General features: G+C 46.6%; 4 protein-coding genes and 1 long non-coding RNA gene across 5 annotated transcripts; 3 read left to right on the forward strand and 2 right to left on the reverse strand.

Moving 5' to 3' along the window:
* The first annotated feature begins 8,522 nt into the window (after positions 1-8,522).
* LOC149357215 (uncharacterized) lies at positions 8,523-10,044 on the forward strand. Its single transcript, XR_016289889.1, has 2 exons — positions 8,523-9,294; positions 9,903-10,044. It is a non-coding gene; the product is annotated as an uncharacterized LOC149357215 (long non-coding RNA).
* A 9,660-nt stretch (positions 10,045-19,704) lies between these two features.
* Positions 19,705-22,550, forward strand: LOC149357216 (uncharacterized). The gene is made up of 4 exons (XM_089576536.1): positions 19,705-20,437; positions 20,500-20,564; positions 20,758-21,008; positions 22,490-22,550. Exons 1-4 carry the CDS (start codon positions 20,293-20,295, stop codon positions 22,548-22,550), a joined length of 522 nt encoding a protein of 173 aa, XP_089432662.1. The 5' UTR covers positions 19,705-20,292.
* A 2,150-nt stretch (positions 22,551-24,700) lies between these two features.
* LOC149357217 (uncharacterized) lies at positions 24,701-25,714 on the reverse strand. Its single transcript, XM_089584479.1, has one exon. It carries the CDS (start codon positions 25,646-25,648, stop codon positions 24,701-24,703), a length of 948 nt encoding a protein of 315 aa, XP_089440605.1. The 5' UTR covers positions 25,649-25,714.
* Positions 25,715-25,736: 22 nt separating this feature from the next.
* On the reverse strand, positions 25,737-28,615 carry LOC149357218 (uncharacterized). Its single transcript, XM_089576537.1, has 4 exons — positions 28,264-28,615; positions 27,064-27,240; positions 26,775-26,911; positions 25,737-25,750 (listed from the first exon to the last, which is right to left on the reverse strand). Exons 1-4 carry the CDS (start codon positions 28,452-28,454, stop codon positions 25,737-25,739), a joined length of 519 nt encoding a protein of 172 aa, XP_089432663.1. The 5' UTR covers positions 28,455-28,615.
* A 17,748-nt stretch (positions 28,616-46,363) lies between these two features.
* LOC149357219 (uncharacterized) lies at positions 46,364-90,896 on the forward strand. Its single transcript, XM_089584480.1, has 8 exons — positions 46,364-46,456; positions 48,847-48,885; positions 48,939-49,046; positions 52,567-52,690; positions 53,351-53,448; positions 56,701-56,858; positions 64,448-64,807; positions 82,128-90,896. Exons 3-6 carry the CDS (start codon positions 49,015-49,017, stop codon positions 56,792-56,794), a joined length of 348 nt encoding a protein of 115 aa, XP_089440606.1. The 5' UTR covers positions 46,364-46,456; positions 48,847-48,885; positions 48,939-49,014; the 3' UTR covers positions 56,795-56,858; positions 64,448-64,807; positions 82,128-90,896.
* Positions 90,897-125,667: the final 34,771 nt, after the last annotated feature.

Here is a 125,667-nt window from a genome sequence, read left to right on the forward strand (position 1 = left end):
CGTAGAGATGGACGGTGAAATGCGTTGCGGCGGCGGTCTCGGCGTACTCGCCGCACACATTAGCTGAGTGATGGTGCTGAATGCGACGCTAAAGACCCTGTGGCCGGTCGTCGCGGAAATAAGAGTTTAGCGGTAATTGTACTGCATGAAGCGACCGCTTATTGCCCGAAGCCATCGCGCAGCGTGTCGCGTCTCCGTACTTGTGAGATGAGATCAGCGTCACGGGGAGAGGAATTGGCGGAGAAACGGCTGGCTCTCGATCGTAACCTCAACGCATCAGTGGCGTTTTAAAGCTTTACCTCACCGTGTCACTTCTTCAGGTGCATATAGAACTTAACGTTACCCTTGGTTACGTTTGCAAGCGGCTGCGCACGAAACGCGACTGTGAATCGCGTCAAGTGCAACGCTATGAGCGCGTACGTCTTATTATCAAAAGCGTCAAATGCGATAGCAAAATAGGGAGATATTGTTTCCCGCCAGTACTTGAAGAAAAACAGACACAGCTAAAAGTCCACTTTCAACAGAAGCATGTATTTCACGGTGTTGGCGTTTCACTTAATCTGAATAGGACATGGAACTCATCTTTTGCTTTGTGAACATTAACTAAGTCTGCCTGCAAGCAGACTTAACGGACTTTATATAAAAGCACCTCACGAATGCATGGTGTAGAGTGGCAGGTACATTATTTCATTCAAATAAAAAAAAGTTCTCAATAATGCTATTTAATTTCAATGTTTGAAAAGGCCCTCAATCTCGTTAATTCTGTCTAACAATGAGCACACATCACTTACCAAGGGCATATCGGCAGCTACACCACTCGTGTGATGCAAGTACACACCAAATGTGAGAGGTGAAACATAATGTGTCATGCCCATCCCTATAATTCCTTCAGCTATGGGGCAGAAACATGGAGGCTAACAAAGAGGGTTCAGCTTAAGTTACGAACAACGCAGCGAGCTATGGAAAGGAAAATGATAGGTGTAACGTTAAGAGATCGGAAGAGGGCGGAGTGAGTGAGGGAACAAACGCGGATTAATGACATCTTAGTTGAAATCAAGAGGAAGAAATGGGCTTGGGCAGGGCATGTAATGCGAAGGCAAGATAACCGCTGGTCCTTAAGGGTAACGGAGTGGATTCCAAGAGAAAGCAAACGTAGCAGGGCACGGCAGAAAGTTAGGTGGGCGGATGAGATTAAGAAGTTTGCGGGGATTCAGTGGCGGCAACTGACAAAGGATAGGGTCAGTTGGAGAGACATGGGAGAGGCCCTGCAGTGGGCGTAGTCAGGCTGATGATGATGATGATAATTCCTTTGCTGTAGGACAACAGTAATGCATCTACAGCAGCACCAGGCAGCTCCTTTAATTCAATGCAGCAACATTCCTTGTAAGAGGGCAACGTGTGATGTCAAGAGAGGTAAGTCGGCTGGAAAAAGATATCTTCACATATGCTACTCAACATTCGGGAACGGGACAAATATAGAGGGGGATAGTGAAGGTGGAGGGTGATGCCACATCACAAACAGCTAATGCAGTGTGCAAGACACTTGCTTTATTTGCTTCATGCAAGTTATTGGTTTGGTTTATTGGGGTTTAACATCCCAAAGCGACTCAGGCTATGAGGGACGCCGTAGTGAAGGGCCTCAGAAATTTCGACCACCTGGGGTTCTTTAACGGGCATGCAAGTTATTATCATAGCATGCACATACACGTGTAATATCTAGTGCACATGTCATATCAAGCCTGAACATGTCTCAGGGTGAGGTCAAGGAGCTGAAGGAGAATAAAAACAACGGTGAGTTAAGAATTGAAGAACACCAACACAACAAGAAAAGCACAAGCATGCACAGCAGCAAGATAACACACAAAGGGGGCAAGAAATGCAAGGCTAACATGGCCCATAGTATTTGAGGGAGGCAGCATCACAGACAAGCAGTGGTATTCTGGCAAAAGGTTCATTAATGCAGCTTGATAACACTGGATGATGTGGATTGGTTTTGGCAAGCCCTGTGTACTCCACGAGCAATCTACAAGAGGCCTCAGTCATGTTTCTAGCCTGATGTGCAAGTAAATGACTTTCCCTCTGTGCACACTCCTGACCACATACATATCAGGGCCATTGTTGGTTCTCTTTGAGCAGTGGATCACAATGCTGTTAGGCAACATTTACACCATACGCTGATGCAATAAAGACCCTGTGATGCCACTATTGTGCACTGAAGGAGAGTAATGCTCAATGAAATGCGTTCACTCTCAAAGTACTTTCCTTTACTGTGAACTAAAATAGACAACCCTCTATGTACACTCAAAATATGACATCTACAGTTCAGTGCAGATGTAGGTGCTGAAATGTCGGCAAATGTCTGAAAGAACACTGAGGACTAATCAAAGTTGCTGTGCACCAGTAGATTGCCACATTCCAATAACAAAGGGCCTACCTGTACTGAGAACAAAGCTTGTGTACAGCTCAGAGATTATTTGTTCAAAGAAGCAGTTCAAAATTAACGTGGTGAAACGCGTTGGCAGGAAGGCTATTACAGCCCTTGGTTGGCAATAACTTTATTAGTCCCACTTCAGTGGATCAGGTGAGGGTGGGTGAAGGGGTGCTGAACAGGGTGGTGACGGTCCTCAGGCCACTCTAGGTGACCAGGCACTGTTTGGCTGCGGCGACCTCCAAGGCCCAGCCCATGATGCAAAGCTGTAGCTCTGCCTGTGAGCTGCGCAGAGCAGCCTCCCATCGCTCCTGTGATTCCATCCCTTGGAAAGGAGGTTTCGGTTTATTTGGGCAAGCCTGATAGGTGCGTTTAAAATCTGCTTTGGTGCTCAAGCATAAGTGACAGGTTGGAGATTTCTCCCCTCTGTGCATGTATTACACTCCTTCACTGCATGGAAAAAAAAAATAGAACACTTAAAATGCCTAGTGGTATGTGCACATGGAGGGTAAATTGGTTTTTTGAGCATGATTAAGGCAGCTTGAAAAATGGTAAGCAAGTCTGATTCAGAGTTTCCACGAGGAGAGTGTTAAATAAATGAACCGGAACAATTCATAACCAATATAATGATAGAACAGGTTGCAAAATGTTGATGAAATTACAGTCATTGCAAGTGCCGGTGCAAAAAATTTAAGCCTCCTGAAAAATTACTATCTTGTACAGCTTTGCTAGCTATTTTCTCTTGAAGTTCAAGCAGAAGTATGAAACCAAACCAAGTCAGGTGGAAACAGGCTGCTATTCTTTTTCAACACTATAAGAATAATTTTTTTTTCTGATTACCACCAAGTAATATCATTAGTGCTGTATTGTATATGATGGCATCGCAATTAGTGCTAAGAAGTTATTGGGTGCCATGTGCAACCAGAAAATAAAGGTACCGAAAGCCTGCACACACCACTGTCAAGGAGAAAGGCTGCCATTCAGCAGGAAACCCAGTGTTATCCAGCCGGCATATTGTGTCAAAAAACATGCTTCACGCGTGTATGTCCGCAGTGAAAGTCACTGTAAAGAGGATTTGTAATCTGAATCAAACGTCAGCACATGTCTGAAACTACTTCACTTTATAAAGTAATACATTTTACGTACAACAAATTTTAATGAATTTCTGTCTGCCTTGAAACCCATGACCCCTGCATCGCCATCCAGGCACGCTACCAACAAGGCCGTGTAGGCACATTGACTTTCCCGATGTACAAAGGGGAGGGGGGGAGGGAGTGATGTGTGGGTGCTGTCGGCTTAATTTGAAGCTGAGTAGTGTAATTACTGCAGTGAACTAGAGATATGCCAATTAGTGACAAAGTAATTACAGTAACATTACGTAGGTGAACTGCAGTGTGGAAGAGTTCAAAGACAAGAATGTGGAACCTGTGTTGAGGCAATTGTGATAAATGTGTGACCACGAATAAAGAACAGTGACTGTGTGCGTGAAGAGAAACCGCTGCAGGGAGCCATGAACACTGTCGTGTCATACCCGTGAATGCTGAGCTTAAGTGTCCCCCTGCATTTTTGGGGAGTTGCCATGCCTCTTAGGTGTTGCAAATTGCCTAAAAGGAGTGAGGTGTCTTTTACATGCACAGTGAAAAGTTTGTGGAAGCCATTATTGGCAAAATAATTTATTTTTATCACTGAACTTCATGCATCCTAGAATTCATTATGCAGCCTAACTGCGAATCATTACCTATAGTGCAACAATACATACTGACGAATATGTCTCGTCTACAAAGATAAGAATTTTTTCAGGACAGACCCATCCTTCATAAACGTTTGACAGTGGTGTACATGCACATTAGTGTTGCCTAGTTTGCAAACTGAAGTAGCCAGCAGTCAACTTTGCTAAACAGAAAAATGGCACCACGGACACTGATGGTCCAGTCACACTAAGGGTGCAGAAGGTAAACAGGTTGTCTAGGATTTGTCTTAAAATGACCAAACAGCATCCCCAACTTATATGAAGCAAAGTGCAAGGTGACGAGTCAATGAAAATGGGATCTAACACAGTTTCACAGGGGGGACAGGTGGGCAGTGACCTTCCATTCAATGTTGATAGAACAGCACAGAAAAAGATCCCGGACCTGGGAAGACTGCCTGCATAACCCAGAAAGATCAATAGCATTTACTACTACTACTATTATGATCCATTTCCAGCTGACTTATTGAATCGGATCATGCCCTTCCAGCTACGAAATGCCATTTGGAGCTTTATAATTGAAACACAAATTATGTCCAGCTGCATAATTTATACTTCCAGTTACCTTCAACTGAATTAATGTACAATTTGTAGGTTTTCGTTAGGGGTACAAATTTCAGTTAGAAGATGGGAATGGGTACACGTGTCAGAACGCTGGCCAGGCCTTGCATTTTCATCTGGGAAATTGACCATGAAACAATTACGTGACTTTTCCTTCAGCAAAAATAGTTCACTGCTGTATAGCTACGTGCAGCATGTGAAAGAAGCAGTTGAAAGCAAGCACACAGAGGCAACCAAATGCCATGAGGCAAAGCATGTTGTGATCTTATCACACAAACAGTGCCACACAAGACGTGTTTTACCCTGAAGAAGAGATGTTGTAAATAACTAGAGACACAGCGACCATGCTGTATGTTGAGCATGTAGAGTACTAGCTCTCAACAAACACCAAAGCAAACAGAAAAGCCTGGTGAAAGCATGTCCAGTCAACACCCTGGTGCTAGAAGGAAAACATTTTGGTGGCTTCCTGTCCTTCACTGAACTTAAAGCACCAAATAAAATGTGCGTTGTGTACAAGCAGAACACATAGGGAGGCACCACACGAAGGGACGGCACTTCTTCACCATCACCAAAGCATGTGTTGAAGCACACACTCAGCAAGTTGGCAGACGGTAGACTGTAAACACTTGGGACACTTCCTGACTCACACAAAACTGCAGCACCCGTCAAAAATGATTTCTGCTGTCATGGATACCACCAATATGGTCCTATTTAAAGAGCAGCACCAAAATGATGAAGACTTTACCAGCTTCCTAGCAGTATGCTATGAAACTTGAAGCAGAGCAAATGTGCGCTGATTACTTGTGGCATAGCTACACGAGAAAACTTCCTGTCTGTCAGGTAGAATCCAAATGGTGCTGTGTCCTCCTCCTTGTCGTAGATGTTGGTGCTCCTGCTATTATCCCCACTTGCCAGTGGTGTCATGGTCCTGCAGCTGAGTGGGGATGAATATGTTGTGTTGCACAGTGCAAGCTCCGCTGGCCTTCGCAGAGAACTCTTGACCATGCTGTACGATGACCATGACACCTTTGCAGACACCTCACGTAATCGTTCAGGCACCCGGTATGGCCACCCAGCTAGGCAGCCAGTGCAGCCGAGGGGTGAGCGAAGATGAATCTGGCATCCCGGTTCCCGAGCACACGAGACCCCACGGTGAGAGTGGTCCGCCACATCTGCATAAGATGCACACCATCACCTGCACGTTAATCATTAACGCTGTGCACTGAAATCTCCCAACGAGCTAGACACTGCGTTTCCAAATATGTGAAATTGTTGAAGCCACAAGTTCAACTATATTCTAGTTTTACGTACAAATGTAAAATACGCTGACTGCAAAATCAATCATTAGTATCAAAACGAAGTGTTGCCATATAGCTAGAGGTACTTGATGGCACATTTCCCAAACTGATGGACACAAATAATTAATAGAGTCTTTTTATACTCAAGAAAACCGCTACAGAATGCACTGCAAGGAAGGGCACAAGTTTAACTGTTTATGACTACCTTGAGTTTTTTAGTATAAGCATGCTTTTGCATTTTGCACCAATCGAAATGAGGCGACCTTGACATTGTCACTAAGAGAAATCCAAAGCCACAGAACAACATTGCGTGTCACCCACACCTATCTCCACTGTCACCTGAAAAGTACAGACATGATTAATTTACATTATTTTCATATGTGGTTCTATTTACACTGTTCTTCATTGCTCAATAAACTATATATAAATGCAGACAGATATCATTAGCCGCATGCAATCTTACTGCAGGCAAACATGCTATCCCTTCATGCCTGCCACAACACACTAAGCACGTGCTCACCAGTTTGACGATTTCCATGCGGGTAGCACATGGAAAGAGACTGCACATAAATGGGTCATGGATGGATCCCGCACAGACTTCTTGTGGGCTGGAACCTTCATCGGCAGGATTACCACACCTGTAAATAAAATGTACAAGACTCATATATATCTGTTTTCCGTGTGCCCTTAGAGAAATAACGTTTTCCACCCTCCTACAGTAATTTCCACGTGACTGCTGTGTAACTGATGATGTAACACTGTTATGAATATTTCAGCTTGAATAGCGAAATCACTTTTGTGTACTTCATTAATAATGCTTAAGCCAGGTTACAGTATTCTTTTAGGGTTTCACGCAATTTTTTTCCACACTTAAGGAAACGACGCCTTCCAGCTGATTTCACTGATGCTGCCTTTCACATTCATCAACACCAAAAACAAAGAAACCGACCAACGTACTAGCATGCTAGGCTTTGTTTTCTCAACTTGGCGCTGTGTGCAAAAACTGAGAGACAGTATGATGGAAAAAGCAACGCGAAATGCCGAATACAAATTTCGGACTCGCAGCATGCATCCTGCATATAGCACGATGGCCGCGTGCAGCACGCTGCATTGCCATGCTTCATCATCGGTCAGGGCAGGTAAACTGTACAGCCGTTGAATAAGCGTGTACTACCGGCAGTTTTGTCGCACTAAAATACAAGATTTTGATGGGACCAAAGTACTTTTTTGTAAATACCGCAGATTTGAATGAAGCGATTTCCGTGTGTGTACAGTACACACCCTACACACCTCTCGGGCAATAATGGCCCTTAGCAGCTGAGAAAGGTCAGAGCAAGAAAAAAATTAAATCTGATATTAACAAGTGATGCGAATTCAATCAGCCACTGTTCTGCTTGAGGAAAGATAGGTCAGAAATGGTAAGAGAACTAAAGTGGCTGTTTGGGCTTGTTGGTCAGTGATCATGGTTAAAGAATGCAGCGCGAAACGACAAGGACAAACGAAGAAGTGGACAGGACTGGCGGTCGACGCCAGTCCTGTCCACTTTTTCATTTTTCCTTGTATTTTCGCGCTGCATTCTTTAACAGTAAGAGAAAACTGTAAATCTAATTTACCAAATATCATTTTAATCATTTAGGGCCCTTTGCTAACAGGTAAAGACCAACATTACCCAGTTTGTGCACCCAAAGCATCATCATGAAAACTGGGTGAAACCCAATTCCTGCTCATGAACTAGCCACGTGATGTTTTCCGTGTCATGTTGCATGGCATGAATTACCGCGGAAGAGTTTTCTTTATGCTCTTTCAGAGTGCAGTTTAGGGAGATACCAATTTCACTAACTGCCAGCGAGAACCAAGCGCTACAGTATCCACCTCGTTTGCAGTGGGTTGGAACCCCAGCAGTGCTGGGACGGTTGCCTAGCCTTTTTGAAATACCTACAAAGGCCATTCAGTTAAAAGCACCCAGATTACAATATTCAGCAAGAGCTTTCCTAGCACTGTCAGCGCTGGAGATGGTGCAATCAAAAAAGGTGCCACCTACCTGTAAAAAAGGTTGAAATTGGCCCCTCGTATGCAATAAAAGTAAACACATGCAGTGCTCACAAACATCTTGTTCATTACCTGATTTACATCTTCAGTGAGCTTCAGTATCCTTTCAGCACTAGTCTCAGAGGAGCTTGTCAGTGAAATTTCTTTTCCTCATTAACTTTGTGCAGCATTTTCTGCTGGAGGGGCATAAACAGAAAGGCAATATGCAGCTCTGCAGAGGAAACAATGTGGCAGCTGGGTATGGTCTCAACCGACTGTGCTGTAACATGGTTTTTCTATAGGGCCAACCAAGTTGTTAGTAATCTATTCATAGGCTTCATTAATCACCGACAAGGCATGTTGGTAGGAATACTTTATTTGGCACAGCAGTTCTGGCAGCAATGGGTATATTCCCAAGCAACCACAGATATCCGTCGGACGTACGAGCTAGATCCGAACGTCCTTTGCCGAGATCGGACGTCCATCGGACGTACGAACACAATCCGATTTCGGATATCCGTATTCGTACATCCGCCAGACGTACGGACAGTGTCCACTTTTGTATATCCGCATGAGAGACGAGGTGTACGTCCGAAGGATGTACGGCCGAGTATTTTCCCAGGCCATGAGTATGGACGTTTTTTATTTCACAGAATATTCGCGTCTGTCGTGTATGTATACTGTTTTATTTGCATCAGTTGGAGGGTTTGACGCGAAGATGTTTGTAAATTGGTGCGATTCCACTCCTACCTGCAGTGCAAGAGCCTCCAACGAGCTAAATTTATCTAAGAGGAGAAGCAGGTGTTGCAGAATTTTGCAAGAACTCAATGCCTAGTTTCATAATTATAAAACTTCTCCAAATTAGTGGAGTTCTGCGACATGTCCTCTGTTTTGCTAGCTAAACTTGCCATTGAAACCATTCGTAAGAATCAAAACTCCCGTTCATTCTGCTATCACCATCATCATAGATGTCACTTCGTGGTCAGTCCAATCCAATCCATCAGTACGGCTCCGTAGCGCTGTTGTTTTGCCGCGTATTGTTGTCGCGCAGAGCTTTATAGCTCTGTTATTATAATGTGTGGCTTTGTTCGGTCTGTGGACGAAAATAGTATGTAACTTAAGCAATTCGAAAGATACGGGAAGCGCCTGAAGCTCTTCTGGAACACCGGAATCCCGTACTGCGTCGACCTTGGTGTAAAGAAGGCTTAGTGCACATGTGATTGCCTACGAAGGTATGTATCCAGTACACTTCTTGGAACTTTGCTTCTAGGACAATGCAGCATGCTCATATAACATTCGTTCACAGGGCAATGGGAGCAGTAAGCGCGAGTAGCTGGCTTCCCCAAGTGTGTGTGCTGTTCTCACACTTTCGGGAGCCTACATCACACAGCTGCGGGAGCCCTCAACTCGCGCGGCTAATTCCCACTCCTATTCAAAGTTGCGGGACGGAGTATTTTCGCATCTTGTTAAGGCATCGCTAGGTTCACTCTGCCTATATAAAGAGTGACAACGCGCGAAAGGCAGACCATAGGAAGCACGTGTAGTTCGCAGTGGTTCGCAACGGAAGCTTTGCGGCTTTATGCACAGTCGCGTACAGTGCTGCGCAGGTTAGTGCCCTAAGGCCCATGAGAATAAAGAACAGATACATTGTCAAATATGGTGTGGAAAAGTGAGAGCTGTTATTGCCTTATACTTATTGAGGTGTTTGTTAAAGTGCATTGTCTGTTATACTTGCAGCATTAAACACTTCTATTAATTGGTTATAATGTTTTTACTTGGGCTGCTGCATTGTGCCATTTGTTTCACGTGACTGATGTTTGCCGCGTTCATTTTATTTCAGAAATCCTGTGGGTGGGAAGATTACGGATGTGTGTCCAAGCTTGCCAAATCTGAAGAGTCACATTTAAGAAATTTTCCGAATATAACCCATTGCTCTGCTGATGTATCATCAACCACAATAAAATATGCGTGCTATGCATCAACTTGTTTTTGGTTTTATTGCATCGAGCGGAGTGAAAAAAGCACGCATGCACCATATATGCGAATATTCGAGAAAGATCCGCCAATGGACGTACTCAACTGGACGTCCGTCGGCGGGCGAACCGTATACCTTTGGCCACCTTTCGGACGGCCGATGGACGTCTACCGGCTGTTTGCGGATGTTCAGCGGACGTACTGAACATCCGAAACAGACCTCTGTCGGCCGTCCGAAGGATATCGGTGGTTGCTTGGGTTGTCACTCTGCTTGTAGGCCAAGGTGCAGACTTGTGAGCACGTTCTTGAGCCAGTAGCCTGGAATGATGGATAGGTGCCTTGGACCAGAGAATGCTGCGTCATGCATGGTCGGTTGCTGCAGTCCCTCCACTATTGGCAGCCATATGCAGGGTTGGATGCCATGAAAAGAGAAAACAAAAGTGGGCAAGCTCAGAAAATTAAAATGCAACTAATAAACCACTAACAGAAACCCACAAACAAATGCACACCCAAAAAAATGGAATGCATGCAAGAGAGAAAAAGATAAGGACATCTCCCAATTGTGTTCAGGAAAGTAAAAACAGCGCTAAATTCTACACAAACCCCACAGAAAGACTGACAGGACGGGCGCTGCCATCTTTCTGTGTGGTTTGTGTAGAATTTAGCGCTGTTTTTACTTTCCTGAACACAATGTCACACCAACTAGCCCAGCAAAAGGTACTGTTAAACATCTCTCAACAGACTATCACAGCAGCCTATGCACTCCTGTAGTGGCCTTGTGCATGGACATTTGAAAGATCTTAAAAAAAAGGATAAAAGCTGCATTGTTCAAGAAGTGCTGGAAGAACCACTTACAAAAAGAAGTGTGCACAGAGCTCAAGAGAGAATGAAAATAGTCAAGACAAACAATGAAAGGGTTTCACTGGGTCAGACCAGTACTAATTAAGAGAATCAAATTATCAGGTTTCAAGTCTTGGCAGTTAAGCTTTGCCAGCCCACAACACTGCCGCATTTCCTTTTGCGGCTTCCGACGCTGGCACACAGGAGGTCAAAAGCTTCATATACTAAACCCAAAACTTTAAATGGGGGGTGGGGGGGAGACACCTAATTTTTGGTTGGAGTCTTTGTTTCAAACAATGCGTATTGCCCCAGGGCACATATACATGCTGCACGATTCATATATGCACTATAAATAATTTATTACCGTGTCACTTATACTGAGCGGTTTCGCTTTCTGAGCGCCGGGGTGTGTTATGACATCACTCCCAAGGAAGAGCAGCAGCCCTGGTCACGCGGGCTCCAAAAGTTGAGACAAAGGGACTGCTGCATCGTCTGCTCTCGTACACATGCTGTGCACAGCAGGGCTTTTCGAATTGCCGACCGGTACTACGATATGCTTAGCAAAGCCAAGTGGGTGAGGGGCAACGGCGAGTTCTGAAACCAAGCAGCTCACATGGGACGATCTCAGTCGGAATACGCAATTTCAGCGTTGTATTTAGCTTTGGAACACTCTGCCCATTCTAAAAGGATAAAAGGGCGCAACATTTTCTGGGAGTCTTTTTGGTGATCTCGCGAGTATATTGTGCATTCATAAGCAGATAAAATTTATCTTGTACAATGCATTTTTAAAATAAATATATGCTTTCCTTGTGCTTTGCTGTGTATGAAATTAAAGCTAGTTCTCAGCAATGCTGCTGTTCCCGTTGCAGCTTGGATAAGCCCTTGTGGTCTAGATGCCAACTGAAAGCAGCGTCTGCTTTCATTGGATGAAATGCTCCCAGTGCAGTGCATTGCTGCTATCCATAATGCACATAAAATACGAATCCAATCTTATTCAAACCAATATCTTTCTGCGCGCTTTACATAGTAGAGTTTCCTTGCGGTGTGGATGGAATAACAAAAATCTGCGGAGAAAAAGACGAAAATGTAGCCGTTAAATGCATTCCTGTGTTAAATATGCTATCTAGGCGAGGTGAAGCATTCAACAAAGAAAACTAAAAGTGGGCGTCCAGCAAGCTACTCATCTTGAATTCCCGACGGCCGAAGCAAGAAACATAGTGGTGATAATAATGGATAGTATACATGACCAATTCACAGAAAACAATTAATGAAGCTGCATTGAAAAGAGATTTGCTTTCCCTGTTGAGAAAGCTCCTTTTACAAAGTCCATCTCTTTATTATAGGTGGCGACCCTTTTCTTTATTCTTCCCAGAATTTGATGTTCTCTGCCAAGTGCGTGTCAACATCAAAATTTTAATTTTGAAGCAGATAATAGCAATAAACTTCAGAGCAAATACAACTGAATATTCTAGGGTAGTTCAGATATCAATACAGATAGTTAAAATTACAATACAAACATGTTTGCTCAAAATTCAGCAATGAAACGAAATATTCCACACCAGTATTTTACTCCTCACAATTTATCACATCCTAATGCTTATTCAGCATCTCAATGAATGAGGGGAAATCATGTAGAATGGTACAATTTGCCTGAAGCATAACTGTGTGTAGGGAAAAACGTGACAGCTTGAATTTGCTAGCTGGCAAGTGGAGATGCTCTTGTCACAGTTCGCACTGCAAAGGCGTATGACGTGATGTCGCACACTGCTGAGAAACAAAAGATTACACAAAAAAATCAATGAACAGCAGCTTACGCTACAACGCGAGTGAGAGCTTCCACGCTGCCTCGTGACAACTAGAGACAGCTCCAACCGTGGAATGCTGTCCCAGATGCATCATTCTTGACGGCACATATGGCTCGCTTAACTCTTGTGTATAGGTTTCACCACACTGCAATCCCTAGCCATAACGGGCCCACAGATGCTGGCACATTTCAATTAAGAATCTGTGCAGCAATTTCGGCAGCTGTTTTCCTTCTCGCCAGACGAAAAGTGCCTCAGTGATCTGGGCTCTTAGATTTGCAAGTTTCTTAAAATTATGCTCACAAGTTTCTGCTCTCTTTTAATGGTTCATAAGAGTGGTGGCCATATGTGCTTTTACAGAAGAAACAAGGAGCATCACTTTGAGAAAATGCTGGAAAATTATCTAAACGAAACACTGTGCATGCTTTCAGGGGATTCATAAACTGCTCATTGTACTGCCAGAGATTATTTCAGGCTTTCAAAGGTTGGTTTTTCCATCAGTGAAAAGTACTGCCGTTTCCTGCCTTTCCAATGAAGGCACCCTGTGCTCACTCTGGCATCCCTTTCGACAGCAGCAATGCCATGGGACAAGCACCAAGAGATTTCCATAAAAAATATCAGCTTTCTACGACCTCATCAGCACAGCTCGAACGGCAGAGAAACTAGCCTCTATTTGTTTGTTTCTGCAATGGCCTACAGGATTGACGAGGCCCGAGAGCAAGATTTCCAGATTGATTTTGATGCCACGCTAGGGTGGCGTGGCACCTCGCATGAGTACACTGAAAGTGCATGAATTCTGTACATTACTATTACTACTGCTTATTCCACAGAAAATACTTTTGAATGTAGCTATGTCTATTCATACGCACCAGCCCAAATTTACTTTGGAGTCCAGCAACCTGTACAGAATGAACCAGTATATACAATGCTCATCATGGATGACAAGAAAAAGACACCCAAAACAGACAGGCTGCCATGCCTGATACATGTTAGAAGCAATATGCCACGCCAATGTGAGCAGGCCGTGTGCTGGGCACTCACAGACCGTTGAAACTTGCAGTAGACCACTACGTTAATTTCAGTCAGTCCTTTTCCCCAACTTGGCCACTTTCTTCATCGTATATCCCTCACAATCCCAGATTTCCCAGGTAAACAAAATTCCCCCGACGATCCAAGGTTGCTACACACCCTGTAAAACCATCACAGCCCTTCAGAGAAATACAGTAGAACCTTGCTGTTCTATTCTTCGTTCGTGGAATCTGTCGTTTAACAAACCCCAAAATTATACGTGTTACACTATTTTTCTTGACAATACAAATCCTGGATAACGTTTTGAAATGATTCCTTGGTGTACATGTCCATAATTTTGTCAAATTCTGATGGTATGGTGCATTCAGAGACCAAGAGAAAATGCCAGCCAAGCTAGTCATCAGTTTTCGATGCTTTGCCCAAATGTACCTGAGCACTGCAGAGAAGGCTCCGCAGCTGCTCTGCACAAAAGCAAGGAGACAAAGCATCTTCAGAGCGGCGGTGGCTCCTTCACAATGCACAAGTGCAACGGGACAAGGTACCTGAAAACGCCAAGGAATAGATGATGGATTGGATGTGCCATGAAGCTCCAGCCTTATGTAAAACGAAAATATGGAAAGAACTTTTCAAAACTTGTGCCAGCACACTCACGAAAGTTTTAATGAAGTGAAAATGCCAATAAATGCCAGGGATTAGGAAATGGCGCAAAACATGGACATGGAGACAATCACGTGCAGACCAGCAATCAAATTTTTCGAAGCTCCTAATTCAGGCTTCTTGCATAAAACACTGCACTCGGAACATCCAAGAAAAAAAAAATGATAAAGGAGACAGGAAAAGGGGGGGGGGGCCAACCTTTGCAGACGCTATTGTGTCAGGATTTTGCACTCATTGAAAAGCAGAGTGCAATCACCTTGAAATCAGTGTGCAGCCGAGCGGCTGCCTAGGGAACTTCTCAGTGTCCTTAAGTTTTAGCGCAAACGATGATACCCCACCCAGTTGGCCACATGTAACAATGCCCATGAGAACAATGAATATTACACACCGCAGAGCATGTGCAGAGGAGGGAATGGCCAAGAGCATTTTGGAGCAGTCTTTGTTGCAAGCCAAAATTCCACTAGGAGCAGTTTTCAAGTTTTGTAGCAGGTGACCAATACTGAGAGAAGGTAAAAATACGGATGTGCAGCGTTTTTTTAAAATGCATATTATTTGAAAGGAAAGTTCACGACTGCTCTTAATGCATACACCACACTGACATAATGAGACATGTTGGCGACATGATGTAGTGTCTAGCCTGCTTGCAGCTGCTTGACGTGTCTGGAAAGAGAGCACTCTTTCCTCCCATTGTCGAGGAAAAGGGGGTGCCAGCCTGTCCCCGCCACAACAGAGGCCCATCACCAGCCTGTTTGCAGGTGCTGCTGTACGAGCAGTCATAGCTCTAGCCATGCGGGCGTGCCCATTGCTGTAGCTACTGCTTATCACTGTCACATGACTGCATCTCTGCAGGAGATTTCAGTTTTCCTCCTTGTGCTGCACCTACCACTGCTGTGTTGCTGGCTGATCTGCGCCACTGTGCAGCTGTGGCCCAGCCCCATCTCATGTGTTGTCATATTACCAACATTGATTGTCATGGTCAGTGTGCTTCCCACATGAAATAAGCTGCAGTGTGTCTCACATCAGGACGAAGCTCTCAGTATTGACAGCCACAATGCCTGTGAAGGGGTCTTTGCAGATGTCCTGCAGCAGGATCGCATCATCATTATCATCAGCCTGACTACACCCATTGCAAGGCAAAGGCCTCTCCCATATCTCTCCAATTAGCCCTGTCCTTTGCCAGCTGTGGCCGCCATATCCCGGAAAACTGCTTAATCTCACCCGCCCACCTAACTTTCTGCCACCCCCTGCTATGCTAGCCTTCTCTTAAAGGCAGTTAAGGACCAGCAGTTATTTTGCCTTCGCATTACATAACCTTCCCAAGCCGCGTTCGAGGCTGCACTGTAGCTATGCAATTAAAAGGTTTCGTGTGCACATTTTTTGAAATGCATCAGGTTCAAGGTTGAAGGTTTATTTCCGCAACTGGGTGTTGCGAGGACAACCAGGGAAAAAGCTGTATAGACAGCTTGAGAGGTCCTGGCTTCCTCTTACAGTGCAGCATTGACGGTGGCGGAGTACGACATCAAACAAAATGTAAGTAAAGTATGTTCGGTACAGAGAATGAGACATGTACGTTCAATACGCAGTACATTGTGCTTATAAAAGAAAGAAGAACTACATTAGATCAAAGAGCCTATAAAGGCAAACACAGGGAGGAGAAAATAAATGACAGCAAAATTGACAGGTGCACTCAAAGTGGTAATAGGAAGAGAAAAAACTACATGAACATTTGGGGCAATTCTTTCAGAGAAATATTGGATACATCAAGATTCTTGTGGCAGTACAACTGGTTCAGAAGTGTCGGTAAGGTATGCTGCAACATTTGTTTGCCATAGTTTGTGCGGCATTTCTTAACATTCCAAGGCTCTGCTGCGCGGGTATCATACACAGTTCTGCTTTGCTCTAACCCAGCAAGTGTAAGTAAGAAGTCATCATTTTTCATTATGGCGAGTTTATATTTATAGCACAGGCTGTAGTTATACATGGACTTCATTGGTATGACGTTGTGTCGATGGAAAAGGCTCGCAGTGTGGAAGAAATATGGCACTTTACATGCAATGCGTATAATTCGTTTTTGTAACACTGTGAGTTTGTTAATATCTTCAGCTGTTGTTGTTGCCCACACCATACATCCGTAGTTGCCTATAGAAGAGAACAAAGAGTGGTAAAGTAACATGTTGACTGACATAGCAAAATTAAAGCAATTACGGCGCATGATACCAACTGTTCTGGAAAGTTTCTGAACTACGTAATTAATATGGTCATTCCATGACATATCTGCTGCAAAGTAAACGCCCAGAGTTTTCACAGACTGCACAAACTCTATTCTGGTATTGTTTAATTCAATTAGAGGTAGTTCAAAGTGTTTGTGACGTGGGTGAAACATGACTGCTGCCGTTTTACTAACGTTAATTCTTAAGTGATTATCAAACGTCCAAGTATTTATTGCTTTTAAGGTTTTATTAGCTCGATTTGCAAGATCAGCAGTTGAAGTATCCGAAAAAAACAGACTAGTGTCATCTGCGTAAATTATGTACTTGGCAGGTATAATGTTTTACCAGGTAGGTGGATATATTTAGGCTGCTTTCAGTTTGGGCATATTGCTACTTTGCACATAATTTTTCTGCAGTGCCACGAGGTATGCCTTAACGAGGTTTTACTGTACTTATGAGTAGTAAGGTTGCTGAATTTGATGCGTCTCAATGCGAAATCTGAACAGATTCATACACCTCCTGTAGTGAGGCCCATGACCCAACTATAAAAGTGGAGTTTTAATCTACTGCTACGCGATGCATTCAGAACAGGTGCTGCCCTTGATGGCCTCACAGCCGCCGCGGTGGCTCAGTGGTTATGGTGCTCGGCTGCTGACCCGAAAGACGCGGCTTCGATCCCGGCCACGCCAGTTGAATTTCTTTGGAGGAGAAATTCTAGAAGCCCGTGTACTGTGCGATGTCAGTGCATGTTAAAGAACCCCAGGTGGTCGAAATTTCCGGAGCCCTCCACTACGGCGTCTCTCATAGCAAATTGAGTCACTTTGGGACGTTAAACCCTCTAAACCAACCAAACCAGATAACTTTGACAACAATGGCAACACAGACATCAAAGTTTGCCTTCAAACTATAGCTCTCTACCATTGGTGCCATGTTTGCCGCAGCTCTACTGTCATTTTCCACAGTGGCCAACTCACAACTCACCTCAATTCTGACCGCGGTGCCAAACCGGTAAACAGCTTTTACGTGGTACTGTGCGGATGGATCTTATGGCCATGCCACTGCTCAAATTACATCACACCACCTTCTCTCAGCCCCATGGCGACATTCCTAGCAAAGGTGGGGGAAGGAGGAAGTAGGAGCACCACGAAAGCCAAATGTACAACAAGGACATAGTGCAGTGGCCTCGCTCAAAGCTCTTGCCTAGAGCTCAAACAGCACAGGCATTTCTAGCTGAGCTTACAACTTTGTCGCACCCAAGTTGACAGCTCACCATGCCACACACATCACAATAATCACACACGCCAACAATGCTACATCTCTTTTAAGATCTGGCAAGATGATGTTAAGCCATCTATGCTTTAACCAACCCAAAATTCTTACCACTCAGTCCAGTAGATGAACTTGGTTCTCTTTGGCAATACATCCAGCCCATTACTGTTCACACCTATGGTAAATTATCATTTTGACCTCTCAGATTCCCTCATCAAGAGGCATCACGGAAATTAGTTAGCTGTTTGGTTCTTGGGACCAAGAGCCATTAAGCAATAACTACAATTTCTGGGTAAACACTCCCTGAAGGGGCCACGGAAAATCCTCCACCAAGGCTGCAAATTCTACTGCTTGAAGAGGCATCACTTTTTGTTGTTTATTTATCAGTTTATCTGTACCTCAAAGGCCCAAAGGGGGCATTACATGAAGGGTGGGCTGACATATGACCTCCTGCCACAGAATTTTTCAGAAAAGGCAAACTGAAGAGCTAAACTGCCCATCCACATCCTTGAGGCTTTTTTCCTCTCATAATTCTTACTCCACTGGAAGCCCTGTGTCGGTGCTTGAATCTGAATGCCACACACCCATATGTGTGCAGTACACATCTTTTATCAACACAGCACCACGTAAGATCATGTCAATGCCTCATTTGGGGTCAAGAGCTGCAAGTGCACAGAACAGTAGGAATGAAACGAAACGCACACATGCTGTGTGAGCAATCCATGCGCTCCATCTTCTCTAAAAGTGAAACTACAACAAATATCTACTTTTAACTTGTGAAAAAAAAAGACAAACATAGAAGGAACAACACAAAACGACTCGTCCTTGCCCTTCCATGTGCTCTTCAATCTGCAGTGGCCAGGCGGCGCCACTGGAGCGCTGCGCACAGCGCCACCAACGGCGGCGCCAAGTAATTTGAGGCGGCCGACGCAGCCGGGTTCTTTCGAGTCGTGCGGCGGGAACCATGTCGGTCGTCATATTTTGCGGTTTTAAGGCCATTGAAGACCTTGACAACTACTTCCGACCACCGATACTCGCGAAAGGACGCCGCCTGCTCGAAAATGGTCACGTCTACAACGTGAAAGAAGTCGACCAGCGAGACATAACCGCGAAGTGTTTCTCGCAACGGAATAGGCATGCATACGACGTTGAACTTCGCGTAAGTAAACAAAGCTTTTTTTGCTTATTCTTGCCCACGTGCATGCTTCTTGCCTAAAACACTGAAGGAGAGAAGGAAGTTTGAAAGAGGTTAATCGGGTTGTTGTTGTTAATCGGGTGTTCTTGTTCGCTAACGATGGCACATTTTCCTCGCGATTTCGTTCCGCAATTTCACAACATGCCAAACATTTTCCTTTGTCACTCGCAGCTTGCCACTGGGCCGCTGAGGTTAGAGGAAGGCAGGTGCAGTTGCCGGTACGGTAGTCTTGGCGACTGCAAGCACTGTGCGGCTGTAGCATGCTTCATAAATGAGCACGAGCATGCGTCCTGCACCAGCGTTGCTCAAGCGTGGGGAAAGCCGGCGGCTAAGCCTGCGCTCAACGACAAAGCATCTATCAGTGAGCTGTTTGGAGGTATGACGGCTTGTTATCACTAATGATGGAACGCACTACCGACTGCAACAGTTAACTCATCCGTTTGTCACTTTGGCACTCCCATGCACGGAAGCGCTCTGATGCATTTTCTAGCAGCGCATGTCTGTTGATGGGATACTTATGTTTGCCTTGTCACCACTCATAGATTGTGCATGTGATTTTTGGTGCTGTAAGCGTGCTTGCCCGACCGTTTGTATGAATGAAAATTTAAATTGTGTCAACCAGTCGTGGGTAGGCTTTTTTCTAACAGCACTACTAATGCAGTTTTCGCCCGGACTACCCAGGAAATTATTCCTTCTTAAGAGATGTGCTTGTGAATGAGTGCACGTGAATTGTTATTAACTTGTGCACTACTGTTATGATGTGTGGTTGTCATCCTCTTCCTGCCTTTAGAGAACACCAGTCCTTTCGTCAGCAGAAAAGAACCCCAGCAGTTCTCACCATTTTACGTCCTTGAGCATTTTAAGGGAATTGAGTCCCCATTTACAGAAGTGCTCCAACAAATGGAAATTAGTGAGTCTGAGATTGCTCACCAGCAAAGCGTACGCGAAGAGCAGGAAGAAAACAGGAGATTGTCGCTTCTTGGAAAGCTCAATGCCTTGCTTCAGCCGCCGAGTAAGCCACTCCATGCATTGGAAATTTGTGGCGATTTCCCAAAGGTGGCTGTCAGGAAAAAAGATCACTTCCGAAGCATGACAGCGCAGGAAAGGGCATTTTATGATGAGCGCGTTGTGTGCAAGTCATTACCTGACCTCTGTGTGGAGACAGCCGGGCAGTCCAGCTGTTTAAGGTATGCCAGTGGTTGCAGAGTAATGTTTCAAACAATATTACCCAATTGATGCACCATTTTCCATTGAATGTGTTGCAGGTGGCACAAGGAACGCAGGGTGCGTATAACCAGCTCAACAGCTCACACTGTACTGCGGACGCGAAAAACTCTAGAGGAAGTTGCACAAGGTATCCTTCGGTCAAGAGCATTTTCATCTGAGGCTACAGCATATGGTACGTATTCTTTTTTCTTATGCACAAAGCATTCTTCACCATTGTGGTTCTGTACACCTTAGGACTACGGATGGAACCTGTGGCCAGGAGGGAATTTGAGCAGCAACATGGCATCGAGGTTGTTGAGGTGAGTGAAAGGTCTCTGCATGTTTCTGAACAACGTGCTGTAATACTAAAGATAAATGGAATCACAAATAGATTTGCAAAATCCATATTTGTACTCCAATAGTTTAACATGTTCCTCAAACTGCTAGGTGTGTTGCTGTGCAATGAATGTTTACATTATTGTGCGTCAAACTAAGAGGCAGTGCTTCTTTCAGGTGGGCCTTCTCCTTCACCCTGACCAGCCGTGGCTCTGCGGAAGCCCTGATGGCATTTTCAGTCTTTCTAATGAGACGTGCTTGCTTGAAATCAAATGTCCACACAAATGCAGGGACCAGCCCATTCTTGACGCCTCAGGAAAGACCTGTCTAGAGTACCTCAAGCATGATGGGGACACTATAATACTGAAAAAGTCGCACAAGTATTACACACAGGTTCAGCTCCTTCTGTACCTGCTAAATGTAGAGCAGTGTTTTTTTTTCATTTATTCCAGTAGGGGAAACATTACTCTTCAGATAGCCAAGGATAACGCTTTTCTGCAGCAAGCAGTACCAGCCCTCGAAGAATTTTACTTTGATTGGTTTCTGCCAGCCCTTGCAAAAAATAATGTTTCAATTGTATGAATATTTCGACAGCTTAAAGGAAAATAATTCATTTCAAACAGCAGGGACACCAAAGTCTTCATTAAATTTTTTTCTTTGGTATGATTCTTCAGGCATTAATAAACAGCAATCGTCAGAAGTACTAGCATAACCCTCCTAACAGCCTGCAGGGAACAACACACCACAGAAAGGTTTGGTTTATGGTTTATGTGGGTTTAACGTCCCAAAGCAACTCAGGCTATGAGGGATGCCGGAGTGAAGGGGTCTGGAAATTTCTACCACCTGGGGTTCTTTAACGTTCACTGACATCACACAGTACACGAGCCTCTAGAATTTCGCCTCCATCGAAATTCGACTGCTACGGCCGGGATCGAACCTGTGTCTTTCGGGTCAGCAGCTGAGCACCGCAACCACTGAGCCACTGTGGCCACCCACCACACAAAGGAGACATGATGCTGTTCTCTGTGATGTGTCATCGTTCCCTACCGGCTGTTAGAATTGTCAGTGACGAACTAACTAGCGGAGTATTAGCTTTTTCTTAATTGTCAGTAGTAGTTTGCCCGTGTGAACTAGACAATCCGTGTTCAAACTGAACAAGACATGCGATGGTGTACTTTTGGGGACAACTGAGGCTGATAGCTCTTTTATGTGCTAGTGGCTTGAGGCCACACTTTTTGAGCCTAAATTTGAGTGTATGTGCATTTGTGGCAGTCAAATGGGGTGCTAGTTGAAAAACAGGATGTGGTAAATGCAGCTTGGTCAATTGGTCAATATTTGCAGCCTGGAGACTTTTACACCCCAATAATACAACAATTTGTAATGTGGGGGGGGGGGTTAAGAAAGTGTAAACTCATCACTGCTTTATTTATTGTTTGTTCGCTCCATGTATTATGCCAGCATGCCGTCCGGCTTGAAGTAAAGATGCAGTAATTGTCTCACTTCTTAGTAAACATCCCAATGGTATGAGAGGGAAGGGATTGAGAGAAGAGGAGGCGCCATAGTGAAGAGCTGTATATAAATTTTGACCACATGAAGTTCTTTAACTTGTGCCGAGTTTCACCATCAAAACGCAACACTGCAGCTGGAACTGAACATGCATCTGCGGGCTCAGAAGCGGACTGCTGTAACCATTGAGCTACTACAGTAGGTTCAACAAACAGCTATTATCTCTTCTGTAGATCTGCATGGCTTCAAACTCTTAGGCAGGAGCCAGTGCTCGATTGTAGAAACTGAAGCTACATTAACTGCTACACGTAGGATAACTAGACATGGCGATTCCTGCTTACTAATGTCTTTCCAGTCATTCCAAAGGATGAACATGGTCAGTTTGGCACTCCTTTTTTTTTAGAGGCAGCATCTACGAATACAACCCTAGAATGAAGCAACAGATGCCCTTCAAGTGCCAATGATGTTGACCGATTCTCATGCTTTTGTGGTTAACAGCGTAGCGTGACGTCACAGGGGACAGACTGGTACATAGGAATTAACCAGATCATACGAACCGGCCAACGCCATTGGCAGCAAAGGATATGTGCTGCAACATTGTTCAGCCGTATCAGACTAGAAAATTTATATTCATAATGAAGGTGCTTTACTTGAAATGAGGCAAAATGGGCCTTCTTTTACCACTATTTTTAACTACTGTATTCAGCCATTCGCGAAAAAAGGTTAACTATGTACAGGCAAATCATCGTATATTTTTCTCTTCCAATCATCTCACCAGTGTGCCATTTACTGATCATGGATAGGCAATAAACTGGCATTTCTGTGCAACACTTGTTCTTAAGAGCATGATTAATAAAAATGGCATTGATGTGGTATTTGCAGTCTTTGTTTATTATTAGACTTGCTAGACCAGTGCAACAAAAAGCTTTCAGAACTGCTTGTCCTTCTGCACAGTTGTACAGCATGACAATGAAGAACAAACATTAAAACAGTATCTGACGCGCTGTAATACACAACATGAACACCCATAAAACAAAGCTAAAGAACCACTCTGGATACAAATGCACAATAAACTTGAATGCTGAATGCGGTGCTTGTCTTCAAGATAGCCCCTCTCTACAGCATGAGACATCAAGGCATGAAATGTTGCATGATAGCATTTAGCACACACACTCTGTCCTGTTACTACAACAGCACAGATCTCAATTGATAGAAAGCATTCCTAACAAATAACTGCCTAATACACAGAGCATAATACACTTGTGAGAGCATAGTTGAAGGCCAGTTGGTGTGACAACTTTTAAGGATCAAAACACTGAACTAATACTAATACACTTAACACAATTACAACAGGAATGTGGTTTTATTTCAAACCAAATGATCTTGGAACAAACAAAGCTTCAGCATATAGTCTTGTGGCCGCGAAAATCTGGTGCAGGTACAGCGGTTAACGGCACGATGAGCAAAAATTAAACATACGCACTATGCGGTATATTAGCTGCGGGCTTGTTAGAGCTCTGATTAGCTGAGCAACACCATGCCACTTGAATGCCCTACAGCCAAGCCCACATGACTGTAGATGGCCCTCTCTCCACTTGTGCAGAGTATTTGTGAATAGGAGGCACTATTGCTACCATTAAAGCCGCACGTCATCCAACCTTCATATGCACTACAAAACCAGGCATTGAATAGCTGCACGCATACAATGCCACAGCAAAAAAAATGAACACAACCTTGGCATAGCCACCCAAACACAATATCGCAATGTACAGCCTCTGTCAAAAGTTTAGTACCCAGGATGTATGCTTCCGAGTCCCACTGCGTGGTTCGTCATGCATCCCCAGCATTCTAAATTTCCTGAAAATATCTCTGGTACTGCCCCTCCAATGTGTCGGACTTCCACTACTGCCACAAGAACCTCACTACATGGCCTAGAAGCTAACCCCCTAAGCTCTAAATTTTGAACAAAGGCTGTACAATCATGGACAAAAATCACAAACACAACGACATGCCACTTGAATGCCCTACAGCCAAGCCCACATGACTGTAGATGGCCCTCTCTCCACTTGTGCAGAGTATTTGTGAATAGGAGGCACTATTGCTACCATTAAAGCCGCACGTCATCCAACCTTCATATGCACTACAAAACCAGGCATTGAATAGCTGCACGCATACAATGACAAAGAAAAAAAAATGAACACAACCTTGGCATAGCCACCCAAACACAACATCCCAATGTACAGCAATGTATCGCAATGATTAACACAGTTTTGAGTGCTGAAGGAACTCAGTAACTAAAGATGCATGTCGTTGTTTGGTTTTGGTTTTATGGGGTTTAACGTCCCAAAGCGACTAAGGCTGACCCGAAAGACGCGGGTTCGATCCCGGCCGGGGCGGTCGAATTTCTTTGGAGGAGAAATTCTAGAGGCCCGTGTACTGTGCGATGTCAGTGCACGTTAAAGAACCCCAGGTGATCAAATTTCCGGAGCCCTCCACTACGGAGTCTCTCATATACCTTAGTCGCTTTGGGACGTTAAACCCCATAAAACCAAAACCAAACAACGACATGCATCTTTAGTTACTGAGTTCCTTCAGCACTCAAAAACTCTCTTAATCATTCCTTCCGGCTTATTATTGGCAGCTGAAAATTTGCTAGTATGCAGCACATGTGAAAAACTTCAGTCATGCAAGGAATTAATTCCGTTGGCACTCGGGTGTTCAGTATGTTATAAGTCTTAATTCTTTGAATCATCCTTTCAACGTGAATTCTAATCTGTGCAATATTGTATGTATCTCTGACCTCCTCAGGTGTAAACTGGCCACCATGCAAAAATGGAGGCATAACAAGCACACAATTCTGGCCCTCCAAAGCTGTGCGAATACCTGGGAATCCTTTGTCGGCTAATACAATGTCTCCAGGTTCAACAATGCTTAGGAAGCCAGAATCCACAGTAATGTGTGCGTCAGAGACCCTGCCCCCATAAGCACTTGAACGGAAACAAATCATTCCACCAGGTGTTATTGCGACGAGAAACTTCAGAGTGTAGCCTCCCTTGTAGTTTGAATATAGGGTACGCTCTTGCTGCACAGTTGGTGGCTGTTCGGTGCGCACTTCGGTACAGTCAATAATCATGGTACAGCCAGGGTAGTGTTTTTTAAAAGTCTCTGGCATTGTAGCCTGGATTACTGCGGCGGGGGGACGAAAAATCCATTTTTTAGTCGCAAATGAGAGACTCTTCAGAACACTTTTAAAGTGCCGTGACACTGAGGTTTCATTGACTGAAAACAGAACAGCAAGAGACGAGTAACTGATTCCCAGCTTAAGTTTGAGCAAGAAGATAAGCAGCCTGTTTTGCATTGAAATGTCACATTTTCTCTCTGAATGCACCGGCAGCATACTCAATAGCAATGAAAACACAACATGGCTGACATTGCATAGGTCCTCCAGAGCACTGCTGGACTTTGCTAGACTATCATATCCAGCAAAGTAGCTTGTTCTGTGGCTGGGGCCACTGTGCTTGTTCGCAACATCTGGTTTCTGTTGTGTGCCACAGTCCTGCATCTCTCGGTGCGAGACTTGGGTGGATGCCTCCGACCCGTGGATGCAGCTGATAAAGACAGAAAAACTGCCAGCAAAATTGCCTCCATCTTCAGTCTGAATTTCCTGCAAGATGTTGAAAAAGGGATAGAAAACACAATGTATTCTTATTGTCGGAATATGTAACCTAATATATAATATATATAATATATAGGCTAGAAGAGATGGCATAGAGGGAGGGTGCCAGGCTAACTACCTACGGCTCTTCAATATGTACTCAAAGCATAGCACATAGGTGTTTTAGCATTTAGCATTTTTCCTATCTAGAAAGAAAACATTCAAATGCATAATACACACCGGTGAGACATTAGGCATTATATAACTGAGACAACAAATCATAATCGCACAACAGCATATTAAATGAGCAACACCATACTTTTGCTGCATGTTTTCTGTTTTCAAATGATGTGTTAGGCATTAGTATACATGAATAACTGCGTGTTATTTCCCCTGGACCGGTAAATAATTTATAACTGAATATCTGTTTCGGTTTAATCAACCCAACGATGGCTGTGACATTTTACAAGAATAAGTCACGTGAGGCATGAAGAAAAACTGCAATATAACGCCCAATACTTAATCTTAATACAATGCTTAAGGCACCCGGCTTCAAGAGCTTTCCAGCTCTTGAAGCCGGGTGCCTTATGCATTGTATCAAGAGCGTTTGTAAAACAAAAGATGTATCATAAGTTGCAATTTTTTCATACCTCACGTGAGCTAAACACCTCAAACATCACAGCCATTGTTCAGTTGATAAACCGAAATGGTGGCAAGAAGAAATTCAATTATAAATTATTTAGCAGTCGTAGGTGGATACCATGTAGTGACCCAGTATTCCAACACCTTATGCATCAATACAGAGAAGAAAACATCCAAATAAAATGAGGTGTTTTAAACACGCAGGTGTGCCTTTTAGGTACGCTTGATGCAAGTTTGCAAGCATTATTTGCCACAAGAGAAGCAGTGATTTCATATATTTTAGTAAATATAATTTTGATCGTTTGCTGGGAACTTGCCACAGATTTAGGAGCAGTGTGAAGTTCAGCAGCAGCACATAATAAGTCGAGGCCTTCATGTTCAACTGGAGCACTCGATGTGTCCATTGCTGTAGGCACAATCAGAGCAGGGCAGCTGGAATCGACCTCATCTGTCCCCTGAGGCGATGCAGAAGAGAGGGTGCTGCTCGCTGCTGTGACAGATGAACGCATAGATGCCCTCTGTCTCCACCTGCACCAATATAATGAGATGGTGTTAGCTTTATAAAACTGCGCGACTTTGCACAGCACATACCTGCATGCAATTCTAGATATAAATTCCTTTCAGCCTTGAAATAAAAACAAGCCTAAAGTGATAAGCTCATTACACAGTAATGGAGATACCTTTTGAATCTTGCCAGCTGAGCAGCAGGCTGCACTGGTTGCTTCTTGTAGACTGGTGGAAATATTGTTGGCAGGTAACCTGGATGAGTCTCGATGGTACTTTTCTCCTCATTTACAAAGTGTTTGCTACAAATCCTTGAATCCTTATTTGGGCACCAATTTGAGGAGTCTTCACCACTGGAATAAAGCATAGGCAATAAGGAGCAGGATCTTCATGCTGGAAAATGTGATGGGCTAGAACAAGCAATCTCGCCATACGCTGAATGTTAGCTACTTGAAAAGTATGCCAGAGAGTAGGTAAATATTTTAACATAGATATACGAACTCAGTGCAGCAGCTGACCATGCTTAATATGACACTGAAGTGGCTTTATCCAGCCCTCTATTTTGTTGCAGTACTTTAAACAAGACTGGTAATCTCAAAACTAGTTGCTATCCAGTGCGATGCTATCCAGTGGGCTGCTGTTCACTTTGTACCAGTTAAACAGATGCAAAGTTTAAGGAAAAAGCTTCGTCTGACCAAGAGCGCAGGTTGAACAGCACGTAACGAGTCAAACTATGAGCAGCCTCCTTGCATTTTATGAAACGGCTTCGATAGACCCAACAGAAGTTTTCGAAACGACGTCATAATTATACTATTGCATCTAAAAATCAAAAGTCATGGCTTGAACAGTCGGCGCAGGTGTTTTTGGGCGAGTAACTTGGCACCCAGTGTCGTGCATATCCCCCACGCGCATAATCTTACGGATCACCACACACAACGGTGCGACTCGCTCCACACCCCACGACCGGTATTCACCGATTATTATCGTGCTCCGAAGTTCTCACTTCTACGTCTTGGTCGTATGTTGGGTTTAACGTCCCGAAGAGACGCCGTAGTAGAGGTCCGGATAGCGCAGCCCACGGTCATTTTTCTCGGAACGAAATGCGGCCGAAATGCCATACCACGAATTCGCAGGTTTGTCCTTAAAAGCATCGTGGTGCTCTGTCCTTAAAAACAACGAACAGTGCCCCTCGTGCACAGCACGTACACCGCTAATAGGCAAATTTTAAAGCGCGGAGCACGCACTAAAAGCAGGCGCTCTAACCAGCGTGCGGCGGCCCGCGTATGACAGCTCGTTTTCTTCCCCGTTCGCCGCAATCGTGTTTTATTCTTGCGTCTGCACACCATCGGACTCACAAACTAACAAAATTCACTTACTTGACGCGACGCACAGCCGCTATCCACTTCTCTCGTCGTTCTTTTTCCCAGGGTTTTCCCGGAAAGCGATACATTTTGACGGTTGGGGCCCCTTCGCGATTGTGACAATCTTTCACACAGCAGTACCTGCGCTTATTCTTCTTCTTTGCATCCATGGTAGTTGAACCATCGCACGAGCTCACTGTCGCCATCGAAGCTGTGCAAATCACGCACACTGAGATGAAAATACACACGCCGAAGGAAACGCACACGCAACGACATACACGCCGGGCGCTTCTGGGCCGCCTCACTGATTGCACTCGGGATCCGCTAGGTGGCGCCACATGTAGCAGTAAACTTCAATGCAGGGTGCCTATGGGAACTACTCCCTCGTTCAGCTACCTGTCCTACCTAAATTCGTCTATGGCTTCTCTCCTTTCGCCATTGCTCGTCTCTATGGGCACAAACGTTCCTGGTTTCACAGCAGGAGGCCCACTTTCAAATTTATAATTTGCTAGATCCGTGACAGCCTAGTTGCTTTGTATGCACTGGCACGCAGCCGCGCCACCGCCGGCCGCCATGATTGAGGTGCATGTAGCAGACGAACTCCTGCTCCGCAAGCACGTTTCCTTCGGGTGTCACATTCAGACTGCCGTTTGAAATGCGCGTGCATTGGAGATTCGGCCGCTAAGTCGCCGAGCGCAACAGCCGCACGATGCTACGTCGTAAACGAATGCCAGTTTGCTTGTTAGCGCTGCTCGAGCCGGCCGAGAAAACAGGCACAGCGACGAAAGTTGGTCACATGTTTAGTTCCCCTCGATTCTGAGATATAAGCTCGGATAGCAGTCAATGACAGCAGCGCTTCCGTGAAACCGGAGAGCTGCACGTAGTTCAGCCACATTCGCGGGGAAGTGATCGATGACTCGGCGGCACTCGATATGTCTGGCGCGTCTGCGGTGCTCCTTGCATAACTGTCGACTGTGTATCTGCGCAGAGCCGTCGATTTCCGAGCTGTACCACATATCTGACCGTGATATTGTAACAGTTGCTACACAGAAAAGTAACTGCAGCGGCTGAACGAGGGCACCAGAGAAAACGGACCTCCACTTCAGCGTCGTCTACTTCTTGCGGCTGCGATCTTTTTCCTCTTCTCCGTCCAATCCTCGTGTCACTGCCCCCTCTTCAGGAGCATCGCCCCGATGCGGTGGTACCGTCAGACCGAAGAAAAAGTGTTCAAGAGTTGCACCACGAGTCTGACATCACGGAATATTACTGCATGCAGCCGGAAAGTCACTCGGGGGGTCGCTCGTAGTACGGCTTCATTCTTTAGGCTTCATTCGCACCACATGCACAACGTCGCTGCGCTTGCCGTTGTGCGATGAACGAGCTGGCGAGGCTGGTGCAACTTCGTACGTTACGTCGCTGAGGCGGCGGACAACAAGGTAAGGGCCGAAGTAGCGGCGCAGTAACTTTTCGGACAGCCCGCGGCGACGAACGGGCGTCCAAACCCACACATAGTCGCCTGGGTTGTAGGTGACGTAGCGGCGTCCAAGGTTGTAGCGGTCAGCATCGATCTGCTGCTGACGATGAATGCGGTGTCTGGCCAGTTGCCGCGCTTATTCTTCCGCACGCTGAACATAGGTGGCGACGTCGACATCAAGTTCACTCTCACTGTCAGGGGGGTCCACGGGTAGCATAGCATCCAGGGGGGTGGTAACCTGTCGACCGAAGACTAATTCGAACGGAGTGAACTGCGTCGTCTCTTGCTGCGCGGTATTATACGCGAATGTTGCGTATGGAAGAATTTCGTCCCATGTCTTGTGCTCGATATCAATATACATGGAAAGCATGTCGGTCAAGGTCCTGTTGAAGCGTTCCACCAAGCCGTTTGTCTGCGGGTGGTAGGCCGTTGTACGTCTATGGCTGGTGTGCGTGAGCTTGAGTACAGCCTGAGTGAAGCGGGCCGTAAATGCAGCTCCACGGTCAGTAATGATAGCTGCAGGAGCGCCATGACGCAGGACGATGTTGTGGACGAAGAAGTCGGCGACTTCAGCAGCAGTACCGTTTGCAAGTGACGCGGTCTCAGCGTATCGGGTCAAATAATCTGTCGCGACCGCAATCCACCGTTTTCCTCTGGACGACTTCGGAAAAGGGCCGAGGAGGTCTATGCCAATTTGCTGAAAAGGGGTCTTTGGTGGTGCTATGGGCTGCAGAAAGCCTGCTGGCTTTAGAGGAGGAGATTTGCGCCGTTGGCAATCCCGGCATGTTGTTACGTATCTACGCACGGATTGTAGTAAATTGGGCCAGTAATACTTAAGCCGAATCTTTGCCAGTGTGCGACTGACCCCCAAGTGGCCGGCGGATGGTTCATCATGACAAGCGCTTAAGATTTCGGAGCGTAACTGGGATGGCACAACAAGCAGAAACGTCTCCTTGTTGCTGTCAAAGTTGCGCTTGTAGAGGACTCCACGCCGCAGAATGAAGGACTGTAGTCCACGGCGAAACACACGAGGTACATGAGCATTCAAACCCTCCAGATACTTAACGAGTGGCGCCAACTCAGAATCTGCTCGTTGAAGCTGCGCCATACGGGAGATGCTAATGGCACAAAGAGTAGGGCAATCTTCGGTGATGTCTTGCGTAGCCGGTTCCACGGGCGCACGTGATAAACAGTCCGCGTCTTGGTGCTGCCGACCCGATTTATAGACGACCGTAACGTCGTACTCCTGTAAACGGAGGCTCCATCTAGCCAACCGGCCGGAAGGGTCTTGAATGCTGGCTAGCCAGCATAGCGAGTGATGATCGCTGACAACACGAAACGGTCGGCCGTAGATGTAAGGTCGAAACTTACTCAGAGCCCAGATGACGGCAAGGCACTCCTTTTCTGTCGTCGAATAGTTCCGTTCCGATCGAGAAAGTGGGCTCGCATAAGCGATTACTCGCTCTGCGCCGTCCTGCCACTGTACGAGGATCGCTCCGAGGCCGACATTGCTGGCGTCAGTGTGGACATCAGTCTCTGCATTCTCGTCGAAATGAGCTAGTATTGGTGGACTTTGAAGGCGGCAGCGGAGTTCCTCGAAGGCTGCGTCTTGGGCACTTCCCCATACGAAGGGTGTGTCATCTCGAGTCAAGGCAGTCAATGGCTCAGCTAGGCGAGAAAAATCTTTAACAAAGCGGCGGTAATACGAGCAGAGGCCCAAAAAACGTCGGAGGGCCTTCTTGTCGGTTGGGCGTGGGAAACGGGAGACGGCGGTAGTCTTGTCGGGGTCTGGAAGAACACCTTGTGCGCTGACAACATGTCCTAAGAAACGGAGCTCCTCGAAGGCGAAATGGCATTTCTCTGGCTTGATAGTTAGTTGTGCAGACTGGAGGGCTTGAAGGACAATGCGCAATCGCTGCAAGTGTTGTTCGAAGCTAGACGAAAAGATGACCACGTCGTCCAGGTACACAAGGCACGACTGCCACTTCAAACCAGCTAAAACAGTGTCCATCATGCGTTGAAATGTGGCCGGAGCGGAGCAAAGTCCAAATGGGAGCACCTTAAATTCGTACAGACCGTCGGGTGTCACGAAAGCCGTTTTCTCGCGGTCTCGCTCGTCCACCTCGATCTGCCAATATCCGCTTTTCAGATCTAAGGAAGAGAAGAACCTGGCGTCCCGGAGTCGGTCGAGGGCATCATCGATCCTCGGGAGTGGGTATACGTCCTTTTTGGTAACATTATTCAGTTTCCTGTAATCAACACAGAATCGCAACGTGTTGTCTTTCTTTTTCACCAGGACCACCGGCGACGCCCACGGACTTGTTGACGGCTGTATAACATCGTCTGCAAGCATTTCATCGACTTGCGTTTTAATAGCTTCGCGCTCTTTAGGCGAAACGCGGTATGGACGCTGACAAACTGGTGGCGTTGTCGAATCGGTGACAATGCGATGCTTGGCTACCGGCGTACGTCCGACCTTGGAGCTCGCCGCGAAGCAATCTTTAAAATCAAGTAGCAGCGACGACAGAAGGTTCTTCTGATGAGGTGACAACTCCGGGTTGATTTTAACCTTCTGAAGGGCGTTACTTGGTGCGGCATCGTCGTGAAGATTCACCTGTACGGGGCACAGATTCGGCAACCTATCCACGTCGTCGAGAAAGGCGACGGCCGTTCCCTTGGCGAGGTGCTGAATTTCATTCGTGAAATTCGTCAGAAAAACTGTCGCACAGCCGTCATTCAGTTCGACAAGACCGCGCGCGATAGACACCCTTCTCGAGCAACAGCGAAGGGTGACTGTCCGCAATACCTTCGTAGTCGTGAAACGAGTCGTTCCTCACTAACACTGGACCGTGGTGGCAGCATTACGTCGTCTTCGACTATACGCAGAGCGTTGACTCCTGGGCCTTCTGTGTCACTCTGCGCCACGGCTTGCTTCGTCGAAAATCTGACTCGCGCCTCGCGGAGATCGATCACAGCACCGTTTGCCTGTAGAAAGTCGAGGCCCAGAATCAAATCTCTCGAACACTCGCTCAAGACGACGAATTCACCCACGTAGACGAAACCGCGGATGCAGACTCGGGCTGTGCACCTTCCGGCCGGGCTAATGAGGTGACCTCCAGCTGTGCGAATGCTAGGGCCCAACCATGGTGTCAAAACTTTGCTCAATTCCTGGGCGAGGGTGTGGCTCATCACTGAATAGTCAGCACCAGTATCAAGTAAAGCGATGGTGTCAGTTCCGTCAATCGTCACACACAAATCAGAAGTAGCGCGTCGGATGCTGTCGCTACCCTGCCCCGGTGAGGAATCAGCGTATCGGTATATCGGCGGCGGAGGATCTTCAGTTTTCCCGACAGCAGCGGCCTTGCCTCCGGAGACCGCTGGAATTAGTTTTCCCGATGTGGACTGGGAGAACGCCGCTCAGGGTAGCCGGCGTCTCGGCGAGGGCTTGGGGAACGGTAACGCAGCGGAGATGACGACCTAGGATCGTAGCGACCGTATGTCCCAGGCCTCTGACGGGCCGACAGATGAGCTTCAATTTCGAATGGTCGTTCGCCATTCCGGGGGCAAGGGTCGTCGGGCGCAAAACCACGCAGACCCACTCGGCGGTACGGGCAGGCCCTGTAAAGATGTCCCGCCTCACCACAGTGGTAGCAAAGGGGCCGCCGGTCCGGTGCACGCCACACATCACACTTCCGTGGCCGCTGGTAAGCTGGTCGATCAGGCACACGGGAAAGACCAGACGGCTGCGCTGCGTGAGTCGCGGTATTCACGTCGTAGCCTGACGTTGGGGCCCGGCAGAGGACAGACGCATAGGTAGGTCTGACCTCAGTCTGTCTTGGGATCTCAGGCAGTTGTTGCTGCTGTGCTGCTAGGCGCACCTCGTCCCGGACGACTTCAGACAGCGATGTAACAGACGGCGCGCTGGGAGGCAGCTGGAGGGCTTGTAATTCCTCCCTGACGATCGACCTGATTAGGTCCCGTAAAACGGCCGCATCACTCCCTAGCGGCATCGAAGAAACAGCGGGCCCAAGCGTGCTTACATCCCGATTGTACTGCCGGGCTCGTTGCAGGAGCGTCGTCTCCATGGTAGTCGCTTCCGTGAGGAATTCGGCAACAGTACGCGGTGGACTGCGCACAAGACCGGCGAAAAGCTCCTGCTTGACCCCGCGCATTAGGTGGCGAAGCTTCGTCTCCTCCGCCATGGATGGGTCAGCACGCTTGAAGAGGCGTGTCATGTCCTCCACATACATGCGGACGCTTTCGTTAGTCCGCTGGTTACGGGAGCGAAGCGCAGCTTCAGCTTTCTCCCGGCGGTCTGCGTTGGGGAATGTAGCTAGGAGATTTTGGCGAAATGCCTCCCAGGTGGACAGGTTGCTCTCGTGGTTCTCGTACCATGTCCTAGCGGAGTCCTCGAGCGCAAAATACACGTTATGCAGCTTACGGTCGTCGCTCCAGCCGTTGTAGCGGGCGACCCGCTCGAAGGTGTCTAGCCAGTCTTCCGCATCTTCGTACACGTCACCGTGAAAAGATGGCGGTGTTCGCGGCGTGTGGTAGAGGATGGGCGCCGGGGACCTACTGTCTGTGGCCATTTCCGGTGGGACCACCGGTCGAGGCTGCGTCATCCTCGTCGGGTTGGCAAGAGGCCCGAACTCAGGCGACTCACCGCGGAGGCGGCGGCTTGGGCGCTGATGGACCGGTGTGAGTTCCGTCTTTATCTCGTAGGCGTACGCAGGTCGGGAAGCGTACCCCGCACTGCTCCACCAGATGTGTAACAGTTGCTACACAGAAAAGTAACTGCAGCGGCTGAACGAGGGCACCAGAGAAAACGGACCTCCACTTCAGCGTCGTCTACTTCTTGCGGCTGCGATCTTTTTCCTCTTCTCCGTCCAACCCTCGTGTCAATATAACGTTTCATACTTTAATCTTAGGTTGACCTGCAAAATTCTTGGACGAAGTGCATCCTGAAAAAACGCAGGATGATCGCGGATGATGTGAAATTTGCACTTGCGTCAGGGTGATACTGACCAAACCCGATCCTGACCAAAACAGCTCACAAATTTTTGCACCATGCGCTGTGTTGTCAGATGCTGACATGAAAAAGAGACACGATACTGACAAAGCACGGGCTATCAAGTGTAAGCTAGCAGGTGCTCTCGTGTCGAATTTTGTCAACATGGCATGCACAGTTCAAAAGTGAACAACTAGCCCAGTCTGCTCCCTTACAAGCAGCCGTTGTGACAATCTATACGACCACCTTTGTGCAGAAGAACTGGTTGGTTGGTTTATTGGGGTTTAACGTCCCAAAGCAACTGAGGCTATGAGGGACGCCGTAGTGAAGGGCTCCGGAAGTTTCGACCACCTGGGGTTCTTTAACGTGCACTGACATCGCACAGCACATGGGCCTCTAGAATTTCGCCTTCATCGAAATTCAGCCGCCGCGGCCGGGATCGAACCCGCGTCTTTCGGGCCAGCAGCCGAGTGCCGTAGCCACTGAGCCACCGCGGCGGGTGCAGAAGAACTGCTCCAGAGCGGTAAGAAGGCTTCCGATGTCCGGCCATCTGCGTGCGTTGTGTTCAGAGGACTCCTACACAAGACATAATACCAGCCCCTTTTGTCAGACATTTACTCGGTGTGCTCATGAACCGCGGAAGTCGTACTGAGTGACGCCGAGTCACCGATCACTTCCCCGCGAATGTGCCTGAACTACGTGCGGCTCTCCGGTTTCACGGAAGCGCTGCTGTCATTGACTGCTATCCGAGCTTCTATCCCAGAATCGAGAGGAACTAAACATGCGACCAATAAATTTTGTCGCTGCGACTGTTTACTCACAAGCTTCCAAAATACCAAAGGACATCAAGCACCTTGTCCACAACATTCACCTCCTTCAGGCGTCTCTGCAGCATCACCTGTAAAAATGTTTTAAGCTTAGAGGCTTTAAAAGAAAGCTTGCTTTTGCAGTTGCCTCATGCGCTCCATGCTAGTTAGCTACCTGGGTCCAAGCACCTTCCCCATGTAAAGCCGATGCTCAGTGCAGGTGGCACAGCACTCGTTTTAAAATTCACGGAAGGTGGAGAGCTCACCCTGTGGCGCCTTACAGCCTTTGCTGCTTCTGCATTTTATCGTCTCATTTGTTCAGCCTCTGCATCAGCAAGAGAACGCCGGACTCGAAGCAGGAATCGGGAAGGTCTGTGCATACGAATAAACTGCATTCCGGTTTTTCAAGTGCTGTTTTCTGAAATCAAGATATGCAATTTCCTTTCCTCAAATACAATTTTCATTTTCTTCACTACTGCACCTCTTTGTCTTTTTTTTTATTGTTTCACGGATTCTCTCTGTGTAGGGAGCAGAGGTAAAGGCAAAATGCCTGACAGAGCCTCTGCGCCCCCACAGTTCAAGGCAGCATGACGTGTCATTTACACACATATTTGCTAAACATATTTTTAGCACACAACAGAAAGCAAAAAAAATTCAATTATTCAGATCACATGTCTTCAAAGCGTTAGTTTTTCTTGAACATGGTATATTTTAAGGAGGCAGAAAAGACATATGCAATAGGTATTATGTAATAACAAAATTGGCTTACATCAGAAGCCAATCAAAGAAAAGAAAAACCACAATTCATTGGTCCGAAAAATAAATCGCATATGCAGTAGATCAGTACATAGAAGCATTTCAGAAAAAAAACAAGGTTTAGACTGATGTGTAGGGTACATGCTGAAACAATGGCAAATATATTTTACAACCGAAGAGAGAAATAACATAACATAATATAACATAAATAATAGAAATAACATAACATAATGCAATGTAGCTAAAGTTACATGTGTTATCAGGGATGAGCGCAAGTTAACAAAAAGAGAATGCAATGTCACTGCCCACTAATAGCTTTTTACAGTTCTTTTTGAAGTTGTGGAAGGATTGTGGGTATTGTACATTAAAGTGATCACTGTTTAATATGTTAATTGTTTGATAATTCAATGTTTCCCTTTCGTAATTAGTTCTTGTGGCGGGCTTGAGATGGTGTGGTCTACATATTGGGTATGAAGTGCAACAGTCTACAGGTATTGTGTGCAGCCTATTTTTATAAATCCACTGAAGTAGTTTGAAATAATAAACTTGATCTGCTTTAAGCATGCTGTGTTTAATGAAGAGCGGTTTTGTTCGGAGTCCTCGTTTGTCACCAATATAGTTTTCACACATTCTCAATATTTTCTTTTGTATCATGATTAGTTTGTTGTAGTTTGAAGCTGTCGTAGAATGCCGTACTAGAATGCCGTAACTGAGTTTTGAATAAAAAAGTGAATTTATAATGCTTGCTTCAACCAGGTGGGTAGTATATTTTGTATTTTATACATGCAGCCAGTAACTCGAGATAGCTCACTTTTCAATTTGTTAACGTGAGTATTCCATGTAAGGTACTCTGTAAACCATACGCCCAAGAACTTTTGCTCTGTGACTTCTTCCAGTAGCGTGTCCTCAAATTTCAGATGAACACAGTAGGGGTCTCTTCCAGTAGCGTGTCCTCAAATTTCAGATGAACACAGTAGGGGTCTCTTTTATTTGCTGGCTTAAAAATTATGTATTTGGTTTTGCATGTGTTTAAACTCAGCCGGTTGCTTTTAAGCCATCTGGAAAGATGCAGGAGGTAACTGTTAGCTGATGATTCTATGCCCTCTTTTGTGGTGCCAGTGAAGAAGATATTTGTGTCGTCAGCATAAATTACTATTTCAGGGGAGTTTGGTATTGATGTTATATCATTTATGTATACAAGAAATAAGAGGGGTCCTAAGATTGATCCTTGAGAGACACCATATTCGACTTTTAATTTCATTGATACCACTGTCTACGCATACATACTAATACCAATTTGAGAGATATGATGTAATTAAATTCTTCGCTACACCTCGGACACCGTACACAGCAAGCTTCTTAAAAAGGATATCGTGTTGCACAGTATCGAATGCCTTTTTCAAGTCCAAGAAGATTCCCAGAGTAAGCAGTAAGCCATCTGGTAGCCTGGCAAGCCAATTTCCTCTTTCACTCCCACTTTTCCTTTCCTCTACAAACAGATGATGACTGGTGTCCACTGGGAGACAGTTACTGCATAATTTCCTTTCCTCAAATACATTTTCATTTTCTTCACTACTGCACCTCTTTGTCTTTCTTCTTTCACTCCCACTTCCTCCCCCCCTTTACAAACGGATGCGGGGCTGTCCACCAAGATATGCCAGACAGTTAGTGTGTAATTTCCTTTCCTCAAATACAATTTTCATTTTCTTCACTACTGCACCTCTTTGTCTTTCTTCTTTCACTCCCACTTCCTCCCCCCCTTTACAAACGGATGCGGGGCTGTCCACCAAGATATGCCAGACAGTTAGTGTGTAATTTCCTTTCCTCAAATACAATTTTCATTTTCTTCACTACTGCACCTCTTTCCCTTTCTCTACAAATGGATGATGGGTAGATATGGAGACAGTTACTGTGTAATTTCATTTCGCTAAATTTCATTCCACCAAGATATGCCAGACAGTTAGTGTGTAATTTCCTTTCCTCAAATACAATTTTCATTTTCTTCACTACTGCACCTCTTTCCCTTTCTCTACAAATGGATGATGGGTAGATATGGAGACAGTTACTGTGTAATTTCATTTCGCTAAATTTCATTCCACCAAGATATGCCAGACAGTTAGTGTGTAATTTCCTTTCCTCAAATACAATTTTCATTTTCTTCACTACTGCGCCTCTTTCCCTTTCTCTACAAATGGATGATGGGTAGATATGGAGACAGTTACTGTGTAATTTCATTTTGCTAAATTTCATTCCACCAAGATATGCGAGACAGTTAGTGTGTAATTTCCTTTCCTCAAATACAATTTTCATTTTCTTCACTACTGCACCTCTTTCCCTTTTTCTACAAATGGATGATGGGTAGATATGGAGACAGTTACTGTGTAATTTCATTTCGCTAAATTTCATTCCACCAAGATATGCCAGACAGTTAGTGTGTAATTTCCTTTCCTCAAATACAATTTTCATTTTCTTCACTACTGCACCTATTTCCCTTTCTCTACAAATGGATGATGGGTAGATATGGAGACAGTTACTGTGTAATTTCATTTTGCTAAATTTCATTCCACCAAGATATGCGAGACAGTTAGTGTGTAATATCCTTTCCTCAAATACAATTTTCATTTTCTTCACTACTGCACCTCTTTCCCTTTCTCTACAAATGTATGATGGGTAGATATGGAGACAGTTACTGTGTAATTTCATTTCGCTAAATTTCATTCCACCAAGATATGCGAGACAGTTAGTGTGTAATTTCCTTTCCTCAAATACAATTTTCATTTTCTTCACTACTGCACCTCTTTCCCTTTCTCTACAAATGGATGATGGGTAGATATGGAGACAGTTACTGTGTAATTTCAATTCGTTAAATTTCATTCCACCAAGATATGCCAGACAGTTAGTGTGTAATTTCCTTTCCTCAAATACAATTTTCATTTTCTTCACTACTGCACCTCTTTCCCTTTCTCTACAAATGGATGATGGGTAGATATGGAGACAGTTACTGTGTAATTTCATCTCGCTAAATACAATTTCCATTTTCTTCACTATATAAGAAAGAGGGTTGGGGTTTGATGACCCAGCAGCTAGCGCCGATGAAGGCGAGAAAGAAGAAGGAAGGCGAAGCTGACGAAGTTCGGGTTTGCACTTCTGAACGCCGGCCTGCTGCGCAGCACCGCTGGAACAAGGACTGTGGCCGTCCATACTAACTGTGCTAGTCCCCACATTACACTTGGTGGAGGTGCTGCTTGTTCTCCCCCTGGATCTATGCCGCGATGCCCAGGCTACCAGGCTCTACCACGACGTCCGACACCCCAGCCCAACCTGCCCAGCCTGTCATATCTGTTCCAGTGCCGTCCGTCAGCGCGACCCTACGATCTTCAGCGACACTGACGACACCGTGTGTAATCCTTTTAAAGTGATGCATTTGTTTTTCATTTAGTACATCTTGCCATCGTTAACCGCCTGTCCATCCACACACAGTGCTTCATCAGTATCATCAGTCTCTCAGAAAGGTGCTTGACTGACTTTGACATGTGCCCAGAGACTCAGTAGCTTTGCGCAACAAAGGGGAGCCCATTTAAGCTGCTGGGCAAAGAACAGAATACCATCGGTAAGCTTTAAAGTCTTTTAGCAACACTCTTAATGCGACAGCATTTAGATTCTCATCTTGCAAAGAAGTTCTGGCTTCTTTGTCGCGAAATTCTCTGATTGGGGGGTCAGTGTACATGCTGCAATTTTTCTGTTTAGAAAAGGTGACTGCTGGCTACTTCTATTTGCAAACTCGGCAACACTAATATGCATGTACGCCACTGTCAAATGTTTATGAAAGGCGGGTCTGTCCCAAAAAAATTCTTATCTTCGTACACGAGACATAATCGTCAATATAAAATGTTGCACGAGGTAATGATTCACAGTTAGGCTGCATAATGAATTCTACGATGCATGAAGGACAGTGATGAAAATAAATTATTTTGCCAATGCTGGCTTCCACATACTTTTCGCTGTGCATGTAAAAGACATCTCACTCCTTTTAGACAATTTGCAATGCCTAAGAGGCATAGCAACTTATCTTGCTCCCCAAAAATGTAGGGGGGCACTTAAGCTCAGCATTCATGGGTACGACGCGACAGTGTTTATGGCTTCCTGCAGCCGTTTCTCTTCGCACACACAGTCACTGTTCTTCATTCATGCATGTTCACACATTTATCACAATTATCTCAACACAGGTTCCACATTCTTGTTTTTGAACTCTTACAGTTCACCTTCATAACGTTACTGTAATTGGCTTCTGTCATATTTATAACGAGCCCCTTATTCCCCTTCCCTTGTTTGCTTAGTTACTGTAATTAGTTTTCACTAATTGGCACATCTCTAGTTCACTGCAGTAATTACATTACTAAGCTTCAAATTAAGCCAACAGCACCCACCCATCACTCCCTCCCCCTTTGTACCTCAGCAAAGTCAATGTGCCTACATGGCCTAGTTAGTAGCGTACCTGGCTGGCGACCCAGGGGTCATGGGTTTCAAGGCATACAGAAATTTATTAAAAATTTTTGTATGTAAAATCTATTAAAGTAGTTTCAGACATGTGCTGACATTTGATTCAAATTACAAATCCTCGTTTCAATGACTTTCACTGCAGACGTACACATGTGAAGCGGGTTTTTTGACACAATGCCGGCTCGATAACACTGGGTTTTCTGCTTAATGGCAGCCTTAATGCTCTCATGTTAGAAACCTTTCTCCTTGACAGTCGTGTGTGCAGGCTTTCCATCCCTTTCTTTTCTGGTTGCACATGTCACCCAATAACTTCTTAGCACTAATTACGATGCCACCACATGCCATACAGCAGTAATGATATTACTTGGTAGTAATCAGAAAAAAAAATATTATAGAGGGAAAAAAAATAGCAGCCTATTTCCATCTGACTTGGTTTGGTTTCAGACTTCTGCTTCAGCTTGAAGAGATAATAGCCAGCAAAGCTGTACAAGGCTAATTTTTCAGGGGGCCTAAATTTGTGTGATTATGCAGTTGTGCGGAATATTTTTCTCGTGTTTTTACTCGTACCATTTCATTTATATGCTGCTTCACTTGTAGCAATAAACCATTTGGTTGTTAGTCAGCGCTGGTCCTTCTCTTGTCTCTTCTTTCGTTGCGCTGTTATTTCCAATTCTTCAAACATGTTCCAATTCCAAATTTTATGCACAGGCAGTTCCATTGAGTCCAATTTCATCAACATTTTGCGACCTGTTCTACCAATATATTGGTGATGAATAGTTTCTACTCTCTTCGTGGAAACTCGGAGTCAGACTTGCTTACCATTTTTGAAACTGCCTCAATCATGCTCAAAAAAAAACAATTTACCCTCCATGTGCACACAATACATACATAGAGGGGAGAAATCTCCAACCTCTCACTTATACCCCAGCAATAGAGCGGATTTTAAACGCACATATCAAACTTGCCCACACAAACTGAAACTTTCATTCCAAGGGGTTGAATCACCGGAGCGATGGGAGGCTGCTCTGTGCAGCTCACAGGAAGACCTACAGCTTCACATCATGGGCTGGTCCTTAAAGGTCACCGCAGCCGAACAATGCCCGGTCATCTAGAGCGGCCTGAGGGCCCGTCGCCATCCTGTTCAACACCCCTCCCCCTTCACACACCCTCACCTGATCCACTGAAGTGAGACCAATAAACTTATTGCCAACCAACCAAGGGCTGTAATAGCCTTCCTACTGACGCAGTTCACCTGGTAATCTTGTGTGCTTGAACCTCTTCTTTGAACAAATAATCTCTGAGATGTACATAAGCTTTGTTCTCATTTTAGGAAGGCCCTTTGTTATTGGAATGTGGTACTCTACTGTTACAGAGCTTTGATTTCTCCTCAGTGTCCTTTCAGGCATTTGCCGACATTTCAGCACCTAGATATGGTATGGTGCCCTCCACTGAACTGTAGACGCCATATTTTGAGTGTACATATAGTGTTCGGGTTTTGTATTTCATTGCACACTAAAGGAAACTACTTTTAAAGTGAATGCATCACATTGAGCATTACTCTCCTGCAGTGCACAATAGTGGCATCACAAGGTCTTTATTGTATCAGTGTATGGAGTAAATTTTGGCTAACAGCATTGCGATCCACCCGTCAGAGAGAACCAACAATGGCCCTGATATGTATGTGGTCAGGAGTGTTCAGAGGGAAGGTCATACACTTGTTCATCAGGCAAGAAACATTACTGAGGCCTTTTGCAGATTGCTCGTGGAGTGCACAGGGCTTGCCAAAACCAAACCACATCATCCCGTGTTATCATGCTGCATTAATGGACTTTTTGCCAGAATACCACTGCCTGTCTGTGATGCCGCCTCCCACAAATATTGTTCTAAGGTTCATGTCAGCCTTGCATTTCTTGCCTCAATTTTTGTGTTGTCTTGCTGCTGTGCATGCTTGTGCTTTTCTTGTTGTGTTGCTGTTCTTCCTTCTTACTTGTGGTGCCTGTAACTGATTCACCATTGTTTTTATTCTCCTTTAGCTCCTTGTCCTCATCCTAGACATGTTCAGGCTTAATATGACATGTGCACTAGACAATATGAGTGTGTATGAGCATGCTTTGATAATAACTTGCATGAAGCGAATAAAGTAAATGTCTTGCACACTTCATTAAGCTGTTTGTAATGTGGCATCACCCTGCACCTTCACTATCCACCTCCATGTTTGTCCCGTTCCCCAATGTTGAGTACCATATGTGAAGACATTTTTTTCCAGCCGACTTCACCTCTCCTGACATCAAACCTTCTCGTCTTACGAGGAATTTTGCTGCATTGAAAGGAGCTGCCCGGTGCTGCTGCAGATGCATTACTGTTGTCCTACAGCAAAGGAATTGTGGGGATGAGCATGAAAAATTTTGTTTCGTCACTCACATTTTGGTGCATACTTGCATCACACGAGTGGTGTAGCTGCCTGTATGCTTTTGGTAAGTGCTATGTGCTCATTGTCAGACAAAACTAACGAGATTGAGGGCCTTTTCAAACATTGAAATTAAATAGCATTAAATAATGTACCTGCCACTCTACACCGTGCATTGGTGAGATGCTTTTATATAAAGTTCGTGAAGTCTGCATGTAGGCACCCTTCATAGTTAATGTTCACAAAGCAAAAAATTCAGAGGGCACTTTGGCTGTCTAAAGTGCAGAGTCAAAAGCGTTTTCTGCACCACTTTGACTGCCTCTGTGGCACTGCATCACCGCTGGATGACGTCACACATAACTGATGACAAATTACTAAGTAATAATAAAATATTAATCACTGGCTAATTACTAATTAATGACTAAATACTAATTAAATGCTAATTAATGACACTTAACCTTCGCCTTTAGGAGTGGAACGCGACAGCATGTTCTAGTGCTGCCAGGGAGTCCGGGGAACATGTTCAGCGCCATGCCCTTTGAACGCAAGACTTTTTGAGGAAATTAAATAGCGCAGTAATCCTCTGTCATTCGGTGGACACCTGTACCCCACCATACAGGAAGGGAGGAAGTGGGCGTGAGAGAAGAAAAAGAAAGTGGGGCCATAATGAAGAAAATGAAGATGGTATTTGAGGAAAGGAAATTACGCTGTAACTGCCTCACATATCTCAGTGGACACCCGGACAGCTGTCATCCAGTTGTAGAGGAAGGGAGGAAGTGGGAGTGAAAGAAGAAAGAGGGGCCATAATGAAGAAAATTAAAAGTGTGACACCTCTGCTGATAATTAACCTTCTTTCGTTAACGATGAGGTATTAATTTCCCCTTAAAAGATGACCTCAGGGCATGGTAATGGGGTATATGACCGGCTCACAGGGTCTTTTGTGTCGCATTCAGCACCATCACAGCTAATGTGTGTGGCGTGCTCGCCGAGACCACTGCCACAATGCATTTCACCGTCCATCTCTACGGTGCTGCTGTGCGACGCATACACACCCAGCACCGAAGCTCGGCTTCAGGCACGACTTTAGGGCATCGGTAGTTTTTGTATTTAAATTTGTGCGAAGTAGCAGACAACAATGTATAATTTTTTCGTATTTTTTCTTTATTTTTTAATTTCGTCATCCTAATATTTTGCATTTACTTACTTTCGCACCGCCCCGATTTACACGTCACGGTACGACCTGCGCTGCGTGGGTTGGCGAATGTCGAGAACCGTACCGGGCCTCGACCTCAAGACAATGCAACTGGCCTTTTATAATAATTAAAAACCTCCTATGACTCCGAAAAAGTGTTTTCCAACATTCGGACGCGAGAGTATGCCCTTTTAGTACTTGACGCGAAGTAGCACAGGGCCACATCGATTTCTTTTGATAGTTGTTCCTTAATTTCATTTCACGCCGCCCAAACATACACGTCACGGCAATGCCCTGCTGTGGGTGAGCACGGCTGGAGATAACATTCATCGCGGTCATGGAGGAAGGAAAGAACTTCCTCCATGATCGCGGTCATTCAAACTTCGCGATATAGATTGTACCAAGCAGTCCGAAACCGCTGCAGCTGACGGATGAACACTAAAGCTGCCGACACGGCACATTCTTCAACAGCGAATGGTATACAAAGTACAGTTGATAATTTGTGCAAGATTGTGATTTACCTGCGCTAGAAAAACTACGCTGAAGCAAAGTGCATATTAAATGGCTGCGTGTGAGTAGACCTTTTAGTTAAATCTAAATTTAAACTCTGTATTTCGCCGCTAAAGCCATTGCTCAAGTTTCAGAACCAGAAACGCAGCGCTGAAGCCGTAGACCGTCGGCGTTCATTGACATTGGCAACGTTTTGCACTCCGATCATTTTAAGGAAAGGAAGTATGCATAGCTGGCTCCCTGGGTCAGTGGAGGGGTGATGAGTGAGAGGTGTCGCGATATCTTTTGTACTCCACCCGAAGTAGCAGAGGGCACTATTTATTTCGTTTCCCAACGCGCTCCGCTGTGTGAGAAGTGTTTAAAAAAAAACTTTATTTACACATGCCGAGGTTGTCAGATACATTGGCATTTATAGGAACACACAGTAAGCACGTAAGGCGAGCCAACTAAAGAGGTACTTAAAAAACTTCATTCTGTAGCTGAAACGGCTGCAGTTGCTGGCCGAGCGTTATCAAGCTGCCAGCAGGGCACGTTCTTCAACAGCCAATGGTACACAAGGTACAGGTGCAGTTAAAAGTAAATGGAAGGCGCGACAGCGTGGCAAACCATGTCGCAGCGCTTTCTAACGCCGGCTCTGGAAACTGCTTAGCTCGGTGGCCAGGAAGCCGCGCGCGCTATCAGCAGACCCTTGTATCGAGCGTACGGCCATCACTTTCGGCGGCTCGAACAGATGCTTGTTGCTTCTCAAATGTGACACCACGGATTTCACGGGCGCTGCCAGCGATTAGTTTGAAGAGCGATTTGCACCGTTTGAAAATAGTCAGCAGCTGGCCCGTGCTCCTTGTGGCGGCGAGCGGACGCTGCTATCATCGGCGTGTTTTGATTGCTTAGTGATGATGACGCATTTAGCGGCAGGCAGCGCCCGTGAAATCAGTGGTGTCACATTTGAAAAGCAACACGCATCTGTTCGAGCCGCCGAAAGCGATGGCCGTATGCTCGAGACAAGGGTCTGCTGACAGCGCGCGCGGCTTCCTGGCGACCGAGCTAACAAGAGCCGGCGTTAGAAAGCGCTGTGACATGGTTTGCCACGCTGTCGCGCCTTCCATTTACTTTTGACTGCACCTGTACAGTTGATAATTTGTGCAAGATTGTGATTTACTTCCGCTAGAAGAATTACGCGAAAGCAACGTTATCTAGAAACGTTGCGCGAAAGCAAGGTGCGCATTAAATGGCTGCGTGTGTGCAGACCTTTTAGTAACACACAAAAAAAAAAAACTATATTTTGCCGCTAAAGCTGTTGCACACGTTTTATAACTTTCGTAGTAGTTTTTGAGCAATGAAATGATGCAAAAACAGTGGCGGTGCCCGGGAGTGGCAGAAAACCCAAACCACAGCTTGCTCAAACTCCTAAGCCAGCCTGAGACAAGCTGAAACAAGCGAATCCAAAAATCCAAGATGGCAGTGCGCTTTTCTGCGGCTGGTTGCGGTTAGTTGCTCTTGCTCCCGAGTTCCCGGTCTGGCTGCCGCTGGTTCGGTTCAAGCTTCGTACATACTGGTAACTACCTGCTCCCGCGCTGCTTTCCCACATGATTTCCTAAATACCTACGGAAGGTGCTTATTCACTCCTGTATTTCGACGAGTCTGTGGAGATAGCATGGTGGTGAGCTGTGCGTTTGCTTATCGGCTGCCTAGGGCGCTGGCTCGAGAAGCAGAAGCGTAAATAATTCAGTGTTAATGACAGGCGATTAAAGAAAACGGCTCTTAAAGAAAACGGCACAACCCTCCCCGCAGCGGCGCCCCTCCTCCTCCCTTCTAAGAGTGTGGCCGTCATATTTTCCCGTTTTCGTTTGTTTACCGGATGTTTCTATTGCATTGATCTGTGCACCTTGTTTGAATTATTCGTAGCGGCGACTTGGGTTTTCCCGCGTTTAACTTAACTTACACTGATACCGCGAAAACGTTACCGCGTTCAGGAACTGCCGGATTAGTGTTGTATTTGGCATTCGAGGGAAAAGGCAAGAAATTAAATTATGCTTTGAGCAAAGGCAGCGGGAATGAAACTAACTAGATGCAGCGTCAGTATTCTCTCTGTAGACTTTTTGAGAGCTCGATTCATTCCTTCTAGGACAGTGGCAAGCAGTAGGTCAACTGCACACAAATTTATTTTCCTCTGGTGCAAACTAAGGAATGCAAACATAAGAAAAGCCAAGTCGCCACTACGAATAAGAGCTGACTTGGTGCCCCATCTCTAGCTCTTGTATGATATCCGTAGTCACATGACTGACCACCGACAGTGAAGGGTAGGCTGCGGTACCGCGAAGAGGCGACACCTGGCGTAGTATAGCTTTCGCAATAAAAGCCTTTGAGTAGTCTGTCGGTGCGCTACTGAAACGATGTCCATGGCACTGTGGCCGGTGGGCTCCTGCTGCGGGAGTAGACTAATGAATGTCCGCTATGCGGCTTCTTCAAAACTAAGAAAAAATTAGGCAATGGCTTAGCTGTGGTTAAGCCTGGATATACAAGCGAGAAGGTTCAGTTACGCTTGGTTTGACGTCATGGCTGTCGTCGCAGTTAGCGCACAATGCACTGGGAGCACCGCGATAATGATGGAGGCGTTTGGCCATCCACGCACTGCCTGTACGGAGGCAGAGGAGGAGACGAGGGTGTAGTGAATACGCTGCTGTCTTAGAAGGTTGCTTTAGAGACTTACTGTGGTGTCCATGCCTTTCGGGTGTACACCAAGATATGAGACAGGCATTTCCTTTCCTTAAAACCAATTTTCATTTTATTTCATTTTGCGTAAAGCCCTTATGGCGTGGTTCTTATGGCGTGGTTCGGCTATCTACTGAGATATGAGAGAGACAGGCGTCGTTTCCTTTCCTTAAAACCAACCAATTTTCTTTTCATTTTCCTTCCCTTAAGGCGTGGTTATGAGAGTTTCCTGGCAAACTGTCTTTTTTTTTCTAATATTTTATTTCTTTCGTTTATTCTTGTTTCTGTGCTTATTTTTATTCTTTTTTTATTATGAAGTCGGCAGCCACCTGAGCTCCGCGTGATGTCGCTCGGTTTCGCGCATGCATAGAAGTGGGAAATCTGGCCTCCGGCTCACGCGAAGCGCGGTGTTGATGAGCCTAGTGAAGATTTTCGCTTCAAAATGATGAATCTAAGCGTCAGTGGTATGGCAGTTTTGGTGACAGCCGCTGTAAAAAAATCAAAATGCATAAAGGTGCAGTACTGTCAAGGGAAGGGTGGTGTACATAAGAAAATGCTACATCAATAAATGTGTGTGTATACACAATAACTTTGTGCAGATTCAGATAGCAATAAAGTAAAGCATTTCACTTGTAATTGAAATATATCGATGTGTGGCTATGAGTATACACATACATAAATTAGTTTGGACAGATGAAAAAGAAATAAAAATAATGTTGCTCCATAAACACGTACAGAGGAAGCCATTGAGAAGTTTAAGGCTATGACTCATGCAGAAGAGTCCGCAGTGCACAAGTATAACAAGCAGGACATAGCATGCTATAGCTTATTGTACAGACACCAATACAAGTTCACCGCCTGGCTCGGCTAGCCTTGAGCATGTTTGCCTCTTGCCAGATGAGTTACAGGCTTTCATGCTTGAGGGCATGGAATGTGCGCCATGCCCTTTTTTAGTTACTTGATTTTTTTGGATAACAAGGGGAGAGAAATATGACTAAGGTAGGTTGAGTGTCAGGTGGAGTGACAAAAAAATTCGCTGGAGAATTGATGCTGTGGCTGGCGCAAAATAGCAATAATCGGAGGTCATTAATTCAGTTTTTTGTGATGACACACTAAGGGGTAACCCAAAATATGCATGTGTATAAATAGCTCCTAAGACAAATAACCACGATAGTGCACAGTGTATACAAGGAACCACAAGTGCTTTTCTATGTGGTATTGTACCTACCACAGTGTCAGTGTTGTGATCGGAGGGCCCGCCAGTGGAAACAGGTGAGCCAGGCAGGCGCCATCGAGCTAACTCTCCTGAAGGCTTCCCTCTGCAGTCTGCCCACTTCGTCCTTATGCGGTGAAGACCCTGGTCCCGATCACCGAGCACATCAACTGGATGGCAGCGGTGTGATGGTCTGTGCTGTGTCCTGGCTCTGGTATGGGTAAGTGTACCGCCTTGTCTCTGAATTTTGCCAGGTTGTACATCTTCAGGATTTGTAAACCTAGGTAATGTAAGGTGGCTCTAGAGATTGCCTGGGAATCTTTCTCTGACCACATAGAGTAGAGACTAGCCGTCGCTTGAGAGCAGACATGGACTGGAAAAATGTGCACAAACCGCACCTGGTTCTGATATGCGGGGAATTTGGCATCGGTTTTTGGTTGACCCGTAGGAAACCGCTCTTACTTGAGGCCATTGAGGCAAGCGGTGCAGACGCGGAGGAGATAGTCGAATGTTAGGAGGATATTCAGGAGCCGCTAAACAGAGAACGGGAAGAAATGCGACAGGCGTGAGAAAGAATGCGGGAGTGGGAAGAAGCAGCTCGGGAAGAGCGGGGAAAAAACTGCGAAAGAGAGCTGCGGGAACTCACGCATGAACATAACTTGATAAAAATGCAAACAATTCGATCTAGGTTAAGTGTTTTCAGGACAGGCGAAAATTTCAGCAGTTTTCTTCAAAATTTTGAGAGAATTTGTATGGAGGAGCAGCTAGGTCGGGGTTATTGTCTATTATGCTGCTGGGTATCCTCCCGTGTGAAGCTGCCAACATATTAGCGCACCTGTCGGATGAGGATGCGAAAAACTACGCGAATGCTAAAAGTGCTCTCCTCCGATACTTCCGAAGTTCCGCAGAGGCTGATTTCGAAAGCCATATTGACTTTGGTCAGGCATACCATGAGAGTGTCAGAAACCAACTTAGGAGCTCCGCTCAGTCGCCAGAAGGCACGACTGCTGCTCAGAAGTGCCAGGATAGGGCAGGTTTGGTCCTAGAAAAAAAGGCCACTTTGGCAATGAGGACCGATAATTTTGGTTGAAAAGCTAGCGAAAAGTGCAAATCCACAAGCCATAAGGGCTCGGGGGTTAGTGTATGCACTAATGCTAGGAATGAGGAAAAGTGCAAATCCGCAAACCATGACTCGGGGGATAGTGTATGCACTAATGCTAGGAATGAGGAAAAGTGTAAATCCACAAGCCATAAGAGCTCGGGGGATAGTGTGGGCACTAACGCTAGAAATAAGGAAAGCTGCAATGGGGGAGTTTTGAGCCCAGAGGAGCATGCACTTTCCGGGAAGGAGGCGGATTCCTGCAGTCGAGAGGGTAATACCCAGGACAAAAACGCTACCTTAGGCAAAGAGCATGGCTCAGATCAAGTTGCGGGCCAGAGCATTAGGGTTGTAGGGTCGAATAGCAAGCCTCAGGAGAGCAAGTTGTTGTGCTCAGCAGAGAGTTAAGCGCCGTCGGGACAGTTAGATACTGCGACTAGCAGTGACTCACTGAAAGCACGAACCGATAGTTCGAACTCAAGCGGGAAATGCGGCTCGGTGCTGCTTCAAAGAGCAGAGGTGAAGGGTGAGGTCACCGCAAGAAAGGGAGGCACGCAGGACTGAACAGCTAGGGCAGTCTCCGGGAGTCAGCCGCGCGCAGGGAGAGCCAAGCCAAGGGGTGCTCTCGAGAGAACGGACAAAGTACAGGCCGGGGGCCCTGTAAGGTTAAAGGTCGGTCCAAGACTTAATTGTCCAAGACTGCCACCGCGGCACTCTGGATGCGATAGGCACTGAATGAAGGCCAGACTGACTAGACGGGTTTGAACAAAGCGAAAGCCACAGGCCCCATTGTGGCGACACTGCAGAAGTTCTTGGAGGACGGGTGAAACTTGCAGTGGGCCATAGAGAAGCACGGGCAGCTACCACACTTTGGCGCATCATAGCCTCAGTTGCTTTTGCGCCATTAAAATCAATATAACTAACTAGCTACCACACGATAGAATGCAGCAGAACACGCTCCATTCGAAGAGCATTCCTGAATCGAGAAAGGAATACTCGTAGGCATTTCTTTCGTACTCGATCGCCCCCCCTATCGCATTGTTGGAGATGGGCGACCGGGGTACGAAACGAATCATTGTCGCGGGGCGTCTCGAGCTCGCACGTGCCAAAGCATTTTTAAGACTTTCTCTTTCCGTCGTGCCGCGGCAGCTGAAGCTACTCTCCATCTGCGACCGCGCAGGGCGCGGCTGAAGAATAGGCAACCTCTTCGAGTCTCGACGTGGGTTGTTAGCAGGAGATTCCGAGAATGAAAGTCTCTGCTGTTTGCTTTTTCGTTTTTTTTCGCTTTCCTGCAGAAAAAGATTTGACAGTGTATAGTCCTCGTATGCTTTTTGTAAACTTCCGCAGCAGTGGTCTAGAGTTTGTTTTGCTGCAAATTGTTTTGCACCATTCAGTGGTGGTGCCTATGTCTGGCAGCCTCTGCTGACACACGAAAGAGCTAGCAAGATGGCCCATTGTAGGTCACTAGCCTAAGCGCCTAGAGTCACTTTGTTTAAGGCATTAGGGAGATTAATGCAACCTTGGCTCCGATGTTGAGCACAGCTTTTCAAGGTTATGCAAAGGTGACGGCAGGATCCTGTCATGCAAAATGAAGGGAAACCAGCATGTTCGTAACTGTCATGATGATTACAAATTGAACTCCGTTACAAAAGAGGGCGAGAAAACGGAAACGCCGACGGCCTCAAAACACGTTTTTCTCAGTGGTCCTGTAGGAAGTTCTTAAAGGGAAACTGCATAGGTTTTAGAAATCAACGAGTTTAAGAGGGTCGAATGTGTGAAACCTGCAGGTAAAGCATGCGAAGTCTTTTTGGGCTAGCACTTAAAATAGTGAAGTAATCGCTGATTAAAATCTGGACGCCCTTCAAGCTTCTCTGCATCGCACAACGCCAAGTGGGGGGCACATGATGACGTCATCGAAGGTATCGGTACATTTCCAACACACAAACGCCTGCTTTGAAGGAAAAAACCAACGCCACAGAAGGCGAACCCTGCCGAGAGCTGTTTGGCAGCGTCTAACGAGTCAAGGCAGGGTGTGGCTGACGACAGCGGTAATTTGAAATCATACCTTCCGTGACGTCACGCTGAGTTTCTCTGCACTACTCTGGTGCATTCAGGAGAAGTGCAAAATTCAATCGTTGATTACGTCACTATTTTAAATGCTAGTGCGAAAACACTTGGCATGCTTTACCTACAACCTATATAGATTTGAATCCTTGAATATCGCGAAATTCTAAAAAAAGTGCTTCAGTTGCCCTTTAAGGTAGGAAAACAATTTGGATTTGTTTTCTTTTCATTTGCATCTCTGAAGTGCCACCGTTTTGTTCCCTTTGTCGTCGAGTTTGAGTGGTTTTGTTTGGCCAAAATGCGGAAGCGAGTGGCTTCCAGTACAAGAAAACAAAAATTGGCTCAACTAGGTCCGATAGGCCAGCTTTCCAGGCATGCGCTTTCGACGCGAAGGCTGTATTGTGTATCAAAATTTACAGCCTTTGTTTAACCTTATCCTATAACCTGGCAGTTCCTCGGAGGTTGGCTGTGTGCTGTCCTGCTGGGGGTATGGGCTTAGCGCAGGCTTGATCGCTAATGCTCCATTTCAAGGACCATTGCAAGCTGTGCAGGGCTTCCTGGCCAACCTGTCGACCAGATGGGCTCGGACACTGACGCACATTCGTGGTGCACCGATCAGCTGGAACCACTTTGTGGCGTCTTCTTGGCGGCGGATGGACTGTTGTGATCGGATGCCCTGCCAGCGGAAACAGGCGAGCCAGGTAGGCGCCATCGAGCTACCGTGACCGAAAGCGCTGCTGTTCGGAGAAGGCTTCCCTCCGCAGTCTGTCCACTTCATCCTCATGCGGTAAAGACCCTGGTCCTGATCACCGAGCACATCATTGGACAATTTACTGAATGGTAAATTGCAACCAGTCCGTGTACTGTGCAGTGCCAGCAGACGTTAAGGAACCCCACATAGTGCAATATAATCTGCTGGCGACTACTAATGTGTGTTTCATAGCTGATCTGTTGTTTTGAGGCATCAAACCCCATACTTTAGAACTTCCAGAGGAAAAATTGTTAACACAGCCATTACAAGTAGCAGCCACCACGGTGGCTCAGTGGTTGTGGTGTTTGGCTGCTGACCTGAAAGACGCGGGTTCGATCCCGGCCGCGGCGGTCGAATTTCGATGGAGGTGAAATTCTAGAGGCTCGTGTACTGTGCAATGTCAGTGCACGTTAAAGAACCCCAGGTGGTCAAAATTGGTGGTCAAAAGGTAGTCAACTCATATCCTGAGTTGCTTTAGGACGTTAAACCTCATGAATGGACAAACAAACATTATAAGTAGCACATTATCATAGTTTTAGCATGCTTGTATTCCACACTAGCATACATATCAACCAAGTCGCATCTTATGTGAACTTTCTTCTTGTTACAGAGCCAAACACCTGAGCCAGTCTGTTTTCGCTGCCTGTGGATTCCAGACATTACTAATTTTCCGAACACCACAGCAGTGGGCAACAGTTATGACCAAAGGTTAGTAACCTAAAGCCATGCATGCCTCAACATCTTCTTGCATTTCACAACTTTTTGCACGGGATTTCTTGAGTGGCTGTGTGGCTGTGATGTTTTGCTGGGCTAGTAGTGTGTTCCACCGGGCATCGGGTCCAGGAGCACCACCGCTGTGCTGACAGAGGAAGGAACGTGGGCCGGAGACAGGGAGCAGGGGAAGTAAAGGAAAAACTATATTCACATATTTACAAAATTCTTTACAAACAGAGACAAACAGGGTAAAGGCTGAGAAGTGTCTCAGGTAATCGCTGAGGGAATTGCTGCTCGATGAATGTGTCGAGCGCTTTAAATAGTCCCTCCCGTGGTCTTCCCGCCTTTTTCTACCAATCGTAGGGATTTCGTCTTGAGCGCCACCTTTGAGTGGAGCTAACGACGCTCATTGGCTAGCTTTGTGTCGCGATTGGGTACTCCTTAAAGGGGCTGCGAAACACTGCCTGGGGGAATACCGGCTATACTTCAGGTGGGTTCTTTATGTCACACAGATGCTGACTTAAAAAGAATTACAGGAATCGATGCACAGGAACGGGAGTTATTCAGTGCAGAAATTTCAAAATACAAGCAAACAAAACGCTGCCCTCAACTCGATTTTGGCGGGGCTTCCCACTCCTATTTCGCTCTCCCAATGACGGCCCCTGGCGCAACCAATCAAAACAGCCAGCCAGAGCACGTCGCGGAAGTTTGTACTCCATGGTTGCCTGCTCTCTGTAACTCGTTCTTGCTGAGACTGGCAGTGTTGTTTCCATGCCAGAGCGCCCCTGGTGGTGTATTTTTATTTTGCTTGCTTTGCAGGGCTTTTATCTAAGACAAGCAAATTGTTTTCGTTGATATAATATAAAACGCAGACAGGTGACAAAATGTGTCTCTATTTATTCACACAATTTGCAGTATATTTACTGTTTGTCCGGTCATCAAGCTCGCGCCAGGTGATGTCATATCCGCTGCTAAAAATCCGCCACTCTGTGGCGACACCATCAGAGCCATGAAGTTGTTTTTGGGAGAACATTAAAGTATTAAAAAACGGAATGTACGCGGTATTACCGACGCTAATACCACCATTATAACTCACTGTATGCAATCAACAGGCAAAACAGTTAACTAAGATTGTGTTTCTGGGCCCCTTTAACGGCGCTCCCCGCTCCATCGTTTTCCTCGGCTGAGTCACTTGGATAAAGTCTCCTGGAAGTGTCTCTTCCGGCCAGGGGGATCCCATAACTTGTTTCAAGGAAACGCCCAAAGGCGAACACTTGCAGCGGCGTCACCTGCGCAGTTGACGAAAGAGCGAGGCGCGGTTGAATGGCATACGCTCGTCTCCGCGTGTGGCAGCAGGCATTGAGTGAGGTCACCCTGGCAGATGTACACACATGGTCGCAGGGTCAATACTGCTGCGTTGGGTGCTGTTTAAGGGGAACTGCTTAAGTCTGGAAAAGCACATGGTGGCAGTCATGCCGCAGTTGAGGTACGTGGAATCAAGGAGTCGTATCCGTCCCTCGTGTCCGGTTCCACCTTTCTTTTCAGGAGGTCGCATGGGAGCGCGTGCTAGTAGAAACACCACTTTAGCAGAACCTCGCACTGGCTCTGGGAAAGGCGTTTGTGGCGATGGATGTGGCGTGAACACACAAAGAGGGGGGGGGGGGGGAATCACAACAGCCGTGCGCTTGTCAGAAGGGAAGAAAACGAGCCAGACTACAGGGTTCCTTGTCTCCTTTTGTAAGCTGTTTTGGGTTCATGAGTGCCAAGCAAACTGAGAACATCTGGTCATAACAATGCTCAGACTAACAAGGGTCACGATACTTCCAGAAAGCAAACTTGCATTTTGTAAAAGGAGAAATGCAGCAGGAGCAAAAGCAATCAGTACAGTACATGTGCAATCAGAGCATAATTATAAATAAGCAATATATAAATACTTATATCTACAAAAATAAATAGTGCAACAAAACTTCGAGAGGGCACATAAGCTGTACGCAGCAATGAAAAACCAAATATTTAAATCGTATACTAATACGACCTATCATGAATATAAACACTTAGTAATTTATGCTTATTTTTTACAGGAGCACTGTGTTTTGACTGTTTCTGTGCTTCTGTTGACGAATGAGATGTACTATTGAGATGGAAAGAAACGCAAACAACGCGGTGCCTATGCGCTCTGCTGATCAAATTTCTTTTCTTTGCACTTTGACGTGAATGGTAAAAAAAGTTGTTAGAGTTGTCCCAGAATGCTTCACGGACAACTCTAGCATCTTCTTGCTTCTACCGAAGTTAAAGTGAACAGCCCCTAGGCTACGCTTAGTTCGTGTTTCTTTCCAGCAGCCCTGTACCATTGTAGCTTTTTGTGGCAGATTAATTTAAGAAATTCCAGACTGCAGCCTAATGAACAGAAAGATAGCCTGCTGGTTTGGCATCCTTTCAACCAGATTCTTACATTTGAAAAGTGGGCATAGTACATGATTTCTTGTCTGAAGGTGGAATAGAATTCCTTTATATAATTTAGACATTCTTCAGAGGTTGCAGGAGTTGACTTGAAGAGGTGCTGAGGAACACCATTCTCCCTGAGTAGTGTGAAAAATTGGTGTTGTACACAGAGAGAGCTACCATATGCTTTAAGGAGTGTTTTCGCACATGTGCACTCTGTAGTCCTCAGATAGAGAGAGCTCTTAACAAGAGTGCTAGCAACATGGCACTGAACATTTCCATATACTATGCAAGCGGAATCTCTTGAAGACACTTGCACGTTGCATGAATTAAAGCCTTCCTGCCTGCTGTGGCTTGTGGTTGGTGTGTTGCTTGGTGACAACAATGCGGAAACACTCTCCAAGGTGGTAACGAATGCATTGGTTGTCACTTCACTGTTTCCTTGATACAGTTTGAAAAGTTTGTCAACCCAGATATGTTTTTTACACTGGCCATGAATTGGTACACATTAGATGTCTCATCACAGCCATGTATTTTACGATATATTACAAAAAAGTTCTGCAAGGGGTCTTGCTGCAATTAGTGAGTGAATCAATGAGGAGTGAATTAAAAGTCTTGGTTTTGATCAGTCCACAGCAGGAGCAAGGCTTCGATTGCAATCTGCCAACATTTCATGGAGCGCAGTTGCTTGTACTGAGGGCTGTCAAAACACTATTAGGTAACCGTATTTATACACAACTTAAAGATGACATGGTCTCCTGAGCCCTCAGTCATTGTGTACCGCAACTTGTCCTGCTTTTTCAGAGCTCAGGTGTCCAGACTGTTAAAAAGCTTATCTACCTCTACGCGAACTCTGCTGCAAATTAGGCTTCAACAGGAAGCTCCTGGACGGCGATGAGAGTGAGCAGTGCCACACACATGGATTTGCTGAACACTTCGTGTAAGCGAAGGGCATCCTGAAGGTGTGTTGTTCTTTTAGTTTCTTTGCCAATCTGCTTTTGAGATGTTCAGGTGGTGTGTTCTAATCTGGCTCATGGATAGAATGGATGAGCACTCTTCACAGGCTGACAGTGTTCGCCTCTTGATCACAGATGCGTGCTTTCACCAAATGACCTTTTGTTTCAAGCTGCTGAATTAAATCTAACAACAGCTTGCTTATTGCAAGAGCTGATGATGCTTTGCAGGAACTCCTGAACTTTTTTGAGTGAGGGGGAAGGTTGCAAGTTCTTTTTGTTATTTAATTACTCCATGGTTTACTTGCATATACAGTTTAAACTTTTTAATTATATGTTTAAATTATGTGCTTGTCAAATGCTGTTAATGCATACAAAACTTTAATTGAAATGGTCAGCATTTGCAAAGAAATATTTTACCTGTGTACTTTCAGCTGCAGTGTACAACAGCCTCATTCATGTTTCTGGGCACATGTCAGTCTACCTAAGTGTATATTCGTAAACCAGTTGTTAAGGAATCATCATCATCACCACCGTGACTGTGCGCAATGCAGGGCAAAGGCCTCTCCCTTGTCTCGTTTCCTTTGCCGGCTGTGGTCTCAATGCTTTGTGGGCCGCTACAAAAGCTACTGGATGAATCCAACATCTTGATACGCCATACACTGCCATAGCAAGATTTCCTTTCATTCCCATCATCCATGAAGCCAGTTACAATATCTTTTGATTGATCAATTTGCAATTTCTTTTCAAGGCAATTTCAATGAATAAAAGACAGCATGCTTTGTTTTGCAGGGCCAATCTTTTGTTATTGGTTCTGTTGCATCCATGGCACCTGGACTGATACCTGGTGTAACTACCAGCCAGTGCCTCAGTGCCTTTACATGCAGCAAATGAAGCATTTCTCTGAGGAAGCGGTAAATTTTTGGGGAGTGAAAGAACAAAATGAGAGCGAATGTATTCATTTGTTTTGACCATTGCTTTTTATTTTTTGGAAAAGGGCAGAGCCTGATATAAGTGTTAACCAATTCGGAAAGGTCTTCTAGCAAATGCAGTTCAAGCTTGTTTGGAGCCTCCTGCTGTGTAGCACACCTTGTCTCAAGCCTAACCTGGCCCAATGCTTTGCTGTGTGTGTCGCTTTGAGAGTGCATTTTCTGAGTCCGCTTTTTGGTGCAAGGGGTGTGCGCAGGTGTGCATTTCCTCCCTCTGCTTTTTGGTGTTTCCATCATGTGCCACCGTTGTCCGTTCCATGCTGGCCTCTCTGGCAGCACTGGGGCATGCTTGAGATCAAAAATATATGAAAGAAGACAGAGAGATGTCTTCTTGTCAGCCTCGTAAAGAAACCTAGATGCCACGAAAATTGCTATTAGGGTGCAACCAGAGGGCTAATAACTGGCCACCATGTAGTGCCATGACATTTTTTGTTTAAAGTGGTTACTCAGACAGAAATGTCCATTCATAGGTGAATTTTATCGTGTAGTGGTCAGAGGATTTTCATATCGGGGGACCACAAATTCACTACCGCAGAAATTCAACGTGGTAAGAAAGCATTCCAATAAAGAACATGCAAAATTTCATGAAACATTGAAAGAAAGCAACAACTCTTGCAAAGTAACGGTTTCTGTATTAGTTCAGAGTTTTCTGAGGGGTTCCGCTAGGCTACATAAGCCACATTTGCACAAATTTGACTGGGCCCAACTGCATTTCCTCGTTTGTCCTGTTCAGCTGTTGCACCATCGTTTACATGCACCGCATCAAGCCTGGTGGTGCCATGCCCAGTGCAGGCCGTGGAGGGGCAAGCTGCACCCGCCTTCTGCTTGGGCTGCTTTTGTGATCAGCAGCTGGGAGGTGGTGTATTCAGAGCAGGTGGCAGGGAGGGGTGCCTTCCCACAATTCAACTGGCTATGCTTCACCTTTTTCTGTTCACTGCTGAACTCTGCTTGCCTTTCTAGACCTACCCCCGTCTGGCAGATTTATGCGATACATATTCTCTCCTGGTGCATTTCTCTCGTGCGACAGGCCAGAAAATTGAGATGAGTCGCATTTATGTAAATACAGCTGCCATGCAACTGGCATCACCAGTGCTCTATATATGTGGTAGTATCAGCAAATTAAAAAATTGGCAGTGGTTTAGCTCTGGTTAAACCTGGAGGATTACGAATGCAACGAGGAGAGAGAGAGAGAGGTGATGGAGAGCGTGCGGCAGCAGCAGCAGCCCCGGGACACTAGCTATGTGCAGCTATGCCGCGCCCAGCGCAGAATAAGCATTTCTTCCAGTTCGACGCAAGCACCGTCAGAGGGCGCTGAAGCCGCCGAAAACATCTGTGGCTTTGGAGTATAGAGGGTCTCGCTTTGGCCATTGTGACATGGCAGTGCCGCACGCATTATGCCGGCCCTGAGTCACCCGCGCAGCGACGGCGGCGTGCGCGCCAGCTGTGTGCTGTCCTCGCGCATGCGCAGTATGGCCTTGCGTCAGCTCCGCTAAATGGCTTGATCACTCGCGCAGTGTTCCTTTCACAACAAAACTTTGTGAACAAGATGGCTAAAGATAAGCCTATAGCTGTAAGTTTTGTTCTTACAACAATGAACAGCTCAGGTATTTACACACCTGTGTCTGAACAATGCGAGCATTTTCATGAAAAAAAAATTTGGCAGCAGTGGCAGTTTTTTAATGGGGAAGCCGGGTTCTGATGGCTGAAAAATGCCGAAAAAAAGATTTTTTTGAAAATGTAATATTGGAAATCTACACCTATTTTTCTATCATTTCACCAATTTTCCTGCACTGGAATGCAATATTTAATTTAAGAAATGCCTGCGCAAGTTGGATTCATGCAGAATCAGATGCCAAAATGGTATTTTTCCAGCGATGCGGAGCGGTCATTTCGCAGCTCCGGTCGGAGCCATCGCGGTTTCATTCAAAACAGTGATCTTTGGTCTTGAATTTCCCGCTGCAGCGAACCCTGTGTGGTGATTGGTCGCAGAGACAAAAGGTTTAAAATAAAACCAAAATACACAGTTCTATTGGTTGCCACATGTACGTGATCTCAGGATGCCAGCTGATTGGCGCATCTGAATGGGGTCGTCTGCAAGGCCATGGCCGCCGCATTGGCGACGTGCACAGGACACCATTTTGCTGAGCCATCTCTGACGGCAAAGTTGTACGTTACGATGTCCACATCTGTCGGAAAGTTCCATATGCGTCATAAATACGGAAAAAAGAGGAAGTCACTAGCGGATAACTTCAAGAGGGCATCTGTGCTGGAATGCACAGATGACAACGGACTGAACGACCAAGCCAGCAACGCTGTGGAGAACAAAGGCCCAGCGGTTCCACTAGCTTCCGAGGATTGCACCGACAGCGGCTGCATTTGGCGCAACACTGTGACACTGCAGCCATCAGATATTCAGCAAAACAAGGCCAAAGCCAAAAAGAGGCTGCACGAGCTCGCGACAACTTTGGTGACAAAGCGAAAATCTGGCTTTTTCAGTGGTGGCAAATGACGTGTCGGACTGTGCCTTTGACGAGACGTGCTTCTCTATCGTCACCTTGGATTCTGTAAATGAACTGCTGGAGCTTGCGGCAAAATGCAAAACCTGTGGCGGCGACATTAGTTTTTAACGAAGGGTGAGCGAAATTTTGGCCTTGCCCTGAAGCTCGTTTTGACACGGGCTGTTTGCGGTGAGAAATCGGCACGATGGAGCTCACCGCGCGTTAGCGGCGGTGGAAAAAAGGGAACTCTTTATCGTAAATGTTCTGGTTTCGCGTGCTGTGTGAGTAGGGGTAACCGGCAGATCGCACTCAGTGACATTTTTTGCGGCGATGAACATTGCACCACGGGCTGCACAAGAGTACGTGGCAGTGCTACGTCAAAGAAAAGCTGATGCCTGCGGCAACCCGTGCCACCAAGGAACTAACAGCAGAAAGCGCACAGTCGGTCAAGAATCTATACGATGGACTGCACTTCGGAAACGCAGGAAACATAGCACTATCCTTTGACAGGTCGTGGATGACGCGTGGGCATACATCTCATATTGGCGTAGGCACGGTGATCGAACTTTTTTCTGTGTTGGTGCTTGATTTTGTTGTTTTGAGCAACTTCTGCGCTGGGTGAGAGCAAGTGCCAAAGGATGGTGACTCGTCCTACCAAGCTTGGAGGATCAGCCATTTATGCCAGAAAAATACTGACAGAAAACCAGGAGAGATGGAAGTGCAGTCAGGGATGATACTGTTTGAAAGGTCACTGGAGAAATATGGCTTGCGCTACACCACAGTTCTCTGTGACTGCGATAGCCGTACCTTCCTCGCACTGCAAGAGGCAGATGTGTATGGCTACGTGAAAATTGAGAAAGAGGACTGTGTCAGTCATGTCCAAAGTGAATGGGATCAGCTTTACGCACCTTGCTTTTCACGCACAGAGGAAGTGAAGAAAGCCTTGTTGGCAAGGGGAAGTTGACTGCGGACCTCGTCTCTAAACTGACGTCATACTATGGCTGTGCTCTAAAATCCCATAAAGGAAATGTGGAGGCAACTCGGAAGGCAGTAATGGCTGCCTACCACCATGTCACGTCTAATGACACAGCCTCAAATCATTGTGTCTGTCCAACAGGCGCAAACTTGTGGTGCCACCAGAATGCCACCACAGCAAGACAAGACCCCATGCCGCAGCATCGCTACAACCTACCGCCTCGTGTGTGCAAAGCCCTGCTCCCTGTGTATGAATGGCTCTCAGGCAGGAAGCTTATTGAGCGTTGCCAAAGGAGCAAAACACAGAACAGTAATGAGAGTTTGCATGCTCTCATATGGTCCCTGGCTCCAAAATATTGTCATGCTTCACTTTTCACCATTCAGGCTGCTGTGGCTGAGGCAGTCATGCATTTTAATGCAGGATATTTGAGGACATCTGAAAATATTTTGAGGCAACTCTTAATGAATCCTGGCTCAAAGAGTGCCAAACGACTAGCAGGAAAGGACAAGCTGCGGCAGACTCAGTCTGCTTACAAGTGCACAGCAGCCAAAAATGTGCAAAACGCACTGAAGCGCCGCCACTGCGGTGATCAACAACAACGTGATTACATTCCTGGCGCTTTTTAATCATGTCTTAATGTGAGCTGCGGCAGACTCAGTCTGCTTACAAGTGCACAGCAGCCAAAAATGTGCAAAACGCACTGAAGCGCCGCCACTGCGGTGATCAACAACAACTGGATTACATTCCTGGCACTTTTTAATCATGTCTTAATGTGAGCATGTACAGAACACTCATTTTTATAATAAATTGTGGGTGACGTGTTTTTTGCAATTTTCTCCAAATGAAATTTTCTTGTGTCAGCTGACATTGCAATTGCGATATCTCAGCACACAGAGCAGATACATCAAAAATTTTTTTTGCAATAGGAAGCTGCATGTGCATTGTATGAAATGTTGGAAGCAAATTTTTAAATTTCCGCACAGAAATTTAATTATGTTGAAATGTTTTTGACGTTTTATTTCAACCCTTCAAAACTAAAATTTGATGCAGCATAAATTAAGTAATTTTAGTCAAATAAAAAACTACTTCCAACATTGGATTCATCTTTTGGGCTATCTATGTGTTAAAATGAAATTTCGATTCATCCAGTTTTTCGTAATAAGGCAATGGTAATTCCTGACTATCTCAAAAACTAATTGGTCTATGCAAGAACTGAATGCACATTTGATATCAGTGCAAAAAGCTGTACAAGTGTGTTTAATATCGTAAAAATAGGTAAAAAAGCAAAGAAGTTTGTTTCAGAACCAGGCTCCCTTCTTAACTGCCACTGCCGCCACCCACTGAAGCTTCAGGGGACCCCCTTGCAATATTCTTAAAATAGTCTTGTCGAGTGCAGTTTTTTTTTGCATGAGTTTCCTCTGACCATTGTGCCCAACTGGTGGCTTAATAGCATATTTTGAGAAGCACACAGCGAGCCAGTAACTAAACTTCCATGAGGCACGATGCTCACGCGAGGGTTGCTCACAGTGGCGGGATTTGAAGACGCAGTCTACCTTCCAAAGCTGTGCACCAAGGAAAACCTAGTACCAGTCCGGGGTACCCTTTTGGAGAACAGGATGGACACTGGGGCCACAGGAGTGTTGAAGCGATGGCCTAGTAGTCACGGCATCTGCCTCGCATTCGGGAGTTACTGGCTTTGAGTGCTAGTGCCTCCTTGTACCCACCGGTTTTAAGGCGAAAGCCTTTAATGCCTCATACTGTCGTTAGCAGACGCTGTTGGCAGCGGTGTCGACAGACGCGTCGGCAGATTTGTCCGCCTTTCGGCGTCACTGCTTAAAAAGAAACTGCGCCGAGGGTGGGAATCGAACCAGAGCCGTTGGCATTTGAAGCGGCTACGCTACCACTCCGCCACGAAGGCTCAAGGTTTGAGCATGAATAAAGGCGCATCTAGAGAATGCAGGGGTTTCATAAATAAAATAAAAGGAATAAAGTGAAGGAAAGGAAAAATAAAAATAAGAAAACAAACAAAAATAAAAACAAAACAAAAATAAGATATGAAAAAAAATAAATAAAAAACAATAAAAATAATAAAAAGAAAAAAACAAAACATGAAAAATAAAAAAAAATTAATAAAATCAAAAAACAAACAAAGCACCAGGAAACGCTTTCGCCTTGCAGCACTTTAGAGAGCCAAAGTGCCCCTGAATTTTTTTTAATGCTTACTGGGTTGCGTCGTCATAGTGCTTGTCTCTTCTAACGTGAAATGCTTGGGAAAATTGTCTTGGGCCAAACTACACCAGGTGGCAAAATTTTATAATTTTATCTCTCTCCATGTAATGGAGGCACGAGCATGACTACTTTGGGCCAAATTAGTTCTGAAAGGTGAGAAGAGTCTTTTGATGGGGTGGTTGTTATTCCGTTGTGTAGGTTCAAACACTGCACACAGACAAGGAAGGACAGTGAGCAAACTGCACTGTGTTCATGTTCCTCACTGTCCGTCCTCGTCTGTGTGCGCTGTTTGAACCCGAACTTTTCTAAAAGATATTCTGGAATTGCCACTACTCATGTTCTTTTCGCATATCTATTAGTACTAAAGACAAGAAGATTGAATGCACTGTGAAAGCAGGTATAAGTTTTTCATCTCTATAAATTTATATCACAGGGCAAGTTCACTCTGCATTTAAACATACTCTTTTTTTGGTGGACGGCTCTTTCCCTGCTCCTGATTTCTCGGCTGCATCGTTATGTGCTTATACAATAGAACCTTAAAGCCACCGCGCATCAAACTTCAATCAACTTTATACGTATTGTGAAAAGTGCAAGAAAAGCAAGGACGAGTAGTTGCTTCTGAATGGCTGCACAAAAAAAGCGTCGCCAGATGTAACGCTTAAGCAGGGCCTGCAGTGCCTGCGGCGAATTTGCATTGTCTGCAAATGGTGATGGCACCACTGCAAGAGGGCGTGGACACTGCATGGCTTTGTATGCAGGGAGCTGTGTCCCTCAGCTTGTGAGGCTGGGCTTCCTTGTTTATTTATTTGTCTATTCAAGGTGCCTACAACACCCCCGAAGGGTATAGTGGGCTCAGCAACACGCGCGATGGCATGTGCTCATTTCCATCCTCTGCTCTTTCTGCAGGCTATCATGCTGTTTGCTTCGCAAACAGCATAGCCATCCTCGTCGCTCTGATGCTGCTTCCTGCCTGCTGATACCACTGTAAGCAGACAACTGCACTTCTATGCCTAACGACCGCCTGTGTGCTCACCCAGAACCAACAACCGTAGACCGACCACCACCCCTCAAAGCTTTCTCCACTACAGTGCCCCCAGCCGAAAAACTCTACTGCTTGGCACCGTCCTCCTCGCAGCTTCCATCAGCCAAATTGAAAGATCAACACACCAGAATATAAGGACGAACTGGCTCGTGCCTTCCTTCAGTGCGCTCGGCAACGCGAGCGGGATGGCGCAAGCTCATATACGTCCTCTGCTCCTTCTGCAGGTAAATCATCAACTTTCCTTACTTGCCCCGTGTACTCACTATTGTGGTTAATTAGCGTTGACATTACTGTGCTACTGTTGCTAAGGAAAGGTGTCCGGCAGCAAGACACGATCTCACCTATGCTGTTCACTGCCTGTTTACAGGAGGTATTCCGGGTCTGAAATGGGAACAGTTGGGGATAAGAGTTAATGGAGAGTACCTAAGTAATCTGCGATTCGCTGATGACACTGCCTTGACATTGACATTGCTTTGAACTGCAAAGCATGATCAATGAATTAGACAGGCAGAGCAGAACGGTGGGGCTAAAAATTAACGTGCAGAAAACCAAAGTAGTATTCAGCAGCCTAGCAAGAGGACAGCAGTTCGCAATTGATGGCGCGGTGCTGGAAGTAGTAAGAGAATATGTCTATTTAGGGCAGGCAGTGACAGCTGATCTGGATCATGAGAGGGTAATAACTGGAAAAATAAGAATGGGGTGGAGCGCATATGGCAGGTTCTCTCAGATCATGAATGACAGTTTACCAATATCCCTCAAGAGAAAAGTATACAACAGCTGTATCTTACTGGTACTCACCTATGGGGCAGAAACATGGAAGCTAACAAAGAATGTTCAGCTTAAGTTAAGTGCAATGTAGCGAGCTATGGAAAGAAAAATGATAGGTGTAACATTAAGGGATCGGAAGCGGCAGAGTGGGTGAGGGAACAAACGTGGGTTAATGACATCCTAGTTGAAATCAAGAGGACGAAGTGGGCTTGGGTAGGGCATGCAATGCAAAGGCAAGATAACCGCTGGTCCTTAAGGGTAACAGAGAGGATTCCAAGAGACGGCAAGTGTAGCAGGGGTCGGCAGGAAGTTAGATGGGAGGATGAGATTAAGAAATTTGCGGGAATATGGTGGCCACAGCTGGCAAAGGACAGGGTTAATTGGAGAGACAGGGGAGAGGCCTTTGTCAGGCTGATGATGATGATGATGTTGCTTACAATTGTGCTCACATTCTTTTTACTCTTCTTACCATATCCGGCGATATCCAAGTTAACCCCGGGCCTAACACTCGTTCCATGTCTACACAAGCATCTTCTGATGTACTGTATGCCTGAGATAAAATTAGATCTTGGCAAAATACACTCCTGAATGAAATAAAAACTATTCACAGTGGCCTGGTGGAAACTGACAAGGCTATTGAAGAGATAACAAAAGGCTTGCTAAAATTGAAGAAGATTCCTCCTCTTTAATCGCTTTAAAGGCTGAAGTAGCATGCATGAAGACGCTGAAGAGAACGCTAAACAAATCACTATAATGACGGCCAGGATGGATGATGCTGAGGACTGGGCCCATTGCTCTAGTCTTCTTCAGTCTCAAAGATGCAGCACACGAAACATTGGACGAGTCTGAAAAACACCTAATTAAACTCTGCAAAGAAAACCTTGATGTCACCATCCAACTTACCGACATCAAACATGCACACAGGCTTGGACACTACTAAAGTAAGAAAAATCTACCTATACAGTGAAAGCTCGTTAATTCGAACCTCGATAATTCGAATTTTCGGATAATTCGAACTACACCACTTGGTCCGGCCAAGCTTCATAGAGATCTGTGTATAAAAAAGCCTGTTAATTTGAAAGCAAATCGGTTCCGCTACAGATAATTCGAACTATGCGCCGCTGCGTTCGGGCAGCTTGGCACACAGCACGTGGCCAAAAAAAAAGCACCTCCGCATAGTTAGAGGCTGCACACGTCCTAAACGGGGACAGAAGATGAACCATATAAAACCGTGGAAGAGGTGGTAAAGCCTAAATGGCGCCATCACCGGCGCGGCGGCTGTGGTGGCGGCTGCCTACCCTCTTTTCCACGCAACCTCCGAAACTCGTAACTAAATACTTGTTAATTCGGAAATGTGGTTAAGTACTGTCGGTGCAGCACCAGTCAACGCCCATAAAGGCTATGACTTCGGACGGGTGCTACAAATTACGTGTGAAAAACTTTTTTTTTTCTTTGCAAGTGTCGTCCATCCTTCCACCCATCAGTCGTCAACGGAAGATGACGCCGGCTTTCGTTCGCTGCATGCCAATGATTGAGTGGCACTAGACGGCGTCCACCGCAATCGCCCATGGCACGATAATGAGTACATACCGAAAACAAGGCTTGCACAACCAGACAAGTGCTGGCACTCTGCCAAGTTCGCTGTCCCTTTTTGCTAACGTCAAAAGTTAAACACACTGTGATGTTATCGCTGCGCAGCTTCTTGGTGCACTCCAAAGAAATGCGTTATGGGCTGCAAAGGTGCAAAATGGAGGGAAGCATCAACAACGGAAGCATTTTTTTTTTAAATTCTTAGGAAAAATCGAGGTGGGTGAGCTCATCATGCGAGTGAACTTGCTAAGCGAGTAAATACGGCACATATACCGTAATGCAAATGGTTCTTGTCAGTTTTTTTCGAGGCCATTCGATAATTCTAACTTTTTCCCTATCCTGTGAAGTTCAAATTAACGAGCTTTTACTGTAATTGTAGCGTATGCTCACTTGAAAACTAAGGAATCTTTCATGTCACATGCCAAGAACCTTAAAGGCTCTTCATATACAATATCTGAAGATTACTCATCTGGAACCTGGCTGTGAAGTTTGAATTAACGAGCTTTTACTGTTATTGTAGCGTATGCTCACTTGAAAACTAAGGAATCTGTCATGTCACATGCCAAGAACCTTAAAGGCTCTTCATATACAATATCTGAAGATTACTCATCTGGAACCTGGCTGTGAAGTTCGAATTAACGAGCTTTTACTGTAATTGTAGCGTATGCCCACTTGAAAACTAAGGAATCTGTCATGTCACATGCCAAGAACCTTTAAGGCTCTTCGTATGCAATATCTGAAGATTACTCATCTGGAACCCGGCTAGTCCGCAAACATCTGTTTGAAGTCGTCAAATCGGAAAAGAAAACTTCCAAATTAAGATATAATAAACTTATTATAGATAACACCACATACTTTTTTCACCACTCTCCCCAGACTGTCGTTCTCTGTCAGGCTGTTGCTCCTTATCAGCCATAGCTAGAGGTTGCCTCGCTCTCCAGATCCCATGCTAAGTAGGTACCTTTGATTTACACAAATATCAGAAGCATTTTACCAAAATCAGATTCAGTGCGCTGCCTTACTGACACCACCGAAAGTAAAATGGTGGTACTGACGGAAACTTGGCTGTAACCTTCCGTTTCTAACTCTGAATTACCTGCCTCTTTCCCTAACCACGATATCTTCTGCCACAATCGCGAGGACAGGCTTGGCGGTGGCGTACTAATTGCCACCCATCAAAGCTTACTCTGCTACCCCATAAACATCACCTCATGTTTGTAAATCACGTTGATTGGCTCCAAAGAATTTAACCCGCCCATTATCTTTGCTCCTGCTACAGGCCTCCTCACGCTGATGTCTCTTTTGTCATGCTCTTTCACAATGAGCTCCAATCCATAACCACCTCATATCCGCGCACACGTTTGCTTATATTTGGCGACTTTAATTTCCCTCATATCGTAAAATGACCTTGCAACAACATTAAACAAGCATACTATCAAGAGCGATTTTTTGAACTCGTGCCTCACATTTGGTCTATCTCAGCTCGTCACCAACCCGACAAGGCAGGATAATCATTCTTCTAGCGTTCTCAGTCTCGTGCTCGCTACTTATCCTGACAGCATTTCAGTGCTTACGCACCTATCAGGCTTGAGTGATCACTTGGTAATCTACGGCACCTATCACAGTCCCTTATTACTCCCTGAAAAGTTAACAAAAACATTAATGCTCTACTACAAAGGTGACTGCAATACCATGAATAACAACCTCATGGAATTCTGTAACTCTTTCCTTTCAAACTTTTCAAATCGCTCTGTCGAAACTAGCTGGTCTTTGTTCACTGATAAAATGCGCGAGCTCATCCGCACCTACATCTCCACTAAAACATTCACCGCCATCATCGGCATGGTTCAACGGAACATTAAAAAGGCTGCTTAGCAGAAGAAGAGGCTCTTCTAATCTGCAGAGCATTTTAATTACGCTCATGCATGGGACAAGTATGCTGCCGCAAAAAAATTTTTCTCACGCAACGCAAGCCAAAGAAACCTTTTTCTTATCTACATTACCTGATATGCTTCGCAACAACCCCAGGCAATTTTGGAAGGCCATAAACGAAAAGCAACCCCGCCAGTATCGCCGTGCGACAAACACAGTTCACCTCTTCCATGACGCGGCTGAAGCATTAAATTGTACATTTTCTTCCAATTTTACCCATGAACCTGTAGGCGACATGTCTGACTATCCTACCGTTCTGTGTCGGACATACGCTTCGATCCTAACAGAATAATTGTGTTAATTTCATGTAACTAACTTCATCAGCTGCTATGATTGAACTTAGTGCAAAAGTTCTCAAGCATACTAAAAACGTTGTAGCCATTCTTCTTTCTCATATCTTCCAGCAATCACTCGAGTCCGTTTTTGTACCCCACGACTGGAAAGTGGGGAAAATCATCCCAGTGCACAAAAAAAGGCTTTCCATAACTACCTTCCCATCTCCCTCACTAGTGTTCTCTCTAAACTAAAGGAACATGTAATTTACTCACACATCATCACCTTATTCTATGCTGTCAACTTTTTTCACCCTTCTCAACTCAGATTCCTGAAAAACCTAACCTGCTGTACCCAGCTTCCTCTCTTTATTCGCGACATCAGTTCTAGTATGGACACAAACAGACCTGTGGATGCTGTTTTCGTAGATTTTGAAAAAGCTTTTGACAAAGTTTCCCCTCAACAGATCTTATTTAAACTTTCACGCCTAAACCTGAACCCACTAGTACCTACATGATTGGCTCTGCAAATTTTTACTAACCTCTTTTTTTACTAATTTTTACTACTAACCTTTTTACTAACAGTTTTTATGGGCTAAAAATCACACATCTTCCATTTCCCCTTTTACCTCAGGCGTGCCAGAAGGCACGGTTTTAAGGCCTCTGTTATTCTTAATTTGCATTAATGACCTCCCAAGGGAGGTCATTAATGCAAATCTATCTTCCAGCGTTCATTTGTTTGCCGACGATTGCGTCATTTACCGGAGCATCACTATTAGCAGAGACAATGTGACATAAAACTTGTGGAAGAGTGGTGCACCAACTGCCTAATGCCTTTAAACTTAAAACAACTCTAATATCATTTCATCATTGTCAATCGTATCCTACTCCTGATTGCACCCTTCGCAGTTCCATGATATCTCACGCATCTTCATGTAAATATTTAGGAATCAGCCAGACACAGGATTTCTCTTCTATCACCCACATAATGAACATAACCAACGAAGTTAACCATGTTCTTGGTTATCTAAACCGTAACTTGCGTTTGGCACCTGCTTCCGTAAAACTGTCCACCTCTTTAACTCTTGTCTCTCCTAAACTTGAATATTCATGCTCAATCTGGGACCCCCAACATATTAACCTAGCCAAAGCCCTTGAGTCCGTCCAGAGCCATGCGATAAGATTCGTACATTCCAATTATTCATATCATACGAGCGTAACAGTATTGAAAACAAAAGCTAACCTCCCCAGCCTTGAATCCCGTCGGAAAATAACCAGACTGCCTTTTCCACAGGTTTTATCATCGCTATCCCGGAGCAGCGCCGAAATTCAAGAAGCAGCGACATTTTCCCACCAGGGAAAAAAAACTGCAGTGCACATAGATTTAAAATTTTATTTAGCTCTAGTAACATTTACTTTATTGAGTGAAAGATTGCTATGTCAGTTACTCTCGAAACCATCAAAAGACTCCTCCAAGTCAGTCGCAAAAAAAGTTCACAACATTCCGCTTGAAGCCCACCCCGGTCTTCTGGTGTCACGGCTCCAACATCTGCCAGTCCGCCATGCAGGTCGCCGTCCTCCAAGCCATCGAGTGCGTTAGTAATTCCGCATCCCTTGAAGGAGTGTGCCACTGTCGCCTCAGGTACAGGAGCCCATGCCTCGGCAACAAAATCAAAAACATGCTGGCACGACAGCTTCTTCAGGTTTCCTTTGGGCGTCCTCTCTTTTTCGCGCATATATTCTTCCCACAAACGCCGTAGGGTGGACTTGAAAGGCTTGTTCCAAAGAAGTCATCTGGCTGCAGGATGCTCATGCACCCCGCAGGCACATTGAGCACGTCGGTATCACACTCCTCGAAAGCATTCTTGGCAGCTTCTGTTTTATGGATGGGCGCCTGGTCCAGTACCAGTAAGCGGCACATGTCATCAACGTTTGGGCCCCAGATTCTTGACAGCTACTCCTGCATCTTTTCTGATGTCATCCAGCCATTTTTTATGGCGGTGAAACGAACATTTGCTACGAATAAAAGAAAAAAAATTGAGAATCTTGATAGAACGAACTGAGCGACATCGCGATTCCTCGCCCCATTGAAAAAAAGAATCATTCTCACCTGGTATGCGAAGGCTCGCGAAGACCCTGGCTGGAATTTTCCCGGTGTGTTCCTTGAAAATAACGAAGGCCAGGCGCTTGTGGCCGGTGGCGCGTGCGGCTAGGCAAACCGTGAAGCCTTGTCGGGCACATCCAGTGTTTGCGATCCGTATGGTGCCTTTGCCGACCACGCTGTTTGTCCTGTTGGCTGGGTTGTCTATATGGACCATCGTCTGGTCCATATTGCCGATGTTGTACAACGTGTAGCCGTTGCGCCATCGCAGAGAGTTTGCGGCAGCCCGAAAGGCACTTGCTGCCTCCGAATACTCTTGGGGCGTCTTCTGGGTCTTGTTCGTAGAACGGCGCATTGACATGCCAAACCGCTGCTTCCATCGACTTATGTAATGGCTGGAAGCTGCGAAGTTTCCCTACTGCATGTTGTTGGCTATTCTGACAGCCTCTTCAGAGAGAAGCCAGTTACTAACGGCACGTCCTGCCGTTCTTTCCCGCTCGAACTTGAAGAGCGCATCGTCCATGCATTAACTGAAAACTGGGGCGCCATTACTCTGCTTTCTTTGAAGTTTTGCTCTCCTGTAGTTATGCTGAAGCAACTTCTCGAAATTATTGTCCCATTCCCGTATTTGTTTGCGGTTGAGCTTGGAATGTCGAGATGTTTGGTGCACGTTTTTTCCGTTTTCCCGATGCCATTGTACGACCTCAACTTTCTTTGCCACTGAGTACGAATGCATTGGGAACTTCACAATGGCAAAACAAGATGACAAATGACGCGTGCGAACGACACATGGGAACGAGCATGTGAATGGCTTGAAAAGCAGGATTGGATTGGATTGAATTCTTGGACTGGATGGGGCAGACCAGTGTTGCTTGGGCGCGTTGCGTGATAAGGGCCAGGGGACAGGGTGCTTTCCCGGAACGGCGCGGAAATGTGAAATTGACAGTGATGTTAGGGGGGCGCTTGTTCAGAATTTTACAGTAGTTTAAGTGTAGCAATCAAAATGAGAACATAAAGGTGATAAAAAAATGTCAACAAACTTTCAGTATATACTATGCATTTATATATACAACTGAAATGCATAATCAGCATGAACCACAGTAAATATCAGATTATAAGAGATTGTTTAAAGCAGCCTGGAAGTTCCCACTGTCACATATTTCATTAGGCAACAGATTCTAATCGTTTATCATGTGGGCTTTCCCCACACGATACTTAGTATTTTTTATGGCATTTTCTCTTCTGCTTGCAAGATAGTGAGCCTTCTTTATTATTGTAGATATTGTGCCAGAATTTTAATCTCAATGCTTTCCTTCTGTGGGGTAACAGTTTCCACCCAAGTGCTTCTTGAAGTTGTCGAGTTGCTGTGAGTTGGTCATAGCAGGTTCAGTTCATCTTCCGGGGTGTCCTCCAAATGCACATGCTGGCTTTCGCAATGTGAGGTGCAGTTAAATTGTTTTTAAAGCAGTGCACATCACTCAGTGCATGATCGTTCCTCTCATTCAGCATCCTTCAATTTACTGGAAAAGCGTGTATTCATCCTATGACTGGATGGCCACCAAAAGCCTCGTGCCAATGGTGAATGACGCAATGGGATGTCGCTGTGGAGATTTGTAACTGTCTGATAGTCCTCTGTATCACTTGTTTAAGCATGATGTTTGTCTGATAGTCTTCTTATTTTTTTTTTGGATTTGCTATCAGGAAAGTGATCTGTACCTACCGTTTGGTTGTGTACAATATGTATTAGTCTATTAATTATTCATGAGACTTATATCATCTGTATACTGTGTAATACAGTAAAAGATTGTTAATTTGAACTTCACGGAACCGGGAAAAAAGTTCAAATTATCCGATGTTTCAATTATCGAATGGCCGCGAAAAAACTGACAAGAACCATTTGCATTAGGGTATATGTATTGTATTTACTCGTGTAACGAACCCACTCGCGTAATGAACCCACTCACCCGGATTTCTGCCTAAGAATTTGAAAAAAAAAAGCGTCAGTCATTAACTTGCGCACCGTCACTGTATGCAGTGCATTTATTGGCAGCGTGCCAAGATGCTGCGCAGCGATAACAACACGGTTGGAAGCGAACTTGGTAGAGTACCAGCGCTTGTCCAGTTGCGCAAGCCTTGTTTTCAGTACGTTCGCCTTATGGTGCCATGGGCGATTGGGGCGGACAGCGTCTACTGCCACTTAATCATTGGAACGCACGATAGCAGCAAACGCCTTTTGCAGCGAATGATGCTAAAAGCCGGCGTCATGATCGCGGCTTACCGCGTGCTTCCATTGGCGACTGATGGGTGGAAGGATGGACGATACTCGCAAAGAAAAAAAAAAGTTTTTCACACGTAATTTGTTGCGCCCGTCCGAAGTCATAGCCTTTCGTGGGCGTTAGATGGGGCCGCGCCGACAGTACTTATCCGTATTTCCGAATTAACAGGGCTCGATTTAACGAGTATTTAGTTGCGAGTTCAAGAGGTTGCGCGGAAAAGAGGGTAGGCAGCCGCCACCGCGGCCGCCAACCCCTACCCTCCAGTACCACTGGCCGTCGCGCCGGTGATGGCGCCATTTAGGCTTCATACCCACTCTTCCATGGTTTTATCCGGTTCCATATCTTCTGTGCCCTTTCATGATGTGCGCAGCATCTAACTATGCCGGGGTGCTTTTTTTTTTTGGCCACGTGCTGTGTGCTAAGCCGCCCAGACGCGGCGGCGCGTAGTTCAAATTATCCCAAAATTTGAATTATCGAGGTTCGAATTAACGAGCTTTCACTCTACACACTCACATTTAGAGCTGTTGGCATTATAGATATTTGAAAAAAGCCCTTGCATCCACTTTAATTAGCAGATAGTAACATTTTATCATTTTGTCTCATCTAGAGCTTATCGTGTTTTCTTGTCATTGTTTTCCTCATCTCAGTCATGTTGTGGGCCAAGATGTAATGATACCAACATGCGTAGTTGTCTGTTTTACTACAAATAGTGGTGTTGAGCAACACACTCTCACACAGGAGCTGCTGCAGCTGCTTTGTTGTTCGGGTGTTTATAGCATCCTTGAGTTAACAGAAAACATCGAGTAACTCTATCCATTTGTACTCAGTTTAAACAACTGCATAGCTTCAAGGTTAACTCGGTTAGCTTGGCTAATGGACGATTTGCCACTGAGACCTGTGGGGAAGTGATTCTGAGGTAGTACATAAGTGTATGTGAAGGTTTTCAGTTTTACTGTGCTGACTGCAGAGTTTTGCATGCACTGATAGTCCTTGTGATGTCTTTGTGTCTCTGGAATGTGGTATTTATTTGCACTTCAAGAGGAAAACTTCCCTCTGGACCATAATTATTGGTATTGTAGAGATGTCACAGGGCCCCTTTACAGTTGTATACACCTAAAGACTTGATTCTGTGTGATATAACAGAGTGCCCCTGCACGGCAGACGTAGTAACCCATCCACTTGTTTCTTAGCATTAGTGACTGTTGGCCTCAAGGAACATGGCTTTTGCTTGTAAGCTAACCATTAGCAACACTGGAAATACATTACAGTGGAATCTCGTTGATACGATTCTCACGGGCACCGAGAATAAAAACGTATTATCCGAAAATCGTATTATCCAAAACGGACTCCAAAAGATCGCGAATAATACATACTTGGCACAGAACTTGCTTTTATTAAAGCACTTTAAAATAATTGGTCACTTTGCGCTGCACTTTTTGTTTTTCGAGGTCCTGCAGCAAGCTTTTTTGAAACTCTTAGAAATGAGTAGCAATTTCCTCACTTAGCTCCGCAGACGCGACAAAGCCACGAAGCCCATCCAAAGCTTCTAGTGCACCGTCAGTATTTAATGGCCGACGATCGCCGCTGCAATCTCCGGCGTCTTGGTTGTCATCGTGGTCGCTCTCCTCTTCAGTGGTAACATCTGCAATAATGTCTTGGACGGTGCGTAATTTGCATGTCGCCAGTTGGTCGTCCGCCGAAACAAACTCCTCCGGAGACACGTCGACATTGAGGTCACCCCAGTCCGGGATGTCAATCTCCGCGCCGTCATCTTCATTTTCCTCAGTATCGCCAGATGCACAAAAAAAGCCGCACTTCTTGAAGCAGTTGGCGATGGTGTCTGGTTTGACGCGATCCCATGACATCGCCAGAAAATGGATGGCATCAAGAAGATCTACCTTCAAGCTGGCATCTTTCCAGTCAATCTTGGCCAAAAAGCGTCTGACCAGCAAGCTCCTGAAGTGAAATTTCACATTTCTAATGATTCCTCCATCTAGGGGCTGCAAGTGGCTGGTGCAGTTGGGCGGCAGGAAGATTACTTTGACGTTTTGCAGCCACGAAGCATCGACAGGGTGCGTGGCACAATTGTCGAGAAATAGAAGAATTCCACGGTTCTCGGCACGCATCTGGGCATCCAGAAGGGTGAGGAACTCTGTGAAAAGGCCTCTGGTCATCCATGCCTTCCTATTCGCTTTGTAAACGACAGGAAGGGGCGGGTTACGCGAGAAGCAGCGTGGCTTCCAGAACTTGCCAATGACGGTAGGCTTGAGCTTTTCGGTTCCATCAGCGTTGCAGCTCAACAATACGGTGATTCTTTCTTTGCTTTTTTTTCCGTCTTGACACGTCTCGCCTTTCATGCTGAGACTTTTCTCGGGCTGAAGGTTGATGAGCAACCCAGCTTCATCTGCGTAGAACACGTCCCTTGGCTGGTACTGAGCAATCACCGCCGGAAGAGTCGAAAGCCAGTTGGAGACTTGATCTTGGTCGACAGACTTCCCTTCGCCGGAAACGGTTTTATACGACAGGCCATGCCGTGTTTTAAAATGATGGAGCCACCCGCCCGAAGCTTTAAAATCTTCTATGCCCAATGAGAGCGCTATTTCATCAGCTTTCTCGCGAACAACTGTCCCGTCCACATTCACGCCCGCCGCCCTTACTTCCCTGAACCATGCCAGTAGAACCTTTTCCATCTTGCCATGCTGGGTGCCCCTCGTTTGTTTCACGCCGGTGCCAAAGACTTGAATGTTCTTCTGAATTTCTTCTCACTTGCCGACGATCGTGTTCAGCATGGAGACAGGCAAACAAGGTTCACGTGATAGGTCGACACGTTTCTTCTGCGGATTTTCGTCGACTTTTGTGAGGATGACGAGTTTTTCTTTCAGCGATAACGCTTTACGCTTCCTAGACATGGTGAAGAGCACGGGTGAAACGCGGCACCAAAACAGAAGAAACGATAAGTGCGAAGTGCAAGCTGAACGCTCGGAATACCAAAATGGCTACGAGAAATGGCAAGCACAGAGCCAACAAAGCCTACAGCGCATCGTCAATGCATGCGCCAATCACTGCTTCTTGGTCACGTGAAAACAGATCCTTGCTGGGGTGTTTCTTCTTTTTTTTTATGAATACTGTGATCTTGTACACAAGATCATAGCAGGTGGGAAACAATGTGTTAAGATACAAAAATACAGACACATATGAACAAAACATAATTGCACTTCACATTCTTCACTAATATGTTCAGTGGTGATGCGAATAGCAGCAAGTTCTGCACCAGTCGATGAAGTCTGGTGTGATTTTTTCACTTTCTTTACTATGGTCTTTATGGGGATGACTACGGAGCCCGAAGAACTGGAGGGGGTCACAGAGCCATCGATGTATACGGGCAGTCGATGTCTGTGGTTCTCATGCAATTAATTCAATAGTGATTTGTTTTAATGCTGCTGGTGATAAAGCAGCCTTATTTTTGATGCCTGGTATGAAAAGAAGCACACGAGATTGGTGCAGGCTTCATAATGGAGATGACGGTCTAGAGGCTGGTGTAATTTGTGATGGCAAAAAGTCGTGATGGGCATCAGTAATTCTTGGATAGGATGTACACAGCCAGTTAGCAGGAAGACTGGCAAGATGGTGAACGAGAATCCGAGAGAGGTGTCATATGCACTCTCAAGGTGTCGATTGTTATATAGGTAGTCACTAGATTCTCCTGGGCCATGAGTACTGTTGCCGCTGTAGACGTGCATTTGGGCAGTCCTAGGCACGTCCAGAGCCTCCGGAGTCGTCTTGAATGCTTTGTAGACACTGTATGTTCGTTTTCCTCAAGTTTCCAAGTGCAGGGAGACTGTACCGAAGGAATCCCATGAATAATACGGTGTACAGGTGGAGCATCGACTGCACTGATGCACCCCACGGCTTCCCTCCAAGAAAGGAGAGAACGTGAACGATCAATGTCAATTGCCTTTTCATGTACGAGACATGGGCTGCATGATAGGTTACGATCAGTAATTACTCCAAGGAAGCGATGCCTTCTTTCGCAGGGTATTGTTCAGCCATTTATACATACGGGGTAATGAGACATACTTTTGCATGTAGAGACAACCAGGGAATATTTTTCACTTTAAATCTCTAGGTCTTGCAAGCGGAGGTAGGCCATAAGAATGCTGGCTGCCTTTTGAAGCCTTGCTCTAACTTGCGGCCGCGTAACTCCTGATGCCCAGACACAAATGTCGTCCACATGGACTGAGAGTTGCGCCGACTGTGGTAGTACGTTGATAAGGCAGACAAGCGGAAGGTTGAAAAGCATTGGGCTAAATACCCCAGCCTGTGGGACACCACGGGAAGTGAAATGTGAAGACGTTGGTCCATCCTCAGTTTGCATAAAGAGTGATCTATTGGATAAATAACTTTGCATCCAGCAGAATATGTGACCACCAATTTCTGCAGATTCCAGAGCGTCCATAATAGCTTGATGATTGACATCGTGTGCCCCTTTAACATCCAGAAACAACACCACGGTCAAGCACTTCAGATGTTTCTGATGTTGAACTGATGACACCAGGTCAATCACGCTATCAATTGATGAACGTCCACATCGAAACCCAAACATTACATTTGGTTTTATTTGTTAGCTTCTAGATACCACTCAATTCTCAAGTACCATCCTTTCCATGAGTTTGCCCACGCAACTAGCCAGTGCAACTGGATAATACAATGCAAGGTCAAGCGGTGATTTTTCAGGTATAAGGACTGGATCCAGATGACTTGATTTCCATGCATCTGGTACTGTACCTACACACCATGATAAGTTAAAATGGTCTAAAGAGCACGTCGAGCCTCCTGACCAAGGTTTGCATGTGTAGAGTATGCTACTCCATCGGGCCCCGGCAACGATGACCGTCTGCAACCAGCGATGGCGGCGTCTAGTTCTTCCATGGAGAAAAGGAAGTCCATTCGCGAGTCCCTAAATCTGGGCACGACAGAGCACATAGTTCTTAAATAGACAATAGTGAAAACAATACTACGATGAGTTTGGGCAACTAAGGTGCACTGAAACTCTTGTATGAAAACAGGATATCTCAGTTTCAGTAATCATGTCATTCGGCAACGAGTTCATCTTCCATAGAGAATAGTAAGGGCTAGGTTTGATATTTTAGGGTTCTTGCAAAGGTGGGTGTTACTTTGCGGAAATGATCACTCCTGGATGAAATATGATAAGAGAGAGCAATAAGGTCAGGTGCGAATGGGGAGTCACTGTACTATAAAGAATGAAAGAGCGATAAACAGGAGAAGTTGCGTCGGGTGATAAGGTCGGGAATATTGAGTTTCCTGTAGTAATGATGAACTCTGATACGGTAAGTATGCCAAAAGCATGAACTTGACAGCTTGATTTGGTCAGACTCAATGTGGTTAATTAATGAAATGCTGCTTGGATTTTATATTGTAAAGGCATACTGTAAAGCTGACCTTATGAGAGTAGTATACGTGTGAAGCTTTTTCTTGGACTTGGCAAGGTATAAACGACGTTTAATGCGTTCCAATTTTTGAAATGCTTTGTTTATGGTGGGATTTATGTGGGCACTCCAGCCTAAATAAGCACTGAAATATACACCAAAATACTTGAACAATCTTTTCTGTCAACTACGTTGAGCCCACTTATAATGGCCACAGTTAAACGGACGCTCTATGAACAAGGGCAATGTGACCGCTAAGATATGTATTGGGGCTATGGCACTGCATCTAAGATAGAACGTACAAGTGTGGCCGCACAACTCGGTTGCTGCAAACGAGGAGGCACCACAAAATTGGCCCCACCATAACCTCGCACTTCCTTTAGGGCCAGTGATCGAACAGCGCCTCCCAGTTCCCGTGACACAATCTCCCCTCTTCTTTGGAAAGAATAGGGCAACTTGAGAAAGTAGTCATAAAGGTGTGATGTGTACAAGGCGAACGAAACTATTTACCAGATGTAGCCATCGAAATGCATGCCTGGGAAGGCAACGCTTCGCATTACCAACTTTCTGTACACATTTATGGACATGAGTGACCGGCAGCTACCGTTTGTCATCGCCAAGTCTCTCAGGCCAAGATACTTCGTGAGCTACGCATGTGTACACTGCAGGCCTAACACAAAGACATGGATCACAAATGAATTTCGTTTATTCGACGAGTATGCCACTAGGCTTTAGTATAGAAGGGGGGTATAGGAATGAAGCATGACTGTGTGTCGAGTGGTCAATTGATTTCGAGCACTGTATAGAGAACAAAAAAAGTTCAGTTCCTGCTCGTGCTCGGTAACTGTGCTTAGCACCATGTGCTGTTCTCTGAATGCCATCGAATGCAGCACGGAAGACCAGCCACGCGACATGGGCGCTTCATTCACGTGCTTTAGTGCCCTATTGGCACTGTCACAGTGTATGCTGGTAGCAACTTAGAGACCAGCTGCCGATGTCTCAGTTAGGGTCTCTGTTCACAGCCGTCAAAACGATTATAACCGTTTAGATAGAAATGACTGCATTAAAGTGCATCACAAATTGCTTTAGTGGGGTAGGATTTACGCATCCAGGAACAACGGAGGATGCGGTGGAACACCCGCGCATTGCGATTGAATTGCACTTGCGGCAGCGCATCCTTCAAAGTTGGTCAGATGTGAATTTGTTAAGAATGACTTGGTTTGCATGGGTGATGATGCTGACATACGAGAATCGTGCACCAACGCGGCTAAAGTATGCGCGCATATGCACTCCCAAACTGCCAAGAAAGAGGTTATTATGAAGACGATGCCGAGAGTGCCAATCTAGCACAAGCTACCGTGAACGCTTCAACTGCTATTAATCACATCGCAATTCCAAAGCAGCTAGTCACATCAAGTGTCTTGGCGAGGAGCACATGACGTCTCTGGCGAGCTTGCAAAGTGCCGCCATAGCGTCTACCTTTAGGCACCATATGCGCATAAGGAGCTTCTTTAAAAAATAAATGGTGCTTGCGTGTGGCTTTGTACATTTGCCTGTAATATGGGATGTCCACTTCCAACAAACCTCAGATGCAATGAACATAATATGCATGACCGTCAGGTTCATTATAAGTGGGCTGTACTATATTTTGTCTTGATGAATACTCCATGAATATTTAAAGGTGCCCCTGACAAACACTGACGGGAGCAGAAAGGCTTGGTCTGTGCTGGTGATAAGGCGAGCATCAAAACTGCAGGATAGTTGTGCCGGACCCTCACTGTCCACATGCACTTCCGCTGCTATAGCCCTCTGGGAAGCAATTTGTCCACCGCTCACATGAACAGTGCTACTTGCAGGGCACTTGCACTGTTGAACTGTGCTTAGTGTTCTCATACTCTTGAGAGAATGTCCTGGTTAAAATGCGATGTAAATGCATTTTGCGGTGTGGTCAAGAAATGAAAAGTTTTTTGTTTTGGCCAGTCATCAGGTACCTGACTGCTAGTTAATGTCCTCTTTTTTGTCTATTTTTTTGTGTGGAGGTCATTGGCTTTTGTCATTGTGGCAAAAACCTGGAAAGAAATGCAGGCCACAAAGTGGGGCGCATGTGCGGGAGCGCATTGCGCATGGTAATGTGGTTCTGGCTGCTGCCAACTTGTTCACGAGATGCAGCTCAACACAGTCCCTGCGACTTCTGGAGAACATTGGTATCTGCAGCTCCTCGAAATGGACTTACGACTATCCAGAATCACGTCTTAATTCCAGATATGCATATAGTTTCCACGTCTCATTTATGAATGCTTGCGTTTTTGCATTATTAATGTAGTTACTCGCCTGTAAGCCGACCTGTTTTTACAAAATCGTATTTTTCCAAACACGTGGGTTAACCAATACCTGGATAATGGCCAGGGCGACGCGCAAACCACTACTTCAGAAAGTCACGCGCTCTGTGTAAACGGTTTTGCACAAAGGTAGATGCCTCTTGTTTTTCAAAAAAGCCTCACAAAAGATTCTCAAATAAGGCTGATATGAAGATAAGAATAGAGCCTCATTGTGATATCGTCGTATCAGCCAAACTTTTTGGAGGCAGCATCGTAAAAGCAGTACGTCTCACAGTCGCTCAGCTGCGGAGCATGTCATGGTGGTATAGCGTCATCTTCTAGCAATAGTACTGCTCATGCAATAGAAAATTGTAAGAGCTGCCAACATATGTTGCATAGAAGAGTGGAAAAGGAGTGACTGCAATTCATAGTACTTACACCAGAGAGCATTCACAGAAGTATTTGATTACATGTTTATTTCTTTCGTAAGTAAAGGAATGGTGAAATTTGTAATAATGTTCTGACACTGGACAGTTGGGGGCTTAGTAACACTGACTTTTGAGAATGCTATTGGGACAGTCATCTTGATGCCCTGATAAAGATCTGTAAGCATGTACGGGCTGAAAAGAGAAAGATCAAGTATATCATTCTTAACTGATTGAAGTTAGCGGAGGTTACCCTAATGATTGCGGCACTTGGAGTGGTCGAGTTCAGGGCTGCAAGCCCTGATATTTTTTTGGGTGGGTATAGAGATCCTGAATTTTCAGCTCTTTGCAGTGTTGCTTATGATTTCATTTTTTTTTTCATGGGTTCCTTTCTGTTTGCATCTATGTAATGCAGGCTATGTCAGCCAGCTCCCCAGCATCGTTGACAAGCTCGTGGAGAGTGGCAGCTGTGGCAGTGCCAGGCAAGTACGCTGCCATCAGCTACACCATCCCTGTCAAGCCGCTTTGAGGCAGTCTGCAGGCACAACCTGTGCAAACCCACATAACAAGGCGCATCGCATCAAGATGGCTCTAGTGACATGGGCAGTGCAAGTCTGCAGTCAGCAGAGATGGTGTGCTTTTATGTCGTGAAGCAAACTGAAGATGGGGATTGTGTGAGCAAGAGTCCCTGCACAAGTTTCTTGGTGTCTGTGTATATTTTGTGCTTTCAATGCTAGTTCCTGTGTATTGTTGTTTGGATGCACTGAAGATGTATGTTTGCTTTGAGGTGCACTGTAGTGGAGAAACCTGGAATAATTTTCATTACTTGGGCTTCTTTAACATGGGTTGACAATATATGGGACAGGTGTATGATTTGGTTTTTGGTGCATAACTTCCCACAGCTGTAGGTGGGTTATCACATGCCACACTAGAGGGCTTTAGAATGATTACAGTTGTCTAGAGCACTTAAACTTGCGCTATCACTGTGCAGCACATGGGGAATAAATTCTTCATTTGGTCTCCATTGCATTGTGGCGACCACAACCAGGAATCACACCAACTACACAGATCATAAGGACAATGCATTGACCAGCTGAGCTACTTCAGTGGGTGTCTGCGTGTTGCGCGATGTCGTCATATAGACAAGCGTCAGGCCGTGACGTCACGAAGATGCGGTGGCGCTGGGGTCGGCAGTGACTTTTGTTGCGTATGCAAAAGGTGGTACCGTGTGCCTTGGGTATGCCACGCTTGCGCGTTCTTGAATGCATTTGGCAATATTCCGGCCAGTTGTGGTGCGGGTGGTTGAACCGCAATGCTGAAGAAAGGCAGCGGCACAAGTTTCCTCAAGTTTATGGCATTTAGATATGGGCCAAAGCGATGCGCAGCGACCATGGAGCGGGAAAGTTTGGCGACGGATCGGTCGCGCTGCTAGTATTGCATTTCTGCATCGAATTATGATAGTTTGCGTCTCTTGATCCACATGTTTGCTCTTCAGTCGCGCGACGAACAGTGCAAGAGTCAACGTCTCCAGCTTTTTCGCGTTATTGGGCTGTCATTACGAGAAGTCTGGACGCAACATTCCATGTTGGTGTACTGTAAATTGAACGCAGGGGACCGTTTTCAGGTGGCGTCCCCCGGACTATGTCCCGGGCATCTTTTCGAGCTACAAAAAAAAAACCGCTGCTGCCAGTCGCCTTCAGCATTCATCGGACCACTAAGCGCGACGTTTGAAGCAGCACTGTAGTCCGGTAGTGAATATATGACGCGTAGCTTTTTCTCTATTTTCGCTTCCACGAGCTTCAACATGTACGTTTTTTCACCACCTATGCTAGAAAACGATTAACGTCACTAAGGTATCGGCAAAATCATGCAGTGTTATTTCCCATATTACCTGAATTTTACAATTACTGGTCAATCAGAACCTGGCGAAAACAGCAAATACCAGACCAAAAACCAGTTATCGAGCAGAATAAGGCCTGCAATCAGAATGACTTGAAATATTTTGCTGTGCAGAGCAAACGTAACTTCATTGTAGCTCGAGGTAGACTTCTATCCATTCGCCTGTGCACCTCTCTTAAAGCGAAGCGAACAAAAAGAGCATTTTTTCAGACATTACCAGTGAAGATCGCATTTGCATGACTCATTCAAAGTAACTTCATGGCTTCAGTGTCCAGTAGTGTTTGGCGTTCACCGCACTGAAGCGGCTGGTCGAGAGCAGGCACATCACAAAGGTTTGTCATGGGAAAAAGCTGCCCCGCGTCGTGCATCCAGTCGTCCTTCTTCTTGCACTTAGCGATCGGGTATGCTGTATCGCCCCAATTGTTGAGACTGCAGACCTGTATACCTCGGGCTTTCTCGGTTTCATTTAATAAGTCAACCTATAGTCAGCCGCCATAGCCGCACCGTTGCTGCCAAATATAGGAGCCCAGAAGGAAGCCTATGCAGCGCATCGCCAGGTAATTCCGTCCGGCGAACAGGTTGAAAAGGTGCTGAACTGCTCTCCGGTCACCAACAAATTTTTCTAACCACAAGCGATGCGTACGCTCTGAAATATTCGCGCACGCGAGTTGGTTTCTAAGGCAGCATCGCTTGGTGCGGGGTGGGCATGCTACATTTTTGCCTACACCCCATGTCGCTGCTGACCGCAGCGCCACCTTTGTTTACAAACATGACGCTTGTCTATAGCAGCACATGATGAGTGCAGTTGCTTCAGTTTGCAGCATGGCTTGCTTAGGCTCACCAGTCGTAGGTGCACACTGTGTAATGATTGCTGCAGGCTTTTCACCAATCATTGCAAGTGCCTTCTCTGACACTATGTGTGTGTTTTTTGTGTGGGCCCAACGGTGAAATTGTATGGTAGCATTCGCCGATTGGCTGAAGTGTAGCGTGATGGCGTTGGCGTACTTTATTGGGAACAACGATGTCGATGGCCTGTGGGTTATCAGTGTGTAAATAAGCCTGGGCAAGTAGAACTCATTATGTATGCATGCTCCCATTGTGGCGAGTTCTTTTTTGGAGAAAACATGTCTGTGGTTGCTTGGTAACATGCACTACACACAAGGCATGTGACACTGGCTACCATTTCTCCTCGTAAGCTGCCTGAGGAAGTGCTGCCGTTAGGCACTGAGGGGGTGCTTAAGCATGAAAGTATTCCGATGCACATAGTGGCATCGGTTGTTCACTGTTATGAACCCATTCTTGTTGAACACCGTAAAAATAAGCAGTTTGAGAGTTGCTTGTCTGGTTTGGTTTGATAACTTGTGGTAAACTGCAACACATCTTCAGCCAATTCATTTTCAATTTCAATATCCCAACATTTTGGAGCCAGCTCGGCTCTTTTTCTGGCTGGGATGCAACGCAGGTGCTGTGGGCTTGTCTCTAACTACGCAGTGGGCAAAAAAGGATTCTGGTGTGGTGAAGGGTGTGGGAGGGTGTAAGGATGTTTTGACACAGGCTCTGCTACGGTCTACGGCTGTGAGTAATGGTGCCAGGCAGTGTGGGGACAGCTGCCGCGTCTTTTCTTTTTCCGTGAGCTGTGGAGCAAAGTCAGCGCGTCCACAGGGGGATAGGCTGCACTGTGTGCGGTTGGGATTGTTTTGATTAGCTTGAATATGCTAAAGTTTGAATAAGAACCTTTTTTGTTTATTTGTTTTGGTTCCGAGTGGGGTGGTTTCTTGAACGTTTGTTCTATGGTTGGCGTATTCAGAATGTCTGGCTACTGGGCTGCATTTTGTTGCGAAGTTGCATATGGTGTTCTTGCATTGCCGAATTCTTTATTTGTTTTTTTGTTTTGTCTACATAACTTGCTTCGCAGTCGGTGCGAGGAATCTTGTAAGCAGTGCTTGAGCTCTTTCCATGGCCGGTCTTTGGGAGCAGGTGGGGAAAGTGCCCCAGTTTTCGTAGGCATGTGCGCTACTCGGAGGCCACCTTTTTCAGGATACGGGTGATAGTTTCGCTGGTGCCTTCAGACATAAAGAAGAGTGACCTATTTTGTGGTCTGGTTAACTGCTGTTGGTTGATTTCTTGGCACATATTCGGTTTTTTGGAGGTGGCTGGTTATCTGAATAAAATTTTTTGGGTACCCGTTTATGATGAGGTCCTTGAATATCAGGTTTTTGTTCTGTTTGGTTCTATACTGCAGTGTGTTTGAACTCTTCGTAATGATTTCTTCACAACTGGTGTCTTGTAGATTGTTGGGTGGTTTGAAGTGAAGTGCAGATATAAGGCTGAATGGGTTGGTTTGCAGAAGACAGAGAACGAAAGGGAGCTTTGTTTTCGGGTTACGAGGACATCCAAAAACGAAAAGAAGTTTCCTTTTTCCACTTCTAGTGCGAACTGAACACTCGCTGCTATGGAATTTAAATGAGGGTGAAAATGTTGAATTTGGAATCTCTTGATGATTGAGAAGCAGTCATCGACATGCCCGAGGAAAGCCTTTGGCTATGGCTGGAGTGAGTTGAGAGCTTGTTCCTCGATGTGTTCCATAGTTAGATTTGCTAGAGCAACATAGGTGGAGGCTCCTATTGGTGTTTCTTTCACCTGCCTGTAGAATTCTCCTTTAGATGAGAATTATGTGTGCCGGCTGTTGGTAAACCAGACTTGTCTGCTGAGTTCAGCCTCGCAGTTTCGTTTTCTTTGCGAAGTTTTAGAGTAATTTACCATATGTGTCTAGGTAGCCGAAAACTATGATATTACGTTTTCTTCAGGGCGAGCATGCTTTACTTTGCTTATTTCTTCTAGTGCTGTTTCTTTAGTGGTTGGGTTGTCTGTAATCTCTCCCAGAAAGCTTACTTCCAGAAACTTTCACCTGCACTCACTCACTCACTTTGTTTTCAGCATCTTTCAGGTGCTGAATCACTATTGCAAGTTAGGTATTGTGTGTAATTTGATGACTGTCTGCACAAGTGGACTTTTGCATCTGACATGGCAGCAGTACAGGGCATGCCTAAGGAAGTGTCAGATTGGGAATCATGTTCCTAGGTGGCTTTAGTGCAAGCCATTGTCAGATGTATTTTTTTATGAATTCAGGGGCTGGTCATAAACTGTTCACCGACTGGCTTGGAAACTCGGAAAGCTTGCTTTCAAGGAACTTGTGGAGTTGGCAGCAATGGGAGATGCTTTCAACCCCTGAGGAGCTGAGTGCCATTTTGTTGCATGCATTGTAGTTTTACCTTGATCTCCTTTTCTGTGCTGGGTACTTCATGTGGAGCTGGCACCATAAGAGCTGTTCCTTTACTTGTAGTGAGCAGTTTTCCCTAGAAATATTCCAGTGCATTCAGCCAGATCAGAAAAGTTATCAAAGAATCTTTATGTGAGCTGACCTCTAATGTGGTGAATGCACCTAGAGTCTATTACTGCAGCCTTTTGGCTGTGTTAAATTATTTGCATATGTCAGCAGGCAAAACTGGCTTCAGTGGCAAGAGCGAATTCAAGACGCCAGCCACATGATGTTTGTCACTTGAGCATTGTAGTTGGTACAATGCACTGGTTGACGTTTTGATTACTATTTAGACTGCCAACATGAAACAGACACAAGGAAACAGAATGCAGAGGGAAACTGCATTTTGCGGAAAGGGGAATACATTGCATGTTGTTAATTGTGAATTTGTTTAATTTCAGGCTGCTTTTGCCAGTTGCCAAGTTTATGCATTTACATATTTTAGTAAGTTGCTATTGAGCTTGAAGTTCATGTTATGACCCATTCATTTCGAGCTGTCCATTTACGTAGTGGAGACTCTCCAGAAAGAATCATTGCTAATACTGCTGCTGAGAATCTCTGAGGAGGCCAATTCACTGTGTCGAGCAGCTGATGCTTCAACGACCTTTCCCACACCTGCTTGCAATATGCCCAAATTCGCCAGATCTGCCGTTCCCACGAAGGATGTGCGATATGTAGTTTTGTCAGTGAAGGGGTTCTTCACCAAACTGTTGTTGCTGTCGGGTGACATTGAACAAAACCCCAGCCCTGGATTGGCTATTATCCTTCAATGTTTGCTAGAGGGTCAGGCAACAATTCTTAGTAGGCTAAGTAACATAATGGAAAGACAAAGCAAGCTTTAAAATATAAATGGGTGATTTCAGGGTAAGGTTAGAGTCACTAGAATCAAGGATAGCCGTTCTCAAAATCAACGAATGTGAGACTGTTAGTATAAATAGCGGTACGCAAATATGTTCAGGAAAAGTCGATATGACAGCCAAAAAAGTAGATCACTCAGAAAATAATAGCAGAAGGATGAATTTAATTTTCTATGGCTTCGAAGGCAAGGAACCACACGAAATCTGGCAAAGTTCCGAAAACTTTTTTAGGAACCGTTGCCAGGATAGTGACCATAGGGCAGATTCAGCGGGCCCATAGGATAAGCAAACACTCTTGAGCGTAAACGACCAATCATTGCAATCTTTGCATCATACAAGGAGATCGAACTAGTCCTAATCAACGTCAATAAACTAAAAGGCTCTGATTATGTAATCTCACGGGACTACTCAGTGTGTCAGAGAAATTTGTCAGAAGCTCTGGGCTGTTGGTAAGCCAAGAAAACTTAGCAGTAAGGACAAGGTGCCCCTGGCATATGACAAACTAATTATAAATGGAGAGGCTTTCAGATTGGATGAGGATACCCAATCTGTAAACAAGCTAAGTAAGGAATGAACAGCCTTAAGTAATAGGAAGTCCCAAAATTCTGAACGTTTTGTTCTCTTAATAAACTGCCAAAGCATTAAAAACAAAATCAATCAGTTTTATGGTTTGGTACAGATGCTCAACCCAGAAAATGTTTTTGCTACAGAATCATGGCTGGACGACTCACTGAGCGACAGTGAATTGTTTTTTTCCGGTTATCAGATCTGTAGAAAAGACAGGAACTGTAGAGGCCGCGGATTATTTATCTTAGTTACGAAAATCTTGCAGTGTACTCCAATTGATGTGCAAAGCAGCAATCACGAGTCAGTTTGCTGCAGGCTCCTCACTTCTGATAAAGGAACAACAGCGATGGGGCTCGACCACAAGTTATCACAACACTAGATGATATGCTGGCTTCACTTCCTGTTAATCACATAGTGTTAGCAGGAGACGAACTTTCCAAACTTAAACTGGGACGAGAGCACGCGCTCAGACGGAACCTGCTCAGCATTTTTTGATATGGTTTGCAAATATGGGTTTGATCAATATGCTGTGAATGGCACACGCGGAAATAACGTCCTCTACCTATTATTCTGCAGGGACCCGAGTGTTTTCATGATGTTTGTGTGTCATCTGGTAGTTGTGACCATAAGATTGTAACTGCAATGCTTACTCCGCCACAAATAATTCCTGCTGCTCATGAAACTCGCAAAGTGTATGAATACCGCAGGGCAAATTTTAATGAAATCAGCTTGCGTATGGGAGCAGAGTTTCAGGCTTTCTCACAACATTTATCCGAGAGTGCAGACCAGACTTTCTATGGAATTCTTTTAAAGACATGCTGTCATCACTGATTGAAAAATATTTACCTTTCAAATACATTTCAGATAAACCAAAAGTAGACATGCCCTGGATGACTTATGAACTTAAAAGGAAGATAAAACAAAGGACTCGTGCTTGCCAAAAGTATAAAAAGATTCCTTCAAACAAACTTGAGCGCTGTCGACAAGAGCTACATACAGAATATATCGAAGCTATCACTACCGCCAAAGATACGTGCTTTTCCGGACTCGCTGAATCTATTAAGACAAATGCAAAAGCAATTTGGAGCTATCTAAGGAAGACTGAAAAGGAGAGGTCGGGTATTCTGAGTTTTCTTCACAATGGAATCCAGTAATCAGCATGGTTTCCATAAAGGGGTTAGCTACACCACTCAGGTGATTGAACTATTTCATGAGCTTGCAGACACTGCTGCAAAAGGAATGCGTACTGATGTAGTCTTCCTTGATTATACAAAGCCTTTGATTCCGTATAACATGATCTGTTAATACATAAAATGAGTACTCTTAACTTGGATACATAAGTCATCAAGGTTAAGACTACCTGAACGACTGAACACAAAGCGTAGTTATTGGATGCAAGAATTCTAGTTTTGCTCAAGTCACCTCGGGAGTGCCGCAAGGCTCTGTGCTGGACTGCTACTCTTTTTAATTTACATCAATGATATCGCCTCAAACATTTCCTCACAAATCAGAGTATTTACAGACGAATGCATTGTTTGCAAACGTGATTCAGATGCACTTCAGCAAGACCTAACCAATATGGCCTCCTTGTGCCAAAACTGGGAACTTAGCCTGAATACAGAGAAATGTTCCCAGGTAACATTTACTAAATCTAAAATCAACCCACCTACAAATTGGGCAATTCCATACTCACAAAGGTAAATGAAGTTAAGTGCTTATATGTTATTTTAACAGCAGATCTGTCTTTTTCAAGCCATATTGACACGACTGTCAAAAAAAGCTGGGAAAATGCTTAGCCCGCTTACACGAACCCTTAGGACTGCCCCTCAGATTCTTAAAATTACAGCATATAAGTCACTCGTAAGGCCACAATTAGAGTATGCATTCAGATTATGGGATCCCCACCAGCGGTACCTGATTGATAAAAAAGAAGCCATACAAAACCCCGCTGCCAGATCTATATCAAGGGAGTACTCCGGACACTTAAGCATTACAGAAATGAAGAAACACATTAGACTAAAACCGCTACACATAAGATGCCAGAAGCACCGCCTGAAACTACTGCTTGCAATATACACTGACTCGACAGGCATTGACGAGCTTACATACCTCAAACCTCCCCGTTATGTTTCAAACAGAAGATACCACAGTTCCAAAATACGCGAAATCACCTGCAAAACGAACTACATGAAATATTGTATTTTTCCCCGTAGTATTTCTGAATGGAATAAGTTGCCGGTGGAAGTTGTGGCTGCTCCCCAAGATGCATTTTTAAGTCTAATCAGTGATTTGTAATTGCACTGTTCTTTTAAACTGTTGTCTATACTCTTTGTCCTGAAGCGCATGCACGTTTTTGTTTGTGTGTGTGTTTTTTTTCTTTCTGTTCTACTGATCTTGATGCATTGCTTCTTTGTCATCCCTCCCTTCTGATGCGATTATATTCGCGCACTCGTCACTTGATGCAGTGCCCACTCCCCTGCTATAATGCTTCGGTGTTGCAGGGTATACTGTAAATGAATAAATAAATAGTTTGACACAGCAGTGAATCTACTCTGACATCAGTTTTTCAAAATTATTGTTACGTGCCAGCTACGGAGGTGGCAGATTCGGGGTCATTAATGGTATAACCACTTGAACAGAGGAAGAGAGCGTGTGGCGAAGTTGTGTCAGATGCTATATTTTCATTGCTTTCAGCTTTGGTGGCAGGAGTGCCACGATTGTAGCAACCTGGCTGATATTTGAAAACTCATTTGAAATGATCCAGTGTTTGTTCGAACTGCAGTACTTTTTCCCAGCAAAGCAGCAGCCAACGTACAGCTTTGAAGCATAAATGGGAACCATTGGGTTGAATGCAGGATATATAAATGCACAAATGGAGCCTGTTCAGCGCAATCAGGCCACGAGGAGCGTCAGGAGTCCTCGTCTTGCAGCCTATCAGAGCCACACCTGTAACCCGACGTGTGCCACGCGGTGGGCCACAAAGGGACTCTGCACTGCACTGAAACCAGGTTAACTCAATGTGCCGGTAGATTAGAATAATCAACTTAAGCGACAACGGGCGGACAAAAAATTTCCAATACGCAAGTAAGTACGCAAAGCAAATGAAATTAAGCCAGAATACAAGGAAATAAATGAAACTCGAAGTGGTTGTGTCATGTCTTCCTCTACTCTCTTGGCTCACGTAATGAAATGAAAATGAATTGCATTTTCTGAGCTTGAGCACGGGAATACATAAGTCTGCTTGGCTTCGTGCCATCATAGTTTAGTGGCGACAAACTATCTTTTCACAACACATTATCAGCTGCTCTCTGAGACACGGTAGATGTTGAAGATGTTTCGTTTAGAACTTGAAAGCACAGATATAGAAAACTCTGGATGCAAGGGTACAAGTGGAAGTGCTCACAGGCAGACACAGAATTGAAACGGAACACTGGCATCAAGGAAGTCATTTTCTGAAGACTGAGGACAGGTCACATGTATTACATGCACATGCACCTCCCACTATGCCTGCTAGAAACCACAGGTTTCAAAGTTTGTAGCTTCTGTTTTGTGTGCTGCATGTCCTTCTGAAGTGTGTTGTACTATGCAAGACTAGAAAACTAATTTCCTTGAGAGGTACGTAATACCAGATTTTAGCACACACCACCACACATGATCATCCTCTGGTTTAGACCATGTGGTATCCTTTTTATTTGCTGTAATTTCTTTATATATAGTTTATGTTATCACCGTTAACCACTTGTACATCTGGTCTCGGTGCATCATCAGCAACATCGCTCTGTTCCTGAGAAAAGTGCATGACTAACTCTTACATGTGCACAGAACTTCAGCAACTTCGTGGAACTACGAGGTGTCCAGTGAAGCCTTTAATGTTGGGTAGCCTTAGCAATCATTTAATGTTAGAAACTTTTAATGCGAGAGCATTTAGCTTGTCATCTCATAAAATAGTCCTGGCTTCTCTGTCACGAAATTCCTTGATTGGTCAGATGTCACCTGTTGTTGTGTTCTCATTCCAACCTGCCCACGACATTTCACTGGCACATCATGCCAGGTGGCAAAATAATGATTGGCCCAGAGAGGACACGTGAGCTTGCGACGTCATCCCAACCTGGCCACCATGGCGCATAGTGACCTACGTACCAGGCTGTGAGCAGACTGCCCCCATGATACGCTGGAGTGAGGTTAGTTCAAATCAATTCAATGAAATTTTGAAATGCTCGCCGTGACGCGTTGCATGAGCCTTACGAGTTCTTGGGAAGAGCAACCTGAGGATCTCCAGCCCCACAGGTTGATCTGTTTGAAGCAGTCATCTGCCGTGCAGTGGCGCATCGAATAAAGGCTGCACCACTGTGCCAGTTGTGGTATGAGAACTCCCTACGTTCTATGAATGCGACTGAGATGGTTGTGATGTCACCTGAACAGTAGACTGATTATAAGGTGCCGGCATATTTTAAAATCTGAGGACACCAAATATTTTGGAAGTTGGCCCACCCCAAAAAAGGGATTAAAGGCCAACTGCGGGTTTTTTAATGCGAAAGCATTTCTAAGCTATGTCAGTGGGGTTGTGTCACCAAAGCATGTCCGCAAAACGTGTCCGCAGCAGTCGCGACGTTCTCAGAAGAGGCAACATCAAACGAGTAGTTGTAATTGAAAGAGGATGATGTGAGGATGCTGCGCAAAAAATGTCAATAGGATGATTGGTTCATTAACTAAGACCAAAAATGTAGGAAAAACGTCGAAACAGCACTGATGTCGATAAAGTGAGCGGATGGGAAAACAGCCGTGGACGGCAAAAGAGTGAAAGTAAAGTTTGGAATGAATTGAAACGTATTTGATGAGTGATAAAGAATCAAACAAAAAGTTTAATTGACTTAGATTAATTAGTTAATTATCAGCAAAAACCATTGGAAGGTTGGATAGGCTGGACGGGGGTATAGTAAGTGGTCGGGAAAGCAACCACGGCATCATATTTGAAAACCAAAATGATTGATTGAGATAAAAGTATAATCAATCGGAGTAAATATTTGACATTTAATTAAAGCATAAGGTAATGAAGCTAATTCAGTAGCTAAACTAATAAAGAAAAAGTATGATAAAGAGAAGCGATGAGTGCCGAGGACACGTTAATCCTTTCGCATTCTCCCAATGCGAGTCGCCGCTGTGATGTCTAATTTTTTGAAAACATGAATACAAATTATGTTTAAAATTTTGTCTAGATATCCTGCAGTATATTAGAACGTATTATTTTCACATCTTTTCTCCACAACTGTCCACACACGCTTTGCTCCGGCGTAAAAACTTTTTTAAAATGCCAAGTACGAGTAGACTGGGTTTCGACCAAATGATGACATCATGAGGGAGCATGCTGTGACGTCACCGGTACTGTTGCAAAATATATCGAGTTCGTGCTGATTGCCCGAATTAGCGACTAAGTGAGAGTTTGACTCAATGTTTGTCTTGAATGAGGAAAACCCAGCTTGAAATTGTGAGCAGGAAACATCAAGATAATATCGGCAGCTATGCGTCCAGCGACGTCTCAGACGCAAGGCTGGCTGCGACATCTCCCCGATTGAGGCTACAAAATGCGTAAATTTAAAAATTTGTTCGCCCCGCTCATTAATTCGACACAAAGGACCACAAAAATGCGCAGAAAGTACTGTAACTGTTTCAATAAATTCAGAGGAGGCAGGAAAACGCTGTAGCTGCCCTTTAAATCAGTTTAGGGGAGTTTGTTTACTATAATTGAATACGAGAATACAATGCAATGCACACAAAAATTCAAGGTGATGAGTGCCATCAGTTTCCTGTTTTGGCTGTAAAAACACAATAACGTTAGACACTTACTGTATAAAGCATAGCAGGAATTCTATACACTATTGGATTTTGTTCAAGAATGTGGTTAAGAAGATCGCCGAGTGTTTTGGCCCTTTGGCCCATCTTAAAAAACTACATAACAGGGCATGCTCCCAAAACATTGTTGCATAAATCGTGGTAAAAGTTTATTGAATACATGAATAGAAATCATGTTTAAAATTACAAGCGTATTAATTACAAAAGTATATTACAAACGTATTGTTTTTATATGTATCTGTGACGAATGGAATTTCCACAATTGGAACGAACCCAAATGTCCCTTTGATTCGCAAAGATTTGTCCTAGGCAAGCACTCATGTACAAGTCCACTAGAAAGGTTCATCTATGAGGCACTACACTCTGCACACTTTGTGATCCATGGATGTGACATCACTTCCCCTAGGCTGGCCTTTCTTTCCGTTACTTCCGCAGCAGCCTAGAAATGAGATCCTTGGCATCACCAGAGACATGGGCAGGGAACTTCAGGTCCACACGCCGGATCCTGTCATAGGTAGTTTTTGCGGGGCTCGCTTCAAAAGGAAGTTTTCCGAGAACGAACTCATAGATTAGAACACTTAGAGCCCAGAGATCCTCTTTCTCGTTGTAGCACTGTTCTCAACCATTTCCGGTGGCAAGCAATCCATGGTACCGCTCAGGGTTTAACGCCTTGAGGAGGGAGCATGGACAGACCAGCCAAAGTCTGCTGTCTTCAGCACACCTTTGAAAACGATAGGATATTTTCTGGTTTTATGTCACGGTGTATGACTTTCTTTCTGTGGCAATACTGGAGTACTTGCAAACTTGATGGATGGAAGCAGCGGATTTCTTCTTGTCAGACATTTTTGCTTTGGTGAGCCCCTTGTATAGCTCCCTTTTGGGTGCGCATTCCAGAATAAGATAAACCGTGGAAGTAACCATACAGTCTCAGGATATGATGATGTCTGAGGTATAGCTGAATTTCGATCTCACCTCGAAGCTGGTGCTCAACGTTGTTGCTCTTCAACTGGGACTTGAACATAACCTTCAGTGCAATGACGTATTTGCTATTCTCTCATGCCAGGTATACGTTTCCGAATGTTCGTTTGGGTAAGGGTCGTCCAATCTCGAATTCGTCGAGGCTCCATTACAAGATCGTTTTTTTTTTGTTGTAGTCGGAATCGGTGCTTGCCGTCCTCTGTATGGCGTCAGCAGCCCTTGCATTCTGTGGCTGGTTTTCCTTGTCGGCCATTGCAAAGCAAGGAACTGGTCTCGGGGAAATTAGTACACGTCGGTGAAAGACTTCAAGCACAAGAGACTACTGACGCCTGATGACAGTAAGCTAAAAGCGCATTGCACTGCACTCATCACACCTGGCCTGCTGGCACCAGTTGTGGAGGGCGGTGTACGGGTAGGCCAGCCAGCCGTCGCTCACCCGGTGGTCTGGGAGCACCCCGGAACGCAGCATGAGGAACAGCAGCAGCAGGTGGCCGAACACCAGGGCCGCCACGTCGTGCCACACTGCCACCAGCACTGAGATGGCCATCTGCATGCCCCGGGCTTCCGCCAAAAGCAGGTGCAAGATGCGCAGCTTCTCGAGATGACGAGTCAGGATGCGCATGCCCGTCGTCTCCTCGTCCTTACCAGAGCAGTCAAGCAGCGGCCCAGAATGTTCTGCAGAAGTGCCACGTCTGGGAGCGCGCGATGAAAAAGCGTCACGAGCCGCGTGGATAAAAGGCTCCGGCTTCGGGTTGCTGTTGTTGGGCCCAACGTTCCGGCGTTATTGCGACCGGGGTGGAAATAACGAAAATCCAAACCAAATCTTTATTGCGACCCGGTCGCAGGGTTGCCAGATCGCTTCGACCTCAGGTTGCCAAATTGACCTCCGTAGTAGCCCAAACGTAGCCAAAAGCGAAATTTTTGCATAGCCCAAAAGTAGCCAAAAATGTTTGTTTTTGTGACATTTCTTCGGCATACTAAATAAATTTTTGGCAAAAATATTTACATATTAGATTTTTTTCCCGCACATGATGTCTGAAGTGGTCCACACGGCGTGTTCTTTCCGTTGTTATGTTTCGCCTCCGTCATGTGCGCTAACCAGGTCCTGAAGATGGGGCCGCAGTTCCACTTGGCCATATCACCTGAGGCTGATGACGACAGCCAGTCTGCACGCGCAAAATAACGGCGGCGGCGCAGCTTTAGTTTAGAAATATTTCAGCTTTTAAATGTTCGCGCGCAGATTAGGCACATCGGCAGTGAAAATACTTTGCTGTATACTTATGCAGCCTCACAGTTCAATTTTATGCATTAAAAGAAAGGTTCTCACTGAGAGCGTCCCCTCAAACATCTAGCATGCGCCATCTTGAAGCTACATTCGACGATATGCATGAGCTCATAATAAATCAAGGATATATGCCATTAGATGATAATCTATGTCAATTTTTCCTTCAGTGTAACAGCGCGTTCGCAATAATGAGAAAAACATATTAACCTTGAATTCCGGCTCCTTTTTCTATCCCCTCTAGTAGTTCCAAGTGTACTTCACCACTTGCCTATTCTGAAAGTTCTCGTAGCGACTGATCTGATGCCATGTTATGCCACCAACTTCCGCCGCCCTCATTAGTTACAATGGGTTCCGCGCCGCGCTGAAGGATGGCGCCATGGCTGCCATGGCTCCGTATGAGTGCACGCGGAACAGACACGGCGCTCTCGCGTAGCTGCAATGAATCTCGAGGGCTGCACGTGTGCTCCTTGAGGCTTCAGAAAACAGCATAGACTCTTGCGAGAGGCGCGCTTGCTGTGTCCACCACGGCAATAGGAAGAGAGAGAAAAAACACGTTATTAATGCGTACGCATTACTTGCCTCATGCGTATCTTGAGCAGAATGTGTCCGCAGAGCCAGGAAAACAAATGCAAGAAAAAGACATGCCTGGCGGTGGGTTTCGAACCAGCCACCTACCGCAGCTCAAGCGGGCGCCCAAACCACTAGGCCACGTCTACGGTTAACGGCTAACATGTGAGGATCACGAAACCAGCAGAAGCGAAACAGTAGCATTTAATGCTTACGCATTCGCACCACGTAGGGAGACTAAAGTTCTCTTTGTGTTTTCCCTCTAATCTGGGAAGGTTACCCGCGGTGCACCGTGATCAATAGGAGAACGCTGACATGTGCAGACGGCAACAGTCATGTTTGGTGGCGCGCGCGCGCGGGTGGCGTTAGTAGCATTAGTGCACATGGGCGTCGCCATATTTGGCCACATGACCTTTCCGCCATCGCCGGCCTTCGGGCCTTGTCGTTTCGACGGCTGCCGGCGCGCTGGTGCCCGGCTGCAAGACGCTTCTCCGGCTGTCGTTGTGGATAACGAGCTGCAGGATGGCACAAAATATTCGTGTGAGTCCGCACAGAACGTGTTGGTGCTGAAAAATGTTCGCTTCAACCAGCTCGTCTACTTGTCTGCTTCAGACTGCCCGCATCGGCTCGAATGTCTCAACAGGCCGCGGTCAGCTACCTGCGTGTTCATATTTATTCAGTCAATTCATCTTCTAACGCTGTTGGCGGACTGCATAACTTGTCGTTGAACTGCAGATTAAAAGCAGGCTAATGCCTGAATGCTTGCTTTTTAGAGCTCGATATTTTTGTCGAATGGAGGAATATGTGTACACAGCAATCAAGAACGTTCGCTGCTCCACTGTGCAAGCGAATTACAACCGACCGTCCGCGTGCATGTGATCGCCGGCCGATTGTCCCGATATTCACTTTATCCACCGTTAACATTGCGGCTTCTTAAGAAAGTGGATGTCCTTCAAGGACCCCTTCAGAAGCTTGGAGACCGTCGACCGTGCTCTCTTGCTAAGTAAAACTGGAAAGTGTTCCGGAGTCCAGCCCCCCGCAGATGCAGCTAGCCGGAATAAGCGGAAATATACAAAGTCCTGTCATGATAAATTTCACCGCTCTCCCGTGCATTAGCGCACTTCTGTAGAGCTTTGCACTGGGCGACAACAGCGCCTCCTCTGAGTACTTTTGCAAACGCCCAGTTGCCGTTTCCACCGTGTTAGCTTTAATTACGCACGACAGTTTAGTGAGCACTGTGCCAACACCAAGGAAGCATTTATTGCAAAGGTCTAAAAAAGCACCGATCATTCGATATATTGGACCAGTGTTTGCCGACTGTGAGAAAGGTGCCATTCCCGCAGCGACTGCTGGCGCTGAAATAAACTGGCGCGCGGCGTTTGTGATATGTTTATTTATTTGTGGAACAGCACATTGTAAAGAGGAAGATAACCTGTTCTGTTCTGCTTGCAAGCAGCATGAACTCTCAAGACAGCTACTCCAAATACGGCGGCAATTGTGTAGTGGTTTCCTTTATGTAACATGCGCGTCTAGTTTTTCCGACACTACACCACAGGGATATTAGCTCTAGATATTAATTCAACAGTACCCATGGCATCCGTGTCACAGCTGAGTTTTTAAAAGTCACTTGACGTGAGTATACAAGCTGCGCAGCAGCATTTCGCACTGCCCGCCGATGCTGCTAACGCCGGCTTCGAAGGCCAGAAGTGGTGGACCTTCTAGTGGCGCCATCTGCAGTGGACAGAGCAAACTGCTCTCTGTCAGCGGTCTATGGGCAACCTGCGCTGCCTAGGTGGCGCTGCTAAATTTAAAGCCCAGTGGAAGGGTAGGAGAAGAGGCTGGCGCCTGGGAGGCCGAGCGGTAGCTTTTTTAGGGGGTCCACGGTGGCTCAGGGCGTAGGGGTAGGTAGAAGCGATGTAGTAAATGTCGGTGTCTTTTGTTGCGCCCCTGTGTCCTCCTGAAAAGTTATGAACCAACACGCCCAAATACAAGTACTTCTGAGTATACTATCGCTCTTTGCACCCTTCCTATGTCATATCTTCCACCCCATTTCCGGCCTTCTTACCCTCTCTCTTTGTTCACTTTTTTTCTTTCTTTCTTTCTCCTAATCCCCTACTACCAGTTCTCGGAAACCATGACATTCCTGTTACCCCCTCCGCCCCCACCTTTCGGCTTTCTCTGAACTCGAGCCATTCCCCCCCCCCCCCGCCTTTTCCTTCCTTGGAAATGCCCCCCCCCCCTTTTCTTTCTCCTTCCAGGGTCAGCCTATTTTGTTTGCGTTGTTCTCATTTCCCTGTACCACGCTGACTAATCCTCTTATCTGAGTTTTTCAGGTCCATCCAGCGCCAACCCCCGGTCGCAGCACCTTCAAAGCCTTTGTTCATTACACACCCCCTGGATATAAGTTTTTCCACTATTGCAGCTTAACGAATCAAGATTCACCTCCCTCCCCTTCCTGACACACATCCCCTCTCACACCACTTTTCTTTCCCACCCCCGGGGCCTTCCTCCTCGGAGCGAAGGCCCTATTTAATCCCTGCCAATGATGAACGCTTTGCCCAGACGAAGACAAGTCCCCTTGTCGAAACGTTGGCTCAAGCAACCTGAGGTTTTCCCCTCCTTTGTTCATTTTGTGATCGCCAAGGACCATCTACCACACCCTCTCTCTACCATTGCTACTGTGTAGATATTTGTGTATGTTAGTTGCTGTTGAAATGAGGTCCTCGACATGAGCATGGTCGGCCGCAATTTCATGGCACTTTGTGCACTGCCAGCTTCGTGCTTCTGCTAACAAGGTTTGTTGAAGTGCTGGGATCATGTATTGTTGGGACAAGCTTAGCGAGAACCACTGGAACTTGCAGAACCACAATGAGTCCTTCAACTGAGGCTATTTGATCTTACAGTTTAATGATCATTTTAATGTTGGATAGTTGTAACTCAGCTCTTGCTGTCTTATTAACATGAGTGGTAGACACCTTTGACCATGCCCCGAAATGTCAACTTTACAATCCAGACGTATGGACATGTTATACAGAAAGTGTTTCAAATTGTGCTTCTAGGTGGTACATGTTTCAAGAAAATTTTTTACCAGTTTTGGCATTGGCAGAGCAGCAAAGGCACGTATTAAATTTGAATCAATATAGTTATTTTACCACACATTCTAAATTTGCCTGCAATTCTTGTTAAAATTCGTGAGTGATATTAGGATGGCAAGGTATTTTTAACATTTCAAATGCACTTTTTTTGATGCCAAATTTGTCACAACAATATTGATATTTCTTTTGCTTTGCTATAAACTTTTCTTTCTTTTTACCATTCAGTTTCAACACTACAGAAAGTCGTGTTTTCTGGTTTACAACTCTATTTCTTTCCTCTGGTGCACTGATGTTCAGCTTTTCACGAGCACTACAATGAGCCCTATATTTCATCACGTAATGACCCCATGTTTAAAGTCTGTGTTATCGGATGTCATATATTCATTTTTTTCACACTCCAGTAACGACTGGAACCACTTTTCTGCCTTTGTCACTGCGATCACCAATAACATCGCCTTCAAGAAAGCTTCAAGATCCCAAAATGAACAAGGGAGGGGAAAACCTCAGGTTGCTTGAGCCAACGTTTCGACAAGGGGACTTGTCTTCGTCTGGGCAAAGCGTTCATCATTGGCAGGGATTAAATAGGGCCTTCGCTCCGAGGAGGAAGGCAAGCCTGGAGGGAGTGATGTCGCATCCGTGGATCACAAAGAATGCAGAGTGTAGCTTCTCCTAGCTGCACCTTTCTAGTGGACTTGTACTTGAGTGCTTGCCTAGGAGAATCCTCCATGTGTATCAGCCTGGGGAGCACGCGTGTGGCGAAGAGGAGGCGAGGCCTCGAAAAGGAAGCATACTCTGACACAAAAAACAATACTTCGAAGAAAAATCTATGCGAGTCAAAGGGACATTTGGCTTCATTAAAATTGTGGACATTCATCGAGGATACATATGAAAAACAATGCGTTTGTAGTTAATACGTTTGTAATTTTAAACATTATCTGTATTCATGCATTCATTAAACTTTTATCGCGATTTATGCAACCATGTTTTGGGAGGGTGCCCTGTTATTTACTTCGATTATTAAAATAGGCCAAAGGGCCAAAACACTCGGCGATCTTCTTAACGGCATTCTGAAAGAACAAAATCCAATAGCATAGAGGTTGCCAGCTAAGCTTTATACAGTAAGTGTCTAATGTTATTGCGTTCTTGCAGCCAGCACTGTAAACGTATGGCATGCATGACTCATCACCTCGAATTTTTGAATGCGTTGCATTGGATTGTCATATTGGATTAAGTAAACCAACTCCTCTCAACTGATTTAAAAGGCAACTAGACCATTTTTCTGCCTCTTATGAATTTATTGAAACAGTTATGGTACTTTCTCCGCATTTTTCAGGTCTTTTGTGCAGAATTAATGAGCGGGGCGAACGAATTTTAAAATTTCCGGATTTTGTGGCCTCCCTCGGGGAGATATCGCAGGCAGCCTTGCATGTGTGACGTCGCTGGACACACAGCTGCTGATATTACCTTGGGGTTTCCTCCTCAGAATTTCGAGCTGGCTTTTCGTCATTCGAGACAAATATTGAGTCAATCTCTCATTAAGTCGCTAATTCGGGCAATCAACGCGCACACGATAAATTTTGCAACAGTATCCGTGACGTCACAGGATGCTCTCTAGTGACGTCATCATTTGGTCGAAACCCAGTCTGGGTTTCAATTTCTTCATTTTTGCTCTTTAAATACTCGTGCATGGTAGTTTAAAAAAGTTTTTTCCCCGGAGGGAAGGGCGTGTGGACAGTTGTGGAGGTAACATATCAAAATAATATGTTTGTATTACACTGCGGGATATCTCGACTAAATTTTAAACATGATTTGTATTCATCTTTTCAAAAAATTAGAGATCACTGCGGCGACTCGCATTAGAAGAATGCGAAAGCACTGACGCTTCCCCGGCATTCGTCGCCTATCTTTATCGTTCTTTTTGTTTGTTCGTTTAGCTACGGAATTAGCGTAATTATTTTACGCATTAAGTAAAAATCGATTTATTGACTCTGGTTATACTTTTGTCTCAATCAACAATTTTGATTTTTCAAATTTGGCGCCGTGAGTGCATTCCTGTCCACTTACTAAATCCCCGTTCAGCTTATCCAACCGTCCAATGGTTTTTGCTGATGTTATTTAACTAATGAATCTATGTCAATGAAGCTTTTTATTCGATTCATTATCACTCCTGAAATACATTCCAATTCATTCTAAACTTTATTTTCACTCATTTCCCTAATTTCCCACTATTTTGCCGTCTACGGCTGTTTTCCCATCCTCTCACTTTATCGACAACCGCGCCCTTTTTACTTTTTCTACCCATTTTTTGCCCTAGTTAATTAGCTAATCATCCTATTGACATTTTTTGCGCAGCATCCTCACATCATCCTCTTTCGATTACAGCTACTCGTTTGATGCTACCTCTTCTGAGAACGTCGCGACTGCTGCGGACACGTTGTGCGGACGCGTTTTGGTCACATGACCCCACCGACATCGCCTATAAATGCTTTCGCATTAAAAAACCCGGAGTTGTCCGCTAACCCATTTTTTAGGGTGTTCCTACTTCCAAATAGTTAGGGTCCTCAGATTTTCAAATTTGGCGGTGCCTTATAATCAGTCTACTGTTGAGGTGACGTCACAACCATCTAAATCGCATTCATAGAACGTAGGAAGTCCTCATACCACTACTGGAGCAGTGGTGCAGGCTTTATTCGATGCGCCACTGCACGGCAGGTGACTGCTTCAAACAGATCAACGTGTAGGGCTGGAGACGCTCAGGTTGCCTTTCCCGAGAACCCGTAAGGCTCATGCAATGCGTCACGGTGAGAATTTCACAATTTCATTGAATTTATGTGAACTAACTTCACTTCCGCATACCACCCGCGGCAGGCTGCTCACAATCCATCATATTGGTCGCCATGCGCCATGGTGGCCAGGTTGTGAGGACGTCGCAAGCTCACGTGACCTTTCGGGGCCAATCATTATTTGTCCACCTGCCACGATGTGCTAGTGAAATCTCGTGGGAAGGTTGGAATGAGAACACAACAACAGGTGACATGTCCACACTAATCAAGTAATTTCTTGACAGAGAAGCCAGAACTATTTTACGAGACGACAAACTAAATGCTATCGCGATAAAAGTTTCTAACGTTAAATGACTTCTAAAGGTACCAGTTTTTTAAAGCTTCACTGGACACCTCGTTGTTCCGCACAGTTGCTTAAGTTCTAGGCACATGTAAGAGTTAGGCATGGAATTTACAGAGGAACAGAGTGATGTCGCTGATGACGCGCTGTGATCGGATGTACAAGTGGTTAGCGATGATAACATATACTAAATATAAAGAAATTACAGAAAATAAAAAGGATACCACACGCTCTAAACCGGATGATGATCGCGTGTGGTGGTGTGCGCAGAAATCTGGTATGCGTACCTCTCACGGAAATGTAGTTTTCTAGTCTTGCAGAGTACAAGACACTTGAGAAGGACGTGGAGCACACAAAACGAAAGCTCCAAACTTTCAATATTGCGGTATCTAGCACGCATAGTTCGAGGTGCGTGTAATACATGCGATCTGTCCTCAGACTTCAGGGAATGACTTGCTTGATGTCAGTGTTCCGTTTAACTTCTGTGCCCGCCTCTGAGCGCTTAAACTTCTACGCTTGCATGCCTAGTTTTCTCTATCTGCGCTTTCAAGTTCTAAACCAAACATCTTCACAATCTACCGTGTCTCAGAGAGCAGCTGATAATCTGCTGAGAAAAGGTATCTTCTCACCAACTAAACTATGATGTCACGAATCCAAGCAGAGGGGTATGTATTTCCGTGCTCAAGCTCAGAAAATGCAATTGATTTTCATTTCATTGCGTGACCCGTGACAACAGAGGAAGGCATGAAACAACCACTTCGAGTTTAATTTATTTCCTTGTATTCTGTCTTAATTTCATTTGCGTCTGAGGGCAGCACCGTTGACGATGTCATCGACGCACTGGAAACTGGTTTGGTTATTGGGGTTTAACGTCCCAAAGCAACTCAGGCTATGAGGGACGCCGTAGTGAAGGGCTCCGGAAATTTCAACCACCTGGGGTTCTTTAACGTGCACTGACATCGCACAGCACACGAGCCTCTATAATTTCGCCTTCATCGAAATTCAGGCGCCGCGGCCTGGATCGAACCCGCGTCTCTCGGGTCAGCAGCCGAGCGCCGCAACCACTGAGCCACCACGGCGGGGCGCACTGGAAACTGTCACAGGCACTGCCGGTATCAAGTCCCTCGACCACATGGGGAGGGTAAAGTTCGGCGTTTCGGCTGCCTCGGACAGCGCAGCGTCGAAGCTCAAGACCCGGGCCTCTATTCTCCTCAACGGCGTCTCAGTCCCCATTGTGAGTGTAGGCGCAGAAATTATCCATGCTTCCGTTTTCCCATTTGCTCTTTGGGTGTCTGATGCGTAGCTAGCAGCGGCCTTGTCATCATACGGCAATGTGCAACAGGTGCACGAACCCTCATTTAAGGGCCGTCCAGGAGTTGGCGCGGGAATCGGAGCAGCAAGAATTGAAATGAAGAAACCAATTCGGAACTTTCTGTTGGTGCAGGAATACACAGACATGTGCGATTATCGAGTCGTGCCGAACCTGTGTTGAAGGTGCGGTCTTGCCGCCCGTATTAGAAGAGAATGCCATATCTCCCGCTGCTCGAGGTGCGGCGTGTTCGGGCGTGCCTCAGAAGGGTGCGAAGAGCCGTGCCGTGCCGCAGATGCAGCGGAAGCCACGCTGCCGTCGACTGCGTGCGACCACGGTCGTTTGCAGCCGCGGCTGCTACAGAGGCGCAAGTCGCATCCATCCCAACTGCGGAGGCACCGGTCGAGCATAAGGTACGTTCGCTAGAAATTACAACGGATCTCCAAATAAAAATACAAACAAAAATTGATTAGACAACATCCAGGTTTCTAGAAAGCTGTAGGGAAGTGAGCGCCGCTTTAGTACTAAATTGGATTTCACACAGAGTGCACCCCCCAGTGTTCGATTTTTACAAAGTGCCACCCAAGATCGCTGATGTTTCACTATTTGGCTACGGTTGTCGAAGAGGCAAGGACGTTTAGTGCAGCGAATTCAATCACCGATTAACGAAAACCTACGTGACTGCGAGGGCAACAAGTGGGTGCGACGTTCGTTGCTGTAGTCGCACAGGCGGGAACCAGTGTTTAGGGAGCGACTCTCCTCTTCTTTTTCAGACATTGGGCTGCTCTGCACTCAGAACCTCTGCACCAACGCTGCGTGCAGTTCCTTCAACGATGGTGTGTGCGTCTTTAAGTTGCCCTCTTTCGACGACAAGTGCACGTGCTGCGACTGGTGCCTCGCCCGAATTGCTGGTGAGCGCCTGCTGCCCTACCGGAAATGAACACAGAGGGCGAATCGTAGTTGCTAGAGCACCGTACCGTGTTGTGAGGACGCAGAGACTACTTTCACTGCAACCGATGATTTTTTTTGTTAGACATGGTCAAAAGACAAAATACAAACAGCGCCACCACCTTCTCAACTCTCAACTCGGATCTCTGAGGCTAGGCTAGGCCGCCATTCACTATCAAATGGGATTTACGGAGTCGCTTTTAGTCTTGACGTCTTGAGTTTGTATGGAGAGGAAGGAAATATTTTTCGCGTTTAAATTTAATCTTCCGAGTAATAATTACTTATTTTGCTGCCAAACAAGAATCGGTATAGTTAGAAAGTGCCACAGAATGAATTTTGTCTTAAAACAAAAATTATATCCCTTGGTCCTCGTATTCCTTCAGGACGCGAGAATCTCTCCTGGAAGCCTCAGTGCGCCGTGGTGTCATGTTTGTGGCGCCATGACGTCATGAGGGTCCATCGCTAGCGTACGCTACGAGCGGATTTTGCACTCTGCACGGTAGAGAAAGTAACTTCATTGAAAGGCACTTTGCTTATTTTCGCTGTGATGCTGCAGGGACAATGAGCGGAATCGAGACGTGCTTTCAGTTTTGATCGCGTAGACATTCATTCGGTTGGGGCAACCTAAAAGGAAATATGAATAATAAGCACGTGCCTGCACCACATACGTACCACAGGCTTAACGCAATTCGAAAATAAAAGAAAAGGCCAGTGGGCAAATGACAATTTTAGCACCCGTAGGTGGGAAAAGAAAAAAAAAGGGGGGGGGGGGGGTAAGCTACTGTAGCGACCCAGAGCCGGGGGAGCGGGCCCGGGGAGACTCCCTTGGTCTCCCCTGGGAACTAGCGGAAAGGATGGGTAAAAGAGATGGGTTGAATGATTGTCAGGAATGGGTGATGGTATTAAAGGAGTTGTAAAAAAAATGAAGCTGCCCGGTTTTAATTTTTGCTGCTTCCATAAACATTAGACATGCTGATTCCGAAATATTTCGGCTCAATATTGAGTCTGCATTAAATGAAGCCCGTTCGGAATCGCTGCCTTTTTGCGCTCATGAAACGACCATGCGACGCCGTCGGCCGGCACACGCGTTACTCGACTACGTCATCTTAAGATCTTTAGAAACGTAGAGGTATCTTTAACTTTCGTTTACCCTAAAATAATAGCTTTATAAAAATTCAGAAAGTCAAACAAAGTTTTCCAATTATTTGCATACGCAATTGTACTACGTTAAGCTGCAGCACGTGATCATAGATCGTTCCCTGACCTGGGACCGGTTTCGGCTCTGCTTCTCTATCCTCCGTGGCTCCAGTATCAGCTGCTCGATATAGCCTTGCTTACGTGAACCTGTCTAGGTGGTGTTTCTTGACAGCGGCGGTTTGACTCAGAGAAGTGATCTGAGCAAGGTCAGCCCATCTCGACGACTTTCTGTTCACATGAACTCGATATGAACGAGTCGGCTATCGTGGCGCTCATCGGCTCCGCGCTTCTGTTCTTCGCTGCAGAAAAAATGCTTTCCCCAAGCGTGAACGAGGATTAGGCGTAATTTTCGGAGGGGGCTGTGAGTCAAACAACCCTTGGGGTGGAGATGAGGACTCGAGTCCACATCCGGTTTCGGGAGGTTCACGGTCGGGGCTTCCGCAGGCAGAGGTGTCGCGGGCTCTCGGCATGACTGCTACATGCCGGGCGCGACGCGCCGTTGCGAACGGCGTAACAACGACCGACAGCAGCTCGCCGTCTGTGCCCAACCGATGTCAATGACAGGCCGCACGCAGCGAGTCGCACTGACAAGGGGCAGAATGCGAGCGCGCAGAGCGCCAGCGTCATAATGACATAAGAGCGCGGTTCTCGGGGCCGGCCTGTCAGCCTGGATGCCGGCTGCTGGGGTCAGAAAAACACGCTAGTATTATTTGCTAACGTTCACAACAAGCCACGGGATAGATTAATGCCAAAAATGAATCATATTTGAGCATCGTTGGCCAATGCGGAGTTTCTGGCAGAATTGAATACTGCGATACAAGCAAATTTCATCCCATGGCCGCTTCTGCCTGGTCGCGGCTCGCCTGGCATCTGCTAGCTCCGCTGCTGAAGGCGTCGCAGAAATCGAGATTATGATTATTTTATTATGGGACAGGTTCACAGTTAAAGGAGTGACGTGAGTAGTACCTTTTACAGCGCTTACCGGTTCCGATTGGATTGGAAAACGTTTATTGTCAGCACTGAGCCCTAGTGGGCATTATACTAGGTGGCTTCGAGCCCATGGCTCTTGGCGACCTTGTGAGCCCACTCAGTGGCCCGGACTTGCGTCAACGGGTCTGAGCTGGCCAGTATAGCCTCCCACCGCTCTAGAGAAGGGGCGGGTAGTAGGTCCGCCGGTGGCGGCGCCTTTTTGCAGCTCCATAAAATGTGGTCATATCCGGCTATCTCGCCGCATTGTTTGCATGTAGCGTTGTATTGTGTTGGATACATGTGTGCTAGTCTCGACGGGCTAAAGAAGGCTCGCGTCTGGAGCCGACGCCACGTTACCTCCTGGCTTTTGTCGAGCTTTTTGTCTGGTGGCGGATAGATCCTCCTTTCCAGTTTAAACTGATTGGTGTATTCGTGAAATGATATGAATGCATCTCTCGTGAAATTTGGGGACTCGACCCGGCTCACTGCTCGGCTGACATAACCTCGAGCTATACTGTGAGCCAACTCGTTTCCCCTGTTCCCCGAGTGTGCCGGCACCCATATTAGTTCCACCTCTCTTTGGTCCCAGTCTTTATGTCTTAATATTCGTTCTGCCTCCTGGGAGATCACACCCCGCGCAAAATTGTTGATAGCCACCTTGGAGTCGCTAATTATGGTGACTGCTTTGGTGCTGGCCATTGCCATGGCGATAGCCGCCTCCTCCGCTGTCCCTGAGTTTTTTGTTTTGACCGAACCGGCCGTTAATGTTTCACCCGAGTCGTTCACGGCCACGACCACAAAGGAGTCGCCTCCTTCGTATTCCGCCGCGTCTACATAGGTTGTGTGTTCCGAGCCTTCGAGCTTGGCTTCAAGGGCCTTTGCTCTGGCTCTCCTCCTGCCTTCGTGAAAAGCAGGGTGCATGTTTTTTGGAAGTGGTTTAATAGTGAGTAATTTTCTAACTTTGGTCTGTAATTTTGCCTGCGCGTTTCTTTCCGGAATTTTATCATGTAATCCTAGGTTGCTCAGGATCTTTCTCCCCGGGGGTGAGGTCGCAAGCCTCCTTAATTGCGCAAATATATGTGCCTCGCATAGTTCCGTGGTGGTGTTGTAGATCCCCAGTTTAAGAAGTATTTCAGTAGGAGTGCAGTGGGGCAGCCCCAATGCTGCTTTATATGCCTGCCTTATGATCCCATCTATTTTGTTCTGTTCCGCCAGCCCTAGCTTGAGGTAGGGAACGGCGTAAACTATTCTGCTTATCACGAAAGCCTGAACCATTCGGCAGAGATCTTTCTCTTTGACTCCCCGTCTTTTGTTAGCTATTCGCCTTATGAGCCTGGTTGTCATATTAATTGTGGACTTAAGCCTGTTTATTGTCTCTGTGTTCTTTCTATTGTCCTGTATTATAAGTCCTAGGACCCTGATTTTGTCAACTCTGACTACCGGAGTCTCATTTACCAGTACGTGAATGTCTCCTGCGTTGGTATCGCGTTTGCTAGCCCCCCGGATCACCAGAAGTTCGGATTTGCTTGGCGAGCATTTTAGTCCTGCCCATTCTGCGTATTCCTGGACAATATCGATCGCGTGTTGGAGATTTTGTTCTATTTCCCCATCGTTTCCTGTATGCGTCCATATTGTTATGTCATCCGCATATAGCGTATGGTTTATACCTTCGACAGTCTTCAATAGCGGCGGTAGGTTCTTCAACGCCAGGTTGAATAAGAAAGGAGAGAGCACTGAGCCCTGCGGAGTTCCCCTATCTCCCAGCTTAATAGTTTCTGACTGGATGTCTCCTAGATTTATTTCTGCGGTTCTGCCGGTTAGAAAGTCCCTTACGTAATCGTAGGTCCGCTTTCCAGGGGTAATCTCCGCCAGATTAGTTAGTATGACCTCGTGTTTGACATTATCGAAGGCTTTATGTAGGTCTAGGCCCAGTATAGTTTTGGCGCCCCCTTTGTTGGGCGGGTCTATGATGTCTGCTTTGAGCTGGAGCATGACGTCCTGCGTGGACAACTTGCTCCTGAAGCCTAGCATCGTTTCAGGAAATACCTCCCTTTCCTCTGCGTATTCCTGGAGTCTGTTTAATATGACATGTTCCATCAGCTTCCCCAGGCAGGACGTTAGCGATATCGGCCTGAGGTTGCCCACTTCAAGTTTCTTCCCGGGTTTTGGAATAAAGATTACTTTGGCATGTTTCCATTGTGAAGGTAGACTACCTCGTTTCCATATCACATTTAGGTAATCTGTGACTGCCGTGACCGAGACTAGATCTAGGTTCCTTAGCATTTTGTTGGTTACCCCCGCTGCCGACGTGGTTCTTAGTTGACTCATTGCTCTCCATACCTCCGCTATCGAGATGTCCTCATCTAGCTGTGTGTTCTCTGCTCCTTGGTAAGCTGGAGATGAACCCCCTTTGTCTGTGTTAAGGTACCTGCTCTTCAGTTCCTCTATTAGGTCCGCGGCTGTTCCCTGGTATTTGTGAATCAATCGTTTAAGCTACCCTTGTGCCGCCGACTTTGTTTGTCCTGGGTCTAGTAAGTGGCGAAGAAGATGCCACGTGTTCTTGCACCCTAGCTTTCCATTCATTTCATCGCAAATTTGTCCCCAGTGTTGACGCTGAAGCTCGTTTGTGTAGTCTTCTATCTGTTTTTCGAGTGTCGATATTCTCTTCTTTAGCCTTCTATTGTGTTTCTGTTTTTTCCACCTCTTCAAGAGGCTCTCGTGGGCTTCCCACATGTGGGCTAGCCTCGAGTCTGTGATGTCATGTTCGGTGGTTGGGGTCTGTCTAGTGTGACTGTTTACGTCTTTTTTGAGTGTCTCAACCCATTGATTTAGATCCGATATCTCCCTCGGAGCGGTTCTGTCCCGGACTTTTCGGAGAGTGTCCCAGTCTGTCAGCTTCGTTTCGCGCAGCTTCCCCTTCATCGGCCTGGTTTGTGTTTCAATCTCTATGATGTAGTGATCGCTACCCAAGGTGTGTCCTGTGTTTGACCATCGTTCACCCTCGAGGTCTTTGCCTAGCGTCAAGTCTGGGGACGTGTCTACGCTGACGCTATTGCCTATCCTCGTGGGGTCTTGCGGGTTGTTTAGTAGCGTGAGCCTTAAGTTTTGGATTTCTGTCCATAGTTTGTTTCCCTTAGGGGAGGCCGTTCGATATCCCCATGCCGGATGCGGGGCGTTGAAGTCCCCCGTAATTACTAATCCCTTCTTATAAGATAGTCTAATGGCTTTACGTAATAGGTCCGCCAGCCCTGTGCCCCGGTTTTTCGGTGAGTTGTATATATTCAGAATAAAGAGACTGTTGTCCCCCTTTCTGTTTGGGATTATTTCTAACATCACGTAGTCCTCGCTTGTGTTTTCGAGTGCGTGTTGTGTTGCCGTTAGATTTCTATGCACTAGCGTGGCCGTGAACGACTTGGGTTTGTGCTCTTTTTGCACTTCTAGCGGGGTGTACGCGGCGTAGCCATTTAATTTGACCATGCCGCTTGCCTCCTGCAGCGTGATTACGTCCGGTGTGGTTATGTTTTTTTGAATGTATGCCTGCAGGTTCCATCTTTTGGACTGGAAGCCTCTGCAGTTCCACTGCCAGATTCTAATTTGTTGGCTAGGGGCCATGATGTCCTATAGAGGCTGCTGCTGCGGTTGCAGCGAGGGGAGGGTGTTGCCGGCAACAGGGGGAAGCCTGGCTTCTATGTTTGCTAGTTGTTCCAGAATTTGCTGGAAGCAACCCATGGTTCGTTCCCTGAACGTGACGAATTCCGCCGTCAGATTGTCAGCACGTTCGGCTATTTTGTCTACCCTAGCGGTAAGGGCATCAATTCTAGCGTCTTGAGCGTCAACCCGCTTCAATAGTGTGTTCATGTCCGGCCTAACGTTCATGTGGGTTTTATCCGATGCGTCCTCGTTAGGACTTTCTGCCGCCTTTTTGGGAGTACTGTAGTCTGTGTTTTCCTCTCTGGGTAGAGGTCTTTTCAAGGGGACTCTGGTGTCTGTATCCATTGCGTTTTGAATGTCTCCCCCTTCATATGTGTCACGCGGGGGCGCCTGACTCGCGTTTTGCGATTGTTGCAAAGGAGGTTTTTCGACCACCTTCGGCTGTTTTGTGTTAGCGTGAATGAGTTTCCTCAGCTCCGCCATTTCCTTCTTTAAGGTGTCTAGCTCTCTGTCCCTCTTAGCGAGCTGCTCTACCAGTTCCTTCTCCCGAGCGGTTTCCCAAGAAGAGGCCTTATCTGGCCAGCTCACCTTTTTGCCCGCGTCTCTGTCCTTGCTTGAGCCTCTTCCTCTGCTCGAGCTGCTCTCTCTGTCAGGACCCGAGCTGGCGCCTCCGGTCCCCGGTAATGGTGGGAAGGAGCTCGATCTGCTTCTCCCCCGGTGGCCTTGGCGGGTGCCGCTGTGGTCCCTGGTCTTCGGTCTTGGTTGGTGTCCGGAGTCAAGTTGCCCCAGGTCGTTCTTGGCTTTAAAAGGTGCTTTCTTTGCCAGCCGATACTTGCAATTCCGGCTGCCGGTGTTGTGTGGCCCCCCGCATACGATGCATTCGGGCTTGCATGTCGGCAGTTCTCCCTCCGGTGGGTCTGGATGGTCTTCGCCGCATCTGCGGCAACGCTTTACCCATGGCTTATAGCACACATCCGTCCTGTGTCCCGTCTTCCTGCAGTTGTAGCAGGTCTCTACCCGCTCTCGGTACGGGTAGACGATGAACACTGATCCCCAGTAGAAGACTTGTCTGGGAAGCTTTTTCTCTCCAAAGGTGATGAGAATAGATCTGGACTTGCCAATTCTTCTGGCGTTGAGTACTTCGATGTCCGGGTTGCGTTTGATGAATCCTTGACGGACTTCTTCCGGTGTTCCGATATCATAGGCGTTGTATACCACGCCCTTAATTGCGTCGTCGGGAGCCGCGACGTAGGGTGCCATGGCGAGGGTCTTCTCCCCGATAACTATCGTCTTTATCCTCGCGTAGGTGCTCGCGCGTTGACGATTCGGTGTGCTGATCGTGTACGTGTTGTTCACGGAGTTGATTCTTGAAGTGTCTTCGTCCAGGACATCTCCGTATGGTAGTTGCGTGGCCGCGCAGGTGGCCTGCAGTAGGTGACGTGGCACGTAATCGTTCAAGTTCCAGCCTCTGGGCCTGAAGATTATTTTATAGTCGCTCTCCGGGAGCTTCGGCATTGGTGCCCTTTTTCGGATGTTCGGGTCTTGCCTCTTTTTCTGAGTGGCAGTCGATTTCTTCACCCCGGCGCCGTGATCGCCAGCGTTCGCGCCGAAATTCGCGGCGGCGTTCGTGCCAGCGTTTCCGCTGGCGTTTCCAGGCTTCCCGCCTTTTTTCTTCATGCGGTCGTGCATGCTGAGAACGGTCTCCCACTCACCGTTCTCAAATTCCGAGGGTGCCAGTTCATCTCCGTCGACGGCGTTGATCATCGTGGTGGTCACGGGGCCGCCCCAGGGGCCGGCTCCCGTCGATGCACGGGTAGCTACGCTAGGTCTGGGCGTTAGGCCTAGTTAGCTCTCACGCGTCCGAGAGGTGAAAAGTCCCATGAAATGTGAAATAGTCCACCGTCTGCCCGAAATCCAGTGTCCCCTTGCACGGAGGGAGAATCCGGATCTGTTCGCGGTAGTTTCCGGCCCGCAGGCCGAAGTTGAACGCCGAAAAACAGCTGCTTGGCGGGAGCGCATGCGACGCACGTCTGCACCGCTCTGACGCGGGTGGACTTTTCCGCCGGTGGAGGCTGCGCGTCCGCCTACCGGTTCCGAAGCTCACTCAGCTGCGGTATAGAGGCGAAACCAGGTAGGCTTAGCGACGGCCACGGCCGCCGGGTAGCCTCGTAGTTAATCGCCCGGCGCGCCCGCGGGCAGCGTCGTTGCCAAAAGCTCGGCATGCTGTCATTGCTCGAACATAGCAGGCAGCCGTTCTGATAGCATGGCTGTTTTGTCTTTTCTGGTGCGAATATGAAATATATCGAGCCTGCATGCCGGCCGGTCAGCCTGGATACCGTCCGCTGGCGTCACAAAAATGAGGTAAAGATTGTTCTTCACGTAAATAACAAACTCTGGGAGCAAGAAGTGTGGAAAAATAGATCATTTTTGAGGATCGTTGAACAATACCGAGTTGCTGGTAGAAGCAGCAACTGTAATACGAGCAGATTTCTTGCCACAACCGCCGCTCAGCTGCCGCTGCCCGGCCGCTGCGGTCTGGCTCGCGCGCCTGGCGTCCGCTAGCTCCGCTACCGAGCGCATCACAAAAATGACCACACTGTTTGTTGTGAGACGATGCTGCTGATAGTAAAGCGATGCCAAGAGTAGGCATTTTATTCTAACCCAAGCTACCTCCGAAGCCCTGTCCACCGCGGCTTCGATGCGAAACAGGCCTAGCGACGACCCGGGCAGCCAGAGAGCAGTGCAGTTCGTCGCCCGGCGCGCCCGCGTCCAGCGCCGTTGCCGCAAGCGCGCTACACGGGCAGGCATGCTTTGTGGCCGCTCGAGTACAGCAGGCAGTCTTTCTGATAGCAACGCTATTTTGTCTTTTCTAGTGCGAACTTCGGAAGCCAAGCAGCGCGCAGGCGCTGGTGTGCGGTGCCAAAGTGTTACACCGGCTGTGGGCCGGGCTTGAGTCTAGCGGCGCATAGATGCTTGCCGCTCCGTGTGTCCCTGCTTGCAGTAGGCGGCAGTTCGCAAGCGGCGACTGGTGCGGCGCGCCGGCCAAGTTTTCGCACATGTGTCAGCTTAATAGCTAGCAGACTCCATTCTGAGCAGACAACGGTGCAGCTCGCGAAGATCGGTCATTTTTCAATTACCTGCTGACGTGACGTCAGTTTGACGCCACATTCGAGTCAACATAGTGCTTTGACCTCGGTCAACTATGTCTCAACAGGCCTCACTAAGACGCCATGTTGTGTTGACGACATAAGCCTCTGATTGGCTGCTGATGGATGACGTTTGCTGTGAGTTGAGGGGGACGCGCGCAGGGAAACCGAAATTTAGTTTTTTTCGCTATTCAATCAACCCAGATGATGAAACGAACCAAGGTATACTATAGAATGAAGGGTCAGAATTCCAAATACACACGTCGTTCAAAATTTTCGGAAAACATTTCACGACAACTTTAAGGATGGGAATGAGACAGCGAGTTGTTTGCTCTGATCCTTCATTTTTCTTGACTCAATTTCTGGCTTGCCTGGCCAGGGCAGGGAGAGCATCGAGATCGCCCAATGCTGCGGCCCCGCTCACGGGATGCCCGACCACCCACCAAACGCAACGGGCTCCGTCCGCCGGAGACAGGAGAACCTAACACGGGGTCAGCTACCTGGGGCCCCTCCACGACAGGGTTTGTTTCCGACCAGCCAGCTACTCCCCGTCTAGTGCTTTTCGCGTTTTTTCAGACACCGGAGGTATGTGTGATGGATCCGGCCAGTAGGGGCTTTGGTCGTCGGCCTAACGGCCACCTAGCCCTCGGCGTGACGACTTAACACCCCCGGGGGGACCCATCTGTGCTTCCAACGAACCAACCAACCATGCACTTATTTTCTCCCCTAGCTTGTTCTTCTCCTACTGAGGAGGGAGTGTTGAACCTTAGCGGCCTTGAACCTTAGTGTACAAGGCCGGGCGACCGGGCCACAAACCATGAACGTGGCTTAAAGTGAGATGGCCCGGGCCTACTCCGCCTGTACTCCACAACATCGACGGTTTTTACCGGACGCTCTGAGGTCGTACTATGCCCCCATACCTCGGCGTCCCGCAAAGGCCATTACAGCCCTGCGGCAAGCCGTGAGGCCCCTTCCTCGAGGCGTAGTTTCAGAGCCTGGCTACTGTGAACCCCCGCGCGGACCTGACAGAGGTTAGATTGAGCTAGGGGAAAACAAATGCCCTGCCCGCACCGTCCTGCGACTCAACGGGCTGCGACACCTGACAATGAACAGGTTTGGGCGACCTAAAAGGAAATAAAAATAATAAGCCCTTGCCTGCAAATGCAAGTGAGATCAGCTTTTATGAACCCATGGAACTTCTCGCAGACTCCAAACGTAGAGAGGACTCGGATGGCGGGAAAGAGAAGAGCGCCGAGCGGTACTTCCACTGCCAGCGCCGCTGCTACCCTCTGCGGCCTCGCAAGTCCGTGTAGTGCGGTAGGTGGTTTCTGTATGCTTGAAATAAGTGTGAAATTTGCTGAGCGCATCATTACCAGCAGCGTTATAAATCATAATCCGCGGCTCAACTGTAAAATTAGCAGATGTATGCCTGCAAGAGCCCTTCACTCTGAGGACAGCTCTTTGTTCCACATAGGCATATTTCTGTTGTTTGATGTATCAGTCTGGACCTTAGAAAACGAGCTTTTTTTTTTCATGCAGCCTCCGTCCGAATACGGCTCCCATAGCCGGGATCGAACACATCACCTCACGGTGTGTTGCACAACGACATGTATTCCTTGAGCAAAGACGTTTGATTAAATGTCTTCCATCCGAAATCTAAGCAACAACTGCAACAACCACCAGTGCTGCCCACGGCGACGAATGCAGGAAGCAGAGTGCGGAGGAGGTAAGAAAGAGAATCACTTTGTGAAATGCATATGGAAACTGTAGCCATTCTAATGAACTGTTCGCAGCGAGAACCAGTCTCCTATTTAAGTACACCAACTTTCAGGCATTGAACTGTTCTTTCTTTTTCGTGCTTAGAAGACATCTAATTTAGTATTGAGCGCTCATAAACATTGGGTAGTTGACAGGTAGAAAAGGTTCATTTTTTCCCTTTTTGAAAAGAAAGGGACGAGCACATTAGAAGCGAGGCAAAAGAGAGTTCATGAGTCGCTCTCGTAGTAATTTTTAATTCATAGCCGATGGCGTGAGGGTGAAATACCTGGGAGAGCCTAGTGTACTTCGTGATGTTTCAAAAGATCTGTCGGGTCGGACATGTTTCAGTACGTATAAGGACTAGCCCATAGGCGGTGGTTCTCCATAGGTAAAGTAATACAATATTAATCAGGAACTGTTAAGGCAAGGTGATGCAACCTCTCCAGAGCTACACAACATGCGTTTGCAGGAACTACTCAAGGAATGGATTGTAAGAGCTGTGGATAAATGTCAAGGAGCAACTTTTAGCAATATTCATTTATCTGGAGACATTGCCCACTTAAATTACTGTGGGGGTGAATTCCATCGCATGATAAAGAATTGAAATACTCAAAGGAGAGCGGTGAGCGAAAAATTGAGATGAAGAAAACTAATGTTGAACAATCAGGGCAATCATGGAGGAAAGGTTTGTGGTAGGCATCGAAGTATTGCAAGCGGTGAGAAAACACATCTATCTACGGCAGGTATCGGCTACATGTGTGGATTATTATAGGGAAATAGCCAAGAAAATGAGAACAGGATCAAGTGCATTTCGCAACGACTGCCAGGACAAGAATAGCATGTTCCCAATAGCAGTGAAAAGGAAATATGTAACATTTGTATTCTCCCAACGCTGACCTATTTGGCAGAAACTTGGAGATTAAAATACAGGCATAAAGAATAAAGATTAAAGGTGCAGCTTTGTGCTCACACTGCATTTCGAGCATGCGTTAATTTCACAGTAATCGTGTATTATTTGTACCTGTACTTAAATACAAAATTGAATGCTTTCTGTGCACCCTATGAACAAAACTTTCAACAATAACACAACCGGTCAAAAATACTACTTTTACCCACTCAGTAGATTTCTGACGCAGTAAAAATATACCATATTCAGTTCGGCGTAAAATAGGGTAACAAGTTTATGTTCTCCGACGACGGAAGGAATCACTGAACCGCCGTCACAAGGGTACGGTCGATGACCCTTTTAAAGCGAAATCATTAGGAGGCAGATCCCTAAGAAAGCACGGCATTGTCATCAATGAGGAGGCCGATGATGTCGCAGTGTCACGTGACATCATTTAACCGGGAGAAATGCCGGGACATCACAAGCGGTGGCCGAAACTGTCGTGAGCACACTGCAAGTGTTCCGACACGTGCACTAGTTGGCTTGCCTTATATAGTGCGTGTCTCTCTTAAGACTTTGGACATTTTCTAAAAATAGGCCTTTTCAGCTACAAGACCGCTTTTTTGAGGCACAGCATTATCAGGAGTGTGGTACATCAAAATACTGCTGAGTCGTGCTTACTAGCAGGCTGGTTAACTAAATAATAAAAAATCAAGTTTTAACTATTACTTTTAGGTTACTTAATTACTGACGAGCATGTTGGCCACCGTAAGTATCATCCATATCTGTATTTAGAATTTAGAAAACGCGGTTACCCTCTGAGCTGTGGCCATTAAATTTCGGCTATTTCGATTAGTTACGTGCACTGGAGAGGTTGCTTTCCCTGCAAGCTTCTCGAAAGTGCATGTATTTTGGCGCGTTGTAGCCATGTTTTGTTGTGCCACAGCGCCTCACGTAACCGCGTTTTCGAAATTCTAAAAACTGACGTGGATATTACTTATGGTTTGCTGCACGCTTCCGAATAATTAGGGAGCCTAAAAGTAATAGCTAAAAAATTAAGTATTCAATTTGAGTTGACCAGCCTGCTAGTTAGCCCGTCTTATCTATATTCTGTACGGAGCCGCTGACAATACCATGCCGGAAAATGCGCTCTTCTAACTCAAAAAGCCTATTTTTAACAATTGTGTAAAATCTTGGGTGAAACACCCAGCACCTCGCTTCATCCTTTCCAATTATTCTCGCACGGTTAGTGTCTATTTAATAAAAACTAAACTTGGTCTGAATAATCTTGCAGTTCGCAGAAATATTTCACGCCTCAGTCTTTTCCACAGCATCTTCTTTCATAACGAGACACTAAAACAGGACTTCTTTCCTTCTATACCATCATACCTGTCACCACGTGTTGATCATCCGCATAAAGTTTCCATCCCAACTTGTAAAACGAATGTACTTTTTTATTCTTTCATACCAAAGACTAGCACTGAGTGGAACCACCCTCCACCCCACATCGCCTGCATTGAAGACGCGTCATCTTTCAATCCACTTATCACCGAGCATATCATCCAACAAGCGTCTGCATCATGATTTTTGCCTTTTGCCTGTACTTTTTACTATGTATTTTTTCTTTTTTCACCAACACCATCTATAATGCCCTGCGGGTCCTGAGGGTATTGTAATAAATAAATACGCTCCGAGAGAAAATGTATTATTTTGCCCATCGAGAGGTTTCTGGTACGAAGACTGCGCGCCCCGAAATTGTCGCACAACTGCAGGACGAGTGGCGTTCGAACGTGCGAGCAATCTACAACCAGACTGCCAGTCGCAGCCTGCGCCAGGCATCGGTCAGGAGTCGAAATGTCAACTAACGCAAAAAGGGGGCCTTTAGGAGCCAGCCGGCCCAGCGATTGGGGTCGTATTCGCTGGCAGGTTCGGACCCGAAGGTGCAGAACACGCACTTTCCGGCCATGTGCTATCATGTTCTTCTCGTTCACTGTAATTAAGCGGTGGTTGTCTCCCCTCTACAAGTTGTCGTCGACGAAGGGACGACAGAATAGGAAGTTTTTATTGACTGTGTCCCGAAACACCGTTTAGAGGACGAAATTTTCCTACGGCAGCTTGTAGTGTGCAGGAAATATGTTCACAAAGACAGCACATTTGTTAGAACTTTAGTATAATTTGTACGGATTAATATCATATTTACGAATGTACAATTTTAAAGCATTCGCAACATGTTTTGTCACGTATTTGAAACGTGCTCGAAACATGCTTTAGGTGGGGTACATATTTACAGCAAACCTTAAGGATACATTTCAAATACTAAGCAAGAAATTTCAGGAACCTCTTTCGTGCGTAGATTTAGAACATTCATGAAGGAAATTATCTTTAAAATGCAATATAAATATCCCGTCGTAAATTCAAAACGCGTTAATTTTCACTAAGGAATACCATTCTTCTCCTCTTCTTTTCACTCTCAGTCCTCAGAAACACTGACGATTGCGTGCTGCTCAATAACACGTCCGCCTACTTCCTCGGCAGCGTATTGCTCCGCACTGGTAGGGAATGCTGGCACGCGTAGGGAAATTATTGACGTCTGACAAACGGCCATGCTTGGTGGACCTTCTACCAGCTCGGTCGCGGTCACAATCACAGAGAGCAATGGGCTCTTCCGCTTGAGCAGGCATCGGAAACTGAGCATTACTGACCTGTGCACTGCTTAATTGCTCAGCGTCAATGTGTGAAGCAGCTGCCGAGCTTGGTGCTGCCTTCTCTTCCTTAGGTGCCCTCACCACAAGGCCTATGCTCAAATCTGCTCCATGTGGCGGACAATGTGGCCAACACTTGCTTTCAGGAACCGTGTCCTCATAGCTGTCCATAAGTGGTGTTCCATCCTGGTCCTCTTCACCCGACGTCTCCACAGTATCAGCAAGGCTTGACGCTGCAGCTGCAGGCGCTCCCTGGTATAGTGACTTCTTGGATTCTCGCTGAGCAGGCCCGGAAACAGCGGAATTGGCTGCAGTGGGCGAGTGCAGGCGCCTGGCAGCCTCTTGAATCAGGAACCCCGGCAGCACCGCCTTGAGCTCGGGGGCAGATGTCTGACCAGGTACGCGTCCTGGCGCCTTGTTCCCACCAAAATCCTGGTCGGCACTTCTGGGCTGCACACTGGGAGCAGCCAGCAAACTAGGAGCGCTCTGCAAACTGGGGCTAGGTTGCATTGGTGTCGGCTGTGGAAAGCGAACTGTTCCCGGAGTGCAGTTCTGAAGATCAGTGCCTGAGTAGTCGCTGTCCGTGGGTGTCATAAACTGGCTGGATCGGTCACGAGACTCTTCTGTCTCCCTTGAATCGCTTGCCTCATTTTTGCCACTTGCGTCTTCCTCAGGCGAAGGCAGCATGGAGGAGCCTCCTGCGTTCTGGCCAGTGTTGTCAAGGTCAGGGCTAGTTTGCGAACACTTCGAAAGTGACATGACAAGTCTGAGCCTCCGAACTGTTGTATATGGTGTTGGCTGGACGACCTCACTGAGTTCTGTTGGCTTCGGGCAGGTGCCGGCATGTTCTTCCCAGGGGCCCCTTTGATGAACATCTGGCGTGGAAACAATAGGTGGGAGGTCCACGGGTCGCCGTTTCAGGATGGAGGCCACTTTCTTGTTGATGCGTGCGCCGCAGGGTTTGTCCAGCGTGGATAGCCCTTCCACAGGGTTACGGGAGGCGAGCACAGGATCGATGCTCCACCATCCTCTAGCCGAATTTTCGAGGTGTAGTGGCTGACTGCCGGATTAGACACTGAGGCACACGATTCACTCTCAGCCACCCTGTTGGGAGGAGATGACACAGCGGGTGGCATTGAGAACTCCGTAGCATCTATGGTGGCACTCACAGCAGCCAGGCGGGGCGTGGTGGCCTTGCGAGGCACACGAGTGGGCACTATCACTGGTTCACCTGAAGGGCTTCGCCTGCGTGCCGCTGCATTCAGCTGCGATGCTGTCAGTGGCATCGGCCGCATGAAGCTCTGCACAAGCTTTAGTGTGGCGGATACCTCCTGCCGCACCTCGGGAAGGTATGACCGCAGCATGCTGCCCTCCCGAATTGACTTCTGGAAGCAGCCGGTCTGCTGCAGGGCAGCGTGATGATGTGCGCACTGGAGGAAGTACAGCACACTGTGGCGCCTCCAGGTGGGCTCAGCCTGATCGGAGATGAGACTGATCAGCCGCTCTTCGTCCGCGGCAGACGAGATCACATGCAGAAGCAGCTGCAGCTGCTCACGGTTTTCCGGCACTTTCAATTTTCTAGCCGGCGCTATAATGCATCCCAGTAGCTGCTCCAGGCTGGACAAGTGACCGTGCCTCTGGATCAGCTCAAGGACGCCGATGACTTGACGGTTGGACAGGAGCACGTCCATACGCAAGGTCTTGTGCTCGTGCGCGGGGGCCATTTGCCGGTTATCGAGACAGCGCAGGACCAGCTGGGACAGGCAGTGGACCAGCATTTGCACGGTGAGGTCCCACAGAGCGTCCAGAAGCGGTAGCAGTTCAATACTGACCTGCTGCTCTACCTGAGGCACGCTCTCCACCCCTTCCTGATGGTTGCCATTATCGACGCACCAGATTCCCCGATAAAGGCGCCGCACGTCATTGCTCAGGACAGAAGCAGATGAGAAGGGCTTCAGATTTTCCTTAACCGGTGGATAGCTGTGGAAGACGAATGAGGAGATGCCTAGCAGGACGCAGTAGGAGGCGACCTCAGGCCCCCAATGCTCGAGTCCACGTATGAGATATATGTTGGTGGCTGTGTGTATGCTTGGTGGCGGGTAGCACACTCGCAGGGGACGGCCAGGATCGGCTGCATCTATGAGGGTCGCCTTTACCAGCACGTTGTAGATCAGCAATTTTCTTCTCTGGTCACTCGCCTGCTGGCACCAGTTGTGGAGGGTGGTGTACGGGTAGGCCAGACAGCCGTCGCTCACCGGGTGGTCTAGTAGCACCCCGGACGGCCACAGAACGAGCAGCACCGACAGGTCTCCGAAAAGGAGGCCCGCTACGCCGTGCAACACAGCCACCAGCTCTGACTTGGTCCTTTGCATGCCCCGGGCTTCCGCCAGCAGCCGGTGCATGATGCGAAGCTCCGCAAGGTGATTCGGGATGCGCTGATCGGTCGTCACGTCGTCCTGGCCAGAACAGTTAAGCAGCAGCTCGTGTATTCCTGTAGCAGCGCTACCGCTGGACGATGAGAGCCTGCGAGGAAGACTAAGTGACACGAGCCGCGTGGCAGAAAGGCTCGGGCTCCCGGTCGTCTCGAGATCAGAGTAATAAATGGCGGCTGGTTTAGCATTGCACGAAATATGTGAAGGCAGTTTTTGCAGGTGGACACTACTGCCCCGGACAGGTGCGCACAAAAGTTTTCGGAACGCCGAAGTCACGGAAAACGTCATTTTCCTAACTTGCTAGAAGTCATTTTCCTAACTTGCTAGAAGTCATTTTCCTAACTTGCTAACTTGCGCAATGCACCCAGAGGTGCATTGCGCAAATCGCGCTGAGAACTGCAAAACACAGTTCACTTCACTGCGGCATCCTTACTGTGCGGATTAATTGGGCTTTGTGGTAATTTTCGTGTTTCCAAACTTTTCCGGGCACCTTTACCTTAGAGCGCTATGGAGCAGAGCTTCGAGTTCTTCAAAGGTCCTGCAAGTTGTGGGAATCTGGCTTTCCGCCGTCGCCTTTGCGCGGCTGTGCCGGCCTACCGCGTCGTTTCTCCTCTTTCCCTTGCTCCCGCCTCAGGCGGTGGAGAGGCGGCTAGGTGACTAATCACTGTCATTTGGCCTCAGCTCCGCCCCGGCTCCCCAATGGCCTTTGCCATTGGCGCCTTTTGGCGGGAATTTGGGACCGGCTTTGGGCGGCCGCGTGCTGCGCGACCGTCCGAGCGGGGCCCAGAGAGAGAGATCCCTCCGAGACAGCGTAAGGTGCGTACGTTACTGTTTGTCCTGCCGGCCTTTGCCGCTCGGACCAGTGCATATACTCGAGCTCGCCCGCACGTGTCCTCTGACCTGCAGCGGCTCGAGCCTGTCCAGCGGGGTCCAGCGACCTCCGACAGGCGTACATTGCGTTTATTGCCCACTCTCTCTCGCAACCGGCCCAACGGTCGACACGAGAGAGAGATCACAGCACTGCCGCGGGGACATTCTCCTGCAGCGGCGTGCTAGCGGCGCTCATTGCTCGAGTCGCTTCGTGCGCGCAGCGGAGCCTTGCTCCTCGCGCGCCCCCGGGACGGGGTGACGATTGAGTGTGTGTGTACTGCTGAAGGACGACGTGAATAAACGTCTCCTTTGTGAACTTGGAGGCCTATTTCTTTGCGGCGAATCGCTCTCCTCCCAGCGGAGGTTGAGTGCACCGCATCGGTGTCCCAGTGTGTGTGTGGTGACGGCTGATCGGGGCCCTTGGCTCGCGCGAAGCTCGAACCCGCGGTGGGTGGTGGCCTGTGTCCACTTAGAAACCCACAACTGGCGCCCAACGTGCTAAGTCATTGGCGCTTACGCCTTTGATGGCACATTAGCCGAGCAGGTCGCCTTGACGATCACGCTTGCGCACCATGTCTAACACCCCCAGCGGGGCACTCGGCAGCTACATGTCGGCTCCCTACGGAGTTGTAGCGTCGTTTTATCCGCTGGCTGCTGTTCCTTCGAATAGCTAGACACCGTGGTTGGCCGCGGCCCCCATTGGGGTTTACGGCAACACAACCCAAAATTTCGACCACGCGGCTCCCATTGGAGCTGTATCCGGAGCACCCTGCGGTGCATCCGCTGGTCACATGCCTCCGCTGTGCACGCTTTCCGCCCAGTGCGAAAGCAGTTCGTGTCACGCTGCCGCAACCGGCAGTTTCGAACAGCAGCAGCCGTGCCCCGCGAGCAGTCAATTCGCCTCTGGGAACGGCGAGGCGCTGGCCCGGTTCCCTGTGGGAACCGCGCCGCTCATCGAACTAGGAGCCTTGCCTCCCTTGTTCGTGCTGCCCGCCCAAGCCTCCACTGAGGCAGGGGCGCAGTCGCTGAGGCCGGGGCTCCATTGAGCCACATGCGGAGAAACTTCGAGCCATACTCGAATTTCCCGCGCCCAAGGACGTACGCGGCCTGCGCCGTGGTGTGGGAATGGCCAACCATTATCGTCCTGTGCCCGCGTGCAGGCACCCTTGACCGAGCTCTTGGGAAAGACTGCCGCGTGGCGATGGGAGCCCGAGCAAGAGCGATCCTTTCTCCTCCTGTCTAGTGCCATTGCCGAGACAGCGCAGCTCAGGCTACCCGACCTGACCAGACAGTTCGTAGTCCAGACTGACGCGAGCGATCTGGGTTTAGGAGCAGTTCTCCTACAGGAATTCGATGGCGTGCTGCAACCGCTGGCCTTTGCCAGCCGCTCCTTGCTGCCCTCGGAGAGGAATTATTCCGTGACCGAGAAGGAGTGCCTCGCCATCGTGTTTGCACTGCGCAAATATGACGTCTACCTTGATGGAACGCAATTCGTGGTGCAGACAGACCACAGTGCGCTCAGTTGGCTGATGCGGCTCCGCGAGCCTGCGGGTCGGCTGGCGCGCTGGGCTCTCCTGATACAGCATTACGACTTTTCCGTGCAGTATCGAAAGGGGAGCACAAACGTGGTAGCTGACGCGCTATCCCGTGCCCCACTCGCCAGCGGCGCCTTGACGCCTGTAGGCGGAGGGGGCGAAACAGCGGACGAGCCGCCGGGCGGCAAGGAGGGGGAACCCGCAAACGGGTTAACCCATTCCGCTAACCAGGCAAGCAGCGCTTCGCAAAGCGGACGAGAGGCGAAGCTCTTCGTGAGCGCCTCGGAGTTGCCGACGCGAACGGAAATTTTGGCTGCAAACCTGAGTGGGGACGAGACCACGCTCCCCTCTGGGATGACTGGAATCGTTTTCAGCCGTAAAGAGCTACTGAAAGCCCAGCAAAATGACCCCTTTTGTCGCGAGGTGAGCGACGGTCTCAGGGAGACGGAGCGCCGTGACGCTACTTGTATTGTAGCGGGCGCAGGGGGGCAGAAGCCAGCGTGTGTCGCGGCGAACCCCGGGGATTCATATTTGCTGGACAATGACGGGCTCGTGCTGAAATACATAGCCACCGATGACGAGTCCATCGACCCGTTCAAGGTGGTTATCCCCAAAAGTCTGAGGGGTGCACTGTTTAGATTCTCTCATGACGAACCACTGGCCGGTCATCTGAGTGGCTCCAAAGTTTTTGCAAAACTGAGTCAATCGGTGACGTGGCCCGGCATGAAGCGTGACATTTTCCGCTATTGCCGTTCCTGCCATGTCTGTCAAGCGGTGAAGTCACGGGGCGGCAAGCCGCCTGGAATGATGAAACCAATTGACAGTGTGCGTCCGTGGCAGATGGCCACCTGCGATTTGATGGGGCCTTTCCCCAGGAGCAAGCAGGGGTTCATTTACCTGATGGTAGTCGCTGACCACTTTTCCAAATGGGTTGAGTTGTACCCCCTTCGGAAAGTGTCAGCACGAGCGGTGCTGGATAAACTCCAGGAAGTGTTCTGTCGGTTCGGCTTTC

The sequence above is a fragment of the Amblyomma mixtum genome, chromosome 3 (assembly GCF_055824585.1).
Source record: "Amblyomma mixtum isolate Tamu chromosome 3, ASM5582458v1, whole genome shotgun sequence".
Classification (NCBI taxonomy): Eukaryota; Metazoa; Arthropoda; class Arachnida; order Ixodida; family Ixodidae; genus Amblyomma; species Amblyomma mixtum.

Coding starts and splice junctions, on each gene's coding strand:
- LOC149357219 (XM_089584480.1), top strand. CDS start 49,015: ATGGTCTGTGCTGTGTCCTGGCTCTGGTATGG. Junction 49,047..52,566: donor GTGTCCTGGCTCTGGTATGG/GTAAGTGTACCG, acceptor CCTGTCGACCAG/ATGGGCTCGGACACTGACGC. Junction 53,449..56,700: donor GGCAACAGTTATGACCAAAG/GTTAGTAACCTA, acceptor CTGCTTTTTCAG/AGCTCAGGTGTCCAGACTGT.
- LOC149357216 (XM_089576536.1), top strand. CDS start 20,293: ATGTGTTGCAGGTGGCACAAGGAACGCAGGGTGCGTATAACCAGCTCA. Junction 20,438..20,499: donor ATCTGAGGCTACAGCATATG/GTACGTATTCTT, acceptor TGTACACCTTAG/GACTACGGATGGAACCTGTG. Junction 20,565..20,757: donor ATGGCATCGAGGTTGTTGAG/GTGAGTGAAAGG, acceptor TGCTTCTTTCAG/GTGGGCCTTCTCCTTCACCC.
- LOC149357218 (XM_089576537.1), bottom strand. CDS start 28,454: ATGGCGACAGTGAGCTCGTGCGATGGTTCAACTACCATGGATGCAAAG. Junction 27,241..28,263: donor GCGGCTGTGCGTCGCGTCAA/GTAAGTGAATTT, acceptor GCTTTATTCCAG/TGGTGAAGACTCCTCAAATT. Junction 26,912..27,063: donor CAGCTGGCAAGATTCAAAAG/GTATCTCCATTA, acceptor ATATTGGTGCAG/GTGGAGACAGAGGGCATCTA.
- LOC149357217 (XM_089584479.1), bottom strand. CDS start 25,648: ATGCAGGACTGTGGCACACAACAGAAACCAGATGTTGCGAACAAGCAC.